General features: G+C 43.5%; 2 protein-coding genes and 1 non-coding gene across 5 annotated transcripts in view; all 3 read left to right on the forward strand.

Moving 5' to 3' along the window:
* Window positions 1–9590, forward strand: part of ZFR (zinc finger RNA binding protein) — an 85476-nt gene extending 75886 nt beyond the window's left edge. For both annotated transcript variants that reach the window (XM_077755830.1, XM_077755831.1), the window contains 3 exons: window positions 1526–1637; window positions 1746–1843; window positions 9062–9590. In XM_077755830.1, coding sequence (XP_077611956.1) covers window positions 1526–1637; window positions 1746–1843; window positions 9062–9241 — 390 coding nt within the window. In that variant the 3' untranslated portion in view covers window positions 9242–9590. The remainder of the gene's footprint in view (window positions 1–1525; window positions 1638–1745; window positions 1844–9061) is intronic.
* A 9431-nt stretch (window positions 9591–19021) lies between these two features.
* TRNAQ-CUG (transfer RNA glutamine (anticodon CUG)) lies at window positions 19022–19094 on the forward strand. The gene has a single exon. It is a non-coding gene; the product is annotated as a tRNA-Gln (tRNA).
* Window positions 19095–31706: 12612 nt separating this feature from the next.
* Window positions 31707–98987, forward strand: MTMR12 (myotubularin related protein 12). 2 transcript variants are annotated; one of them, XM_077755835.1, is made up of 17 exons: window positions 31707–31867; window positions 59188–59248; window positions 61820–61962; window positions 63520–63592; window positions 64568–64698; window positions 66181–66277; window positions 69959–70088; window positions 77381–77456; window positions 84885–84994; window positions 85963–86087; window positions 87647–87725; window positions 89334–89404; window positions 91603–91775; window positions 94172–94336; window positions 95260–95421; window positions 96313–96411; window positions 98300–98987. In XM_077755835.1, exons 1-17 carry the CDS (start codon window positions 31787–31789, stop codon window positions 98867–98869), a joined length of 2346 nt encoding a protein of 781 aa, XP_077611961.1. In that variant the 5' UTR covers window positions 31707–31786; the 3' UTR covers window positions 98870–98987. The 2 variants fall into 2 exon arrangements, with proteins under 2 accessions (XP_077611961.1, XP_077611960.1); XM_077755834.1 differs by lacking the exon at window positions 96313–96411.
* The last annotated feature ends 45192 nt before the right edge of the window (window positions 98988–144179 follow it).

Consider the following 144179-nt stretch of genomic DNA (forward strand, 5'->3'; position numbering starts at 1 on the left):
TATATCTCAAGTTTTAAAAATCTAAATGAGGGGTCCCTGGGTGGCTTAGTCAGTTAAGCGTCCGACTTTCACTTAGGTCATGATCTCGCGGTTCGTGGGTTCGAGCCCCGCGTCGGGCTCTGTGCTGACTGCCAGCTCAGAGCCTGGAGCCTGTTTCAGTCTGTGACTCCCTCTCTCTCTGACCCTCCCCTGCTCACGCTGTCTCACTCTCTCTGTCTCCTAGAAATAAATAAAACATTTAAAAAATTAAAAAAAAAAAATCTAAATGAAACATTTTTCTAAGAGACCATTCAAAACATATTCTGAGTTGGTTGCTTTCTAAATCTATACTTTTACTTTTGTCCTTTATTCATTGGTTTACATTTTGAGTCTCTCAAATATAATTTATTTACAGTGAAAACATAATTTGTATTTTCCTTAGGGAAAATATATATGCAGTTGTGGATTAAATGAAAATTTAGATAATACATGTTTTTAAAGAAAAAACAAGTTTTCTTTACTTTAGATATTGATCCACTCTAACTGTAGGTATTAAAGAACAAACATATGAATCTAAATATCTAAATTTTAAGGACTGTCATTTTAATAGGAAAGACAAGCAACAATTAAAACTAAAAACAAACCACCAAACTCTATTATTTTGCATTTTTCTTCATTAAGCATAAATTGCAACATCTTTTTTTTTCCTTAGTTTCTCAAGTTGGTTTCCCTTTTTTTTTTTTACATACTTTATTGTCAAGTTGGTTTCCATATAACACCCAATGCTCATCCCCACAAGTGCCCTCCCCCCTGCCCATCACCTCCCTTCCCCTCTCCCCCACTCCCATCAGCCCTCAGTTTGTTCTCAGCATTCAAGAGTCTCTCATGGTTTGCCTCTCTCCCTTTCCCCCACCATTTCCCCCCTTCTTCTCCCCCTTGTTCCTCCGTCAAGTTCCTCCTAATCCTCCTATATGTGCAAACATATGATATTTGTCCTTCTCTGCCTGACTTATTTCGCTCAGCATAACACCCTCAAGGTCCATCCATGTTGCTACACATGGACAGATTTCATGGTTTCTCATTGCCATGTAGTATTCCATGGTATAGATAAACCACATCTTCTTGATCCATTCGTCCGTTGATGGACACTTAGGCTCCTTCCACGTTTTAGCTATTGTGGAGAGTGCTGCTATGAACATTGGGGTACATGTGCCCCTATGCGTCAGCCCTCCTGTATCCCTTGGGTAAATTCCTAGCAGTGCTACTGCTGGGTCATAGGGGAGTTCTGTTGTTAATGCAGCATCTTTTTAAAGTGTAAATTATATAATTATATATTGCCTCATGAGTTTTGTTTTCGTTACTTGTTTTATTTCATTTTGATTGTTTTTATATGTAATTTTCTGTTTTTGTGATTTGTTCTATGTAACGTTTTCAGTATTTAAAAATTTTAACAACTTCGTAAGTAATATGTTGTTGTGATGTTTGAAAATGAGTAATTCCTTTAGTCTGTAAGTTTTTAAGCACGTTTTTATGTTTTTATTTTTAGGCTATGGAGTTACTAGTAGAGAAGGCAATTAGTAGTGCTTCTAGTCCTCAGAGCCCTGGAGATGCACTGAGAAGAGTTTTTGAATGCATTTCTTCAGGGATTATTCTTAAAGGTAAGTTTTGTTTCATTTTTAACGTTTGTGCGTTTGAGAGTTGAATAAGAACTCTTATTACAAATAGATAATACTAATGCCATTTTTCCCTTTGGTGATTGTTTGCAGGTAGTCCTGGCCTTCTGGATCCTTGTGAAAAGGATCCGTTTGATACCTTGGCAACAATGACTGACCAACAGCGTGAAGACATCACTTCTAGTGCACAGGTACCAGTGTATTCCTATTCCCAAAGCTTTGTTGGGTCACTGCTCTTAAGGTTTTTTGTGTTTTGTTTTTTAATGTTCATTCATTTTATTTTTATTTTTGAGAGAGAGAGAGAGATAATCTCCAACAGGCTTCGCACTGTGAGTGCTGAGCCCTATGTGGGGCTTGAGCTAACGAACTATGAGATATGACCTGAGCCGAAACCAAGAGTCAGATGTTTAACTGACTGAGCCACCCAGGCGCCCCAAGGTTTTGTCTTTTTTGTAATTGTCCTTTAGAAGAAATCACTGTAAGTTCTAATTAGTGGGGTGTCTGGGTAGCTCAGTCATTTCAGCACCCAGCTCTTGATTTCACCTCAGGTCATGATCCCAGAGTCATGGTATTGAGCCCTGTGGCAGTATTAATGCTGAGCATGGGGTCTCCTTAAGGTGTTCTCTCTCTCTCTCTCTCTCTCTCTCTCTCTCTCTCTCTGCCTCTGCCTCCCATGTTCTCTCTCTCAAATTTAAAAAATAAATAAACACACACGTACATACATAGATAAATTTTAGTTAATTATCATACAATGCAATATTGGTTTCAGGAATAGAATTTAGTAATTCATCACAGACATACAACACCCAGTGCCCATCATAAGTGCCTTCCTAATACCCATCACCCATCTACCTCCATCAGTGGTCAGTTTGTTGTCTATTGTTAAGAGTGTTTATATGGTTTGCTTCCCTCTCTTTTTTTCTTTTCCTCCTATATGTTCATTTGCTTTGTTTCTTAAATTCCACATATGAGTGAAATCATATGGTATTTATCTTTTTCTGACTGACTTTGCTTGGCCTAATATACTCTAGCTCCATCCACACTGCAGATGGCAAGCTTTCATTCTTCTTTTTATACTTTAGAACTTTTTCTTTAATATATATTTTTGAGAGAAAGGGGAAAAATACACACACAGAAGCAGGGGAGGGGCAGAGAGAAAGGGAGCCAGGATCCCAAGCAGGCTCTACACATCCAGCACAGAGCCCAGCTTGAGGCTCGAACTCAGGAACCACGAGATCATGACCTGAGCTGAAACCAAGATTCGGACACTTAACTGAGCGCATGTACCACTTTGAATCTTTCTTGTTGTATCCTTTCTGTAAATACCTAGTAGTGCAATAGCTTGATTGTAGGATAGTTCTATTTTTAATTTTGGGGGGAACCTCCACAGTTTTTCAGAGTGGCTGCACCAGTTTGCATTCCCACCAAGAGTATAAGAGGTTCTCCACATCCTCACCAACACCTGTTGTTTCTTGTGTTTAGTTTTAGCCATTCTGACAGGTGAGGTGCTATCTTTTCGTGGTTTTGACTTGTATTTCCCCGATGATGAGTGATGTTGAACATATTTTCATGTGTTAGTCATCATGATATCTTCTTTGGAATGTATAATATTTTTTTGTGCTTCTTTAGTAAGCCCTTGGAGGAGATATAATTTAAACTAGATTTCACTAATGTAATCGTAAATTGCATTATTCTAACTATAATGTAAAAGTCAAAGAAAGTGTATTATATAAATATAAAAATATCTCTATATAACAGGGCACCTAGATGGCTCAGTCAATTGTTAAGCAGCTGACTTCTGTTCAGGTCATGATCTGACAGTTCATGATTTCAAGCTTCGTATCAGGTTCTGTGCTGACAGCTCAGAGCCTGGAGCCTGCTTTGGATTCTGTGTGCATATCTCTCTCTTTGCCCCTCCCTTGCTCACTCTCTGTCTCTTAAAAAAAAATGAATAAACATAAAAGATTTTTAAAAACCCTTTATTTTCAGTGTCTTATTAAATCTGAGTATTAGGTTATATAGCATGATCAATATAGGAACTGTTTGTGTCCTCAGGTTTTAAGAAGTGCTCTGCTGGGGCGTTATGGTAGTAATTACTATAATTTTGCCTCCCCTGCCACTGGAAAGGCTGTCTAATGTAGTTAATTAAAAATGTAGTCTCTAGAGTCAAGATTCTCTGGGTTTGAATACAAGCTCTACCATCTCCTCTATAAAATCAAGACCAAAGCAGTATCTGTCTCAAGCAGGATTCTTGGGAGGATTAAATGAGTTAATGTATATAACTGTATTAACAGTATCTGGTATATGGAAGGATCCTAATAAATGTTAGCTGTTATCATTATCAGCTAACTGTTTTATTAGGAGAATTACGGAAAGAAAAACTATGTGAACCTAATGAATGAAAAAAAATTCTAAACTATTGTTTTCCTTTTTTTAATTGCAAAAATGTACTAAGAGAAGAAAAGGCAACTAGCTATGAACAGTAATACTTTAAGACCTAAGACATGAAGTTGTTGGACTGAAGTTCTTGATTTGTTGTCTCTTTTGGCAAGGATAAGAATTTGGAAGATGTCAAGATTAAAGTAAATTGTGTCAAAAGTATATTAAGGGATAATTGGTAATAATAGAACCTTATGAATATCGTAACATACTTTTTATGATTACTAATTCGTGTGTATTAGACAAGTTCGGTTTTTATTTGTCTGGGTTTTTTTGGGATGAAGGTAGTTACCCTAAGTGGCTTTCTTTCTTTCTTCCTTGGTACTTAAAGAAGGAATTACTTATAAATTCTAAGGGAAAGGAAATTTAGGGTTAGGAGCAGGGCATTCGAAAACTAATAGAATTCACATTTGAAAGGCCTTTTTTTTAAAAATGTGACTTTGAAGAAGGTGGTCTGGCTTTAAGAGGTAGTGACAGATATCCTTGTTAATAGTGAAGGAGTTAACTGCATTACTCCATTTCTGTAACATTCATAAAATGACGTAAATACAGAGATGGAGAACAGAGTAGTGGTTCCTAGGAGTTTGGGATGGGGGTAGGGATTATTACGGCTATAAAGGAAGTCTTACTAAGGTGATGGTACAGTTTAATATTTTGATTGTGATGTGGCTGTACAAAGCTATGCATATGACAAAATTGCATAGAGCTACACACACACATAAGAGTATATATTATAACTGGTAAAGCCTGAATAAGCTGTGTAAGTTATACCCTTATTTTTCTGAGTAGCATGTACTAGCATCCATATTAAGAATTTTTTAAGTTTATTTTTGAGAGAGCAAGCAGGGGAGGGGGGCATAAAGGGAGAAAGAGAATCCCAAGCAGGCCCTACACTGTTAACAAAGAGCTCGACACAGGTCATGACCTAAGCCGAAATCGAGTCAGACACCCAACCACCTGAGCCACCCAGGTGCCCCCTCCCCCTTTTAAGTTTATTTTAGAGAGAGAGAGAGTGAGGGGAGAGGGATAGAAGAAAAGAATCTTAAGCAAGCTCCACACTTGTATGGAGCCTGATGTGGGGGGCTTGATATGGGAACCCTGGGATCATGACCTGAGCCAAAACCAAGAGTCGGATGCTCAACAGGCAAACCCCCATGTTAATAATTCTATTCCTCCCTTTGTTTCTGTCTGGGTCTTTTCCTCCTCTTTTTACCCGTAATGCTTATCTTTATAATAATAATGTATATTTCTGTAGTCTTATTCTTCAGTGATCCTTTTCAAGTTGCTTCTGCAACATACAGCCTTGGTCATCTATTTAAATCCCTTTCTATAGGTGTTAACCATTCCCTCTCAGAAGAGGAATTATAAAGTGAACTTTAAATCTTCTTTGATGATACTTTAAAATTTCAAGATGTCTTTGTATGGGAATTATTTCAGTATCAAACCTCAAATTTTGCTTGCCACTAAATAATTGCCAGTTATGTGGCAGAATTCCCTCATGTTAAATGTTAGAAATACATAGAAATCACATACAGAACAAGAGGCTTTAAGATGCTCATTCTAGGGGCACCTGAGTGGCTCGATGGGTTAAGCGTTCGACTTCAGCTCAGGTCATGACCTCATGGTTCGTGGGTTCAAGCCCCACATCGGGCTCTGTGCTGACAGCTAGCTCAGAGCCTTGGAGCCTCCCTCTCTCTCTGACCCTCCCCTGCTCACGCTGTCTCTCTCTCTCAGAAATAAACAAAACATTAAAAAAACAATTTTTTTTAAAGATGCTCATTCTAGCCTCAGATGCTGTCTTAGTTTTACTTACTAGAGTATTCCTTTATTTAGAAACCCCTAGTATGTTTCTAGGGATGCCTGCGTGGCTCACTCAGCTTTAAGTGTTTGACTCTTGATCTTACAGTTCAGCTCTTCATCTCAGGGTCGTGAGTTCTGACCCTACATTGAGCATCATGCTGGATGTGAAACCTACTTAGAGAAAGAGAGAAACTCTATTATTAGAATAGTCTGGTGATTAGCAGCAGTATCCCTATGGTAGAAATGTATTTTGAGAGCGACAGCATGAGCGGGGAAGGAGCAGAGACAGAGGGGAAGAAAGAGAATCCCAAGCAGGCTCTGTGCTACTTGCACAGAGCCTGACGCAGGGCTCGATCCCACAAACCATGGGATCATGACCTGAGCCAAAACCAAGAGTCCGATACTTAACTGACTGAGCCACCCAGATGCCCCTAAAGTTTTTTTTTTTGTTTTTTTTTTTTAATTTTTTAGAGAGAGAATGTACAGTTGTGAGCCATGAGCAGGGAAGGGACAGAGACTGAGGGAGAGAGAAAATCCCAAGCAGGCTCCACACTAACAGTACAGAGCCTGATGCAGGGCTTGAACTCATGAACCATGACTGGAGCCAAAACCAAGAGTCAGACTCTTAATCAACTGAGCCACCTGGGCGCCCTATGATAGAAATGTATTGATATTCATTATTGTATACCAGATATCTTTGGATATTCTCTGTTAATACAGAAAGAAACATTACTCTTTATCTTTCATAAGTCTCTCTCAATAAAGAATTTGTATTCTATTATGGTAAATATTCCTAGTTCTTACTTCAGAAAGCTGCCTTATAGCTTAAAGGAGATAAGAGAAGCACCCACTACCAGTGAAAATCCAGAATTAGAAACGAAATAGAATCCCATATCAAGTCCTTATTAACACAGATGATTTGGGGACTTTCCGGATTTCAAAAGCCGATATAATGTGGCACAAAGTTCTAAGGAACTGAAATTGTATAATCAGCAAAAGTTTTAGAATAGTAAATTCTCACACAGATGATTATAACCAACACAGTATCTCAGATGAAGAAAGTAAACAGATATTAAAAATATTCTCAGTAGCAGCCATTTCGAAAACAGTTTGACTCCTAGGTATATGTCCAAGGGAACTGAAAACATGTCCACACAGAAACTTGTACAGGAATGTTCATAGCAGCCTTATGCATAATTGCTAAAAAGTGGAGACATCCCAAATGCCCATCAGTTGGTGAATGAATAAACAAAGTATAATCTGTCCAGTGGAATATTATTTAGTCATTAAAAGGAATGAAATACTGATACATGCCACAACCATGGATTAAACTTAAAAACCTTATGCTAAGTGAAAGGAGCCAGACACAGAAGGCCATATAATACAGGAATCCATTTATATGAAATGTCCACAGTATGCAAATCTTGTAGACATAGAAAAGCAGATTAGTGGTTGTCACTACTTAAGGGTGGAAGGGTTGAAGAATGACTGTCATTGAGTCCTAGGGGTTTTGGGGGCGGTCAGGGGGAAGATTGTGTGAAAATGTTCTGACATTAGAGAGTGGTTACAGTTGAAGAACTTTGTAAGTATACTAAAAAACACTGAATTAGGGGCGCCTGGGTGGCTTAGTCGGTTGAGCATCCGACTTTCGCTTAGGTCACAATCTCGCGGTTCGTGGGTTCGAGCCCCGCATCGGGCTCTGTGCTGACTGCCAGCTCAGAGCCTGGAGCCTGTTTCAGTCTGTGACTCCCTCTCTCTCTGGCCCGCCCCTGCTCATGCTGTCTCTCTCTCCTAGAAATAAATAAAACATTAAAAAAATTAAAAACAACAACACTGAATTGTACATTTTAAAAGGGCGATTCTTAGGATGTGTTAATTATATCTCAAAAAAATAGACTGAGGTGCCTTGTCAATCGGTTAAGCTTCCCACTCTTGGTTTCAGGTCAGGTCGTGATCTCACAGTTAGTGAGTTTGAGTCCCGAGTCATCAGGGTCTGCACTGACAGCACAGTGTCTCTCTGTGTCTCTCCGTAGTCTGTCTCTATCTCTCCCTGTCTCTCTGTCTCTCTCTCTCAAAAATAAATAAATAAACGTTAAAAAAAAATAGTATAAGGGCGCTTGGATGGCCCACCGTCAGTTAAGCACCTGACTTCAGCTCAGGTCATGATCTCACATTTCATGAGTTTGAGCCCTACATCAAACTCTCTGCTGTAAGCACGAGCCATCTTTGGATCCTCTCTCTCCCTTCTTCTTTCCCCACACAAAGTAAACATTAAAAAAAAAAAGTCTGCACAGTTACATTGAAGGTTATAACCGTATAGTAAAATTTGCCATATATAATCAGATGGTTACATCTCCTTGAATTAGTTTAAGGGGTATATTTTCCCAGAAATTTGAGGAATAGATTATGTCTTGTGAAATCTTGTGACATTGATGCCTGACATATGTATGCCATGCATATATAACCATGTAGTGAAATTTTATTTTTAGTTCATGAGGTAGCAAGTTAAATGTCATTTTTGTAAATCTGGGGAAGTGTGTGTATGTATGTATGTGCAGGCTATACACATGGAAATATACACAGAAAAAATGCATGCAGCCTATACACAGAAAAAATGGGAAAATATGTGACTGTAAACCAAACAGGGATTTACGCCATGAGTGAGACATTTTCTTTTGCTGTATATTATTTCAAGGTTTAAAAAAATTTTAATGTTTATTTTTAGAGAATAACAGAGCACAGGCAGGAGAGGGACAGAGAGGGAGGGAGACACAGACTCTGAAGCAAGTTCCAGACCCTGAGGTGTCAGCACAGAGCCTCACGCAGGGTTGAACTCACAAACCCTGGGATCATGACCTGAGCTAAAGTTAGAAGCTTAACCCACTGAGCCAGCCAAGTGCCCCTCAAGATTTTTTTAAACAAACATAATACTGAATTTTTTTTTTAAGATTTATTTTTTAACTTAGGTTTTAAAAAGCAAAATAGCATGTGTACAGAAAAGCCTAAACATATAAACACAAGAACAGATGGAGTATTTCAGTTGTAAATATTATTCAAGTTATTTCATTAAATATGCCTTTTTATAAATTGTTACGTGGAAACATAAACCTAGTTAATGAATATTTTGGTCTTTAAAATTAACTCTTGAATTCTGACTCTTTTTGTTGCAGTTTGCATTGAGACTCCTTGCATTCCGCCAGATACACAAAGTTCTAGGCATGGATCCATTACCCCAAATGAGCCAACGTTTTAACATCCACAACAACAGGAAACGAAGAAGGGATAGCGATGGAGTTGATGGATTTGAAGCTGAGGGGAAAAAAGACAAAAAAGATTATGATAACTTTTAAAAAGTTTCTGTAAATCTGCAGTGTTAAAAACAACAGGTGCCCATTTGTTGGTTGTTTTTCATTCATGATAATGTCTACTTTGAAAAGTTTATCAAGAATTTAAAGAATTTCATGGAAGAACCAAGTTTTTCTGTGACATTAATATCTTAATGTACAGTGTTAGGTATTATATGAATGGAAAGACACCCCAAAAAAATTGTGCTCCAACTAGGGGGAAAACAGTGGTTCAGATTTTTTCCCCATGATTTTGGTTTTATTTACAGGTTGCCCTAGCTCCCCCTATTTTTGTGTCTTTTATTAACTAGTCTTATTAAATCTTTACTGTATTTAATGCAGTATTTGTGCTTCAGTTGCTATGTGTATTTTGATATTTTTATTTAGTTTTGTTTGCTCTTTGACACTAGATGTTACTTTGTGTTATAGATGATATCCTTTGCCCTTCTTAATATTTTACAGCAGTACGTTTTTTTGTAACGTGGAACTGCAGAATTTTTTCCTTTTGTTTTATTCTATATGTGATGGATTTCAACACAAAAAGTTATCCTGCCATTTAAGTGCTCAGAACTGAATGTTTCTGCAGATCTTGTGGCATTTGTCTCTAGTGTGATATATAAAGGTGTAATTAAGACAGATTTCTGTTAATCTAATCAAGTTTGCTGTTAGTTGTGCATTAGCAGTATAAAAGCTAATATATACTATATGGTCTTGCAACAGTTTTAAAGCCTCTGCATAATTGATAATAAAAATGCATGACATTTTTGTTTTTAATAGACTTTTAAAATTATAATTTTAGGTTTGACACGTAGATCTTTGTACAGTTGACTTTTTGACATAGCAAGGCCAAAAATAACTTTCTGAATATTTTTTTCTTCTGCATAAGTGGAAAGGGCATTTTTCATATATAAGTGGGCTAACCAATATTTTCAAAAGAACTTTATCATTGTGCAACTAACAACAATAACTAGCCCTTAATTATGACGACAGTTCCTTATTGGTGTGTGTGAGATTACTCTAGCAAACTATTACAGTGTAACACAGTTGAATGATTCCTCCCCCTGCCCATCACCCACATAATTTACAGTTCTCTTAATGGTGAGGTTGATAAAGTATTACTGATAAAAAATTAAGGTTATCTAAGGAAAAAAACCAGAAAATTATTTGGTGTGGCCATCTTACATGCTTATGTGTCCTACAAAAAGCTAAATATTCTAGCAGTGGTGTAATGAGAAGTTACATCTTACTGTTGATGTATGTATGCTCTGGTACACAGATGTCATTTTGTTGTCACAGCACTACAGTGGAATACACAAATAAAAACTTAAATTCACATAATGACTTAAATGTACTATATGTTAGAATCGACTCATAAACTACTTTGGCTTTGAAATGACTTGTACTTCAGTAAAACCATATTCAAGTTTATTGGGTACTTACATCTTGTTATGCTGCCTAAGCACATAACTTCCAGAAATTTTTATAATTCAATAGTATATTGGCTCAACCTCTTAAATTGGTCGGAATCTTTCCCTGGACCTTAGAGGACCCGAAAACTGTGGGAGACCAGAGAACTAGAACTAGGACGAGAGACTTGGGTTTTTCTTCCCATTTTGTCACATTTACTATGTAATGTGGGGAAGCCTGTTTGTTTGTTTGTTTGTTTTTGGGTCTCATTTTACTCTTTTGAATAATTAGCGGCCCAGTAAAATTTTGGAATATTGTTTTTCACACTTCTCTTAAGAGAAAAGGCAAGAGGGCGCCTGGGCGGCTCAGTCTGTTGAGCGTCTGACTGGCTCAGGTCACGATCCCATAGTTTGTGGGTTTGAGCCCCACATCGGGCTCTGTGCTGTGTGAGCTCAGAGCCTGGAGCCTGCTTCAGATTCTCTGTCTGTCTCTCTGTTCCTCCCCTGTTCACATTCTGTGTGTCTCTCAAAAATCAATAAATATTTTTTAAAAAGGCAAGAATTGACATTTTGCCACACGCTGATGACACACCACACCATGCTTGGTCGTTTCCCATTTTAAACTATCCTAACAGTAAGTGACAATGCTGTAGTTCTTATTTTTCACATGAGAACGTGGGAGCCCAGAGTGGCTAACTAACAGAAGATCACAGATCTACTTATGTGACAGGAGTGAGGTTGAGTCCAGTTTCAATAGGCACTATAGTTAGTGCCATTTAACTTTTTTATGAAAAGAAAGGTTTCAATACTCCTTATTTCTTGCATGATGTGGTAACCCTAATAAATTGATTCCTCTCACCTACCCCAATTTAAATGATACACTCCAAATGAGAAATTTTTTTCTTCACTATCGTTTCTTCTGTTTCTTTGAATAAGTTAGAATTGGAAATACAGAACTGCACGAACAGCACAGCAAAAGATGTCTAGTGTTCTTTTTTAATGTTTATATTTGAAGAGAAAGATTGGGGGAGGGGCAGAGAGAGGGAAACAGAATCAGAAGCAGGCTCCAAGCTGTCAGCATGGAACTCAGTGCGGGGTGCAACCACATGAACCACGAGATCAAGACCTGAGCTGAAGTTGGATGCTCAACCGACTGAGCCACCCAGGCGCCCTGGATCTCTAGTAAGTCAGGAGCATTTTCAGTAATTTTTTTTTTTCTTATTAACAAGAACAAGTATTTTGTCTTGCATGGTCATGCTATTATGTTGTCAGTGTATGTCATGAATTGAAGTTATAAACAGTTGATTTAATTGGCCCACCATTTTTTATATTGAATTTGACAGCTAATTTTTAAAGATTTTCCCAATAAAGGGCAAATTTTATAGTGTCCTAGAAAGATAATGTTCGTAGCATTGGTCTCAAATTTGACTATTCCTTGAGGATTGTCTGGAGAACATTGTAAAAATTAAGATTTTTAAACCCTAATACAAAGATTGTATAGGGCCAAAATAGGCCTAATTAGGAGTGTACTCTTCTCTCACCTCTGCCCTCTTTCCTTTCTTGTCCCCCTTTCCTCCCCTTCCCTTCTCCCCCTCTTTTCTTTTCCCATCTTTTGTTTGAGAGAGAGAATCCCAAGCAGGCTCCATGTTTCCATGCTCAGCACCGGATGCATCGTGAGGCTAAAGCCCAGGAACTGTGAGATTATGACCTGAGCTGAAATCAGGAATCTGACACTTCACCAACTGAGCCACCCAGGCACCCCAAGGCTGTACATTTTAAGATGGCTTTCTCTTAGGTATTTACTTGAATGGATACACATGTTTATACATGTTTAAAATTTTAAAGGTATAAAGAAGTATATGGCCTAAAAGGTCTCCTGCCTTTTGTGCTGCCCCTTCCCAGAGGCAGTCAGTGTTCTCCATTGTCCTTCCACACGTGGTCTGTGCATGTGGCAGGGACATGTGCACCTCCTTGCTCTTTTACAGATGGCTGCATACTGTGCTTAATTCTGCACCTGCCTTTTCTTGAGTCCTGGAGATTGTTCCATCAGTACACATAGGGAAACTGCATTTTTAACAAGCACTAGAAGATCATTCAAATTAGAAGTTTTTTAAAGTATAGCTGGTTCTGATTGAGTGGTACATTGATCATGCTTGAATAAACATGCTTTATAGCAGTGACCATCATGTACTCTAGAGTTCAAAAACTGTGTGTGTGTGTGTATACTTAAATAAGTTCTATGCTCAGCATGGGGCTTAAACTCAACTCTGAGATCAAAAGTCACATGATCTACCACCTAAACCATTGAGGCATCCCTGCAAAACTGTATCTTAAATTTAGTATTCTATTTTTTTTATCAGCCACACAATATATATGACAGTTAAGTTGAGATTAACTATGGGTAATTTTAGTCTTTATCTTGCTTAGTGTAATAATATTTGATGTAAAATAAAAGGTGAAAGTAGAAAACAGTAACTAAATTAAAGCCTGAATCATATTTTTGAAAAATACCTAAACTGGTATGTTGACTACAAAGCTACTATATTCACCTTATCCTAATATAGTCCCAAGTAATACCTGGTACTAGAGAAACAGGATCTTCCATTTGGAAAAGACTATTTTTATCAGTTCAGTAACAATATGAATGCTTCCCTGAAAAGCAAGCATTCCGGGTGCTTGCGTGGCTCACTTGGTTAAGCATGTCGATTTCGGCTCAGATCATCATGTCATGGTTTGTGGGATCAAGCCCTGCTTCAGGGTTTGTGCTGACAACATTGAGCCTGCTTGGGATTCTCTGTCTCTCTGCCCCAACTTGTGTTCTCTCTCTACAAAAAATAAAAAACATGTTTTAAACAATCTGTTGACTGGAAGTATGAAAAGGCAATTAAGTTGATCTCTGTTAGCTGAATCACTCTTAAAATGAGTTCAGCAGAACTAGGAAAAGCACATACCTAGGGCTTGGATCAATGGAACCCTCTGTTAACGAAATACAAGATAATGACAGGTTCCTGATGAAAAAAAGTCCTGGATGTTGGAACTTACCTCAAGCTTTGCTATGAGCTGTTGAGAAAAGGCTGCATTTCACTGCAATTTAGTGTGCTTTATAATGTAGATAAGAGGGGCGCCTGGGTGGCTTAGTCAGTTAAACGTCCGACTTTAACTTGGGTCATGATCTCGCAGTTCGTGGGGTCGAGCCCTGCGTCGGGCTGTGTGCTGACTGCCAGCTCAGAGCCTGGAGCCTGTTTCAGTCTGTGACTCCCTCTCTCTCTTACCCTCCCCTGCTCACGCTCTCTCCTAGAAATAAATAAAACATTTAAAAAATAAATAAATATAATGTAGATAAGAACAAGGCCTGTGGCACCTGGCTGGCTCAGTTGGGGAGCATGCGATTCAAACTCAGGTTGAGTTCAAGTCCCACATTGGGTGTAGAGATTACTTAGAAAATTTGGAGCACCTGGGTGGCTTAGTCCATTGAGCTTTTGACTCTTGATATCAGCTCAGGTTATGATCTCATCTCACAGTCGTGAGATCACGTCTGGCATTGGACTCTGCTGGGCATGGAGTCTGCTTGAGATTCTCTCCCTCTGCCCTCCTTTCTCTCAAAAAAATAAAAATCGTAAGATGTTAATGCTTAAGGAAGGGGTTTGGAGGGAAGTTCAAACCTACATTACCAATAACAGCTAATTTTAGTGAGATAGTATTGGAACTCTGAACCTGGAAGGAGCTCCCTGTGTCCTTTATCTGATATCCAAAATGAGAGAAGCATATCCCTGGCATATCTAGAGCCTTGGTGCTCGGTTCTGGGCTTTTTTTTTTTTTTTTTTTTTAAACTGAGCATTAGCCCATTGTGGGGCTTGAACTCACAACCTTGAAATCAACAGTGACTTGCTCCACTGACTGAGCCAGCCAGGTGCCCCTCTGAGCATTTGTTTTTAGTGATAACTTGGGAGTGACCAAGGTAGTGAAAATTTGAAACTAAACCGTGTAGTTAGAACACAGTGCAGGAGGAACAAGAGATGGGAAAAGAAAGGATTGTAAGTATCTTCAAATATGAATATCTGTAGAAAAAAAGCTTTTGAAAATGTTAACTGAAATAATAAACAGATGGATATCACTGGCAAAGAAGTTGTTGCCTGTGTTCAAATATAACTACCTGTTTAGTATTTTGGTTAAGGGTCCTGGCATTAAGTATGAAAGTATATAAGATAACCAGATCTTTTCCAAGCTTAAGATGCTGTTACCAGGCTTACCTCTGAGATACTTGGAAATTCAGTTCCAGACCATCATAATACAGTAAATGTCACAATAAAGTGAGTCAAATGAATTTTTTGGTTTCCCAGTATATATAGAAGTTATGTTCATCTATTAAGTGTACAATACCATTATGTCTTTAATAAACATTGTACATGGGCATTTGGGTGGCTCAGTTGAGTCGGTTAAACGTCTTGACTCTTTAATTTTGGCTCATGTCATGATCTCACAGTTCAAGTTCAAGCTGGCGTTGAGAGAGTGATGCACGAGTGCACTCTCTAAATAAACAAACAAAAAACCAAGGTATATACCTTAACTCTAAAAAATAAAATTTACATTTTAAGAGAACAAAATTTTTAAGGTAAGAAATGCTAACCATCATCCATGTTTTCAGTGAGTCATAATCACTGATGACAGGTCACCATAACAATTATAATAATAATAATGAAAAAGTTTGAAATATTTTGAGAATTACCAAATGTGATACAGAGACACTACCTGAACAAGTGCTATCAGAAAAATGGCGCTGAGAGACTTGCTTGATGCAGAGTTACCACAAATCATCAATTTGTAAAAAAAAAAAACAAAAAACACAAAAACAAACAAAAACCAGTATCAGGGCATTGGATGGCCCTCAGTTAAGTGGAGGACTTCAGCTCAAGACATGATCTCATGGTTCATGTTTTGCACCTCACATCAGGCTCTATGCTGTCAGCGCAGAGCCCACTTTGGATCTTCTGTCCCCTTCTCTCTCTGCCCCTCCCCTGCTTCTGTGCACTCGCGCTCTCTCTCAACACATATTAAAAAAAATTATATACTTTGAAAGAGCATGCACAAGGGACCACATGAGTAGGGGAGGGGCAGAGAGAGGAGGAGAGAATCCCAAGCAGGCTCTGGCTCATGAACCATGAGATCAGGACCTGAACTGAAATCAAGAATCAGATGCTTAACCAACTGAGCCTTCCAGGTGCCCCTAAACAAAAAGGAAAAATCACTTCAGTATCTGTGAAGGGTGGCAATAAAGCAAAGCACAATAAAATGAGGTATGCCTTTATACTGTTAGTCCATGTACCTCTTAAAGATGATTTGAATAGAACTAAATAGACAATTGTCTCAAAGTTGGTAACTATTTCATGGCAGCCAAAATGCAGACATAAATAAGATTTTGGCAAAATGGAGGCTGGTTTTACTCTCTACCTTGTTACATTTTCCTTGTTTTCCACAGCATTGAAATTCCTGGTTGGTTTGTTTCTTTCGTCCTACCTCTCTGAACATTGCTTCTGTGCTGCTGCTTCTAAGTAGCACTTTCAATGGTTCTGTCATCAACATCTTCTACATGTATACGTGCTATTGATGATCTCATCCACCTTTCAAGATTTAGATACTCCCTTTGTTAAAAATTATTTCCAAATTCTGCCATTTTCCAAACTAGTCTTTTCAGCCTACAACCCCAGATTATTCCTCCTAAAGCATCTGTTTGATTATGTCACTGCTACTTAAAATACCTTCAAGCAACTCTGCATCAACATGCTGAACAGTATTCATCCTCACAACACTGCTATGTGGAATTTACTACACATGAGTAAACTAGGGTTTGAGGTTAAGTGGCTTGCTGATTCTGTAATAAAAGATTGCTTGAATGATATAGTCTTTTAAATTGAATCAGATCATCAGAAAGCTACATACCAGGAGAGTTCTTTGACTTCAAAGCCTGAGCATTTAACCTTTATGCCGTGTACCTCCCACAGATGTATCGGCAGCTAAGCCTCTTTCCAAAGAGGCTTTTAATGCTCAAGACATAATGTACAAATAGATTTTAAGTCCCAAATTTGGTCTACTCCAAAGGCCTACCCATCAGCCCTTTTTACACTTTTCAGATTCTAAGGAATCCACAAAGCTACTTCTTTTTCAAAGGTTAATGGTTAAGTAATAATAGAAAAAAGAGGAATTCCATCTCCTTTGCTCCTGCATTTTAACCTTTGCCTGAGCCAGAAGTCATACATATCTTATGTACTATATCCAGGATATAGCTATGTCTTATTTGGCCTAAACACTGTTAAAAACAGCCAGGGGGAGCCTGGGTGGCTCAGTCAGTTGAGTGACTTCAGCTCAGGTCATGATCTTGCAGTTCATGAGTTGGAGCCCCACATCAGGCTCTGTGCTGACAGCTCAGAGCCTGGAGCCTGCTTCAGATTCTGTGTCTCCTTCCCTCCCTACCCCTCCGCTGCTTGTTCTCGGTCTCTCTCTCTCAAAAATAAACATTAAAAAAGTTTTTTTAAACATCCATTGTTAAAGATTCCACAGGGATGCCTGGGTTGTTAAGTCAGTGAAGCATCTGACTTTGAATTTCAGCTCAGGTCATGATCTCACAATTCTTGAGTTCCAGCCCAATTCTCTGACTCTCTGCATGCAGTGCAGAGCCTGCTTATGATTCTCTCCCTCTTTCTCTCTGCCCCTCTCCTGCTGGTGCTCTTTCTCTAAATAAATAAATAAATTTTTTTCAGAAAAAAATTCCAATTTGACTTCTCTTGAAAAAATGGAAGAACTGGTGATGGAGGGCCTGTGTCCCTCTGTGGTAACAATTAGCTAAAGCTGAGAAGAATGGCTGTTCCCTCCAGTAGATAAATTTAAGATGGTCTTCTCTGGAAAGTTGAATATAGCCTCTACCATTCCGGGTGTCTGCCAGGCTGGTCTTGTGTGCATTTGATTTTATAGCCCTTTTACCTATGGGATTCTCCTAAATTTAGTGTGCAAACACATCTCTTAAACTAAAGCACGATCTCCAAAATTACTTTTGATTCCCAAATTCTTCAATTCTGTGATCATGTGTTTCTCTTAACCACTAGGATGCTTAATGTCCCTCATACTTAGTATAAAGGACAGTCATAGGAGTGCCTGGTTGGCTTAGTTGGTGGAACATGGGACTCTTGATCTCGGGGTTGTGAGTTCCAACCCCATCTTGGGTGTAGAGATTACTTTAAAAAATAAATAAAATCTTAAGGACTGTCATAAAGAAACACTCCATGCACTTCCTTCATTGATTGTTTCAAGAGAAATGTCAGGAAGGAGGCCTGAAATTTAAGCAAACTACATACTCAGGGAATCCTTTATTTCAAAGCAGAGACCAAAATCTCCTGGAAATCTCATGGCAATGTTGGAGCAGCCTATCTGTCTTCCTGTCTGCTCTTTGACTGGACTTAATGAAAGAGGTAGAAGAGTCTGTGGGAGTTGATGAGGAGCAAAGATGGGCTCAAGGGAAATAAAGATTTTCTAGATGACAAAATTCTTAATTGTATGAGTTTCTAAATTTTTCTTTTTATGAAATTTAGTGTACAAACAAAAGATGAAAAGGAGAGGGCTTAGTCTACAGTGAAGTGGAAAGGCAGCTGTACCTAGGTTATTAATTGAAACCAAATTTAGATTTTTTTTAATGTTTATTTTTGAGAGAGGGAGTGAGAGGGACAGGGAGATTAGGGGAACAGAGAATCTGAATTAGGCTCTGCACTGATATCAGTGAACTCAATGCGGGACTTGAACTCACAAACCTCATGAACTGTGAAATCATGACCTGAGCCAAAGTTGGACGCTCAACTGACTGAGCCACCCAGGTGCCCCTTGAAAACAAATTTATGAGTGCCAGTTCTCAGTAAGAGGAAGTATACACCCTTGTCCCTGTCTCTGCCTCTGAATGCAAGTATAAAATGTGGATAAAATACATAAAATTTTATGGACTCTCAATTTGGATAATTAGTGGCAGGCAGATTGGAAAAGACAAGAACTGAACTATCATCAAACTTAACAGTGGACCATATTTCCCCCTTCCAGAGGTAAAATCACTGCTTAGCTAGACTTGAGTACAGCCATGGAAGTGTGTGGCATCCAGCAGTAACTAAGCCGCAGGTGGGCCTTTTCCTGGCCAGACATTGAAAGAGGGCATCCTGGGTAACTAGAATATACTGGGCAGATTGGGGAGAGAGAGGAGCTAGGGTAAGTGACCCCATAAAGGTATCTATGAATAACTTTGCAACAGTTTTTTTTTTTTTGGTGCTCAACTTCAACTCATTTTATGAGGCCAACATTACCATGATATCAAAACCAAATAAACACAGTTCAAAGAAAGCTCAGGGCTGTCTGGTTGGCTCAGTTGGTAGAGCGTGTGACTCTGGATCTCAGGGTTATGAGTTCGAGCCCCACATTGGGTATAGAACTTACTTTGAAAGAAAGAAGGAGAGGAAAGGAGAAAGGAAAGAGAGAGAGAGAGAGAGAGAGAGAGAGAAAGAGAAAAAGAAAGGAAAGAAAGAAGAAAGAAAGAAAGCAAGAAAGAAAGAGAAAGAAAGAAAAGGAAGGAAGGAAGGAAGAAAAGCTCAGACCAATGTACCTGGAAAGAAAGAGAGAGAGAGAAAGAGAGATAGAGAGAAAGAAAGAGAAAGAAAGGAAAGAAAGAGCAAGAGAGAGAGAAAGAAAGAAGAAAGAGAGAGAAAGGAAGGAAGGAAGGAAGGAAAGGAAAGGAAAGAGGAAAGGAAAGGAGGGGAAAGGAGAGGGGAAAGGAGAGAGGAAAGGAGAGAGGAAATGAGGGGAGGAGGAGAGGAGAGGAGAGGAGAGGAGGAAGGAAGAAAAGCTCAGACCAATGTACCTGGGAAGGAAGGAAGGAAGGGAGGGAGGAAGGAAGGGAGGAAAGCTCAGACCAATGTACCTGGAGAGGGAGGGAGGGAGGGAGGAAGGAAAAGAGAAAGCTCAAGAAAGAAAAGAGAAAGCTCAGACCAATGTACCTGATGAAATTAGACTGAAACCCTTAATGAGAGATTTACCAAATCATATCCAGCAATATATATAAAGAATAATATACTACAACCAAGTGGAGTTTATCTTAGGAATGCAAAGTTGGCTCAATATGTGAAAATCAATCAACATCTGAATTTTACTACTAAAAATATGAACCTATCATATCCCAGAATAAAATTTAAAGTCAAGGGGTACCTGGGTGGCTGAGTTGGTTGAGCGTCCAACTTCAGCTCATGTCATGATCTTACAGTCTGCGTTTGAGCAGAGCCTGGAGCCTGCTTTGGATTCTGTGTCTCCCTAGCTTATGCGCTCTCACTTTCAAAAATAAATAACACTTTAAGGTAATGCTTAAAAAAAGAAAAAGTCAAATAACAGGGGAAGCCATTACACCATAATATAGCAAAGAGTTAGTATTAATAAAGATATTCCAATCATTTGAATCTGATTCCGCTAAAGAAAAGAATTGGACACAGGCAAAAAGATTTTTTACCTAAATGGTCAAGAATTGAACAAAGATAACATCCATATAGTGAATCATTACATATAATCATGTAGCTATGTGTTTACTGATATACCAAGATGTTCACAAATAATACATATAAAGCCAGTATCTGCAAGAGTCTACTATTGCAATACAAGCATCTACATATGCACACACGCACACACACACACACACACACATAGAAAAAGTTCCAATTCAACACTATTAGCACTGGTTATCTCTGGGTTACAAGATCCTCAATGACGTTTTCACGAACCACGAGATCATGACTTAAGCGAAAGTCGGATGCTTAACCGACTAAGCCACCCAGGCGTCCCAAGATCCTCAATGACGTTTTCAACAGATGCAGATGATTTGACAATGAACATGGAATACTTTGGTAATAAATAATAACATAAATTTCTCTGAAAGTGTAAATGAACAATATACATGAGTAGACAATTCTCAAAAAAATATAAATGTCTGATAACCACATAAAAGCAAAATGTCAATCTTACTACTAAGGAAATACATACAAATTGTTTTTAAAAGGTCATAGACTTTTTGTTAGCCAGATTGACAAAGATTATAAAGATTGAAAATACTAATGTCTAAGCTAACAATACCAAAAATTGCAAAGGCAAAGTCACGGGTCACTGTTTAGTTGACACCTAAATTGTCTTTTTTTTTTAATGCAAATAAACAACTGAACTTCAAAGAACTTATCTTAAATTTTTTAATGTTTATTTTTGAGAGAGAGACAGAGAGAGAGAGAGAAATGCGAGCCAGGGAGGGGCAGACAGAGAGAGACAGAAGATCCGAAGGAAGCTCCATGCTGTCAGCACAGAGTCCTATGCAGGGCTTGAACCTGCAAACTATGAGATCATGACCGGAGCTGAAGTTGCACGCTTAACCAACTGAGCCATGCAGATGCCTCTAAAGAACTTATCTTAAAGAATTAAATCTAATCAGATAAGTTTACAAACTGTAAATTCAAATATATTTACTGAAACATTCTTGGCAAGTGTGTAAGATTACAAACAATTCAATGGCCCTAAGTATTTTAATGAAATACAGCTCAACCATCTAAATGATATCATAGACCAGTGATTCTAAAAAGGAGTGCCCCTCAAAAACCACTGCTTATTCAACCTTTTACTCATGACTGGGTGTTAGGTCTCTCAGGAATCTTAGTTCAGGAAGAAAGTTGAAAACTATGTAGGGGCACGTGGGTGGCTCAGTCAGTTAAGCGTCCAATTCTTGATTTCGGCTCATGTCCTGATCTCATGGTTCATGAGCCAAAGCCATGTGTTGGGCTCTGTGCTGACAGTGCAGAGCCTGCTTGGGATTCTCTCTCTCCTCTCTCTGCCCCTCCCCTGTTCAACCCCTCCCCCTCAAAATAAATAAACTTGGGGAAAAAAAAAAAGAGAAGAACTACACAGAAGAATAATACATGAATAAATTTACTTTATAATGTCTAATGAAAAACATCAGATCACAAAGCCATGTGCAAAGTATTATCCCTTTTAATTTATTAATAGATAAGCATATATAAAGACCCTTCTTTCCCCAAATCTTTCCAGTGGTTACCCCTTGTGTAGTGTGATTATGGCTTGTTCAGTTTGGGACTTTTATTTCTATTTGATTATGAGATTTTCTTGTTTCTATGTTTCTATAACTTTTATAAGTAATAAGTGATTACCTAATAATTCTTAAGTAATTACTATATAATCATTCTTTAAAAAGGAAAAAAAAATGGTGTAAAAGGTCTTCACTAGCTCCACACACCTAAGGATGAATTTCAAAACCCTTAGCCTAGCAGAGAGGGCCCCCTAAACTCCAGCTCCAGCCTGTTCTTCTTGCCGCGTCGCCCACCACCACGTGTACTAGAACCGGCAGAGTGATGCCAGGGCAAAGCCCCGGCTCTTGCTTCTCTGCCCGTGGTGCATGTCCTGGGTCCTCTGAGGTCGGCCTTATAGGCCAGTGTGGGTGCTCCTTTTCTGACAGAGCCTTTCCTTTGGGGATGGGGAGGGTGTGGCCCTGGCACACAGGAGAGCAGGAAAAAAGTAGAGAAGCTTTCTAAAAATGAATCCCGATCGGTGCCAGGGTTTGGCCGGGGGGAGGGGTGTGCCTGGCTGGCTCAGGCAGTAGAGCGTGGGATTCTGGATCCTGGGGTTGCAAGCTCGAGCCTCAAGCTGGGCGTAGAGGTTACTTAAAAAAGAAAAAAAGAGGGGCACCTGGGTGGCTCAGTCAGTTAAGTGTCCGACTTTGGCTCAGGTCATGATCTCGTGACTCGTGGGTTTGGGCCTCACATCGGGGCTCTCTGCTGTCAGTACGGAGCCTGCTTCAGATCCTCTGTCCCCCTCTCTCTCTGCTCCTCCCCTGCTCGTGCTTGCTCTCTCTCAAAAAATAAACATTAAACATTTTTAAAAAGAAATTAAGAAACTAACAAAAGGAAAAAATGAATCGGTTAGTTTTCTAATCTTGTACGGTTCCAGATTAAGTTTCCCTTCCTAGTTTCTCTTCAGCTGATGTTGTCTCCACGGTGGGGGAGAATGCACCGAATCCCCTCACCCCCTCTCTCTGGGCCCCCAGTTTCAGCTGAGCCACAAAACTTCAGACTTCTTAAACCTGTGTAAGGTATTTGCAAAGGCTGAGACTGTCTCGCCTGGCGCTTTGCTTGGCGGCCCCGAGAATCTGTCCCAGAGACCAGGTGAATGAATGGTGAATAGACCCCAGTGTCCTGCAGGGAAGTAGGGAAACGGGGAAACGGCCAACCATTAACGGTGCTCAAGCAGAAAAATGACTGTAAAAAATATTGAGATGTTTCTTTGTAGCCATTTCTATTCCTTTTTTTTTTTTTTTTTTCCCTTTGGACAAAAAGGGTATTTAAAAAACAATTTTGATTCCATTTTCACCTTGGGACAGATTAACGATTTCAGATATAAAACAGTGGGCCTTTCACAACCTCTATGTTCTTTTACAACCACCTGAACAATGAGCCTTTCAGGTTTCCAGTGAGCAGGAAGGGGTCAGCCAAGCTCAAAACAGGCTTGACTGCACTTTCAACAAAGATCACATACCTGGGCAGGGAGGGACCGCAGCCCTCGTATCTGAGAAGGTTCTTCTGGCCCCTGTGACACCAACAGCTTCCTTCTGCCTTCTCAGATGATTAGGCTCCAGACGGCAGTGGCCCTCCTCTGTGGAAGAGAGGTGCCCCTCCTCCACCCTTCTTCCAGATTTTCAAACCGGATGCAGTCCTGAACAAAACTGGGAAGGAAGAGAAGATCATTTCAGTGCCGCCGTCTGCCTGCAAATTAGAGAAAAAACACCCTGGATGTCAGGTCTCTCAGATTTTCCCAGCCACCTCTGGAGTACCAGAAATTCTAAGATCTAAACGTAATGCTTTGGGGTGCCGGGGTGGCTCAGTCAGTTGAGCACCCTGCTCTTGATTTTGGCTCAGGTCATGACCCCAGGGTTGTGGGATTGAGCCCGGTGTCCGGCTCCATGCTGAGTGTCAAGCCTGCTTGGAGTTCTCTGTCTCCCTCTGTCCTTCTCACCAGCTCGTGCTCTCTCTCAAAAAATTGTTTTTAATTAAAATTAAAGGAAAATAAACGTAATGTTTTGATTTCAATTAAAATTCGAGGAGGGATAATATATTATTTTTGTGATACACATTCTCCACATGACTGGACAACATGTAAAGCGTGAAGTCGTGTCGTGTCAATTTTAATCATCTGAGATGTCGGGGCACCTGGTGACTCGGTCAGTTAAGCATCCAACTTTGGCTCAGGTCATGATCTCACAGTCTGTGGTTCTCGCCCCACATCGGGCTCTGTGCTGACAGCTCAGAGCCTGGAGCCTGCTTCGGACTCTGTTTCTCTCTCTCTCTCTCTCTGCCCCTCCCCAGCTCCGATTCTGTCTCTCTCTTTCAAAAATAAACATTAAAAATATTTTAAAATAATAATATGAGACATCAACAAGCTTTTTTCATTCCTCTCCTGGAGACCATCTCTGAATCAGATGCTAGATCTTGACTCCTATCATCCTGGAACTAGTCAAGAGAAAATTTGAAGTGGAAAGGCAAGCAGAACAACAGATTTTTTTCTGCCTGCTGCTTCCTCCTGCCCCCACCCCCCCATCCCTGCCCAGGAATCCGAGCTGGGCAGAGAGCTAGCCTGGGGGAGAAAAAGCAGAGTGAGAAGCAGGTGGTGTCTCTGGGCTAACCCTGATACCCCATCACTTAGGGCGGCTGAGCGAGGGGAAGAGCGAGCCTGGGGGTGCGAGCCTGAGCCCGGCAGCCCCAGAGGGGACTTTGAGCCTGTGGTGGCCCTGTTGACCATCTCTCCTCCCCTACTTCCAGGCAGGGCCCGGTTGAAATTGTGGCGTGGCCTTTCCAGGTGCTGGAGACCTTGCCAAAGCCCCTTGATTCTTCTGTGTCTCCCAAGGGCTTTGGAAATGATCCACAGTATTCGGTGGCCCTCAAGTGAGACCTCGAAAGTAAGTAGGAAAGCGACCGAGGGGATAAAAAGGAAACAGGCACGCGCCGTGTCAGCCAGCTGCGCAGGGGCAGGACGCAGAGACCGCAGGCCGAGTCGGCACCCTCTGGACCCGGAGCCTCCCTGCCCAGGGACACACCGCTCCCGCAGTGGGACCGAGGCAGGGCGGCCGGCAACCTGGCCCGGCCCCTGCCCCTGTCCCCGGCCAGGCCTGTGCACGCTACAGCCTGTAATTCAGCCCGGGGAGTAGGGGAAGGGACAGAAGGAGCTCTGAAACGGATTGCGAATGGCTTAGAAGACTTGAAGTGACAACGATAAAGCTCAGAAATAACTAGAGTTAAGTCGTCTGTATTAGATCCTCTGGCTTAGAACTCACGTTCAGAAATAAGTCCCAGGGTGGCCCTGATCAGCGTGATCTCAGGCGAGTCGTTTTGCTTCTCTCCGCCTTGTGAACTCCCCACCCTCACCCCCACCCCCCTTCAAAATGAAGAGGGTGGTGGCCCAGCCACTGACTCAAGCGGGGTTTCTAAGGCAGGTGCCTGTGCGTGTGTGCCCAGTGGACGCCAGAGGGCGCTCGTGGGCCCAGCGGACAGGGAAGGAGTGGGCCCAGCCTCCTCCATCAGCTTTTTTTTTTAATTTTTAAATGTTTTTATTTATTTCTGAGAGAGAGAGAGAGAGAGAGAGAGAGAGANTCTTTATCAGCTTTCTTGATCTCCAGCAGCACTGAGATCCCCAGCCGGTGCTGCGAATACACGTTTCCCCAGCGTTTGGGAAGTAAAGCATTCCTGTGAAGCCTATTCTTTTTCTAATTTTAATTTTTAATATTTAAATTCTAGTTAGTTAACATACAGTGCTATATTGGTTTCAGGAGTGGAATCCAGAGCCTGGTGGCTCAGTACATTAAACGTCCCACCCTTGATTTCAGCTCAGGTCATGATCTCATGGTTTGTAAATTCCAAACCTGCGTGGAGCTCTGCTCTGGCATTGAGGAGACTGCTTGAATTCTCTCTCTCTCTGAAAATAAATAAATAAACATTAAAAAATAGGAGTAAAATTTAGTGATTCAGCACTTACATATGATACCCAGTGCTCATCATAATGATCCTTAATACCCGTCACCCATCTAGCCCATCCCCACACACCTCCCTCTAGCAAGCCTGAGTGTGTTCTCCATCTTCAAGAGTCTCTTGCGGTTTGTTTCTCTCTCTTCTCTTCCCCTAACTCCCCTCCCCCCCCACCATGTGTTATCTGTTTTGTCTGTGAAACCTATTCTAAGCCTAAACAGCATAAGCAAAGAAACAATTACCATTCTGTAAAAGAAAATATCATCTTTAGGGTTTTTTTCTGTTTGCAAAAACAGGTACTAATGTGGGTCTTTCATAAAGGCGGAGTCGTGTAACATGAACTTCTGGATGGCGGGGGAAACCTGTACCTTCCGTGCAGGACTTTTTACATAGCCCTGTAGAGGGCACAGTTTCCTTGTCCCAGGGGCTTCCAGGGTTCAGAAATGTTCAGTGGCTCCAGCTGGTTCTGAAAGCTTTCCATCAAGCTGATAATCTCTTCAAAACACCAAGAATAGTGCCTTAGGAACTATCTAGAAGCACGGGAGGGTCTCCTCTGACTGTGAGAAGCTCTAGGCATAGTTGTAGGGAAGAAGACAAAGGTGAGGCACTTTTGCGGTCATTCTAAGACATATTCAAGTTCATGGACCAATGCAGCATACAGGTTCTGGATGCTTAGGGATTCAGAAGAGCTCTACCCCGGTTCCAGTCTCCAAGGAAGATGTCAAAGAGGTGGTAACATTGAGGGTAGACCTTGATGGATGGATTTATTTGGGAGCTACTGCAGAGACAGAAAATGACAATGCCTTATAAAAGGCTCTGGCTTTTATTTTACTTTTTCTAAGTTTATTTATTTATCTTGAGAGAGACGGGGTGTGTGCTTGCACCTGGGGGAGGGGCAGAGAGAGGGAGAGAGAGAGGGATAGAGACAGTCCCAAGCAGGCTCACTGTCAGTGCAGAGCCCTACTTGGGACTCGATCTCATGAACCAGGAGATCACGACCTGAGCTGAAATCAAGATCAGATGATTAACTGACTGAGCCACCCAGGCACCCCAAGTCTCTTGCTTTTGAATTAAAATCCAATGTATTTTAATTATTCACTTTTAAATGGCTAATTTTGGGGCATCTGGGTGGCTCAGTCAGTTAAGCATCCAACTTCAGCTTAGACCATGGTCTCATGGTTCGTGAGTTCGAGCCCTGTGTTGGGCTCTGTGCTGACAGCTCAGAGCCTGGAGCCTACTTCAGATTCTGCGTGTCTCTCTCTCTGCCCCTCCCGTTTGTGTGCGCTCTCTCTCTCAAAAATAAATAAACATAAGAAAAATAAAGTGGCTAATTTTATGTTATCTGACTTTCACCTCAATTGAAAAAAATCTATGGGAGATAACTGTTTCTGTTTGTGCATAATTTTAAATTAATTTGTTGTTGAGCTAGGTAATAATTCTGATAGTTTAGAATCCAGAGGTATGAAAGAATATACAGTGAAAACTCTTCTTTCAATCTTTCTCCCAAATGCCTAATTCCCCCTCTAAAACAACTAATGTCATATTTCCCGTTGTATCTACCCAAAGGTGCTCTGCAAACATATAAGGACCTATCGATCCTAGTCTTTATTTCCACTCTGTTTTACACAAATGGTAGCCTACTCTGCCTGCCGTTCTGCACCCTGCTTTCATCCCTGACTACGCTGTGGCTGTCAACCCTCATGTACCAACACTCTAGACACTTTATATTCATTAACTTACTTAATCCTCACAACAATCCTACGAGGTAGATGCCATTATAATCCTCATAACCCGCATTTTAAATATTTTTAAAAGTTTGTTTATTTGTTTGTTTGTTTACTTGGTAATCTCTGCACCGAACATGGGGCTCAAACTTATGACCCGGGGATCAAGAATTGCAGGCGCTCCTGATTGACCCAGCCAGTGCTCCCAATAATCCTCATTTCATAGGTGAGGAAATTGAGACTAAGAAGATAAATGGCTCATTTAAAGTCACACACATAATAATTGTTGGAGCCAGGACTTCAACCCAAGCAGCCTCACTCCAGGATAATTTGCTTTTTAACTACTAAAGTTTACAGCCTCTACCTAAAAATTTTCTCATTCTTTATTACAGTTGCATACTATCTCACTCTATGGCTCAACCATAATTTATTCAACCAATCCCTATTGATGAACATTTAGATTTTTCCAAGCTTCTGTTGTTACAAAGTTGCTACACTGAGTAGGCTTGGACACATGTGTGAGTATATCTATAGGATCTTTCAGAAGTGAAATTTGGCAAGTGGCCACTAAGTGACATGTGCATCTTAGTCATATATATAATAGATATGTTCATATATACTAATATAGTATATTGCATGCACTATATCATATTACACATACACTACATATCATTTTACATATACATATATATACATAATATGCATGTATATTATATATCAGATGTATATCATATATTACATATATAACACATTACATGTAATATATCACATATAACATATCATATGTGTGTATACATACATACATGCATATATATACATATATATATAATTTATTTCAAATTCAGGCCCTAGTTTAAATTTGGCCTAGTATCCAAGTGATTTAAAAGCGCAAGCTCTAATCCGGATGCCAAAGTTCAAACTCTTGCTTCCTCCAATTACTGATCAATTGCTGCCTGAGATGCTTTTCATCTGGTAATATTTCACACACTCAGGTGCAAATATTGGTTGAATTCCTACTACGTGCCTGGCACCAGATAAAGAAGAAGAACACGCACAAATAGGCTGCTTCGAGCGACTCCCAAGAGGAGGAAATGCAAACGCGGCCAGGCTTAACTACCTGCCAGAGGAAACCGTTTTCTCCCCATTTTGGAACATGCTGTCAGTTTCACTTGTCCGTGGGAAGCAAACTGCCTTTGGTCTGGCATTTGTTTCTGTGTGAGCTAAGATTTGTTCCTATTTATAATTCTCCGAGAAAGCTTAGGGCAGCATCAGGAGAAAAGAGTGACTTTATTAAACTATTGTGTGTAAATTAAAATATTTCAAAGTCTAAGGGCTTCCATCTGTGTTTATTAATAGACAAAGAATTATTTGACCTCAGTATGACAGGAATTTTTCAATCAGCTGGTAGAGACTCTCCCAAGGAGATCTGACCCACACCCTAAAGATTAAGTAAAAATATGCTCATAGCTGGAGAACCTTAAGAGCAAGATGGAAACAGATGTTAGTTTATTCTCTGTCCTTGTTCCCTTACTTCTCCTTAAAGAAAGCATTTTGGCTTTTTGTTTCTTTTTGTCTTTGTTTTTGTTTTTTTGTTTTTGTTTTTTTTTTCCTGCAGAAAGGCCTTTGCTAGGCAGACAGGGATGAGTGTAATGTCAGGGTGAGGGGACAGGGCACATCCTCCAGAAAAGCAGGGGTGGCCTCCCTGCCCAGGGCAGCCTGAATGCACTAAAGGCTGGCCTTTCAGACAGGCTCAGGGGACATTCACCCACAAGGGCTTCGGGCCTCTCCATCGTGGAGATGCCCTCCCTGATGCAGGGAATGTGGGTCCTTGCTCTAACATCTGCCTCGGCTGCTCGCAGGGAGCACTGTGAGGTGGGGCAGAGGGCTTGAGAGAGCCCATCAGGAAGGAGACATGCTACATGATGGAGAGGAGGGAGACTGGGTAGTGTGGTAAACCCAGAAACTTCTGGGCACTTCAGTGGTGATATCTGGAGGCAATGGGAGATGCTGGCCCCAAGGCTGAGGTCCAGGTCAGAGCAGAACGGTTGTATCTAGAGCTGGTTTTAACTTGGGCTCTGTTGAAAGTGAATGGTTCTCACTGGAACAGAGAACTGAAGAGAGAGGGGAGTTATTCTCCAGCACTCTCTGTAGCTCACAGCTCTAGACACACACGGTACACATTCCCTGTATTCACGCAGATAGACGCAGGTGGCTAAACACTTACATACGCATATGGTCATACACACCAGTGGGTATGTGTGCAGACACCCACATGTGCAAGTACGGATACAACTGTAGGAAAGTGTGGGTTCTCTATGGGGCACCTGGCTGGCTCAGTCAGTGGAGCATGTGACTCTTGATCTCAGGGTTGTGAGTTCGAACGCCACCTTGGGTGCAGATGCTACTTCAGAGTGCCAGCCCTGTGTGACTGCACTAGTTGGACGTCCAAGAAGCCAGTCCTGACCACAGGTGCCCAAGCTAAATATACTACGGTGGAAGATCATGGAAATCCAAAGTCCTTTGAAAATAAGACAGTAAAAATTTGCTCAGACTGTCATTTCACTTTGAGAGTAAAAATTGTTGTGAAGTATCAAGTGATATTTTAGTCTGGACAAATAACTTCATTTCTCAACATTTCTCTAAAGTGTCTTTATGCCTTCTCAAATAGATTGATGGTTTTTACTGTGCTTCTTCCTAATTTGTGTAAGTATAATGTTAAACATTTGGGCTTTGGAATCATACAAACCTGGGTTCGAATCCTAGCTCTGTCAGTGACTAGTTGTGAGACCTGGGCAAATTACTTGCATCATTCTCTCACCTGAAAACCAGGAAATTGCTATTCATCTGTGATTCCAGCGCTGCTATAATTGTTGGGCTTAATGATAGCAGTCTAGCTGGAAATGAGGACAGGACTTGTCCTCAAACTTTGTAAAACTAAGCACATTAATTTTCACTTAGATTTTCGGCTTATTTGGAGTGGCTTTGGGAAGGATGCTTATGGAGGCAAAGAGGGCAAAAAGCATTTGTCACCATGCCTGAAAAAACCTAACTGCCAATATTTATTAGGCTTTTATGCTAAATTTCTTGAGAGCAGGGTCCTGTCTAATTCACTTGTGTCTAGCGTAACGCTTGGTGCCAAAGGTGAAATGAAAATGAATTTTCTTTGCGATTCTCACTAAAAAATGAGGATTTTATCGACAACTTGAGAGAGTGGACAAAGTAAGTCTCTTAAGGGTTTTTGTAGTTTTAGAAACACAAAGAAACAAGTGCACCTGAATGGCTCAGTTGGTTAAGTGGTGGACTTGGGCCCAGGCCCTGATCTCATGGTTTGTGAGTTTGAGCCTCCATATGGGGCTCTCTGCTGTCAGCCCAGAGCCTGCTTGGGATCCTGTGTCTCTCTCTGTCTGTGCCGATCTCCCACTCACACACTCTCTCTCTCAAAAATAAATAAACATTAAAAGAGTGAGAGAGAAACAAACAAAAACAAGTTTAAAAATGAGGTGGACAGGCCTCTTATGATGAAACAGGCCTTTTATGATGAAACATTCAAACCTATTCCTAAGTGCCTGTTAACACTTGATTTGTCTCATCTTTTCTACATTCAAAGTAATAAACCTGGACGTCATCGATGGGGAAATGGAACTCATGCGGGGGATTTCGATACGCCACACTTAAAAAAAATTTTTTTTTAATGTTTTATTTACTTCTGAGAGAGAGAGAGGGAGAGAGACAGTGAGCAGGGGAGGGGAAGAGAGAGAGGGAGACACAGAATCGGAAGCAGGCTCCAGGCTCTGAGCTGGCTGTCAGCACAGAGCCCGACGCGGGGCTCGAACCCACAAACCGTGAGATCATGACCTGAGCCGAAGTCGGACGCTGAGCCGAAGTCGGACGCTTAACCGACTGAACCACCCAGGCGCCCCTCGATACGCCACATTTTTGGAAGTTTTACACCAAGACGGCTAGCAACGAGAAGAGAACGACGGCAAAGAACCATCGCTCCCAACTTAGTGACCATAGGATCATTGGACGACCGCGACATTCTTGCTATCCAATCGCCGGGGAGTCCGGAGAAAGCCCTCTCTGGATTGGTCTGAGGAAACGTCTCTCCAGGTTCATTCAAGAAGTAGCTTGGCGCGGGGCTCCGGCCTGCCCCGCTTACTGGCCAATCACAGGACGCATAAGGTGGGCTCTGCCGGAGTGGAGCCTATCTCTGAAGGCGAATCTGCGCCCGACAGACCCGCCCTCCGGGAACGAAGGGGNCGCCAGTGCTGGTGGCCGCCGCCGCTACCGGAGCCCGAGCGGCCCCCTCTGCTCCCGCGCGTCGCTGCTTCCTAGGGCGGCGGTATGCTGGGGAAAGGGGTAGTCGGCGGTGGCGGCGGCACCAAGGCGCCCAAGCCCTCCTTCGTGTCGTACGTGCGCCCGGAGGTGAGGGGGCGCCGCGCGGGCGGGGTGTCGGGCTGGAGCGGCCGGGGCGAGGGGCGCCGGGAGCCCCCTCCCCGCTGCGGGGAGGGCCGCGGGCGCTTCCTGTGCGTGTGCGGGAGGAGAGCCGGGCGGGGTGAGGCCCTCGGGGGCGCGCTGGGATCTCGCGCGGGCTGAGGTGGGGACCTCCGGCGCGGGCCGGCAGGTGCCGGAGCGCAGGGCCCGGTCGCTGGCGACCAGGTGAAGGGGCCCGAGCCCGGAGGCTGCTGCGGCCCGGGACCCCCCCTGCCTACCTTGGCGAGGAGCTGGGGTTCTGGGCACCGCGGGAGGGGAAGGTCTGGACGCTCCGGGTCCCCGTGGGGACTTACCCAGAGCCCGCCGTCTGGGTGGGTCTGCCCTTGGAATTTCTCAGTTGAGTCTTCCGAGCTGCCTGCTTCTACGAAGGCTGTTTGATGCCGCCGGCGGAATACGGTGCGCTGCCTCCCGCCTCCCATCAGCAGGCAGCGCAGCTCTGTCCCTGGTGAATATCCCTGTCATTTCTTCCCCACTTTCGTCTTAACCTCCCTTGCTTTCCCCCTGGAGTTTTACTCTCAAGTTCACTCATTCATAAAATATTTTTTGAGCGCTTACACTGTTCTGAACATTTGGGATGTACATCAGTGAACAAAACAAAGATCTTTCTTGGAGCGTATTTGATGGAGATCGGAGTAAACGACAAGTAGAATACATATAAGTAAATTATATGGTCATATTAGAAGGTGAAAAGTATCATGGGAAAAAGAAAAGGCACCATTTTCCTCCACGCCACAGTGGCATTTGAGCAGACTTGAAGGATGTTTGGGGTCTGAGGGAAGAGTAGTACTGGTAGAGGGAATGGTCGGGAGTGTTGGCGGCTCATCGAGGAAGTCAGCCCTGAGGAAGCCTAGAAGGTGAGGGGGAGAGTCTAGGAAACCAGGTTAGAGAGGTTACAGCTTGTAGGCCATGCTGTAACTTCTTGGGTTCCCACTCCAAATGCCTAATGAGAGGCGTTCTCATTTTAGATTTTTGAAGGTTTTTCTTACTCCTCCGCCCAGCACTTGAATCAGCAGTGTGGAGAAGCACTGTCAAACTGGTCTTTAGCTGTCTGCCCACCCCTGTAAAGCCAGGCAGGTGGGCTGTGGATGAGAGGCCTTGATCAGGGACTGCTTCTGTAAAACCACCTGGGGCCTGAAGCGTTTGCACATGCGTCTTCATATTCACAATGTGTGTGTTCGCTCCAACGGAGAATACTCTTGAAATGGGTCTTATTTTTAGTCCTAATTGAAAATAAAAACCACTTCCTCCTTTGATGCTTGATAAAGGAGTCAGGGTCATCTTGAATTTTCAACGGGCTTCCCTTGTATCATGAGTTAGAAGGAGTCAGGGTCATCTTGAATTTCCAACAGGCTTCCCTTGTATCGTGAGTTAGTAATGTCAATTTCTCTATGAGTTAGTAATGTCAATTTCTCTTTGTGTCTTTTTTTATTGAGCCCTTGTTGAAATACAACTGATCTTTAACCTTTCCTCTTCAGTGAGATTCAGCTACAAATGTAAAGTCTGAAATGTGGCCAGAGTTCAAGAATGTTCAGATTTTTCATCCACCAAGTGCACATGTTGTAATTAGACATGTTTTCCCTCTTTGCCCACAGTGCCTGATATGTTGCCTTTGAGGGATAATTAGGGAAGGGGAGTGGTTCAGCCCTAAAATGGTCACATTTTTCAGATCCTTCTAGTTGGCAGTTTTGTTTTCTTGCCATAAAATAATGCTGTGTAGATACTGTTTCTTTGTTGTAATCTGTCTCTAACAATATTTTTTAATGGAGGGAAGGGCTCTGACCTAAATTGCTTATGTTTTTTAAAAGATAAGGGTATGAGGGGGTGTGAAACCAATTTGTTTTTAAGTGTATAGCTTTTGCTAGATATCATATTATTGGAAATTCATGTGAGCAACTTTGAGGCATAGCTTATGTGTCTCTGAGAGTACTGAGCCTGGTAACCGTCTCTTGGTTCACTCAGTAGGAGTCGTCCCTTAGAACACTTTTCTGGACTGTCATTCTGTTTCTACTCCTTTCCTTCGTATTGCCCTCATCTTTACTGCCTTGGTGTATGTCTTCCTATCACTTGCTTCTTTGTATGCGGTTTGCTTTTGTTAGCCGAGAAATTGCAGGTTCTTCAGGCACCTTTTTCCTGGTAGGTCACTGAGCTGCCAGAACAGTTTTCACACCTTATGATGTAATGATACCTGTGCCTGGTAATGAACTTGTTCTTGGCTGATGAGATCTTGGAAGGTTCAACAGCGGCTTTCTTCAGTATGCTCGAGTCTGTCAAGAGTCAGCACTTTGTGGAAAAAACAGAAGTTGCTGAACTGGATAAAGTATTTGAAGATGATGCCTTTATGATGACCTACATATTTTTTTTGTGCTCAGGAAAGATGGACGTTGAACAGCCTAAAATGAAGGGTAGTAGTTAGTTTCAACGTCGACCTCTGCCAGAGTTAACTTGGGCTCTCCTGTCATTGATTCTGAGTCAGTGACCATGAATGTTAAAATCCTGAACTGTAGTTTAGGATCTTTGGTCATGTTTGTAAACTCTGCCTGGACAGTTACAAATCAGTAAAGCTTGTAAGTGGGAAGCCAATGGCTCTGGAAATTGAGGTGAGTAGGAGAGAGAGAGCTGGGTCATTCTGGTGGTACCTGATGGCTGGTAGCTAGAAACATGCCAGCATCACTGCTCCAGCTTAGTCCCAGACGGATGGTGCAAAGAAAATAGTGCCTCTGTGCAAGGGGACCCTGGGGTGCTGAGCTCCCCTTCAAGGAGGCATTTGGTTATAGTGTGGGAGCCAGATCTGTTTCTCTTGCTAAATAAAACAGAAACTGTAATTCATTATAGAAAATTAATAAAATACAGATAGATAAAGAATTTTTTAAAGGAAAGTTATAAGCAACTTGGAGTGTACTCTGTCTGATATGTATGTAGGTATATGCATATGTTTTTTCCAAAGTAGGATTAATATTGCTGATCATATTATTTTGTAACCTGCCTTTTCACCAGAAATCTATATTGTAAATGTCCTTCCATGTCAGTTGTTAACCTATAATGTCATTTTAAATTAGACCTGATAAGGATGCCTGAGTGGCTCAGTTGGTTAAGTGTCTGACTTTGGCTCAGGTCATGATCTTGCATTTTGTAAGGTTCGAGCCCCGCATCAGGCTCTGTGCTCACGCTCAGAGCCTAGAGCCTGCTTTGGATTCTGTGTCTCCTTCTCTCTCTGCCCCTTCCCTGCTTGCAGTGTCTTTGTCTCTCTCTTTCAGAAATAAACTTAAAAAAAAAAAATAGACCCATTTTCCACAACAGAAACACACGCTGTGATGGGGGAGGTGTTAGGTAGCCCAAAGAGCCAAAAAAAGCAGTGCGATTTTTAATGGATTTCTACTTCATCACCTTCTCTGGTGCTGAGTGACATTTCTGATTCTTCAGGACTGTCAGTTCTCTGGTTGGTTACCCTGAAATTGTAAGCACAGGCTTGGTGATTTATAGTGATTAGAAATGCTGATTGCCTGTACCAGGAAGCTATAGATAGAGGACCATTAGGTGGTCCTAAGAGAAAATTCTGATTTAGAAAAGATCCTGGTTCATTGTGATAAGAGAGTTGAATAAAAGCTTCAGGGTGCTCCTGTGTTGTTCTCTGAAACTAAGACCAGGAAGAATCCAGCTTTTAGAGTCTGCGGTACTTGTGCCCATATTTGTAGTATACTAAGTATGATTTAATTGTACTTTTTAGCAGAATTTAAGTTAGTGTTTGACTTGAATACAGTGACAGGTGTCAATTACTTACTTGTAGCTCACAATCCTGAGATCAAGAGTCACATGCTCTCCCAACTGAGCCAGCCAGGTACCCCCTATTTGTAGATTTGTAGATTTGGGAGAGAATTTAAAGATCATCTGCTCCACCACTGAACTCCTCCTCTGTAACACAGATGTGGAAGTGAGGCCCCGCAAGGTTAAATGTCCTGCCCACACCACAGAAGTATTTCAGACCAGAAAGAACTGTCTCCTGGAGCCAGTGGTGCCCATGGCTAAGCCAGGCCCCCAGGAGCTGAGGAAATACATAGACATGGGAAGAAAAAGCAAGAAAAGAAAGATTGAAGAAGGGTCAAAAAAAAAAAAAATCCAGACTTAAGAGCCAATTTTATCTTCTCATTTATCCCTTAGGGAAAAGAATGCATTTGATTGCCTAATCTTCACTTATGGCCGAATCTTTTCATGGAGAGAAGTGAACCTATTTATTTATTTATTTATTTTTAAATATATTTTTATTTATTTCTAAGAGAGAGAGAGAGACAGCGTGAGCAGGGGAGGGTCAGAGAGAGAGGGAGTCACAGACTGAAACAGGCTCCAGGCTCTGAGCTGGCAGTGAGCACAGAGCCCGATGCGGGGCTCGAACCCACAGACCGCGAGATCATGACCTAAGCGAAAGTCGGACGCTTAACCGACTAAGCCACCCAGGTGCCCCAAAGTGAACCTATTTATGATCTAGTGTTTTTCCAAGAGATAATGGCTGGGGGTATATATCAGAATAATGAAGTGAATAATTACCAATATTTATTAGACACTTCTGTGTCCCAAGAACTGTGCCCTTCTCATTTCATCCTTTCAACTATCTTAGGCAGTGGATCCTGATCCCTCCCTTTTGTGTGTTTAGAGAGAGACCCAGTGACTGTTAGTACCTTGCTCAGGGTCACAGTTCACAAAGGGTGGGGCCAAGATTTAAACTCGGGCAGTCTGACTCCAAGGCTGCTCTTCCATCCTTACATTTATGAATGCAGAGAATATTATTAGTGAAGCATGCCTGTAGTCATGATCAGTGTTTACATGCTAAAATGCTTTCTCATTCATGTTCTCTAGTAGCAGTTTTGTTCTTGGCTTTTGTTAGCTTCTCCACTAGGTGACTGAGTGGACACAGGACCCTTTGGAGATAACAGCTGATTCATTCAGCTGGTATTTACTTAAAGCACCTGCTACTACCAGGCATTATTCTAGACATTGGGGATACCAAACAGATGGAATGAGTGAGATTATGTTTGGTGGAACACTACTGTGTTAGACTACTGACTTTGATGAGTTGGGTGGATCCATGACTAGAAGAGATTGGCTTTTCCGAAATCAGACTTCTTTGTTCAGTCCCAGCATTAAAAAGTACCTTTAGGGGTGCCCGGGTTGTTGTTTAAGCATCTGACTCTTGATTTTGGCTCAGGTCAGGATCTCATGGTTCCTTGGATTGAATCCCAGAGTCAGGCTGACAGCATGGAGCCTGCTTGGCATTCCCTCTCTCCTTCTCTCTCTGCCCCTCCCCTGCAGGCTTGTGCGTGCTCTCTCTCTCTCAAAATAAATAAGCTTTTAAAAATACCTTTAAAAGCAAAATCTAGATCCATTCACTTTTCTCTTTCTAAAGACTAACTTTTTTTTCATTCCAAACTAATTTTTTGATGGCTGCAGAATTTTCTCCTTGAGCTTAGAGGTCATTGACGGTGATATAAAGGACATCAAAAGTTCTTCCTAAAATACCACTTTCTTAGCTGTGGCTTTTATAGCTTGATGAGCTCTCCAAAGCTTCCGCTTTTTCCCTCCTGTGTGTGCTTCCTGCTGCATCTCCCTGGATCCTTTCCAGTACCGTTCAGCTTCTGCAGATGGGGCGTCAAAAGATGTCATGAGGCTATGTCCGGCCACACTTCCTGCAGCTCGGTGGGACAGCTGCCGCCCTGCTAGCCTCCGCCTCAGAGCGCGCTGCTCCTCTGCGCCCTGCGCTCCTCTGCGATGGTAAAGCCAGGGCTAGCATCAACATCTTAGGCTCAGGGCAGCCCAGACTAGATATGTAAAGTTCTAGATTTCTCTCTGAACATCTTCAACAGGATGTTTGATATTCTTGGAATACTTTCACAATAAACCATCCTGCATGACAGTGTTCTTTAGAGAGAATTGGTTTTTTTTAATTACCTAAAAAATGTATACCTATTTTTATGGTAAAGGCAATGTAAAAAAAAGAAAAAAGAATGTAACAAAGTTGCAGACTTCCAAAGTTAGAAAAGTAAAATTACCGTTAATTATGCTATCTTAACCAAAGCAGTTAGTTCCATTTGTTAGTATGTTCTTGCATTGTTCGCAATCATAATATACGTAAAAATGTATAACCTGCATGTGACTGTCATGTTTGAAGATGGCGCTGCTGATGTGTGACAGTAGAGCATGCACTTTGAGTTGTTTTTCCACCAGGAAACCACCCTTAGTTTCCCATAAGTTACGCTGGTGACTTCTGATGTGTTTTGGGGAGACAACAAGAACAGTCGGTTTGCAGTTTAATGAATCACTTAAACTGCTTGAGAGAGGTTGGGAGGTAGGATTGAGCTGGAATAATTCTTCTTTAAAGCTTTTTTATGGAATAATTCTTTTTAAAAAATTTTTAAAGCTTATCTTATTATTTTTTAATGTTTATTTATTTTTGTTTTTTTAAGTTATTTTTTTATTTTTTTATTTTTATTTATTTCTAGGAGAGAGAGAGACAGCGTGAGCAGGGAAGGGTCAGAGAGAGAGGGAGACACAGACTCTGAAATAAGCTCCAGGCTCTGAGCGGGCAGTCAGCACAGAGTCCGACGCGGGGCTCAAACCCACAAACCGCGAGATCATGACCTAAGCGAAAGTCGGACACTTAACCGACTAAGCCACCCAGGCGCGCCATTGTTTATTTATTTTTGAAAGAGAGAGACAGAAAGAGAGTGAGCACAAGTCGGAGAGGGGCAGAGATGGGGAGGACAGAGGATTAGAAGCAGGCTCCATGCTGACAGCAGAGAGCCCAGTATGGAACTCAGACACGCAAACCAGGAGATCATGACCTGAGCCAAGTTGGACACTTAACCAGTTGCGCCACCCAGGCACCCCAAGTTTGTTTAGAGAGAGAGAGCGCGAGCGAGCACGAGTGGGGTAGGGGCGGAGAGAGGGGGAGAGAGAAGTCCAAGCAGGATCCATGCTGTTAGCACAGAGCCCGACGTGGTACTTGAACTCAGGAACCATGAGATCTTGACCCCAGCCAAGGTCAAGAGTCGAATGCTTAACCAGCTGAGCCCTCCAGATGCCCTGAGCTGGAATAATTCTTACAACCTCTAATCTTCCGTTGCTTTGGGAGGATGAAAAGGGGACGTAAAAATGGAGCAGAGTGAAGCTGCTCGAGCTGGAAGGACCCCAGGGCTGCTTCTGTCCTTAGTCCCTCTGTCTTAGTCCCCTCCTTAGATGCTTTTCTTGCTGTCCTTAGTCCCCTCTGCATACCTCTGGGGTTGCAGCTCTAAGGAGGGCAAACAGCCACTTCCTATGGCTGTGAGTGAGGCCAGTTCTCTAAGCCTTGGTTGCATTTCTATCTGGAAGATGTAAATCATAATAATAATATTCTCTGATAGGTATATGTGAACTTTATGAACATTAAATGTGACTCTGCAGATCCTTAGAGTACTTGGCCCGTGGTTAGCCCTCAGTAGATGTGGGCTGCTGTTGCTGTTACTCAGTTGTTGGTCAGGGCCACTTGGATGGTTTCAGAAAGTGCTTAATCATTAATCTTAGCACACAGAAATCTTTCCCAGCTAAGGTATTAATGAAAGTGGAGTATTTAGTTGTTGTGGTTGTTGCCATGGTATCATGCCCGGAAAATGCACTGTGTGGTAACTCTTTCTTAGAGTATTTTTCACTATCTCTAAAAGTTTCTTTTCCTCTTTTCTTTGTTCCTTTATATATTTGAGAATGATTTGATTATATTTAAAATTCCAACCTAATGAGAACACTTACTAGTTGACTTTTTTCATTGTTAACATTTGGTCTTTGACATTTTGCTAGTTTCGTGCTGGGGACGCAGTTTTCCCTCTTCCCTCATTTACTGCTTTCTGTTTTCTTTTTGTTTTTTTAAAGTAATCTCTGCCCCCAACATGAGGCTTGAACTCACGACCCTGAGATCGAGAGTCGGATGCTCTATCGACTGAGCCAGCCAGGTGCCCCCATTGTCCCTCATTTCTAATGACTCTGTCATAGGCCACATTTTGTCCACGTATCATATCTGTTCAATGGTTTACTTAAGATATGAGTAAGTAAAATCAGATTACCCCTGGAAGTAATAACTGTTTATTTAAAAGGCGATTGCAAGCCTGTGCTGTTTTGATTTCATGGGTAAATACTTTTCCTAGAATAGTATCATCGGTATCATCATCACTTTTCCCTCCTGTGCCCCTGTCCTCCGTCATTCCCTGTAGACCTGACTGGGGCAGCCCTTCAGAGGTGGCGTCTTACCCTCAGTTGTTTGCTTTTGGGGAAGGGAAGGGCTTCAGCCACAAGAAAAGTGAGGCTTGTGAATGGAAGTCCTGGACACCATGGTGAAGAATTTTCAAGTCTGCTTTTCCTTTTTTTTTTTTTTAAAGATTTTATTTTTAAGTAATCTCCACACCCAACATGGGGCTGGAACTCACAACCCCGAAACTAAGAGTCACATGCTGTTCCAACTGAGCCAGCCAGACACCCCAGCCTACCCTTCCCTTATGTCAAATTGCCAACCCCTGTTTGAGACAGTGGTCCTGAGCTGCTGGGTGTGTTGCTTTCTTGCTAAGAGAGTTTTAAAATTCCCAAGAATACCTTGAAGGGAACGAGCCCAGATTTTTGGATGAAAAATTTCACTGTGTTCCTACCTTTTCTCTAGACATACAATTCAATTCCTGTTTTGCTTTAATCCCTTGAGATCCACCTCCCAGTGTGGTTTTACCTCTCAGATTTTTTTCCTCAACTGTAGCATTGAATGACCATCTTCCCTGCAGGTTTATTGTGAACGTGAGAAGAAATAACCACGTGTACGTGACATGACTGCTAGATGCTGTTATTATTGATCATCACTTGAATTGGGAGAATTCCCGATCGTGTACCTCCCATTTGCACCATGTTAGACTTAGGAATGGAGAAAAACAGTCTGTGCTCTCGGGGGTTCATGTTCTGTTAGAGAGATAGCAAGTCAACAGATGGCTCAATGCACAGAGGTAGGTGCTGCCTGTTGATGAAGGAGGCGTGCACAGAACGCTTTTGGAGCGAGCACAGAAGGCCTGCTGCGGGGCTGCGGCAGCATCCGGCCTCATGCGAAGGCAGCGTAGGACTCAGAAAGGGCAGCGTGATGGTGGCTCCTGGTGTGGGGAGGAGGGGGGTGATGTAGTGGGCAGGCAACGGGGACCGCGCGAAAGGCTCGTGGGCATGTTGGGCCCAGGTGGTGGGAGCATCTGTCGCATAGCTTACATAAGGCGTGGTGGGGGGTTGCAGGTGAGCTAAGTCCTGAAAAGTAGAATCCGGGTGCTGCTAGGACACGAAGGCTTGCTTGCTGCTCTCTGTGTGTGCTGCTCTACCACTAAGTCCTCCTGGCCCTTTGTGAGCCCGTAGCCACCTGCTCGTTTGCTCCTGGTTCCTCTTGGTCCAAGACCATGCAAAGGCTCCCGTTCCAAGGCTTTTAGGTCCTTTAGGTCCTCGCCAGCGATTCAGCGAACCTAGGATTTGTGTAGCAGTCCTGGGAGGGGCGGGAGGTGGGTGCACAGAAGGCAGCGCCATGTGTTTTGCAGCTGCTGTTAGTCACATCAGTGAGCTTCGATGCTGAGAGGCCAACAGCCCGCTAATTGCCACCTGCTCCCTTTCTCCAGCACTGGTGTACATTCCAGCGCTGCCCTCTCTAACTTCCAGTGCAATGTGGTTAAGAGCACAGCTTTAGATTAGAGCTCTGCTACTTGCCCTGTGGATTTAGTCTGAGTATTTAACTTCTCTGAGCCTCGGTTTCCTGATCTGTGAAATGGAAATAAAATTAGTCGTATCAGCTCATAAGATTGTTGTTAGTCTTAAGTGAGGCAGTCCATCGAAGTTGTTAACACAGTACCCAGCATGTAGCAGACCCTTATTAAATGTTAATTGCTGTAGTGGCTATTACTCTTTACCCCAGAAGCTGCACCTGTGTGTGTGTGTTCGTTCTTTGAGCACCTGCCGCTTCCCCAAACCCTAACACCCTTTCCAGACTCACTGCAGATTCCTTCTTCTTTCTGGGTTGTTGAGAGAGCGTTTGCATTTGGGAGGCCAGAGCTCTGCCCATTTTTTTTTTTTTTCTGTGTGATTTTGAGGGCGCCCCCTTGGCCTCTTTGGCTGTCATTTCCTGATTCATAGAATCGGCTTAGGCAAGTGCTTTTATTTTTTTTAATTTTTTTTTTTAATGTTTTATTTATTTCTAGGAGAGAGAGAGAGACACAGCGTGAGCAGGGGAGGGTCAGAGAGAGAGGGAGATACAGACTCTGAAATAGGCTCCAGGCTCTGAGCTGGCAGTCAGCACAGAGCCCGACGCGGGGCTCGAACCCACGAACTGCAAGATCATGACCTAAGCGACAGTCGGACGCTTAACCGACTAAGCCACCCAGGCACCCCAGGCAAGTGCTTTTAAACCTATTTTGGCCAAGGAAATTAAAAACATTTTTTAAATTATTTATTTATTTATTTTTGAGAGAGAGTGAGTCGGGGAGGAGCAGAGAAGGAGGGAGAGAGAATCTGAAGTAGGCTCTACATTGCCAGCATGGAGCCCAATGTGGGGCACAAACTCATAAACTGTGAGATCAAGACTGATCCGAAACCAATAGTTGGACGCTTAACTGACTGAGCCACCCAGGTGCTCTTTTTTAAAACAGTGTGATTCTTTGGGGAACTTTTTCAAAACACACTGTTCCAAGTCCTGCTTTAGAGATTCAGATGTGCTTTAGGGTCAGGGAAGGGTGCGTATGTGGGGTGGGCACCTGCTGTAGGTATCTACGTTTTTTTTTTTCCTGGTAACTATTATTTTGTCCCTCATCCCCTGTTGAGAACTGCTATTTCAAATGAAGTCCGAGAAGAAACCCAAATGGAGAAAGAAAAGTGAGCGAGGAATGTAGTGGGAAAGGGTCTTGGCCAGGGAGCCCTTCAGCACCCTGTGTTTCCTGGGCCTTCCTAATTGGCATTCTCTCTTTTTGTCCTTGGTACAGGTTGTCTGTGATGCTGGGTTCTTTGTTGCTACAGCTGAGCATTTATTCTCTGCTCCTTGTGTATACTTGCTCCATGTTTGCAGCTCTTCTTTTTCCAGCAGAACTGTAAGCTCCTTGGCCTGTAGTGCCTCACAGTGTGGCCTTCTGGATGTCAGTGTAGCTTCAGAGTGGACTGTGTCCATCCCAAGAGGTGGCCTCAGAAGGGAGCTGGTGGGAGCATCATTTTGAGCCTCTTTTTTATTTCTCCGGGGGGGGTGGGGTGGGGAGTGATTTGGGCGGTGAGCTGGAGAACTGTGGGAGGCCTTGAGTGTGGTACGTGACTCTCTTCTTGGTCTTTATGCGCCAGCACTCATCTGTTAGATGATACTGTCAAGAAGCATGAATGAGTAGTGCTTTTACTGCCATTCAATAAATGATGAGCTGTTGAACCAGAGTGAGGGATTTAATTTGGGTCTTGGTGAGCAGTTACTTTCTTCCTTTAAGAAAAAAAAATCTGAGGGGCACCTGGGTGGCTCAGTCAGTTGAGCATCCAACTTCAGCTCAGGTCATGATCTCACGGATTGTGAGTTCAAGCCCCGCGTTGGGCTTTTTTCTGACAGCTCAGAGTCTGGAGCCTGCTTCAGATTCTGTGTCTCCCCCTCTCTCTGCCCCTTCCCTGCTCATACTCTGTCTCTCTCTCCTTCAAAACTAAATAAACATAAAAAAAAAACCCTCCTCTTTAAAAAAAAAAAAGAAAAAATCTGAGATAAGGAAAAAAAGCAGTCTAAATGTGAATGAAAGGATTTAGAGTGGGCACACGGGTAAGTATTGCTTAGTTGTTAGGGTAATGCACTGTTAGAGGTAGTTTCCTGTTTCCCTGTCCTGAACACTTGTTATGGTAGAAAAGACACTTGATGGCATTATTTTGTAATAGGAAAAAAGTTTGAGATTGGTAGTTACTGCGGGCTAAGAGCAGTGTTGGGGGAGGGTGGCATCAGGGAGAATGAGGGGGGATGAATGCTAATGGGTACTGTGTTTCTTTTCAGTGTGATGAAAATATTCTAAAATTGGTTGTTGTGATAGTGGATAACTGTGAATATACTAACTACCATTGACTTATGCACTTTAAATAGGTGAATTGTATGGTGTATGAATTTGACTTTTTTTTTTTAAGCAAACTCTACACTGATTGTGGGGCTTCAACTCACAACCCCAAGGTCAGGAGTCACATGCTTTACCAACTGAGCCAGCCAGATGCCCCTGAATTTGTATCTGAGTACAATTTATACAAAACCAAAGTAAAAATCAGAAGTACTAAGCCTGGTGTTGGAATTCCTGAGAACAAGTTCTGGCTTCATCGCCTGTTTAGTGTGTGATAAACACGTGATTTAATCTCTTGGAGCTTCATTGGCCTTATCTGTAAAGCAGGGATGAGAATACCTTACAGGATCATTGTCAAGATAAATAAATGACTTGGGACATGTGGAAGTGGATGTAGTGAAACCTCCAGCAAATTATATATTTATGCGTTTAAGTTAGACATATTTTTGTGGATAACAGATGCTTAGTCTGAAATGTTACTGAGAGTTCCCAACCATCCCTATGAAATGAACACTTATTAAAGGCTGAGACCTGATTTGCATGGTGAGTAAATAGCAGCGTCCTTAAAGACCAGATACCTGAATCGGCTTAGTCTGTGGTCTGTTACTTTGAGTCCAGACAGACATTGTCAGTTCACCTCTTACTGCATGTCTGCTTTCCCGGCTTCAGATACTGTTTCCTTGTCAGAGGAATTGTTGCTTGTGTGCCAGAGACAGGGTATAGTTAGTGGAGTGGCTCTGTGGCTAGCAGCCAAGCTGTTACTGGTCATGCTTTTGGAGGGGCATGAGCCTGCTAGGCTGGCTCTAAGCGAGTGACGCCCTCTGGCCCAGAGCAGGGAGCTAGCAGTTTGGGAATCAGCTCCAGGAAACAAATCTTATCTAGATTTGTAGCTCCTTAGAATTGGACAGTAAATAGATTCATTTAGCTTCTAGTCTGTATCTTCACTGATAGAGCTTCAGATTTAAAGTCTGGCTTTGAATATGCCCTTGCCCTAATTGATGGGACTAGACTGTATTTCAGAAAGAAGTGTGATAAAAGTTCAGTAAGCTTGGCACTAATCATATACTTCAGTACTAATCATATACTTAGGTAGTAGTTAAAAAAAAATCTCTCAAGAACTGTGCTTAGGATAGTTAAAGAATACTACCAGGAACAAGAGTTACTTGTCTCTTTGTATGTTTTTGGTTATGCTTTCTTTTAGTACACTTTTCTTGACAGTTTACTACCGGAGGCTAGAAAATACATATACATACGGCCTCGGCCCCCATTTTGTGTCATTGTTGGGGAGGCTGACAAGCTAAAAGATTGTTGGAATACAGGAGGGAGGGTGGATCAGAGATATCTTGGCAGAGGTCTTGAATTGTGTGGACAGTTGAATTGACTGGTGGGCCCAGGGGCTTCACTGGGGGCTAGGTGGTGGCAGTGTGGTTCTGGGGTCACGGGAACGTGCAAGTGAGAGGTGATAGTGGCTGAAAGTAAGAGAAGCAGAGGGATGGACAGATGTGAATGGATTCTGGAGCTATTCATAAAGCAGTGCAGACAGGTCATGAGGGGCAGGGAGTAGTTAAGAATGACTCCTGGGTCAAGGGAGGTAGGGGGAATGGGTTAAAGAGGTGAAAGGGGTGCGTTTGTTGTGATGAGCACTGGGTGGTGTATGGAAGTGTTGAATCACTGTATTGCACACCTAAAACTAATACTATACTATATGTTAACTAACTGGAACTTGAGTGAAAACTTAAAAAAAAAAAAAAAAAAAAGAGGGACACCTGGGTGGCTCAGTCAGTTAAGTGTCCAGCTCTTGATTTTGGCTCAGGTCATGATCTCACAGTTTGTGAGACTGAGCCCCATGTCTGCACTGACAGCGTGGAGCTTGCTTGGGATTGTCTCTTTCCCTTTCTCTTTCTGCCCCCCCACTCCCCCGCCCACCAATAAATATTAAAAAAAAAAAAAGAGAGAATGAATGACGTGGTGTCTGCTGACGGGGCTGACCATCGAGTCAGAGCCCAGGGGAGGATGAACAGGTTTGGTGGGGGGCAGCGGAGTGATGAGCTGATTTTGAAATGTGAATTTGGAGGCTGTTAGGACCATTCCAGTGCAGGTGGCCAGGAGGCTGTTCAGGTGTTTAGGCCAGGAGCTCTGAATAGAGATCTGGAGTGAAGAGCCATTTGGAGGTCATCTGCTTTATTGCTGGCTGTGATGTGCATGGGAGAGCTCGTGCAGGATGCAGGTCTTGTGAGGAAGGAAGAGGACCCTGCCTGGAAAGGAGCCTTGCAGAGGAGCAGCCAGAGAGTGGTTGCTTGGCCTGAACTCATTTCTGCATATTTTTGGGTCTCCGTATAAATGACGTTTCCTGAGCGGAGCAGTCTTCTCTGACCCCGTCCGAGTGCAGTTCAGCGTTCCTGCTGTGTTCCCATGGTGGCCTGTCCTTCCCGAGTGCAGCGCTTTGCACACGTCTTTGTCACGGCGTGTCCTGTGGTCGGCTCCTGTGTGCTCTGGGGAGGCAGAGGCAGTGTGTTGCGCTCTCCTGGGCGTGCCGTGCTGGGATACAGCAGGTGTGGGAGAAGCGCTGGTTCAGCCAGTGAAAGAGTGTGTGAAAAAGCAGGGCCGCGATGGAGTCCTGGAGAAGGATGTGGCCAGCAGGCAGAGGCAGGTTGTATTGTAGAAGAATATGTTTTGGTCAGGTAAACTGAGGCTCAAGTCCCACTTCACTCAACCTTGGTCAGCCTCATTTTCCTCATCTGTAAAGTGAGACCAATAATGGCTGTTAACAGAGTTGTGAGGATTACCTGCGATGATGCTGTCTTCATATATAATCTTTTGTAGGCTTCCAGTGTTTATCACACTCTTCACCCTCTGTTCCAATTATGACTTTTATTTGTCTGAATTCAGTGAGAGCAGAAGTCAGTTCGTGTTTATCTTGCTGTCCTCAGCCTTAGGTCTGTAGGGCGTCGGGCAGCTGTTGGTTGGAACGAATCGGTACGTATTAGAGATGGCGCGGCTCACAGCTCTGGGTAACCAGACATGCGGCTTCAGTGCTGACTCACTGGTGTCGCTCCCCAGGCTCTTCGGAGCCCTGTGCTTTGGGCCACTCCTCAGAAACAGAGTTCGAGAAGAGATCCCATTGACAAGATCTTAGTGCCAGGCCATCCGGATGATCGGGCTCCGGTAGGTGTGTCTTCTGTGGGCCATCCGCTTGCTGAAGAGTGGGTGGCAGTTCTCACAGGTGGTCTGGCCCGGGTTGCTGGGAGAGGAGTGCTTCTGGCTCTGCACGGGCCGGGGTTCTAGGGGGCGTGGGGGCACTGGCAGCTGCAGGTCCTGGAGTGGGTGATTTGCCCGTGGCTCCTTTTGTGTTTATTAAAATTTTTTAATGTTTATTATTTATGAGAGAGAGAGAGAGAGACAGAGCATGAGTGGGGGAGGGGCAGAGAGCGAGGGAGATCCAGAATCCGAAACAGGCTCCAGGCTTTGAGCTGTCAGCACAGAGCCTGACGCAGGGCTTGAACTCACGAAGGGTGAGACCATGACCTGAGTGGAAGTTGGACACTTAACCAACTGAGCCACCCAGGCACCCCTCCTGCAGCTCCTTTTGCTGTGTAGGGTAAAATGTGCAGAAACAGGAAGACTTATTCGTGCCCTTGTCCTTTTTTTAAATTAAAACAAACAAAAAAAGTAGCCAAAACATTGGGGTACATGCTGAAGTAAGGAATTAACAACAAACCCAACTCCCGTCCTACCACCGTGGCAGAACTGTTCTCCATTATGTTCCGCCGCTGTTCTAACTGAATCCAGGCCACTGGGATACCCTAGTTTTGAAACTGTGGACATGCTGTGACTGCTGGCAGCAGGCTTTGCCATTGTTCTGTGCCGTAATGGCACAAAATGTCCACACTCAGGTGGAATAGCAAGAGGTGCCACACAGAGCATTTGGTTCATTTTAACTGCCACGCTTGTTGAAAATTTGCATCATTTTCTTTGTTTACTTAATGCTTATTTATTTTTGATGGAGAGAGCACGGCCAGGGGAAGGGCAGAGAGCGAGGGGGACAGAGGATACGAAGCAGAGGGCTCAGCACGGGGCTCCAGCTCATGAACCTTCATGAACTGTGAGATCATGACCTGGGCAGGGGTTGGACGTTCAACCTACTGAGCCACCCAGGTGTCCCGAAAATTTGCATCATTTTCAAATGAGTTGGTTTTCAGGAGTGTTGCGCAGTTCAAGAAAAGTTTGTCAGTGTAACTAGGAGAACCAGTTCTGCTTAATTATTAAAGAACCACACTTTTCTCCCTTTTTTCTCTACACATTGAACCAAGATAGTTCTTTGGGGTCAGTAAGGACTTTTATCCCATGTTTCATAGCTCTGGAAATAAGACTGTCACCATTTGCTCTTAGGCAGCTGGGCAGGGAGTGTCAGAGTTGAAGGATGGTGGGATAGAAGAAGTAAAGGGTTAAGGTGGAGTCCAGGCCCCTCTCTGAAACCAGATGGCAGTGTAAGTAAGCACACACACAGGCAGCTGTCACTAGAGGCTGGTGGATTGGCTGTCGGATCCTGGGATGACGCCAGCCCCGTCCATGGCTGTTGTGCTCCTGCAACTCTTACTCAACAGGCTTCACAATTTCTGGTCTTTCTGGATGAATACCACATGCATGACTGGTCAATGGAACATACTCTTTTCTCCAGCACTTTACCATATTATTAGAGTATTTGGTGATGCCATCGATAGTAATGGCCCAGGCCTAGATAGTATATCTTTTTTTAAAAAATTTTTAATGTTTTATTTATTTCTGAGAGAGAGGGAGACAGCCAGCCAGCCAGCCAGCATGAGCAGGGGAGGGTCAGAGAGAGAGGGAGATGCAGAATCTGAAGCAGGCCCCAGGCTCTGAGCTAGCTGTCAGCACAGAGCCCGACCCGGGGCTCAAACCTGCAAACCATGTGATCATGACCTGAGCCGAAGTCAGCGATCAACCGACTGAGCCACCCAGGCGCCCCTAGATATTATATCTTAAGTTGTATGTTTCTCTGGTCCCTGCTCAAGTGGTTTTAAAACCTCTTTAAAATCTCTCACTACTTAGTCATTGCTTATGAAATTAGTCAACGAAATCTTTTGAACACGTGCCATGTGCAGGGCCTGTATTGGATTCTGGGGATATATGGTGAGCATAAAAACAGATAAGAACCTACCCTCAAAGAGTTTAGATTATTGGGAAGATAGACTTACACAATTACATGAAACAAATGTGAAATTGCAGCTGTGACCAGGGCTAGGAGAGAGAGAGATGCATGGGGCTGTGAGAACCGGTAATGGAAGTGGCCCTTGTCGTGAGAGCTAATGGATACACAAAATTCATAGGGCAGAGAAGGAGAGGAGAAGCATTTTATAGAAAGAGCATCCTATGGAAACTACTCAGCATGAGAAGGAGCATGGCAGGTATGGGAGGTTGAAAGGCCAGTGTGGCCAATGTGTAGACTGAGGAAGAGGATGGTAGGAAACCAGATTGGACAGGTAGGTAGGGGCCAGACTTCACAGGCCCGTGGCAGGTCATTGTCTTCATCCCACCAGTAATGCAAAGCAAACTGTGTGCTGGAAGGAACACTCCTGCTTTAGGGTAGAGAATGGATCAGCAAGTGGATAGTTGCAGGTAGACCAGCTGCAAAGCGTGTGGTCCATATGGGAGGTGATAGTTTGAATTAGGTGATGCCAGTGGAGATAGGAGAGGAACATGAATTCTAGAAACATTTTTAACAGGTATATTGATGAAATTTGGTGATAGATTGGATATTGAGGGTGATGGAGAAGGAGGTGTAACGGGGGGCTCTTAAGTTGACCTCTAGAAGGTTCCCTTGAAGGGAAGCACAGAATTGTCCAGGCAGTACATAGCAGTATTAATTGTGGCTGGAGTGTCATGAATCAGAAGGTTCCCATTGAACGCTCCAGGGTTTGTCAGGGTGATAATCAGAGACTTCTGCCTTAGCAGACCCAGTGGGGTACGTTACAAGAGGTGACTCAGCTGGGGTTGAAGAAGCCCCAAAGCTCTGTCCTGTGCAGCCAGCCATGACTCCTGCAGAGCAGATGTTTTTTTTTGGTGTTCGTTTTTTTCCCATTAGCCTCCCTCTGCCTCTCTGCAACACTCTTTCAGGGTTTCCCTGGGAATTCCCTATGAATCTTGGTTTGACTTGGTTTCACATTGGTCTGGCAGATACACTCACTGATCATTTTGTTCTGGTTTTCCTCCATTCCATGTAAGGGTGGCATGGCATCCTGTAAGGACACAAACTGGGCCAGCTACTGGGTGTGACTTCTACCTCCACATGGGTTCTTCATCTACAAAGTGGAGATAATAGTGGGTGTAATAACACCATTTCAAGGGCTTGCTATGAGTTAATAAGCATAAAACCCTTTAACAATGCCTGACACACACAACCCAAGAAATATTTGTCATTTTTCACCTCTCAGCCTCAGTAAGGGCTGGTCCTTGGAAGTATCCGCTTTGGCAATTACAGATTGGACATTTATGATTTCTCTTTTTTTAAATGTTTATTATTTATTTTTGAGAGAGAGAGAGAGACCGAGTATGAGCGGGGAAGGGGCAGAGAGAGCGGGAGACGCAGAATCTGAAGCAGGCTGTCAGCACAGAACCCAATGCAAGGCTTGAACCCACAAACAGCAAGATCATGACCTGAGCCGAAGTCGGACGCTCAACCAACTGAGCCACCCAGGTGCCCCTATGATTTCTACAGTCCACAAGTGACCCCTGAGTCATGATGTAGTAATTTGTAATGCTGATAGGGAAGGAATTGTAGTTACTTATCCAATTGTAAAGATCAAGTTGGACAGCCTTTAACCACTTATCTAATAAATTCTCCCATGAAGACAGCAGCTTATACACACTCAGGGTGCAGCATGACCAGAAGTAGGACGTACATATGGGAATTCCACCCTGTCCTGTAACCAACCCAGTTTAAGATCCATATCCAGACTCAGCACATCCAGACATGGGTGCTCCTTGTACCCTTGTTGATAACTGCTTCTCCTCTCCTCCATTCGACTGTGTTCATTCTCCCAGAATCAACAAGCAACGGATGTTATAACTCTTTTCTCTTTCTCAGAAACAATGAGGTAGAATTTCCACGTTTGTCAGTCTTTCTTTTTCTGTGGAGTTCAGAAAACTATTGTGAAGTACAGGAGTGAAGGAACTATAGGATGTAGCCAATGAGAATCCATTCTGTCTTTTCGGACTCCTCCCTACCACCCAAAGAGATAGGTACCCAAATTAAAAGAAAAATTCAGTCTTTTGAAAGGAGGAGTTTTTTAAAGATTATTATTATTATTATTTTAGTAATCTCACACCCAGCCTGGGGTTTGAACCCACAACCCCAAGATCAAAAGTTGCATGCTCTTTGGACTGAGCCAGCCAGGCACCCTGGGAGTTTTTCTTCCTCCCTTCCTCCCTCCCTCCCTCCCTCCCTCCCTCCCTCCCTTCCTTCCTTCCTTCCTTTCTCTGATTCTCTTTGTATACCCTGATTTATTGGTGTTCTGTAGGGTATTTCTCTTCTTAGGACTGGTGACTATTTTGATTTGGGAATGGGTATTTGATGGTAGTAGTTATGATACTTATTTTTTCCTGAGTTAGTTGTAATAATTAGATAATGTATATTTATAGTTATTTCGAAGTATTAACCGAAGAAGGGTTAGATATTAGTGATGTTTGCCTACAGTGTGGCTCCTTAAATTCCACTGCTCAAGTGCTTCTATAGGCTTTTATTCTCAAGTTGTTACCAACTTTCAGCAGTTTAGTCTACTTTCAACAGAATCAGCAGTTGAGAAGTTTTTCTTTTTGTCCAGTGTGCCTGAGCGGTGTCTTCCTTGGATGTAGTGTTCTTTTAAGGAAGCCATTAGTTTACTCTTGATCTTGTAATGGGTTCAAAGTACTTTCTATTGCAGAAGATAAGACACAAAATGACCAGATCTAAGTCAGTGTGGGCTTTTATTTTTTCTTTTATTTTTACATTTTTATTTTGAGAGAGAGAGAAAACATGAGTCAGGGACAGTTAGAGAGATTGAGAGAGAGAGAGAGAGAGAGAGAGAGAGAGAGAGAATTGCAAGCAGACTCCGCACTGTCAGCACAGAGCCCTACGGGGCTCGAACCCACAAACCGTGAGATCATGACCTGAGCCGAAGTCGGACGCTTAACCGACTGAGCCATACAGGTGCCCCAGTCATTGCAGGCTTTTAGAAAACAAATCCTATTAATAGAAAAATGCCATTTCTTTTTCCTTTGCTTCAGGTATTCCTGTGTATTCTGTCTTACGGAATTAGGACCAACTTGGGTGTTGCTAATCGCAGGAGTTTCTGATCCATAGAAAAGAGAATTGAGAGGTCTCCTGAATGGAGTAGAAATTATTCTTACTTGTGACAGAATCTTGAATAATTTCCCCTCTTACGTAGTATATTTGAATTCTTTACTGCTCAAAGGAAAGGACGAGGGAACGAAAGAAAAGGAAATCGAGAAGCACAGATACTGCTGTGTCCCACAGCTACAGCTCTCATTTACTGAACATGTGTGCCAGGTGTGGGCACACATTTTTCTTCAAGCCTCATGTTGGTAGTGTTGTTACCGTTTACATTGGAGCAAACCAACACTAAGTGAAATGACATGCTCAAGGTCATGTCTGTAGGTGACAGAGCTGGGTTTGAACTATGGCTGCAAATCCGTGTTCTTTCTGATTGCAGTGCTTGCACTGAGAGAAGTTTGGTTAAATGGGGGAAAACAAAAAGTATTCGTACTATGCTGTATTAAAAATACAGCTTTCTGCTGTTAAAAAAAAAGGTACCTTTCATTCCCGCCTAATCTGTGGGTGTAAATACATTTTCCCCTTCAGATTTTCTACTTTATCGGAGAAAACAAGTGTATTAAATGTCCATTTTAGAGCATGGAGCAACTTTGAGGAAAAAAATGTCTGTGCTTTGCCTTTTTAGTATTTTGGTGCCAAATGTGATTGAGAGAAATTGTGTTTTGGAACCTTTAGGGATGTTGGCTCTTGGAATTTGCCCTTCTGGCTGGATGAAATTAAGCTGAGAATAACAACTTCAATTTTGGACTCCAGGCCCTCGCAAACAGTGAGGGCTGATGTACAGCATTTTGGCATATGTAAGCATTGTGGCCTGCGAACTTGGTTGTGGGATCACCCTCCACACACCCCTATTCTTGTCAAGGTCAGCCATCTTCTGCAGAACCCATCTCCTGCCTTTCCTGAGGTGCCCTGGGTCCATCACACTTTTGAGGAGATGGGCGCCTTGAAGATCATGGTAAGAAAGTAGAGAATTTACTTTTTGAGAATTAATGGAATGAAAACAAGCAGGCTGCTTTTGAGCCTCTCAGCAGATTCTCAGGTGTGTTAGTGGACTTTAGCTTCACGCTTCACACGCTTTTGTCCTGCGTGCGGCAGATCCTGTACAGTGAAGCGCAGCTCTCTCAAGGGAGGTTTTCTAATTAGCCCTAATCGGTTTTGTAATAGGAGACTAGATTCCTGCTCTGGGCAGCGGCTGTTAGAACTCTTCTCCCTTTTGTAGGTGGACACTGGAGATCATTGTTAGAACCAGGACTCGGCAGCGAAGCCTGTGGGCTCTGGAGCTCGTTGGGGCTGGAGCTGTACCCTTGCTTAGTGACTTACTTCCTATAAAAGGAAATTTCCTGAACCTCTTTAAGCCGAAGTTTCATTTTTAAAATGGAGATAATACCAGTGCTAGAGTTGTGAGGATTAATGAGATACTAATGAAGAGCCCTTACCTGGCACATAATCAAAGCGTCATAGATGTTGGTTATTATCATTATAGGCAAAGCATGCAGTTGAAGTGAAAGCTTAGGACTAACACATCATGGAGGGCTTTGATCGCTACACACATACTTGGACACATCTTTTTTTTACTGCTCAGAAATCTTTTTGCCTGTATGATTTTCGACAGTGTTCAAAGTGGGCAACGTTGCTGTACAATTTGTGTTTTGGATGAATAAAGTCTTGTTATAATTATTATTTTTTTAATGTTTATTTTTGAGGGAGAGAGAGTGTGCATGAGAGTGGAGGGGCAGAGAGAGAGGGAGAGAGAGAATCCCAAGAAGGCTCCATGCTGTCAGGGCAGAGCCCGATGCGGGGCTGGATTCCATGACTGTGAGATCATGACCTGAGCCAAAATCAAGAGTCAGACACGCACCTGACGGAGACACCCTGGCCCTCAGGTTATAATTCTGTAGTGGCATTTAGGGCAGGGGCGTGCGTGCATTTGATGATTTTTCATGGACACTGGCTTTTCAGCAGCAGTGTAATCTTTTTTTTTCTTTTCAAATTTTTATTAAAATTCTAGTTAGTTAACATACCATGCAATATTGGTTTCAGTAGAATTCAGTGATTCTTCACTTACATACAGCAGCAGTGTAAACTGTGTTACTCTGGTCTCTACTTTCGTGGTCTGCACGCTGAGGGAAGTCCGAGGAGCAGGGGCATTTTTAGTAGGAAGTTGCAAACTGCAAGGAGTCTTGGTGGTTTTTCTGTGATCTCCCTCCAGTGTTGAAATTCCCACACGCATCCTGAAATATGTGGCTTCTCAATGACTTCACTAGCTGTTTCGTGTTTTCCCAGTTCTGTGTCAGATCAGTTCTTGGTTAGCAACTTGTTGCCACCATCAAGATGTATTTAACATTATTCTAGGGAAGAGGAGCAAGTCACTACTTTAAAAATGAAAAATGTGGGGGCACCTGGGTGGCTCAGTCGGTTAAGTGTCCGACTTCGGCTCAGGTCATGATCTCGCGGTTCGTGGGTTTGAGCCCCGCGTCGGGCTCTGTGCTGATAGCTAGCTCAGACAGAGCCTGGGGCCTGTTTCGGATTCTGTGTCTCCCTCTCTCTCTGACCCTCCCCTGCTCATGCTGTCTCTCTTTCAGAAATAAATAAAACATTAAAAAAAAAGACTAGTACTGTCCTCATTAAAATAAAATAAAAAATAAAAAAATGAAAATCAAAAATGTGTACTAAGGTTTGGGGGCATTTGACAAAGAAGGTGGTGCGTAGGAAAAGGTCTCCAGCCTTTTCCCTTTTTCTTGCAGGAAAGGTTCTAGTAGACTGATAGTCATCCCTCTGAGCATTGAGTCGCTTGTTGTGTGACAGTGTTCTGGAACGGAGAGCAGGTCTACAGCAGACTTTACTCTCTGTTTCTAGGGAGGGAAAGCCATTAAGGACCCTGCCTTCTTTCTGCACACAAATACTCAGGCTCACCTCTGTCATGATTTTGACCTTGCCTGGGTCTCTAACACATTTATCTCACAAGGCAGGCACTTTAGCTCTTAATTCCATTATTTTAGATTGGGACACTGAGGACAGGACACTTGCCCGTGATCCCTCTGATATCTTCGTAGGCTAGAACCCGCCCAGTTTCCTGATTTAGTCCCGTGCTGCTTCCTGAAAGACCTGTCTCTGAGATAATAAATCCTATGTGCTTAATTCACTGCCCTGCTTAAAATCCTGCATTTGCTCTTCACTGCCCCACTACTCTGTGTTTTTACACTTCCTGTCTCTGCTTGACCATCTCTTGAACTCTTTGCACATTCCTCAGGAGCCACTTGCTTGGAAGCACATGTTTGAACAGTCTCCCCTCTCCTCCCTCTTTTGGGGAGTTAGGCCCCCTCTTTTGTGCTCCTGTAGCCCCACATCAATACCCTTCTTTATAGCAGCCATCCTGTTGTACTGTGGTTGTACGAGTGTGTTAGTATTGTCTCTTCTCCCCCTGGACTCCAGTGCAGGCTCCTGTCTACCTAGCGTTTGGTAGGATTCATTTAAGTTACCTTTGTGTCTTATAAATTTTTCTTTCCATAAACAAATTAGTTACCTTTAGAAGCCCAGCATCCTCTGCTTAAAATATGTATATGTGTATAAGTATGTATATATGAATACATAGATTACTTAGTTTAGAAATGACAAGGCTAATCAGCTGAATAATGGCAAAACCTTATGAGGCTTTAGGCTTTGGAGGCCTCAGATGTCCTCACTCCATCTAATTTTTTTAACGTTTATTTATTTTTGAGAGAGAGAGAGCATGAGCAGGGGAGGGCAGAGAGGGAGGGAGACACAGAATCCAAAGCAGGTTCCAGGCTCTGAGCTGTCAGTGCAGAGCCCAACGCATGAACCATGAGATCATGACCTGAGCCCAAGTCAGACGCTCAACTGACCGAGCCACCCAGGCGCCCTGTCCTTGCTCTGTCTAAAACCCACACACTTGAGGCATAGATGATAGTGCTGGCATTTGGCTCTTTCCTGCCAGTCTTGTGAGTTGGCAACTGTGACATGGGTCCTAATCCTACAGCCCTGGATGTTTTGTACATTGACGTGTTGTGGGATGTGATTCTAGTCATTTATTATTTCTCTATTGTTAATGCAGTTGACCTAAGTCAGTAACTGCCTCAGTGACAGTCAGAAACTGCTGTAACTAATTTAGGCGAAGAAGAGGATTATTGTAAGGATACAGGTGTGATTCATGGACCTGTGCGACATAGGTGTGGCTGGGCCTTAATGAAGCCTGGGAAGCCATGGGAGTGCAGGCCACAATTGTGTGTCTGGGAGAGTTGGCTTCTATCTCCACATAACCTTTTCGCGGTTGTCATCCACTGCAGGAAGCTTTGTTTGCTTTGCCACATTTGTGGACGAACCTAGAGGTTAAGCAGCCAGCTTGATTAACTTCTCTTAGACCTTCAGCCAGATTAATTCAGGACATAAAATGATTAGCTCTTCAAGGGACCACTGTCCATTTCCCGATGTTTGACCAGGAGGAGATGGGTTCACTCCAGGAAGTTGGGGGAGCAGAGAACAGTTGTTTCGGGAAAGTGAGTTTTCGGTAGGACAGAATCTTAAAAGGTGTCTCCTGATTGTTTTATTTCTGGAATGTAAAGAAAGAATTCCACCGACCATTTCAGGAATTGATGTAGGTAGTTTTAAATAGTATAAATTCTTTATCATCGGAACGTGCTACTTCTGCAGACATAAGGATAGGATAGCCCTCTCCAAGCTGGCTGCAGCGTTTGAACTGAATTCCAGGCACTAGTCAAGATGATCACTAGTTTTCTAACAGCTGATTGAATTTAATGAATAGTTTTGCTCTCTCCTCGGAGAAAGATGATAGACCTGTCAAAAATAATAGTGCTTTAATTTAGTTCCGTGCCAATGGCAGACGATGAAAACTCCATGAGAATTTCGAAATTACCAAAACACTCGTAGCGTTTACATATGCAATATAGTCCCACTTGCACAACATGGAGCAATGCATCAGAATCATGGAGGAGCTTTTTGCAAAGCCAAAGGCCAGGTGCTCCCCACCCCCCCGCACTCTGATTTGTTACACTTGTGATGAGGCCTGAGCACCTGAAAAGGCAACAAGACCCACAGATGATGTGACACTCCCCAAATCTAAGAAGCACTGCCTCAGAAGGACTTGATTTATTGGCATCTTCTGGAGTGTAAACTGTAGCCATCTTTAAAATACATCACGCTCAGAATGATGTATTTTCTGAAACAGCTCTGACTTACTTCTTTAGCCTCAGGATGGGCTGTCTTGCTTCTTCCTGCCTCGACTGGTCCCAAATTTCTTTTAATGCATAGTGCAACCTAAATTAACAATTTTAGGGGCACCTGGGTGGCTCAGTCAGTTGAGTGTTCGACTTCAGCTCAGGTCATGAGTTCACGGTTCCTGGGTTCGGGCCCTGTGTCGGGCTCTGTGCTGACAGCTAGCTCAGATCCTGGAGCTACAGATTCTGTAGCTCCACAGATTCTGTGTCTCCTTCTCTCTCTGACCCTCCCCTGCTCACGCTGTCTCTCTCTCTCTCAGAAATAAACATTAAAAAAATTTTTAAAAAATTTTTAGAAAGCTCCTACCACCCAGAGCCTTATGCTAAAAAACAAATTCCCGTTGTATTTGTTGACAAAGCTCGTTGTGTCTTATAGAATTTTCCAGTTAAGACTTGACTGGTTCCCATGTTTCGCCTGTCCCAGTGTCTCATAGATTGGTAGGTTGACACAGAAACTTAGGCCGATAGAGGTTAGATATTTTGGCAAGAATACTTAATAGATGGTGTGGTAGATTGCTTTAGGAGGCTCACCAGGCCTCTCTTACGGTTGTTAACAGTCATTTGTGACTGTTGCTTTGTCCCATTAATTCATTAAGGATTGCTAATTATGTTTGAGTACTCGGTAAACAGTGAACCCAACGTGAAGGCATTTGAAGATATTTTCATTGAGAAACAGTAACATAGATCCTGGCCTTGATTCCTTATCAGAAGTGATTGTATCCCATGACTATGCCTTGTGGTTTTAGGTTATTTATTTTATTAGGTTATTATTTACTAATAAATATTTATTTTTATAGATTATTATAAATCTGTATATGTTTTAGGTTTATTTATTTTGAGAGAGACAGAGCGTGAGCAGGGAGGGGTGTGTGTGGTGGGGAGAGAGAGAGAGGAAGAAGGGAAGAGGGAGAGAATATGAATCCCACCCCAAGAAGGCTCTGCATAGTCAGTGCAGAGCCTGACATGGGCCTCGAAGTCACAAAACTGAAATCATGACAACCAAAGTCGAGAGTCAGATGCTTACCCAACTGAACCACCCAGGCACCCTGGTTTTAGGTAATTTAGAATGTTCCCATCCGTCTTCACTGGGTCTTGGTATGCTATGGAATAGGTGGATCAGTACTGACTTGACATGTTCTTATCTTCAGACCTTTTACATATATCTATTTTCTCTCAAGAACACATAGTTATCTTTTGTTTTCGATCCTTGATTCTCACTGGAGGAAGAGGAGCCATGTTGTGAAATGGCTTACATTCCCTTTCTGACTCTGTGTTTCAGCTGCTTACTTTCTGTGTAATGTTTGTTCCTTTAGATAGGGAGTGCCCATCCCTGTCCTTCCACTGGGGACAACTAATAGTTGTCAATCCTAAATAGGTTAGTACATTGGACTAATTTGCTGGAATTTTCTGTCTTTTATTAAAAATACATTTTTAAAAAGTACCTAGCTTGTCAAACAAAGAACTCCTGAGGGTGTGTGATATTTTAGCGTGTATTCTGAAAACATGGCTTTATGTTACTTACTTTGAGCCCTTAAACAAAGAAAAATATTACCCTTTGTTCTTCTCTTTTAGGAAATTCACACAAACGAGAAAGAAGTAACAGAGAAGGAAGTAACTCTTCACTTGTTGCCAGGTAACGGTCATGTTAGCATCAGACCTCATGTGCAACTCAAAGCCAGTGATAAATTATGTCATCCCTAGTATTGCTATATATAAACTCCTTTGTTTTCATCCAGAAAGCATATAACAGGAATGAATTAGACAAAAATATTAGGGTCTTTAGTTCAATCACTACTTATTAGGTCTGAGTATGACTATTATAACACCTGCCAAGAATTTTTCTTGTCCCCACCCCCAACCCCCACCAAGCTGATGAAAATCAACCTGGCAAATTCACCTCCTTCACAAGGAAATGAAGCCTTTTTCGGGTCACTGTACTTGGACGCATCCTGGATTCTGGTCCCCAGTCAGGAAAGTCCTGGTCCTCTACAGAGCCCTACAGCCCACACTGCCGTGCAGCTGCCCAGGCCTCCCCTGGCAGCGTTGCTGGGTAGCCTCCCCTGTGGTCTGTGCATCTGAGCATAAGTGGCAGGTGGGCTGGGGTTTCCTAACCTTGGGGCTGCCAGGGCTTTGCTCTGAGGTCATCACTGAGGAGTCTGGATTGGTTGGGTATTTTTGAGATGGAAGAGAGTGACTCTACCTTAAGTCAAGCTTTAGTCATTGACTTAAATTCAGAAACGGAAACTACTTGGTGGTCTCTCCCCTTCCATACATGGGGCTGTCCTGGGAGCTGTGCATTCAGTGCTTCCATTTTCCTTTTTCAGGTTCCAGTAGCCTTTTTTGTGTGTGTGAGGTTTTTTTGTTTTTTTTTAAGTGTATTTTCCCCCAAACAATAGAGGCATCGTTCTGGTACTTTTTATCTTATTCCAGTTTATGAATATGAAGGAGGATATGAATATGCATAAGTTTCTGACTGATCCACCTTATTTTGTAAATATATTGGGGTCTTGAAACTTAAAATATTTCTAAGGTTTGGGGTATTTTTTTGTTTGTTTTTTTACAATAATGGCCTAAGCCTTAATCCATATACCACATTTTCCTTCCTTTCCTTGGGTTATAGATCCCAACTTAGTTAGTATAGATACTAACTTTCATTTTTAGCTTAGTGTTACGCACATCCGCCCATCCCCTGGAGTACCTGAGGTCTCACCTGGATGTGCAGCCTCCATTTCCCAGACTGACCATGGTCTTTTCCAGCGCCCGCCTCTCACGTGTTCGAGACTTTGTCTGCACGCGCAAGCTGGTGGCTGTGGCGCAGCACGGGCCGTGCTCAGGGCAGGCATGTCGCCAGGCAGGGTGTTAGCCGCTGCGTGTCCAGCGCACGACCACCGACTAACATGGCTTGCCTGGTCTCGGGGACACGCTCCCTCTCCAAAGCCGTTTCACGCTAGGAGCTGAGAAAGCACAGGAAGCCTTGCTCACATATCTCCCACCTTGAACTAGCTGAGGCACTTTTTCTGAGACTATTTTAAACCGTAAGGAGGCCCCAGCTTTATTGCTTCCTTCAAGCGCTGTGGTCTCAGTGGAGGCTGACCTAGTGACTGAGCCATCTTCTTGGATTTCCTTAGGAAATAACCCCTTGGGAGATGGGAAAATGTACCGTAATATGCGTCCCTTGATTGTCTCAGTGTCAGAAACCCCTCTTTATTTTCATGTTGCAAGTTAGACCAAGTGAATTTTGAGCCAAAAAGTAAATTAAAAGATATCAAAGAGAATATCCAGAGGGAGATTCTGAGGGGAGCTGGTTGTCTGTGGAAGGGGAAGAAAAATGCCTTTTCTTTTTTGTTCTCAAATATTTGCACTTGGTTTTTTATTTCTTCCGTATCCTCCTCCTCTTCCTGCTCTCATCCAGATGTCCAGCCCTCATGAACTTCTCTTCCAGGGAGCAGAGAATGCTTACCTATCCCTAAGTCCTAATCTTTCGGACTGTAAAGAGAAGTACTCTTTATCTGTAGGAAATACAACTTCTCTTGCAGGCAGGGCGCGTGCAGATAGAGCAGGAAAGGCGACACACTGAGAGGAAATACTCTCAGCTAAGAAAGAAAGGAAACCACTTTTTTCCCACAAACCTCTGACCTCCCTTTTCCTCCCATCCTTGTCTGTGGAGCCAGAATGAATGTGATCAAGCTGCACCTCTGTGTCTGAGGAAGCCGCCTGCAAGCCCTTTGGCCAGGGAAGCAACTGCCATCTTTCAGCGATTCCAGAGCGAGAGATGGCCCGCTCTCAACACAGATTGGCTTGAGCTCTATGTTCCAGAGCCTTTCAGATTTCACTCATTTAGGGTGTCACTTCTATACCACACCTGCTCGGGTCCAAGTGATAGGAACACTGAGGTCTGCGCTTGCAGGTGTAGCTGAGGTCATTTCTGCCTAGTGGACACTTTCCTTATTCCCAGTTAAAAGACAGAGAAATGCCCTGTGCGAAGGTATATCAGCCATTTTGGGTTCACTTATGAGTGGTTCCCACTCTGCTTCGTCTCTGACCACAGGTTTGCAGCTCCCACTGTGCTGGAAAGTGTAGAGTTCTGAAGGGCTGCAGTGGAGGGTGTGTTTGTCTTTACTGGGAATGGAGCCGGGAAAGCTTTTACTGTCTGTATACTGTATGTTCCCTGAGGAGTCTGAGAACTTGTTTTGGTTTCGATCAGGTGAACAGCTGCTTTGTGAAGCAAGCACGGTGCTGAAGTATGTCCAGGAAGATTCCTGTCAGCGTGGGATCTATGGGAAGCTTGTGTGCACGGACTTCAAGATTGCTTTCTTGGGCGATGACGAATCTGCATTGGATAATGATGTATGTATGCGCTACATTTGGCTGAGTTTGCGGGGAGCAGTAAAATTGTGGCCCCATTGTCTTTTTTCCCAGCTCCTCAATTCTCCCCCCCCACGACACACATGAAACACAAAGGACAGAAGTCCTTACCACTAGAATGTCTCTGGCCTTTGGGATCTCTTTCCAGTGGTAGGGCCATTCTGAGTGCCCCAGGTCACACTGTCATCTGACTTCATAGGTGGACACTATCAACTTTTTATTTTCTTTTGTATTTCAGCACAGTATGTATCATTCTTTGGAATCACTTACCTTCCCAAAGATACTAGTTCCCCATGTTTTCTCTGTACTATGCTGTCCCTCACATTCAGGAACTGAGTTTGATTATGAAACTGATGCTTGCAGCACTTGAATTCGGGTTTCCTTTGCCCTGAGTAGCAGTGTCCTTGCTTCTGGAGAATGGACAGTGGAGTGAGGGAGAGGGCTGCCCGCACCACTCGGAGAGCGCTATACACTGATACAAACGCAGCTGTCCCAGCCCGCCCTGGCTGTGTTGGAGTGTGGGCTTCTTTTTTTTTTTATTTTTTTTTTATTTTTTAAATGTTTTATTTATTTCTGAGAGAGAGAGAGAGAGACAGTTTGAGCAGGGGAGGGTCAGAGAGAGAGAGGGAGATACAGACTCTGAAACAGGCTCCAGGCTCTGAGCTGGCAGTCAGCACAGAGCCCGACGCGGGGCTCGAACCCACCAACCGTGAGATCATGACCTGAGCTGAAGTCGGACGCTCAACCAACTGAGCCACCCAGGCGCCCCTGTGGGCTTCTGTGCTGCTGTCCACGCTAGTGGCTCGGCTCCTTGTCCCGTACAAATAAAGACAGCATTCACAGGAACTCGAATCTCCCAGCGTTTGCTTCCTAAACCTGGCTTCCTGTAGCTCTGTCACTTACCTGTTTGCACTTGTGAGGAGTCTAATCTCCCAAAGTGATGACATGTGGCATGGCCGGTTGGCCGGAGAGCAGCCCAGAAATGGCATGTTGTGGCTGGGTTTGAAAACAAGGTGCTTACCAGCTTTCCTTGCACACTTCATCACCCCTTACCCAGGGAATGTGGCTCCACTTCCCTGTTTGTTTTTTAGAGTATGCACTGTATTTTTCCTCAGTTTTACTGAGATATAAGTAATAACATTGCATTAGTTTAAGGAATATAACAGAAAGATTTGATAGTTGTATATCAATAAATGTATATATTGCACAATGATCACCAAAGGAAGTTTGGTTAACATCTGTCATTTCCTACAGTTTCAAATTTGTTTTTCTTATGAGGAGAACTTTTAAAATTACTCTCTTAGCAACTTTCAAATAGATAATACAATATTATTAAGTATAATCACGCTGTACGTGACACTCATGATTTGTTTATCTTGTAACTGGAAGTTTGTACCTTTTGACCACTTCACCCCCATTTCTTCCAACCTCTCTCTGGTTTTCTTAATGTGCACTTGGAAAATGGTGATTTGCTCTGCCTGTTATTGTTTTCATAGGGCACAGAAAGGAATCACAGTTGTTTCCCTTTGAATCTTTTAGGAAACCCAGTTTAAGAATAAGGTTATAGGAGAAAATGACATAACACTCCACTGTGTTGATCAGATTTATGGAGGTAAGTATCTTTTCCCCTGGGGTGTTGCCAGCCTATGAAAGTATAGCTGATAATGACAATATTTTTATGGTCCTTTACAGTTTACTAAGATTTCTTTATGTATTTATTTTGTTTAAATCAGTTTTGTGAATGAAAAAATTGAGATGTATAGTGGCTTGTTTGAGGCCACTTAGCTGGGGGAGCTTGGTCTTGAACTTGGAACCTATTCTGAGACTCCACCGTGCCATTAAGTGTTTGTTTATTTTGAGAGCAAGAGAGAGCATGCGTGTGTGAGCTGGGAGGGGCAGAGAGAGAGGGAGAGAGACTCCTAAGCAAGCTCCATGCCCAGTGCGAGCCCGATGGGGGGCTCAATCTCCCAACCATTAGATCACGACCTGAGCCAAAATCAGGAGTTGGATGCTTAACTGACTGAGCCGCTTGGGCGCCCCCACAGAGCCATTATCTGCTAGATCATACTTGTGGCTGTCCATGTTAGCTGTTAGATTTTACTGTAAAGTCTAATCTGATAAAGGCTTGTACTGTACTCTGTTTCTTTTTTGCTAAGGGTCAAGCTTCTCTGTGCTTCACGTCTATATTTTTTCTATCAGGGTTTTTTTCAGAAATCATTCAGTAGCTATTTAGCCCCACATAAGTAGGTGCTGCCTGGTCCAAACTTGGGGACAGGGAGGGCCCCCTGGCCATAAATCCAGGAATTGACTGTTCCGAAAGCGTGTCCCTAGTGACTCCCTTTCATCTTTTGTGATATTGGCTTTTGGAGTCCATTTTGCTGATAGCAGCCAGTTCATTTTGATCTTGTCAGAGGAATGAAGAGTCTTGCGCATCCTCAGAGAGCCGGGGCCCTTGCTGACAATTCCTTAGAGGACAGCACCTTTCCTCTCACTTTTGAGAGGTCCTCATAGTCTTACTTGTTTCCTTAGCATTAACTTTTTGCCTTATAACGTGATTTCCCTTCCTGATTTCTTCGTTGGTGTGTAGTGTTTGATGAGAAAAAAAAAACTCTCTTTGGACAACTGAAGAAATACCCTGAGAAACTCATCATCCACTGCAAAGACCTCCGAGTATTCCACTTCTGTCTGAGGTACACAAAAGAAGAGGAAGTCAAAAGGGTAACTAGTTGCATGTATTTTTAGGTTTTCTTTCCCATCAGGTTTTACCACCAACTCTTATTTCTGGCTTCTGTTGCATGAAGGTGGAGGGGAAGCATGTCTGTCTGTAAAGTGAAGTTGGTTATAATCCTGTATGCTTTGATTAGAGCTGAGAGAGAACTGGGGAAAGCGTGCCTGTGTATTATGTGGGCGCACGCTACCTTTAGTCCTTCAGTTCGTAATGCTTTTATTTCTGGAGCCTCTAAGGAGTGGGAGGTGGGAAACCAGGGTCAGGAGGCAGCCTTCTCTCACACCTGCCAGCCTTTGCGCAAAGTAGGAGCAGCGGCCCCCGACTCCGGGAATGGATGAGTTCGTGTGGGAGGTAGTAGCAGTATGTGGAGGGAGGAAGTGGGGCAGGGTTGGTTGGGCAAAGCTGAGTTACCAAATGAGGCCTGTGATTTTGGACCCTCAGGAAACTTTTGCTGCAGCACATTGAAATATATAACCGTATGCACTGGTTACAGTGGTCACTGTAACGTCGAAGATTTCTCTGACTGAGGTATCCAAAGTCTCAAGCTTGCCACTGTCATGGTACATATGTCAGGGGAGACCCAGAGGCGGCCAGCTCACCTGTTGTGTCTGGCTACAGTTGAGTTGTGCACGCTTACGAGCAACTCCTTGGTTTTCTTTTAGGGAATGTGGGAGTTCAGTTAGAATAATAAGCATCACTCTGGTATCTGTTCTGAGCAGGAAAAGAGTAGTGTAGACAGGGAAAAGTACCAGAGAAGCCAGAAACTTTATTTAAAAAAAAATTTTTTTTAATGTTTTATTTATTTCTGAGAGAGAGAGAGAGAGAGCGTGAGCAGGGGAGGGTCAAAGAGAGAGGGAGATACAGAATCTGAAACAGTCTCCAGGCTCTGAACTAGCTGTCAGCATAGAGCCTGACGCGGGGCTCGAAACCACGAACCATGAGATCATGACCTGAGCCAAAATCGGACGTTTAACCGACTGAGCCACCCAGGTGTCCCCAGAAATTTCATTTTGAATGATTTTAATCATCTATCCAAACATGCTTTTGTTTGCAACTTCAGACAAAAGCACAATGGATTGATTTCTTTTTCTAATCTTCTAGAAGAAGGTTGTAAAGGCCACAAGTGGATTAGAATAGCTAACTGTCTTGGTTATTGTCTGATATTAGCCTTCTGTCTTTGGTGTGTCAGATTTTTAGAATATCTGAATATGCATCACTTAAGTTTCTGTAGCACCTTGATTTTGAGAAATGAGACTGTTTCTTTAAATTTCCCTAGAAATTCAAAGCTCTTAGAAAACCTGACAAAATTGTTAACATTCTGCTTATTTGGCATTATTCCAAAAGATAGTGTCATAGAGACCTCAAGAGTGTTCGTGTGCTGCCCAGAGGAGCCTATTGGCATGACTGAAAACCTAGGCTCAGTGTTTATCTGCCAAAAGCATGACTGTCCCCATTGTTTGGTTCTCTCCTAGATTGTCAGTGGCATAATCCATCACACCCAGGCTCCCAAACTGCTTAAGCGATTGTTTCTGTTTTCCTATGCTGCTGCTGCTGCACAAAACCACACAGGTGAGTGTCTTCCGGGCTGTAATTTGCAGCCAGGCAGACTGTTTCGGTTCCTTCCCGACACTAGCAGGGGAAACCCATCCGTGAGCTTCTTTTTCCTCTTTCCCAGCAATCGATTGCCTCTTGCTTGGGTGATTCATTCAAGATTCTTATTTAAAAAACAAAAAACAAATCAAAAAACCAAAACTTTCTTCTTTTTTCCTGCAATCTTTGTTGCTTTAATTTATGTTTTAGGTTTATTTGCTTTTTGGGATTATTGGTTTGAGTATTTCTTATGAAAGCTAAAATCAGCATATTATAACGGGGAATGTGAGATTATAGAGAAGCAAAATTCAGATAAGTTTAAAATAACCCTGTTTGTTCCTGGGTTCTTTTTTTTTTTCACTTTAATGTACACGATTTCATTTCAAAGCACTCAAGAGAATGTTTTGCGTTCTAGGAAGTCTTTAAACAACCCAACATGTTCTGTAGCAAATATTTTGGGGGAATGGAGTAGTCGTGCATAAGGGAGCACATCAGAAAACAAGTGTGCTTACAGAACTTAAAATCCCAGGTGTTTGCCTTTCAGTTCAGGGAGCAGTCCTTTACTAAGGAACTTCAGTCATCCAGATTAGCTATTAATAATGCCCAGCACTGTTCAGTGTTTCCACAGATGTCCATCTGTACCTTCCCTCCATCTCTCTCCTTGGCTGGTGCACTGGCTCTGCCTGTCACTCGTAAGGTCATGCTGATGTTAAGTGACTGTGTGCTGTGTGCTTTTCGTCAGAGAAGTGGCGTGCTGGCTTAGTGGTGTGCTAGAGTGCAGAGTTTAAGTGCTCCTTTGGTCAGCATGTTTTGAACACTTGCTGTGGGTCAGCACTGTGGGGATGGACGTGAATACAACTAATCCCTGTCCTCTGTGAGCATCAAGTCAAGCAGAGGCAGCAGAGAGCTGTGTCCTCTGGTGGAAGGGCCTGCGAGGGAGGCCGACAGAGGGCACAGGTGGTGCCCGAGCAGACAGTGGAGGATGTGGGAGTGTCTGGTGGGTGCAGAGCATGTTTTGGGCAGAGGGATTAGCATGTGCAGAGATGTAGACATCTAAAAGAGCAGGTTGCATTTTGGGAACTCTGGTGACTTATAGAAAAGCTGTGAATTGGGTCTGTCCCACCTGAATTCAAATCCTGGCTGAATTGCTCAGTAGCTATGTGATCCTGGGGATGACACTAAACTCTTGGGGCATCTGTTTTCTCATTTTCAAAACAGCAGCGTTCATGCCTCTGTTGAAGTGTCATGAAGATTATAAATTGTTAAACGTGTGGCATGTAGGGTGCAGTAAGTTAAAGAGGGTTAATTGAAAGTGTAACTGCATATTATTTGGGGCAGATATGTTTAGAGAATTACACACTAACTTGAGATATTGCTCAGCTTGGGGCGCCTGGGCGGCTTAGTCGGTTGAGTGTCCAACTTTGGCTCAAGCCATGATCTCACAGCTTGTGGGTTCGAGCCCTGCATCGGGCTCTGTGCTGACAGCTCAGACAGAGCCTGGAGCCTGTTTCAGATTCTGTGTCTCCCTCTCTCTGTTCTTCCCCTGCTCACACTCTGTCTCTCTCTCAAAAATAAACAAACATTTTAAAAAAATTTTTAAAAAAGATAATGCTCAGCTCTGCTGTTACACTGAACATAAAATTAGTTCCTTAATTTCATAAGTTCATCTTTGTGAATGACAGACCTTTTCACTGCAGCTGTACATGTAAGTGCTGAGTAATTGGCTTACAACAGCTTGTTGCAATATGAGATATACAGAATATAACTTATTTGTTGGTTACTATAATTTATATAAACACTTATTGAGTTTATGTTTGAAAAATCATACTCTACTTTTAGGAATTCCACCTTTTCTTACATCCTGATTCTTGGTCCAGACTCTGTATAAGACAGTTTCTTGGCTCACCAACACTAGGTTGATCTGTGTTCCAAAATCCTTCTCTTGATGGACTCTGGCAGTTTCTTCACTGGGTGGTGCCTTTTTTTTGTGCCAGAAGGCCGAGGATATGCGGCATCTTTTATTCTATTTTAATTCCATCTTTTTCTTATCCTCCTTCCTACTCCCATTTTTTGAGAAGTAAATGTTATAACTGATAGATGCTAGTTGGCCAATTAGCTTTTGCGTTGAGAAGGTGTATGTAGAGGTGGGTGCTTTGCAATCTGAACATCTTTAGTTATTTCCTGGCTTGATAATTCACAAGAGTGATTTGGCTGAAGGGTCCTGAATACTCAAGATATGGATTTTAGGAAAGGACTTACTGGTGTTGCTAAGAAAATTATCTACTCTTGAACTGGAGTACTATTATTTGTGTTTGTCGGGTTTTTTTTTTTTTTGCATTTATTACTTTATGGAAAACCTTGATAGGTACCTGGGTATTAGCTCTGTTTCTGCCATTGCCTAGCTCTGTGACCTCAGGTAAATTTCTTGACCTTTCTGTGCCACATCTATAAAATGGAAGAATTAATATTGCATATGCTGTAGGATTATAAAGATTGAATTAATAAAATATAATATGCTCAGAACGGCACCTGGCACATACTAAGTGCTATATAAGTGTAACCACTGTTTTTATCATTATTCCTTTTATCCTTTGCACTATGATCTGATTTGATTAAAAGGAGCATGGGGGGAGGGGAGTCTGTGTGGCTCAAGACGGTTAAGCATCTGGCTCTTGATTTTGGCTCAAGTCATGTTCTCATGGTTCGGTTCATGAGTTAGAGCCCTGTGTTGAGGTCTGCACCCTGACCTTGGGGAGCCTGCTTGGGATTCTGTCTCCCTCTCCTCCCTCTCTGTCCCTCCCCTGCTCACATTCTCTTTGTCTCTTTCAAAGTTGGTTAAAAAAAAAAAAAAAAAAAAGCATGCAGGAGTTTTATCAAACACTGTTTTTCCCCAAAGTCTTGGGTTTTGTTTTGTTTTGTTTTGTTTTAATGTGCTACAAAGGGCTTGAAGTAACTGATTTGCATAAATACCTGAGACTGTTTTGATACATGTCACCCAGCGTTCTGTGGCTTGGGGAGGGCCATGGATACATCTGTTGAGCCGCAAGAGTGGTGCTCCTAGACATTTCCTCCTAGCAGGGAGTACAGGGCAGGGGAGGGGCAGAAGTCTTCCTCACCAGCGTGCAGTCTTTTATATGCCCTGACCCTCTGGTCTGGTGATGGTCTTTAGTTACCAGATGTCACACCGGAAAATCCTCTTGTTGACGGTGCATCTTCAAACCGAGGGAAGATTTACATTCAGGCATCTGACGTGCTATTCAAATGAGTTTGCCATCTTATGCACATATTGGTAGGGCTAAAAATATTTTATTATTTTAGCATTTGTGCCAAGTCTGTCTTCTAGTGCTTCACAGGATCTTTTATGTTATATAAATTATCTCATGGTCAGATGACTGAAAAGGGAGCTATAAATTACTTTTGCAAGGAGTGGAACAAGAACACCTCCAGTATAAAAAGACAGGCCCTTGGTCATAATTTTGGTGTCATGACAAAAAAAAAAAAAAAAAAAGGAACAAGGTTAGGATTAAGCAGTGAATTTACTGTGCTTGGTAAAAATGGGCTTAGTGGGCAAAACTGGGGTTTAGAGATCTACTTTCACATCATTAAAATACTTGTGCTTCACAACAAGATTTTATTGTCTTTTAAAATTTGCTTTGTTAGCCACGGATCCCAGGAACCATACTGTAATGTTTGACACACTTAAGGACTGGTGTTGGGAATTGGAGCGGACCAAAGGCAGTGTCAAGTACAAAGCAGTGAGTGTCAATGAAGGCTATAAAGTCTGTGAAAGGTAAGCATTCAGTGCTCTTTTTTTTTTTTTTTAACAGCTTTATTGAGATTGAGTTCACATAGCATTCAGTCCACATATTTGAAGTGTACAGTAGTTTGAGATCTCTTCACAGAGCGTGCAGCCATCACCACAGTCAACTTTATTTTTTTTTTTAATGTTTTATTTATTCCTGAGAGAGAGATACAACGTGAACAGGGGAGGATCAGAGAGAGAGGGAGAAGACACAGAACCCAAAACAGGCTCCAGGCTCTGAGCTAGCTGTCAGCATAGAGCCTGACGCGGGGCTCAAACCCACGAACCGTGAGATCATGACCTGAGCTAAAGTCGTATACTCAACTGACTGAGCCACCCAGATGCCCCACCACAGTCAACTTTAGAACCTTTTCATCAGCTCTGAAAGAAACCTCAAAGCCCTTAGTAGTTGCTTCCCATGTGCCTCAACACCCCTAGCCCGAGGCAACCTCTGGTCCACTCTCTTGGTCCACGTTCTGTCTCTATAGTTTGCTTATTCTGGAAATTTCATATAAATGGACTCGTATAATAAGTAGTCTTTATGCTGCTTTCACTTACCATGGTGTTGTCACAGCTCATCCATGGTGTAGCAGGGATCAGGATTTCATTCTTTTTTACTGCTGAATAAGATTCCATGGTATGGACGTACCACATTTTATTTATCAGTTGGTAGACATATGGGTTGTTTTCCCTTTTTGGCCATTATGAGTAATGCTGCCATGAACATTTGTGTACATGGTTTTATGTGCACAGAGGTTTCCGGGTCTCTTGTGTGTATCTATACACCTAGTGGTGGAATTGCTGGCTCATGTAGTAACTCCGTGTTTCACTGTTTGAAGAGCTGCTGGACTGTTTGCCCTAGTGACTGTACCATTTCACACTCCCATCAGCAGGGTACAAGGGTTCCATGTTTTCCACATTGAAACCATGCGTTAGAAACCCTTAAGGTGTCCCTTAAAACATTCAAAAGGGAATTTGTGTCTTTTTGTGTGTATGTGTCTTTTTTTTCATTGTATCTGTAGTCTAAGCGTGACACGATTAGAGCCATTTCTAAATTTATATTGTGTATTTTCCTTATTTCTGTTGGGCTCTTTATTTATTCAGTAAAAATCTTTGAGTGGCTACTATTATGCCAGGTAGTGACCTTGCTGCTGGAGATAACAGCACTAAACAAAGACCCTAAAAATTCCCGCCCTCCTGGAATCGTCATTCTGGTGGGAGGAAAACTATGATAGAACAAATGAGTGACTGGCGTGTATTAAAAGGTAGTAAGTTGGGGCGCCTGGGTGGTTCATTCGGTTGGATGGCCGACTTCAGTTCAGGTCATGATCTCACGGTTCGTGGGTTCAAGCCCCGTGTCAGGCTCTGTGCTGACAGCTGGCTCAGAGCCTAGAGCCTCTTCCAGATTCTGTGTCTCCCTCTCTCTCTGACCCTCCCCTGCTAATGCTGTCTGTCTCAGAAATGAATAAAACGTTAAAAAAAAAAAAGGTAGTAAGTAGACAGAGAAAAATAACCCAGCGATGGCCTAGGGTGTGCTGGACGTGTTCTTGTGAAGGATTGTCAGGCTCGGGGGACCTGAGAGGCACAGACTCTGAGGTGAAGTCTAGTCTGGCTTCTGTGATGAACAGCAAGGAGCCCAGGGGCTGGGGAGCCCAGGGGACAGAGGAGTAGGGGTGAGGTCAGGGCGGAGAGGGGTGGTTGGATGGTTATGGTGGGAGGCTTTCAGAATTTATCATGCAGTGAGGAGGAGTTAGAGCAGAGGCGTGATGTGGTCTGACCTACATTTTTAAAGGATGACGCTGCATAATCCTCTTTTAGAAACTTGAATCTTATCATTTTGGAACATATTCCCCAACACTCTGGTAACAGTTTCATAAGATTTATATTTTTGTAGAGCATTTTGTATTTATGGTTCTGATGGGCCTCTTCACATCAGTTTTGATTTTGATCAGTTTCAGGTATCTATCAAGTTAGCTCTCTCGACACAGCACAACCTGGAGTGACCGTGGGGAGGGACCTCAAGGACATGTGTCACCTCCCCATTCCCACCCTCCTGCTCCCCTCTTTCCTAGTCACAAAACTTGGAGAGGTAAAGGTAGCTCTCGCTCAGACAGAGCTTAGAAACCCCTGTGCCGAGGAGGCGGTAGTGTGTAGTGTGATGTGGACACTGTTAGAAGGTATCCCCATTCCCAGGATTGGTTTTAAAAAATCCTGCCACATACTGATTAAATTCACTAATATCTGTGTAGTTATCAGTGTACCAAAAATATACCTGGTAGGAAAGGCAGGTGGGGAGGAAGCCTTTAATGAGTGGTTAGCAGGGAAAAGAAAGCTTTAGCAAAATTTCAGTGCTTAGAGCACCTGGTGCCAACACCCCTTCCCTTCCTCCCCCCGCGCCCTCCCCGTGGGCTGCCCCAGTCATGCAGAGTCCTCTACCCTTTTCTGCCCCAAGGGGAAGATACAGGGCAAGTTGTGCTGTTTCTCACCTGGACCACGGTGGTGCCGCCTGCGTGGTCTCCCCCGGCGTCCATTGTCTGTATCTACAAGGCCCTTCGTAGTTTGACTCCTGCCCGACTCCCTTCTGTGTAGCCCTCTGGCCATGCGGACCCCCTGCCAGAGACCTTGCCCAGGTGGTCTTCTGTGGGGGGTGCACCTTCGGCTTTCAGCCACGGGAGCGTGCTTCCTTCCAGCTTGTGGGGCAGATCTTAGCCCCGGTGGAGCCTTCCCAGGTCCAGGTCAGGTCTCTGGAAGAACTTTCGTTGCGCTTACTGTAGGCCTCTCCTCACAGTACTTCGTACAGTTGTGAGTTTATTTTTATCTGTGTCACTGTTTGGAAATGTTTGTTTCTGCAACCTGTCAGCTCTGGAGAGATTCAGGGACACTGCTTTTGTTCATCATTATATCCTCAGTACCTAGTACCGTGCCTGCTTTTTTTTTTTTTTAGTTTTTTTTTAATGTTTATTTTTGAGACAAAAAGAAACAGAGCGTGAGCGGGGGAGGGGCAGAGAGAGAGGGAGACACAGAATCTGAAGCAGGCCCCAGGCTCTGAGCTGTCAGCACAGAGCCCGATGCGGGGCTTGAACCCACAAACCATGAGATCGTGACCTGAGCCGAAGTCAGACGCTTAACTGACTGAGCCACCCAGGTGCCCCGTATAGTGCCTGCTTTTGAGAGGCCCTCAATAAGTAGAATAAGTAATGGAAGCCCTTCCTTCAGGGGTTAGAGGGCACTCCAACCAGTTTGGATAAGAATAGGACACGGAGTGTCTGCCTCATCTCCCAAGGTCGGAGCTGGCTCTTCCAGTACCAGTCTTCCTTCCGAAAAGCCTTTGTCTCCTCCTGCCTCCTGTCAAGGTATTGGAAGGTCTGTTACCCCGTAGGGTGCGTGACACAGCGGGACCTATAAACCGATGCTGCCGCAGGAGGACATCGCGGCCCTGATGCAGTCACTCTACGGTTTCCTCACCCTCAGGAAGGCCAGGCCCGAGTGGATTGGATAGCTTTCCTTGAGTATTTATTTGGAATATTTCCTTGAATAATTATTCCTTGCATAATAAAGTCGTCCTGTATTGGGAAAGGCTGTTTACTTGAAACTTGTCCTAATGACTAAAATGACTGCTCTCCAAGGAGGGAAGGTTAGCTGTTTGTGGACATTGGGAGCCTCACAGCGGGGACTCCTCAGAACCTGCTCACTGGGGCAGGAGAAGACCTCTCGGGCTCCCCTCGCTGGTGCACAGCTGTCCATCTCTGGGCACCCTCCTTTCTTTAGCCGCCGCATGCTACATATGCTAATATGCTTGCTTCTGATATTTTTCCCCCTTTGGTGAAAGACAACTTATGAGGGAAAATTAACTGGCTAACCAACATTGTAAAATATTAACCTCACTAGTAGGGGAAGGCATGCAAATTTTTTAAAACAATGTGGCCCCAGGAGCACCTGGGTGCCTCGGTCCATTGAGCATTGGACTCTTGATTTTGGTTCAGGTTGTGATCTTGTGGTTTGTGGGTTTGAGCCCTGCATCAGGCTCCATGCTGCCAGCACAGAGCCTGCTTGGGATTCTCTCTCTCTCCTTCTCTCTGCCTCACCCACCGGCTCATGCTTGCTCTCTCTCTCTCTCTCAAATAAATAAAAATAAACTAAAAAATAAAGTATTGTGGCCTCAGCTTTGTAGAATGAGCCTCTGGGGAAGGAGCTGAGACTCGGGGCTGGACCCGCCCCACATTGGGCCCCCTCTGCAAGCTGAGAACCGGTGGACTGTGTGGAAGCCGCCCTCCAGGGCAGCGAGGCTCCCAGTTTGCACAGCTGAATCACCTGGGAGCTCATTAGTGTGCAGATTCTGACTCCATAGGTGTGAGGTTGGACTTGAGAGTGTGCTGCCCAGGTGGTGCTGCTGCACACTTGGAGTGGCGGGGTCTTCTACATCAATAGCCGTCACCCTGTTACTATACCGGAGGGCTTTTCAGCTTCGGATTTTCCTCAGGCTTCGGATATTTAGTAGTTCTGGGGTGGAGCCTGGACATAGGGAGGTTTTTAATCCTTCCATGTGATTTTAATGGGCAGCCTGATTCATTGATTTGTGAAGAGGTATTTATGTATGTGTGTCTTTTACTCAGTGATAACACCTGAAGAAGGGACCCCTTACCACCCACCCCCTCAAGCACACATCTAATTAGAAAATATTCGAACACTGCAAACGTCAAAAGCCAAATAATTCTTTTTTTTCCTTAAAGTCAAATGATTCTTAACACTTTTGATGGTTTGAAGTATCACGTCCTTGACCAATAGTTTGAAAACCTGGTTTTACATTATAATATAATGGGTGCTTTTTTCTTTTTAATTACCTTTAAGATTTTTTTAATGGAAAATTTCAAGCAGTATAAAAGAGAAGAGAATGTGATGAATTCCCTTTTACCATCACCCACCTTCAGCAAGTCTTTTTTTTTTTTTTTAAGTTTATTTATTTATTTTAAGAGAGACAGAGTGTAAGTCAGGGAGGGCACACCCACCAGCACAGAGCCCAATGCAGGGCTTGAACACACCTTACTGTGAGATCGTGACCTGAGCTGCAGTCAAGAGTTGGTTGCCTAACTGACTGATCCATGCAGGCGCCCCAGCAATTCTTAACTCCTGCCTAATCCTGTTTTCTCTGCGCTTTCCTTGAATTGTGTTGAAGTAAATCCCAGACCTTACCACATTTCATTCGTGAATATTTTGGTATACATCTTTAACAATTAAGGACTCTTTATAAATATAATCATAAAACCATTGTCACACCTTTCAAATTTAACATTAAAACCATCAATAGCATTCAGTAGCCAGTGTTCAAAATGTCCCCATTGTTTTATAAGCTTTTAAAGCAATTTTTCATCTTTTTATGCTTTATCATTAATCAAGACTCAATGAGATTGATTTCTTGCCATTGATTGATAGATGTCTTAAGTCTCTTAACCTATAGATTTTCCCACTGTTGTTTTCTTGTTTTTCAATGTTTATTTATTTTTGAAGGGGAGAGAGAGAATGAGAATGAGTGGGGGAGGGGCAGAGAGGGAGGGAGACACAGAATCTGAAGCAGGCTCCAGGCTCTGAGCTGTCACTACAGGGCCTGATGCAGGGCTCAAACTCATGAGCCATGAGATCATGACCTGAGCCAAAATCGGATGCCCAACCGTCTGAGCCACCCAGGTCCCCCCGTTGTTTGTTTTCTTGCAATTTGTTTGAAGAAACCAGGCTGTTTGATGGTTTTCTTTCTTTTCTTTTTTTTTTTTTTAAATGTTTTATTTATTTCTAGGAGAGAGAGAGAGAGAGAGACAGCGGGAGCAGGGGAGGGTCAGAGAGAGAGGGAGTCACAGACTGAAACAGGCTCCAGGCTCTGAGCCGGCAGCCAGCACAGAGCCCGACGTGGGGCACGAACCCGCGAATCGTGAGATCATGACCTAAGCGAAAGTCGGACGCTTAACCAACTAAGCCACCCAGGCGCCCCTATTTGATGGTTTTCTGTAATCTGGATTTGGTTGGTGTTTAAAATAGTGCTCCACTCCCTTGCGGGTTGATTAGATCTAATGATTTGATCACATGAAAATTATGATCTCTTCAACTTAGAAAGTCCATCTGTCCCATCACCTAATACTTAAGGGATTTACTTCAAACGTGCAGCCATCTGATATTTCCTGTTGTAGTCACACCACAGTTACCTTCTTATTTCCCGTGAGGCTTTATTTTAAGCTCTTTGACTGAAAGGTGTTTGTAGCTTAACAGTGATGCAACTTAGGCAGGTTTCTTATTAATAGAAACCTGCATCTGTTAACTAGAGGAAGAGGTGGTGTCCCTCTACAGCTCTGATCTTTGCACCTCCGAAACCTAACTTTCCCACATCCTACCACTTAACAGGTTATTTTTAGAACCTAAAATTTCTCATGTAGAAACTGAAGTCATACTGGTTGGGTTCAGGGCCTAGTTCTCCTAATGCTGCTTAGTTGTATAACCTGGGAAGGACTTTAGTGGCACTGTCTCAGTTTCTTTATCTGTGAAATGGAATAATAGTATAGTGTATACTCATAAGAGTTGTCAGGAGGATTAAATGAGTAATTTGTGTTACCTAATTAGAGCCTGGCATACAGTAAACACTTAAATGTTTGTTGTTGTCAGAATGCTTGCTACAGTTTAGGCAACAGCCTTTTTTTTTTTTTAAGTTCATTTATTTTCAGAGAGAGACCACAAGCAGGGGAGGGGCAGAGAGAAGGGGAGAGACAGAACCCCAAGCAGGCTCTGTGCTGTCAGTGCGGAGCCCAATGTGGGGTTGAACCCACGAACCATGAGATCATGACCTCAGCCGAAACCGAGAGTCAGATGCTTGACTGAAAGAGCCACCCAGGCACCCCTAGGCGGCAGTCATCTTAATTACTGGTTTCATATTAGTCTGACTGAAAACAACATGGATGCTTAATTGACACTATATGAGAAGGATCCCTCCCAATTTTGGAATTCATATATTTTTAGATATCACAGATTCTAGTCCCCACATTTCATGGATGAGGAAACAGACCCAGAGAGGTAGGGTAGCTTACTTAGGGTCACACAGAATCAGAGGCAGAGCTAGGATTTGAACCCAGAGTCCCAACTGATTTGGCCAGAGATAGTTCATGTGCATTTGCTCTTCCTTAACAGGAAAATAAGGTTCGTGTCCTGCCACTCTGCTTTCGCTTCCTCAGTTCATTAAAGTTGAGCTTTCATACTTAGTGGATTACTCTCGTACTAACACTGGTGACATTTCTTTCTTCTAGATTGCCAGCGTACTTTGTTGTCCCCACCCCTCTTCCCGAAGAGGACGTGTCACGCTTCCAGGGTCATGGCATACCAGTAAGTACCTCTAGAAACTCTCATAGCCATGGGTTGCTCATCAACCCATTCTGACAAGTTATTCTATTTAAAGCCCTTGGCTTTGGTCCTCTGTTCAAAACTGATCCAAAAATACCTCAGGGATTCACTAAAAAAGTTTCTCTCTCAGACATGAGGCTCCCTAGAACAGAGCTCTAAAGTTTTCACAGATGCGGTAGAGTTTTTGCAGAAACATCTTAGAGATACAAGAGGATTACGTATCTCTCTAGTGTTGAAAGTTAGCCTGCTTTAACCCCTGAAATAATTTTGAGGCTGAACTGACCACACAAAGGGTAGCAAGGTTTAAGGTTCTTTTTGGCCCCACTATTAATTTTTGAGTGGGCGTGGCCACATTTCCTCCCAGGGACAACATGGAGAGCTTACTTAGTTTTCATAGAATAGACTGGGATGGGAGCCATATTTAATGTGTCACTGATCAAAGAAAGCAAGACTTTGGCAGTTACTCCAGTTTCTAATTGGTGGTTGGGAGTTGCCAAGCCTTCAGGGAATTTAGTAAGGAATGAGAACTACAAATAAATGCTGTGCTATGCACATGGCTCGTTCACCAAAAAGGTCACTCCTGTACAGGAGGCAAGATGTTTAATCAGAGGTCACGTGCCCAGAAGCCCATGTATGCAGGGCGGGTAATGAGCTTGGCCCTTGCAGTGAACCAGATACCATCCCCCTGAGTGAAGGGGAGGCTGCTTCTCTGTGTCCGGCAGTTTGTGCTGTGTGGGAATATGTCCTGATTTCTCAGGAAAAGCCAGAGATAGGGATTTTTATGTGAGTTGTGAGTTTTCCCCATTTCTATATGTATGCAACTGATTCAGATGTTTAAAAAACTGGTCTTGCTTTCGGTGACTGTAAGGTTGGGAAGATTCCTGCCAGGCCGAGGACATAGGATCACCTTTTCCCTTTCGACCTTTCCCCGAAGCCTTTGAATAAAATGGTTTGATCCCCCCACCCCCCCAAAAAACAAAAAACAACTCTGGTCTTTGGGCTGGAGTTGGCTCATGTCCTACCAGTTTGCAATCTTTGATTGAGAGAGGATGTTTTCACACTTTGGGGTCTTAACGCTCAACACTTTCAAAGAGGTTTTGTTTATGTGGATTATATTGTTTCATATTTATCATATGAAAAACTAAAAATTTACTGGTTATTTTATCAATAAACTTACTGCATTTTAATGTAAATAATGTATTTTTGTGAAAAATAGCTATTGTTCATAACACAAAAAAAACATAGGGTAACGGTATTTCACATTTTTAAAAATAGAAGACTGCCAGATTCTTATATCTGCCTCTTTCATTCCATCTGTTGTAGGATGTTAGGGTTTGGTTGGAGTACATGAAAATCCAGCCTCACACAGATCCGTATGTGGGGAAGGGAAGAATATTAGCCTTTTCAGATAATTGAGAATATTGTTCTTTGATGGCACACCAAAAAAAAAAAAAGAAAAATGATGAGTGGTAGTTTCATAAAGGTTAATTGCAATAAGGAATCTGAAAACATAATGAATTTTTCATTCTCTGCTAAATTAAAATCCACCAGTCTGTCTTGTACTTGGCATAGATCTTAAAACATGCATGATTTTATGACATTATATAGTGGTCATTTGGAAAGTGTTGGTTCACTGAGTTACATAGATCATCCAAATATTAACATATTTCCTTATATAATATAAAAATCAGGGGTGCCTGGGGGCTTAGTCCATTGAATGTCCAACCTTTTTTTTTTTTAAGTTTATTTATTTTAGGGGCTCCTGGGTGGCTCAGTTGGTTAAGCGCCCGACTTCGGCTCAGGTCATGATCTCACAGTTCGTGGGTTCGAGCCCTGCATCGGGCTCTGTGCTGGAGCCTGCTCCAGATTCTGTGTCTCCCTTGCTCTCTGCCCTTCCCCCACTCATGCTCTGTTTATCTCTGTCTCAAAAATAAACAAACATAAAGTTTATTTATTTTGAGAGAGAGTGCACCCAGGGGAGGGGCAGAGAGGGAGGGAGAGAGGGAAAAATCTTTAGGATTTTCCCCCCTGCCCCTCTCCCCTGTTTGTTCTCCATCTCATGCTCTCTCTCAAAAATAAATCACATTCATTAGCATCGGCCTTATCTGATCAGAAAAGTCTGTATATTTTGGGACGCTGTCCAGCTGGAGTCAGAGGTTAGTTTTCCACAATTCTAATTTTTGCTTGAAAGTTCATTTTTTCTCGTTTGCAACAATTTGTCAGTTGTTTGCCTTGAAGCGGTAGGGTCACTTCATTCTTATTTTGAGGGTGCACCTGCCAGATACCAAAGTCTGAACCCCCATTGTTTGACTCGCACTCATTCTGTCTTTTTTTCTCCTCACCCATTCTTTCAATTCCACGGAAAGAGCAGCAGGTTCACCTCTCAGCTCAGGCACGTACGTGCTCTTCCTCAAGACAAACACCACATCAGTGGTCGCGTTCCACTCTGTCACGCGGGATCTAAAGCATAGAACTGTTAAATTGTCCGTAATGGTCAAGATTAATAAAATTAATAATTTTTAGTCCTTCATTAAGGACATTCTCAAGTGAAACAGAATTTTCTTTCCTGTGAGTGTGTGGCAGCGAAGAATGCAGTGGTGACCGATGGCCTCTGGTAGTGGTGCCTCCGTTGGTGTGCAGGCACCAGCACTTTTGACCACCAGGGCTTAGCCATTGGTGCAAATGTCAACCCCGTGCAAAGGACACGTTCCCTCTTAGTATTATTCTCAGAACACCTGAAAGAGTCTTGGGATCCCCCACACCCATCGCGACTACATTTTAAGAATTGCTGTTGTAGGAGAATGAAAATGAAGGTCTTCGTTTTTCAGCCTTTCAGAGATGGATCTAGGGAGAGAGGGTGAGCTCGGTGGGAAGCAGCAGAGATGAATTGTCCGCACACGTGCAAATAGGCTGCTTTTCCATCTGGCGTTTCATGAAATGTCTATATGTGTTCTAGCCAGGCCTTCAGGCTGAGGAGGAGAAAATGTTCTGCTAGGACCCGAGTGGGGGTCCAGCAACGTAACTTTGATAGAAACAGTAGGAAGAAGGTGTTCTTGCTTTTTCGGATCTGCCTTAACGATAGGTATGTCCTGGAAGTTGTTAGCGGGGTTCGCATGAACGGACAGCGGAAACGTTGTGGACATGAGGGAACTGACACATTCACCCAGGGAACACAGCGCTCTCAGTACACAGAACGTAAAATTTGCCATTAATGGCATTTAGCGTATTCACCATGTTGTGTGACCAGAACGCTTGCGTGTCTCCATGCTTTTTTACCCTGCTTTTCAGCTAGTCTGTTTTTTCTTGCTTTCACTTATTTTCAGTGAAGACCCGCATCATTTGTAAGTTCAGTCCCATCCTTGCTCTGGTAGCGACTTTGGCCTCGTCTACCGTCTGCTGTTCTCCAACCCCTGAGTATTGATCCTTTTTGGCTGTGGAGCTAGTGAACGTTGCTAAAGATGATTCAGACCAAACAGCAGAGTGTTCCTTAACGGGATACGTGAAAGCCATGTTACCTTGCCTCAGTTGGGCCTTTGTTCTGGTCGGCTGTCTGTTATTTAACTCCTTTTGGATCCTGTATCATTATTCCCTGGGACTGGTATAAACCATCTTTTGATTCTCTTTAGGTTTGTAATTCCATTTTTTTTTTTTAAGTTTTATTTACGTTGGTAATCTCTACTCCCAGTGTGGGGCCCAAACTCAGGACCCTGAGATCAAGAGTCACAGAGTCACATGCTCTTACAGCTGAGCCTGCCAGGTACCCCTGTAATTCCATTCTTTCTCCTCCTCCTCCCCTGCCTCCTCCTCCTCCCCTCCCTCCTCCGCCCCCCTCCTCCTCATCCCCTCNCCCTTCCCCCCTCCCTCCTTTTCCTTCCTCTCTTTCTTCTTCCTTCTTCTTCTTCCTCCTCCTCCTCTTCCTCCTTTTTTAAAGTTTATTTATTTTGAGAGAGAGAAAGCACGAGCCAAAGAGGGGCAGAGAGAGAGAATCCCAAGCAGGTTCCACGCCCAGTCCAGAGCCTGATGTGGGGCTCGATCCCCTGACCATGAGACCATGACCCGAGCCAATATCAAGAGTTGGACTGTTCAACCGACTGAGCCGCCCAGGTGCCCCCTATAATTCCAGTCTTTTGTACTGAGAGACAACATTTCCCCTACTTCTGTGGGATCTTGGACAATCAGCGGCAAGACCTCCCTCAGCTTCCTCCTTTACCTCCTGTTGTTTTTCTCTGTGTTCCTGTTTCCTTTTCCTGAACCTAACTAAACATCTGCCTGGCTCTTGATCTCATCTGTCCTTGCTTTGTCTGGAGCCTACTTCCGTCAGTCTTCCACCTTCCATGTGGATCGTTCCACGGCTCTGGTCTACCTGAAGGCATGTCAGGCTCTCCCTAACCTGAAGGAGCCCCCCTGAAGAGTTAAGCTACTGGCTTGTTCTCTCTTCCTGTACCGACAAACATATTTAAAGACTCTACTGGCCTGGGCGCCTCGGGTTCTGACTCTTGATTTGGGGTTGCATCATCATCTCACAGTTTCGTGGGATTGAGCCCCACATCGGACTCTGCAGTGCCACAAGGGGTCTGCTTGGGATTCTGTTTCTTCTCTGCCCTCCCCACTCGCACTAGCTCTGTCTCTCTCTCTCAGAATAAATAAATGAACATTAAAAAATAAGAGACTTTGTACTAATTTCCCCTACTTGTCTCTCTGCTGGTTTCTTCTTACATGGTGACTTTTACCCCCTACTTTGCTGAAGGACCTTCCAGACGTCACTGGACCTTGTGTTGTGCATGCCCACGTCCCCACCCCATCACTGCAAGTTTGACACTGATTATATTCTCTTTTTTTGCTTCTAAATTTCTGTCTTGCTGTGGACACACTATGCTTTCTTGGTCCTCTGACCCTCTTTTGCTCTCTTTCTCAAAATAAATAAATTTTTAAAAGTTAAAGAATTTTGCTTGTTTCCTATTATTTTTTAAACAATACCTAGTGCTTTTGCTTTTATTATCTATTTTCAGAGTATTAAAAAAAAACTTTTAATGTTTATTTTTGAGAGAGAGAGAGAGGCAGAGTACGAGTGGGTGAGTGGCAGAGAGAGAGGGAGACACAGAATCTCAAGCAGGCTCCAGGCTCTGAGCTGTCAGCACAGAGCCTGATGTGAGGCTTGAACTCATGAACGGTGACATGACCTGAGCCGAAGTCAGACACTTAACTGACTGAGCCACCCAGGTGCCCCTATTTATTTTTTCAAGTAGAGAACAGTTAGGGAATTATCCCAGGTGAGTGAGACAAGTCTGGTTGTTCCCCCAAGAGAAAATGAGTTATGGTTGAATGTCACCAAGAGTGAACCCTTTCTAGCCCCGGAGAAGAGATAAAAAGGGTTATGGACCCTTAATTTCTCAGAACCTGTCACCTAGTCATGGCTGAGAGCGTCTCCTCTTTCATCCAAGTGAGCTGCAGCAATGAGGGGCACGATTGCCTGGGCATTCAAATTGCTGCCATCTGTGGCTGAGGGCTGGAGACTGTGTGGTGGTTTCTGCACGTTGCTGAGCATGACACTGGGGGAGGATGGCAGAGGGCCCTTTGATTTGTCTCCGTGTCCTAACACGCCCACCTCATTATGAATCTTAAGGAGTCAAAGTACAGCCTGGCCCTGAAAGGGGAGTCATTGCTTTTCGGCGTTTCCTAGAGCGGTCCTGCGTCCCTCTGCCCTCACTCCCTGGGCGGCCTCGTCATCTCTTCCACGTCTGCTGGCTGCCAGCTCCCATGTCTGGAGCCCCGGTCCTTCCTCTCCTTCCTAAACTTGTCACCCTCATCTAATGTGCCTCCTGGCTGTCTGCACCTGGGTGTCCTGTCGGCACTAGACACCTGATACACCCGGAACCCATTGCATCATCTTCCCCTGAAACCGCAAGCCAGTTCCTCCTGGCCTTCTGTGTGTGGTGCACAGTGTCGCCTGGCTCATGTGCTGATCTTGAACCTCGCAGCCCAGGCTTCCGCCACTAGCATGTCCGGTGTAGAGTTTGTACCATTCATTGCATATGAGTAGCAAAAAGTACCAGTTCTGGATAGCAGAATTATACAAAGCATCTTCCCCTAGGTTTTATCTTTGAGCTGAGGCTGATGACTTGGTCAGCAGAGCAGTGGCTGTGCCCTAGCCATTCTCAACCCGTGACCAGGCCTTTGTGGGGCACAGAGTCCACGACCGTGCTCATCTGCCCTAAGGAGGCTTGCCCTGTCCTCCTTTCCAGGCTCCACTGGCAGATTACCCCCTGCCTCAAGGTCAGTTCTCCTTTCCTTTTGTTCCTGCAAAACAGAGCAAACAAACAAACTCTCCCACTGTAGCCAGAAAAGTGCCCGAGCACCTGAACCCGTCACTTATGGTCATTCACGTGATTTCTTCCTCTTGTGCCTTCCCTTTGTGGTTCCTTGAAATCTCTTCTCTCATTGACCATGTCCTACCTTTTTTTATGTTTATGAGTTTACTTCCCTTTTGAGAGAGTGAGCTCCTCGGAGGTAGACACTCTCTGAGCCTGCTTCACGTCCTCTTCCCCTAATGCAGTGCCTTGCATGTACGGGTCTGGTACCTTTTGTTGAACAGCCAGCTTCCCGTTCTTTCTGTTGTGAACTTTCTCTAGTGACAGGAGCGGCCCCTTCTTGCCATCCGGGCAGAGCACGGCCTGTAGTCACACTGCCGCAGCTTTCCGTGCAACTTGGGGAAGTTATTTGGCCTCTCCAAGCTTTAGTTCCTCGCTGTTAGTGGAATTAGAAATCACCCCTGTCGGGGCTCCTGGGTGGCTCAGTTGGTTAAGTGTCTGACTCTTGATTTTGGCTCAGGTCATGATCTCAGGGTTCATGGGTTTGAGCCCCATGTTGGGCTCTGCGTGGACAGCATGGAGCCTGCTGTAGATTCTGTGTCTCCCTCTCTCTCTGCTCCTCCTCCACTCTCTCTTTCAAAAATAAACATAAAAAAAAAAAGAAAGAAAACCTCACTGTTTAAAAAGAAGAAAGAAAGAAACCACCACTGTCTCAGAGTGTGACTGAGAGTCACATGAGTTAACCGACAAGGAAGGGCATGACAGTAAGCTGTGCTCTAAGCGCAGCGACTACCCTAATGATGGTGATGGTGATGGTGATGCCATTGTCTGGGCTCCCAGCACGAGAGCCAAGTCAGAAGGTGACTTCCGTTAGGCCATAAGCAAGTGTGAGCATGACTGTCTAGACCTGGGGGTGTTTTTTGTTTTAAGACTAAATCATTGTTTGTCATTGTAGCTCCTCTTTGGCTTAACAGAGTTGAAAATACTCTGCCGTTCCTTACTGAAGTTACACGTGGCCCTGTGTGAATTCAGTTGCTCAGCTCGCCCTTCTCTTGCTAGACTGTGTTCGTTATGACTGAGAAACCTTTATTCCCCTTTTCAGTTATGGTGTTGGTCCTGCCACAATGGATGTGCCCTTTTGAAAATGTCACCACTGCCCAAAAAAGAACAAGATGATGGCATCTCACAAGTCCAGAAGAGCTTCTTGGATGGGTCAGTACTGTTCTGCATTTTGTGACTGGTTGGCTTGGGTTCTTATTTTTCCCAGAAGGAGGGGAACAGATCTCAGGAGTGTGTTCACTCATGTCTACCTGCCAGTAGCTTAATGCTCAGGAGCACTGTGGAGAGTGGTCCTTTTTAATATGTTTGAAAGGACAGGCACCCGGCTGGCTCGATCAGTAGAGGATGCAACTCTTTTTTTTTTTTTTAATGTTTTTTATTTATTTCTAGGAGAGAGAGACAGCGTGAGCAGGGGAGGGTCAGAGAGAGAGGGAGTCACAGACTGAAACAGGCTCCAGGCTCTGAGCTGGCAGTCAGCACAGAGCCCGATGCAGGGCTCGAACCTATGAACCGTGAGATCATGACCTAAGCGAAAGTCGGCCGCTTAACCGACTAAGCCACCCAGGCGCCCCTAGAGGATGCAACTCTTGATCTTCGGCTCATGAGTTTGAGCCCCACGTTAGGTATAGAGATTACTAAAAAATAAAAAAGCTAAAAATACAGAATTTTGAACACAATCGTTATGAATGTCAACTGCAGGGGCATCTGGCTGGCTCAGAAGAGCTTGCAACTTTTGATCTCAGGATCATGAGTCCAAGCCCCAGGTTGGGTGTGGAAATTACTTAAATAAATAAAACTTAAAAAAAAAAAGAATGTCAACTGCATTGTTTTTAGAGCTGCGTATCAAGGTATTTGGGGGGAGGGCACGATGGCTGTCGTGTTGACAGTAGTCAGATCTAGGTCATGGCCAATGTCACTGCCCTTTAATACATGTTCCACATGCTCTCATGTCCACCCTGATGACTAGGAACAGCAGTCCTGTGGTAGGTAGTTTGTTGGAGAGGATTAAATGGTAGGATACCTACATATACAAATCTTGCCACAGCTAAGTGCTCAGGAAAAATAAGCTGTTTCTAATTCACTTCTGCTCTTCTAATCTCCTGTTACTTTTTGATACCTAGAATTTATAAGACCATCCACAGGCCACCCTATGAAATTGTTAAAACTGAAGACTTGTCGAGCAGCTTCCTGTCCCTGCAGGACATCCAGACTGCCTACTTTAAATTCAAGCAGCTGTTTCTCATAGGTGAGGAAAATGCTGAACAAAAGCTCTCTGTCAAATAGGGAAAGGTATGCCACGTGGATCAGGTGACAGTTGGTACCTTTCCCCTGGTCTCTGTATGTACCAGAGGCTCATGACCATGAGGGTTGATGTCATGGACTGGAGGGGCGGGGAGCCGAGGGGCCACTGTCATTGCCACGTTTACCACCCCTCCCCCCATTTTCCTCCAGGCTTTTACCCCACTGCCCCTTCTCATGGCTGGGGACACAGGCGCACCCCTCCTCTGCACCTCGTTTCTCCTTCCCCAGCTCACTGGTTGCCCAGTGGTGTACACAGGGGCTGCTCCCTTTAAAAGTCGTGGAATCGTGCAATACCTGTGTTCACTGGCTCACTCATGGTGATTTATAAAGTGGATGATTGGTTTGTTTTCCTTAGTGGCTTATTGAATGGACCACCTACCCCCACCACCCCAAGTGAAAATATCTTTTTTTCCTTCTGCTTAAGCAGAAGTGTACAAAGTAGGAAATGAAATACGCCCATCCTGGCCACCCCCACCTGTCTGCCCAGGCTGCTTACTAGGAACAATTAGGACCTGAATCATATTTAACCAGCCCAGTTGTTCATGAATTCTCGTTCTTCAGTGAGTCTGAATTACCGTCTGAGATTTGTCACACTTACAGGTGATTTTTCCTAACTTGGACTTTCTAGCCTAGCAAAGTCTAATTTAGGATTCATTCATTCATTCAACTGACATTTGCTGATTTTCCATTATATGCGCCGAATGTGGATGCATTGCAGTACAGATGAATACGAGTAAATAGCCATGTCTACCTCTAACTAGATTTAGAGGAAAATCGAGGAATTAGAGGAATACACTGCCCTCGATTTTGGGCTTTTTTTGTTTTTGTTTTTGCAGATCTTCAGTTTTGGGTACTCTGCACATTCAGAGAAACTTCTCTAGTAATAAACAATACACAGGATCCTTCTAAGTATAGTCTTCACTGTGCTAGTTGGTTCAGGACTGTATTCTACACTTTCCTTCTCACCACCCAGGACTTGCAGAGAGGTGTCTGCCTTGTTGATTGGAGGTTGCAGCTTGGACCCGTATTAGATGTCCGTGAAACGCGGGGCTCTCTATATCAGAAGTGGATGGGGGGTATGGTGTAGGAGTGTGCAAGGAAGATGTGTTTGTGTATTTAGGATTTCAGCAGAAACCAAGTCTCCCCCTTTGGGCTCCCTGGCATCAGGAGGTATCCTGTCGCCTTCCATTGCTAGGACAGTGTAGCCTGGGTGTTGACTGTTTCTGCCTAAAACATGTTACTCTCCTTGTTGAGTGAGTCACAAAGTGGACCGTGGCTTTATATAAATACTGTGGGGCACTTTTTATTTGAACAAAAGAAATCCATTTTTGACTGCCACCCCCTTCCAGGGGCTTCAAATGGTTCAAACATCATTCCAGCTGAAGTCTGGAAGTGTCCTTTCTGAGTGGAGAGCTGCGCTTGGATTTGAGTAGCACAGAGTTTTGGTGGCAGACATGTAAGAGAACAAAAACTTGACTTCCTTGCTCTTTTTTCTTTTTTCAGATAATAGTACCGAATTTTGGGACACAGATATAAAATGGTTTTCTCTGTTGGAAAGTAGCAGCTGGCTTGACATAATCAGGTATTTCAAAGCCATCATTTTGCTCATGAATTTTATAGCTCTCTGATTCAAAGGAGTAACGCAAATTGACAAATAATTGAACTGTTTTACATGTCACTGTTAGATGTTCTTACATATGTTCTATTCACGGCTCAGCTGGGTTTTACATTTTTATTTATTATTTCTATGCACATTTGATCTGAATTTGTAGACCTGCTACTTGCTCACAGAGATCCCTCTAGACTATATATAGACTAGGTGTGGAGAAACCACAGAGTAGGGGGCGTGGCAACCCGCNGTGCGGGCCTCCAAGGAGGGAACAGGAAGAAGGAGGGGTGATGCTGACTTTTTACTGAATACCCTTTTTTTTTTTTAAATTTTTTTTAACATTTTATTTATTTCTCAGAGAGAGAGACAGTGTGAGCAGGGGAGAGTCAGAGAGAGAGGGAGACACAGAATCCGAAACAGGCTCCAGGCTCTGAGCTAGCTGTCAGCACAGAGCCTGATGCAGCCTCGAACCCACAAACCGCAAGATCATGACCTGAGCCAAAGTCGGCAGCCCAACCAACTGAGCCACCCAGGCGCCCCTACTGAATACCTTTTTGAATTACGTGTCTCCTTTGTATGTAACCTATTTAAAAATGATTAACGTCAGTTTTTCATAATTTCATGATTCATGTCAATTAGGCATTTGGGTTTAGGTTGAGATTCCCAGAGACGGAATTATTGTGTTCCCTTCCCTACCTCATATTTTGAACAGCTCCTCTCTGTTGCTGTTAATAGAGGAGAGGGCGAAGGGAGGCACAGAAGAGAAATGATCAGGGTGCGAGAAGAGCCCGCCCCTAGGATACTTGGGAGGAAAGAGAAGAACTCCTCTCTCTACCTGGCCCCCCATCTCTCAGTTCTACCAGGGAAGTTTGGGGCAAGGCCTCAGCCCTCCAAACACGTGTTAGCGCATCCGTTCTGGAGAGCCTGCTACACATCCCGTGGTTTGAATTGCACACAGTGAAAAACGTCACCCGGAAAAGCACCCTTCTTCATGTGGGGTGGGCAGAGAAGGTTGGGCGTCCCTCCCCAGATGAAGCGCCGTCCAGGGAGGGCACCCCTGCAGGCGGGGAGCAGTGTATGTGAAGCTCCTCGTTACAAGCAGGGGAAGGTCAACCCTGAAGATCAGGAATAGTGTGTATGGAAAGAGACAAAAGGGATTTCTGGGCCTGCTGGATCTTTTCAGCCACACGTTGGGCAGGGGACCTTGAATTAGACAATGTGGGCGTGCAGCACAGTTTCCGATGTGGGCATTTGTGGGTCTTACTAGGACTTTCCGGCCGGCCTTAGGCATGAGTTCTCAATAGGAGGTTGTGGTTTAGAAATCATCTAGAAACATTTTGACATCGATTTTGGGATTCCCTTGTGAAAATTTTCAGTTTCTAATTGGCAAATCAGTGTCTTGCGGTACATGAGTAGTGTAAATGGTAACTTCTTTTCTGGAGGATTTCAAGTGAAAAAACAAATGAGATTGTCTCAGTCTTTAGTTTTCCATCTCTGAATTTCTCATGGTTTAGATACCTCATTGTTTTTGATACAACCTCAGAAACTAATGCCCCTTTTTCTTGTCTCTCTCCAATGTAGACGTTGCCTGAAAAAAGCAATAGAGATCACAGAATGTCTAGAAGCACAAAATGTGAACGTTCTTCTTTTAGGTAATACATTTAAAGTTCAAAGAGTGGTTTTCATTTCCCTTGACTCGTGATTCAGTTTCTGCATCTACAGCTTTATGTAATTGGAATTGTCTTATAAAAGGAGCGAGCTAGTGTAGAAATCTTTCCCATTCTTTTCTACCCTGACCTTGGAATCCTTTGTGTTTGATTTCAGTGTTACAGTTTAAAAATAAATCCTTCATTTTGAACTTGGCAGACTTCTTTGCAGCCCAAGAAGGAATTGTTTGGTATCTTCAGCAAAGCTCACATTTCCTAATGCTTTGGATTTTGTTTTATATTCACTCAACTTGGTTAAAGTTAAAATCTTTTGATAATCCTTTTTATATAAAGAAATCCATGAATGGTTTGATTGTTATTTTTATACCTTTGTGTTTGACAGTCTTGTGCAGTTGCTATAGAAACTTTGTGGGTCACGATTTCCTTTTCTTCAGTGGGCTTAACTTGCTGTACATGCAGACAGGACATAAGCATTCAGAATGTATAAGAACAGGCGCAAACTGCTTTTATGTAAAGGTTGTTGCTGGAGTTGGTTAGACCTCAGCAAAAATACGATATTTGCTGTTTAGAATCTTTCAGGCTTCTTGTAGCTGTGCACTCCAGTTCAGTAGATCATCTCATGCTTTCATACCCTCAAGCTTTTACCATGGCTCCGATGCACTCCATGACTGCTGAAGTTGAGCCTCTGTGGGCGGGCTGGAAATCTGTCCGCCTGGGGCTTCTGTACTTGATGCTGGCTCACTGACTTGGATTTTTTGACATTGACTGAGTGCCTACCATGTGCGGAGCTCTATACTTCTGCCTTCTAGAAGTTCACAGCCTAATGAGAGGGTTGGCCTGAGCACGTTATTGAAAAAGACCTCACCACCAGTGACAGGACAGAGTACTGAGGAACTAAGGCGTGCAGTGGGGGACGGAGAAAGATGGGAATCTGAGAGGAGGAAGTTCTCAGGCCAGACTGTACTAGTCAGGGTTGCACAGAACATCTGAATCTTTGGCTGAGATGTGAGAAGTCACTCGGTCCCAGATGGATGACTGGGTTGTTTCCCCTGAAATCTCATTTTCTAGACCCTCTTCCTGTTACCCACAGGTGTACTATTAACAGCCTTCAGAGGCAAGAAGGAAGATTCCCTTAAAAATGAAATTTATTTCAAAAACTGATAGCACTCCAAAGACAAAACTCTGTTTCTTTTGAAGCCGTGTGTCCCCGTAGTTTAGATTTGTCTCCCTGGAGGAGGAGAAGAAGCACCAGCGTAAGCCTGGACCGTGTGCCTCATGGTTCCATGGTCAGAATGAAAGGGCTTTACCAGCGGAGACACCCCCTACTTAGAACTGATAGGTTTCTCTCGCTGCACCGATATGAGCCCCGTCCTCCTTGTGGGCATTTGTAAACAGCAGCTTGAGTTGCACTTCTTTTTGAAAAGGGGAAACCACGGGGATGTAGACCTTAACTTTTAGGATCTGAAAACTCTAAGGCAAATGCATGGACACAAATGTCTGCTTTTATTTGCGGTGAGTCACGAATGCCGAACACGCTGAATGGCGTTGTCATCGCATGGGTCTTGTCCGGTGCGCTCCGGAGGTGGGCATGTGGACACAGATCAAGGGGCATTTCTCCTCCAGGCGAGGCAGGGAGAAGCAGGCACCTCTCTGCTCTCAGAGATGGGAAGAGCTATGGAGCTGGGAACAAGGGAGTCCACAAATATTAAACTTCCTCCCAAGCAGAGGGAGCAGAGGAGAGGAGCTGAGAGGGGAGGGGATTCTGAGGAGCAGCTGAGCCTTGGAACAGTGAGCCCAGTGATGGAGCCTTTGACACGACAGCTGGAGGAGTTTTGAACTTGGGCTGTGAACACCAGCAGGTCGCCGTCACGTGTATGGCTCCGCCCTCATTGTGCGGCATGCCGGGACGCCCGTACGCAGACAGCAAATTTGGTATGTGCTTAATGCCAGCATATGCCGGGCCCTGTACGGGCACTGGCCGGAAGCAGTTTGTCTCCGTCTGAACACTGCCTGTTTTCCCCATTGGCCCTCGCCTTCAGGGAAGTAGACCTTGACTGTCAGTAGCCAGCACAGTTTGGTTTTGGGAACCCCAGTGTTAACTGTGCAAATGTGAGCACTCTTTGCAGCTTCCTAATACTCCATACTCTCCTGCCTCTTTGCACTGCCGCTGGGTCCCCTCCTAGAGGAGAATGCTTCCGACCTCTGCTGCCTCCTTTCCTCTCTGGTGCAAGTGATGATGGACCCCCACTGTAGAACCAGGATTGGTTTCCAGAGCCTCGTCCAAAAGGAGTGGATCATGGGTGGGCACTCTTTCTTGGATCGCTGCAACCATCTACGTCAGAGTGACAAAGAGGAGGTGAGTGTCCTCGCTGGAGAAGCGCCTGGTCTTTAATACCTGTCTTCAGATGTCAGGTCAGTGCTTGCAAAGTACACGCTGATGGGCTTGTTAGGAAGGCCAAGTTCAGCTCGCTGTTGGCTCTGAATGCTTTAAACAGTATTGAAACCCTTCCCAGAGGAAAGGGATATTAGTAAGTGTGCTCAGCGCCTTCTTTCTGAATTGTGTGTGCCAGGGTGGATATGTATTTCATGACGGGAATAACATTGACTTATAAAACTTAAAAATTAACTCAGAGAGACTCCAACAGCTCTGCTGACTTATTCTTTGCAAAAACACAAAACAAAACAAAACGAAAGAATATTCCCCATAATAACACAAAGTCAATTTTCCCTTGCATGTAAGTCTTTTCAGAATAAAGCATGAGGTTATGTTAATGCCGCCCCTCACCAGGACCTCATGGTGAGTAGCGTGCTGTGCACGTGACCTCTTCTGCGTCTGGCTGTGTGGATTGCATTGCAGTTGATCTGGCCCCCACGTTGTAGTCTAGTCTCAGCTGTGCTATGCATACCCCTTTGGCCGCATTAATGACTGCTGAAGGGAAAATGAAGGTGGGCAAACTTTCTTTAATGAAGTCACCTCGCTGGGACGCTGTGTATAAGGCAACTTCAGCGGGGCGCGCGGACTGGGATTTGGAGATTGGAACTGGCCTGGGTTGAAGAGTGCAACCAACTTCGGCTGCGCCCCCGGTACGGGGAGTTTACACCCTCAAANTTTTACAAAAAACTATTAAAAAAAAAAAAATTAAAAAAAAAAAAAAAAATGAAGTCACCTCAAAGCTCCGTGTGCCAGGAGTGTGACTCATGGTTCTCCTACCGCAGATCCTGAGCGTGTCTGGGCTGGGGAGCAGCGTGGCGCAGCGTGCTGTGGGAATAGAGAGCCATGCTCCTGCCCGCAAGGTCTTAGCGTGTTTCTGGAAGACTCCAGCTTCTCTCGCCAGGCCGTGAGGTTTCTTTCAGGCCTGGTGTCTGCTCATCTGTGTCCCATCTAGCTGAATGGAAATCACCATTTTCAGCCTCAGAATGGACTTTGCCTTTCTGAGGAACTTTGCAAGGTTGATGGGACTCAAATAACGTGACGGGCAGAGAGAGCAGACACTACATGGGAAAGAGTATGTTTTGGATATCTTGCAAAGATGAGGGCTGACGGACCATGTCGGGTAGGAGCATGAGTCCAGGAGCAGATCCAGTCTGATCTGCTTTCACACAGCCTTTGGAGAAGTCATCCAAATGTTCTGAGCCCATTTTCCTGACTGTTTAGTAAGGTTCAGATATTTTCCACTCTATTTAATGATACACTGAGCAGAAAATGAGGTGTGAAATAAAGTTCTTATATAAGCGTTTCTTAGCATCTCCACAACGACATACTGAAGTTGTTGGGGGGAGGGGTTCTTCAAAATGTGGCCATTTAAAAAAAATGTTTATTTATTTATTTATGAGAGAGAGAGAGTGAGCAGGGAAGGGGCAGAGAGGGAGAGAGAAGGAGGGAGAGAGAGGATCCCAAGCAGGCTCTGTGCAGTCAGTGAAGAGCCTGATGGGGGCTCGATTTCACGAACCATGAGATCATGGCCTGAGCTGAAATCAAGAGTCAGACACTTAACTGACTGAGCCACCCAGGTGCCCCTCAACTCCTGTCTCTCTTCTTCTGAGCTGTGTGAGGTCTCGACAGCCTCCATAAGGGAGACACTTGTCCTACCCACCTGACAGCTTTGACAATGACTCAGAAGGATAAACACTGTGTGAATGATGAAGTGCCCTAGAAAACTATCCCTTCCAATAAAGGGCTTGCCTCCGGGTAGCTAGTAAAGGAGGCTATCAGTTAAAAGAAATCTGTACATATGTGGAAAAAAAGGTTAGAAACTCCCCTTCACTGCTTCTGCCGTCTTTCTCACCCTCTTTCTCTTCTGCATCCTCAGCCTGTGGGGGTGAAGAAGGGAACACTGACAGAATTCAACATGGTGGAGTAGAGTTTTTTGGTAATACAGTATACTAATGTGAAGAATGGAATTCTTTCCAGGGGAAAGACAGTTTTGCTTTAATTGGGGTTCAGAGAGTTCCCTGTCATCAAAATCAGTTGCAAATGCTCATCTGTCAGTGCTTGGTCAGTAATGAGATTTTACATATTTCATCCTAAAATGTCTTCCGTACAGATCAGTACTGCCAAATACTGACCCGAATCCATAGGCCTGTGACTTTAATGGAGCATATTCATAGAGTGGAGTGGGATGGAGTCCACGTGTTTCCCAGAGAATACAGTGCTCAGAAGTGGTTTTTCCACACCTCTGTCCCCTGAACTCGGGACAGCTGGCCTTGGACTTGTAGTGCCTGCTCAGTAACGCGTATCTTGTTTTCACATAGGTTCCTGTGTTCCTGCTTTTCCTAGATTGTGTGTGGCAGCTGGTGCACCAGCACCCCCCAGCATTTGATTTCACAGAGACTTACCTGACTGTGTTGTCAGATAGCCTGTACATACCAATTTTTAGCACCTTCTTCTTCAATTCGCCTCATCAGAAAGATAACGTGGTAAGAGTCCCTCTTAGGAACCTGTGTCTTACAGCAGCCCTGATCCATGAGTTACTGCAGTAGGTTTGATGGTAAAAATATTTATGGACCACTAACTATACACTGGGCCCTGTCTTGAGTGCCTTCTGAGTATTGACAATTGTCACAGCAGCCTGTGGGGTGTGGGTTCTCATCCCTGAGGAGCCAAGGCACTGAGAGGATGGGGAACTGGCCCAAGGCCACACTGGGAGCAAGTATTGGAGCTGAGGAATTAGGCGGAATGAAAAGCCGCCCTTTGTAAAGCTGGTCAGCCTTCTCGTCCACTTGCCTGGTGCCTGGAGTTACTCTGGCGACAGTGGAAACGAGGCAGAGCTGGGAAGCCGGGCTTTTACTTTCCGTCTTACACCCTTGTCATCTCTCCTGGGGCCTTGCTTCTGGGGGTTTTGCTTTCTAACCAAGCTCAGTGCCTCTGGCCGGCTTTCCCTCGGCCCCGCCTTGCTTGAGCTGCCCTCCAGGAGCAGTTTAGCAAATTCCTCAGTGAACTGGGGGCACAGGACCTGGGCTTCTAGTCCCACCGCCCCAGTTTCAGATCCCAGCCGGTCGCTCACCAGCTTCCTGACCCTCAGGCAGTTCACTTCAGCTTTCTGAGCCTTGGTTTCCTCAAATATAAATCGTGAGGAATAGTGACCTCACAGGGTTGGTGTGAAAGTGCACATCTGTGGCTGGCATGTGGCCCACTGGAAAACAAGGTGACCTCCTTCCCCCTCCCTTCCCACCCGGTGTCTTAAATGAATAGCCACTGAAGGCCGCAGCCTTTAAAAACAAGGAACTGGTGAGTGTTGGGTCTCAGGGCAGAGGCGCCCTTTCTGGCGCCCCTCAGCACCATGTGCCTGCGCTCCCCCACCCTCCCTGGAAGCCGTCCTGACCTGTGCTTGTTTTGGCAGGGCAGGGAAAGCCAGGATGCACAAAGCAAGCCTTTGAACCTGCTCGCCGTGTGGGATTGGTCTGTACAGTTTGAACCCAAAGCCCAGATGTTGCTCAAAAACCCTCTTTATGTGGAAAAGCCAAAACTGGACAAAGGCCAGCGGAAAGGAATGCGTTTCAAAGTAAGATGTCCACGTGTCTAACCCCCTTCATCTGCCCAGAATCCCTACCGGTGGCAGGAAAAAGTTACATATGGATCCTGTAAGTCTGAAGAGTCACGATCCGTGGCAGGCAAACCTCAGGGCCCATGAGAATCATTTGCTTTTAGCAAATCAGCCTTTGCTCTGATGAGAGATGACCATTTGCTGAATGTCACCAGGGATGTTCCTGCCAAGACCGTTGTACTGCATGGGAGCGTGTGAACCCTCTCTCTACCCAAGTGTGGTTAGCAGGGTAAAAGAGGCATTGATTGTGGGATTTGCTCGGCCTGTACCGGTTCATGTCTTCAGTAGCAAGACCTTTCCCGAAGAGATGTATCTATGATTTTTTCTGTTAAGGGCTGTCCATTCTCCCCACTGTATTGATGTGCAAAAGTAGCCACAGATAGCACATAAGCAAATAGGCATGGCTGTGTTCCAGGATTTACAGAAATAGGCACCAGCCCAGATTTGGCCGTGGGCTGTCGTTTGTTGACCCATGCTGTAAATCACGAGTGTCAAATAATATGGATATCCTTTCAGATACATGTTCCTGATTGTAGTTATTAAAATCCCATAGTTCCCTAGATGGCAAACGATTTCTGTGGCATTTCCTAGTTCTTTCTCCTGGCCTGGAGCTTCCCCCCACCAGACCCGACGAAAGGGAACGTGGTGGTGGTGAATCCCAAGTCATTGTGTGTGTCTGCCTTCCCCGCTGCCCTACTTCTGATCCCATCTGCTCTCCAGGGAGCCTGGCCAGTCCTGGTGCGGGAGGTGCTCCATTCTAAGAGGTTTGGGGGCCGGGTGAGCCACAGCCCGCACTTGCAGAAGATGCAGCCGCTGGACAACTTAGAACTGTTGCTTTGCTCTTTCGAGGGGCCTCAGGGCCAGGGTGGACGTTTCCCCTCCTGGTTCAGTCTCTTTCCTGCCAGCTGGACCAGAACTGCCCTGAGCTCCACAACAGCTTGGCCAGAGGTCAGTTTTTCCTCAGTGTGCTGTGCCCCCTGGTGGCTGCATGCACACTCGTCACCTGTTCGGGATCACAAAACTGCCTGGGCCCGAGGGGCAGGGGACCTCAGAGACAGCCAGGGCCTGATCCCTTACTGTGCATGGGAGGAAACCGAAGCTCCCCTTTGCAAGACTGGATTTCACTTCTGTACTCATACCTGGTTTGTCCGAGTGTCCCTTCTTGTAGCTAGGAGCAGATGGCCTGGGCTCTAGGAGCTGACTGGAGCGGCAGGTGTGGGCCAAAGCTAAAGCGGAGCTGGGGTTGGACCACATGGAGCTTTGAAGCTTTTGGGTTAGGACACCACGTGTTGGGCTCGGGGCCCCTTGTTGAGCTGCATGGGGAGGCGACCTTGGAGAAGTTCTGTAGAAATGTGAGAGGCCTTGGCTGCCCGGCCCGAAGGCACTGCTTGTGAACACCACACGAGGCTGCGGGGCCAGCTCGAGTGTGCGCTGTCACCCTCGGCCCTCAGCCCTGACCGGGCGCACTCCCAGCTTGCCCTTCTTGAGCCCTCTGTTCCCTTAGGGGTTGAGAGAAAGGGGTCTCGAGACAAGTGGAGTTCTGTTAGAGCGCCGCCTCTGGAGCCAGGCTGAGTTTTGTGAAGCCACCTTTAGCGCTTTGTAGCCGGGGTCTTCGTGGATTACTTAACCGCTGTGCTTAGTTTCTCGTGTGTAAAACGGGGCGACAACAGTGGCTGTGAGGATCGGCCCAGTCCATGCGTGTGAAGCACCGAGCACAGAACCTGACCTGGACGGCAGGAAACACTCGGTGGCTGTGAGCTTCCTCCTGCCGTCAGCAGTCCCCTGTGTGGACGGACTGTCCTTGATCCCCGGGGAGGAGGCCAGGCCGCTCTGCTGCCCACAGCTGCAGAGTCAGAAGTCCTGGTCAGCTCTGAGTTGTGGCATTGTGGATGGGTTTGCTTTTCTTCTCACGTGTTCATTATTATTCTGTGTTCCGCAATAAGGAATACTCTTTTTCCCAGAGAAGACCCACTGGCAGGAGTATGTTAGAGAGTCAGAGCTAGCCTGCCCTGAAAGCTGTGGCCTGTTCGTATTTCAAACACACACCCCAGGAGCAGAAGGGCTGGGGAGAAACAGCCTCTCCCCACCTTGCTAACCTCTCCGTGGGTCTACGGGGTTCTTTGTAACCCTTTGACCTCTTTACCTGTCTTCACGGCCCCTTCCCACCGCTCCTCGGGGTCGGTCCCCTTGCTCTGGCTGCAGGTAGAGTTAGGAAGGAAATGATGTACATGCTCTCACAATTTTTACCCCGTGCAGCATGTCAGGCAAGAACACCTGGCCAGCTCAGCCACTTCCTCAAATTCCTTTTGCTCCCACCTGTCTCCCTGTCCAAAAGAATCTTTATGACATAGGCTTAAACTCCCACTGGCTGCCTGACAATGTACAGATGTAGTTCATTAGAGCGACAGGCTCTTCAGGTAGTTGGCACCACTTCCTCACAGGTGTGCAATATCGATCTCAAAGAGGAAGCACTGTGCGCTCTTCAAAAACTGAATAGGACTGACATCCAGACCGGCCTGAATCAGCAGCCTGTCCCGAGTTAAGCTTGTTCTTCAGAAGTGCCTTAGGGCTCCTGCACCTGGGGAAGGGGGTAGAGCGCCTCCCTCTCTGTCACAGCTCCTCTTTCTGCACAGCTCCCTGCGTGCCCGCTTTCACCCATTTGTTGATAAACACGATGTGTATCTAAACATTTGCATCATGGAATAAACAAGAACCACCTCCCCCACCCCCGTGTTATTGCTTTTTAATGGCTTTCTAGTCTCATGGCAGTTCTGATTTCTCATGGTTGTAACTACTGTCAGGCTAACCAGAAATTTTTTTGTGTTTTCTCTCAAAGCATCAACGACAGCTTTCTTTGCCACTCACCCAGTCTAAATCATCTCCCAAAAGAGGATTTTTCAGGGAAGAAACCGATCATTTAATTAAAAACCTTCTGGGCAAGAGAATTAGCAAATTAATTAACTCTTCTGATGAGCTGCAAGACAACTTCCGAGAGTTCTATGACAGCTGGCACAGCAAGCCCACCGACTACCATGGTCTGTTGTTGCCTCACATTGAGGGGCCAGAAATCAAAGTGTGGGCTCAGCGCTACTTGCGTTGGATTCCAGAAGCCCAAATCCTGGGCGGGGGCAGAGCAGCCACCATGAACAAACTCTTGGAAATGATGGAGGAAGTAGAGCGCTTGCAAGAGAAAATTGATGCGAGACCCCACAGCCGGGAGGCATTCCCGACAGAGGCCCCCTCGTTGGTGAGGAGCTCGGCCCGCCTGTCGTCCCTGTTTCCTTTCGCTCTGCTGCAGCGACATCCCTCTAAGCCGGTCTTGCCCACCAGTGGCTGGAAAGCTCTGGGTGATGAAGAAGATCTGGCCAAACGAGAAGACGAGTTTGTGGATCTAGGGGACGTGTGATTCGTCCACTCAGTGATTGTGAAAGAGGAACATTGAAGGTTGGGACAGGAGTCCGCCACGTTTGATCTCCGGATTAGCGGCTCACACTTACTGCTGAGAAGGTGGGAGGGGGTGGGGGNAGCTGGTTCTCATGTTTTTTTCATACTCCTGAAAGACTATGCAATTAAAGCCGTATCTCTAGTATTATTAATTGGAAGGAGTTACTACTTGACCTGTCACAGAACCGTGGCCATTGTCTGATGCATAAGTATTATATAGAACCTGCAGTGGCTCGTTTACTACTAAAAAGGGCTTTGGTCAGACACTCTTGGACTCGATACTTGCTTCAGATCTTTTCTGTGCCAAGATAATTTACCCAGTCATGGGGAACAGTAAGTGTCTCTCTACCCGTCTTAGCTTGGAGAAAGTGCAGCTGTATGTGATGTGTGTGTGGCAAATTGAAAGACTCACTTAGAGGTGTTAAGAGTATGGCATTCCTTTAAACCATAGCATTTTTCCTTTCTTTATCTTCTTGCCTGAGAAAAGCTGGGGAAGTTCCACCCAGATCACCCATCCTGACATTTCCGACCATCCCCCATTGTGCATAGACTTTGTCACTTTGTGTGGGGTTGGTGGGCTAGCCAGGCAACCACACCGCCTTTTTTGTGTGCTGACAGCTCCCAGGTGTCTCTCTGTCCATCGGTACCTCTTGCTGCCATCCCTCCGTGCCCGCCACCATGGGACATGTAGTCCAGCATCTTGCTGCTGAACCTGTTGGTTAAACTGGGGGAATCCCTTTGGTTTGCCTGAAGGAGCTTCCATTCTTTCGGAGCCTCTTAGTGTTTGAAAGTAATTGCTTTGCCTTTTTCTAACAGTGTGCTGAGGCTTGGGAACGCTCATGACCTCCACAGCAGCCCTCACAGACACGAGCAGGATCACTGTTGAACGTGGCTTTCATAGGGAAGCGACTGAGCATACATAGGAGAAGCAGTGGCTATCATATAGTACCTCAATGATTTAAAAAGCCATAGAAGAAACTTGACTATGCCTGGTGACCTTCTTGGATCTGCTGTCTAAATGGTATATATTTTATAATGCAGGAAAGTACACTTTGTAAGGAGCAGTTTTTTCATTCTCCGTGGAACCCTGTTAAATCCCACAAAAGGAACGGGGGAAATAATGTTAGAATGTTTCAAATGGAATGTTTTGCCTTTGATACACATTTGTTCTCCAGGATAGATCCCAATTTGAATGTTACATGTTTAGAAAAAAACTTCAGTTCCTTAAGGGCAATAAGAAATTCTGAGACAAAGAAGTTTCTCAGTTTGCACTGAATAGTCTTTTTGTTTGTGCAAGAACTTGCTTTGCTCCTCTCCCCCTCCATGTTGGCACACGAGCCAGGTTGGTCTGTTAAAATGACGGAGGTTGAGGAGAGAGCAGGAGTCGTGTGTTGGGGTCCAAACACATGTCCAGCGTCGGTTGCCTTAAGTCTCACTAGCGAGTTCAGTGGTAGGCTTGTGAAAGGGATTTTAAAAATACACTAGTTCGTCAGCTACCTTAGCATACGTTCAGTGGGCCTTCTTAAACTAGCACTAACCTCCACATCTCTGCCCCCCCACCCCCCAGGTACACTATGGAGCTAACTATTTTTGTTACCATATTATAACATGAATATTTATACCGTAGCCTCTTCAGTCTTAGAATCTTAGTAATTTTCATTCCAAAAATGCCTGGTGTGATGCTTTACACTCCACAAAGTATGGTTTAAAGGCACAAGGTCATGGCCCTTGTCATAGCAGTTGAATGTGCATTGAAGTATTTTTCTATGATTTTTTAAAAAATTACAGTAGAAAAATAAGCTGTTGTAACGTGAGGTCATGACAATTTATGTATTTATATTTGAAATCAGATTTCTATAAACTTGTATTTGTGTACAGAATTCTTAGTGGGTTTATATATTGTGACATTTTTATTCAAGATTGAGATATGGATTATGCTTAACAGTAAAAACTGAAACGAGACCATTTACTTTGTTTAAAATGCTGCACTGTGCAAGTTTGGAAATGTACATTAATTTACTGTATATAATATCTTGAGTTTGTTTATACCTCCCAAGTTTTTACACTGAAGATAAATTAGCTTTAATTACATTCAAAACTTTTTTTTTAAGGGAATAAGCTGTTGGGCTATATCTGTATAAATGTGCTTTTTATTTTCTGGATGTACAATGAAAGTTTATACTTGTATCTCACTGCATCATACCTGATTGCAGAAATTAAAGCACAATTTACAAGCAGTGCTGCTTTCGATGTGGTTGAAATAACATGGAACCATTACTTTCATTCAGTGTGTGTGGGGTTGAGTTGCTTGGTGAGTTGAGTTGGTGGTGGTGGTGGTGGTGGTGGGAAAATAATGACCAAATAAATATTTAAAGTTTTAGGGGCACCTGGTTGGTTCAGTCAGTTGAGCATGTGACTCTTGATCTTGGGAGTCATGAGTTTGAACTCCACATTGGGTATAGAGTTTACTAAAACAAAAAAAGTAAAATTTCAGGTGGTAATAAAATACTACGAAGAAAGACAAAATGGGGCAAGAGCCCTGTACAGCGAATAAAGGAAAGTGGTTTTGCAAACATGTGAAGTTAAATATTGCTGCCTCTTTGCTTTTGAGGGGATATATCTATCATATGAGACGTCTGCTTTATTGCTGAAAGAGATCTGAGTCCAGTTAAACCATGAATAAGAAGAAGCTTTGTTTTGCCTTCCAGAGAGAAGAAATGAGATGGTGTGTGATGGTAGGATTTTTTCTCATTTGCTCAGTTTAACACTTAACTAGATTGAAACCTATCACCCGTGTTTGTTGGGAGAGTTCCATTGCCTTGACCCTTCCTGCCGCAGCCATCCCCGTCTCGGGGACAAGAGAAGATGTCCGCCCTCCTCTGCTCACCTACTCCTATTATGTTCAGCTAGGCCTGTCTGTCTGTCACCAGGGCAGCTCTGAGACACCCCTGAGAACTTAATAAGCCCCCATTACTACCACATTCTTTTCATGGTTCGGCCAAAACAATTAAATTCCCAAGTAGTAGTTATGACCCTATAGATGAGCAGAGTCTAGTTCTGTTTTCCACACTTCTTTAACAGCTCTTGGACTCCTGGTGGACTTGGCAATCTCTTTCTCCTTGATTTTGCCTGTTCCTTGATTTCCAGATGAGGGAATTGGGGCATTTTTGGGGTACAGGTAAAGAGTGGGGCATATTCCAGGGCACCTGGGTGGCTTAGTCGGTTAAGCGTCCGACTTTCGCTTAGGTCATGATCTCGCAGTTCGTGGGTTCGAGCCCCACGTCGGGCTCTGTGCTGACTGCCAGCTCAGAGCCTGGAGCCTATTTCAGGGTCTGTATCTCCCTCTCTCTTTGACCCTCCCCTGCTCACGCTGTCTCTCTCTCTCTCTCTCTCTCTCTCCCTCCTAGAAATAAATAAAAATATTTTTAAAAAAAAAGAGTGGGGCATATTCCATCTGACATGAAACAGGACTGGGTGGGGCTCCTGTGGATAGCAGACTCCAGGCTCCTGTGCTGGGAGGGGTCCTGGGGCGGAGGGAGCCCCTCCCGTGGTTGCGGCCAGAGTTGCTCAGCAGAGGTCAGCTCCTCAGCTGTGTGTGCTGTGCTTTGGCCCCACTGGGGTTCTAGAACATTTAAGAAGCTGGCCCTGGGGCAGGACAGATTGGGGCTGACAGGACCCGCCGCCAGCCTATTGCAGGGACGGCCTGTAGTGACCATGGCCCTCTACATATGCTGTTCCCACGGCCTCCCCAACACAGCTTACTGCCCTTAAGAATATTAGGATGGAGGGGCGCCTGGGTGGCTCCCTTGGTTGGGCGGTCTGACTTCGGCTCAGTTCATAATATCACGGCTTGTGGATTCGAGCCCTGCGTCAGGCTCTGTGCTGGCAGCTGAGGCTGGAACCTGTTTGAGATTCTGTGTCTCCCTGTCTCTGCACCTCCCACACTCTTTGTGCTGTGTGTGTCTCTCTCCAAAAATGAATAAACATTAAACAAAATTTTTTTAAAATAAGAATAGGGGCGCCTGGGTGGCTCAGTTGGTTAAGTGTCCGACTTCAGCTCACGTCATGGTTGTGTGGTTCATGAATTTGAGCCCCACGTTGGGCTCTGTGAGGACAGCTCAGAGCCTGGAGCCTGCTTTGGATTCTGTGTCTCCCTCTCGCTGCCCCTCCCCAATTCCTGCTCTGTCTCTCTCTGTCTTTCAAAAATAAATAGACATTAAAACATTTTTTTAAAGACTATCAGGATGGAGGTGGGTGAGGGAGGACCTGTTTGTGCTGTGGATTCCAGCGTAAGGAGGGATGTGAATGTTGATAACCAGCCATGGGTAATAGTTTAAATATCATTTATAGATTGAAGAGGAAAATAATTTGTTGGAGTGGTGCTTTTGTGTCTTTAAAAACACAGACACCCTTGGGGCGCCTGAGTGGCTTAGTCGGTTAAGCGTCCGACTTTCGCTTAGGTCATGATCTCGCAGTTCGTGGGTTTGAGCCCCACGTCGNTAAAAAAATAAAAATAAAAAATAAAAACACAGACACCCCAGCCTATTTTGTGATTCAGGCCCAGGTTCTTTTTTTCTTTTTAATCCATCTATTACATTGTCTGCCTCCAGCAGTTAAGGGATATGAACTGTATAATCATACGGAAATACACACAGTAAGCTTTTTTGGCCTTCTGTTACGAAAAACTTTCTGGTTTTGCTAGCTCGTCCAGTTTTTGTAAAGCAGTGAACTTTTTTAAACATTTAGTTTTGAGTATCACTTTTACATAAGGCTGTGTGTCTGGCTTTTTCCCCCTCCCAAATCCAGCGTGGAGGGCTTTGCGAATTATCATTTCCCCAAAGTCTGGGGCCAGGTGAATGTAGTGCTTATCCCCAGCCCCGAAAGGGTACAGCATGTGCCATTCTTGGGTCAGGAAGGAATGCAGCTGGAGCACATTTTATCCCTCAGACTCTGCCCCCAGGAGCTGCCCTTGGAATGCTCCTGCAGGATTTTCCGGGAGAGTCCAGCAGAGCCTACCCCCGAGACCCTCCAGGGCGGGAGAGCAGCAGGAGCGATCGCCTGGGTGGCGGCGTGGGGGCAGGATGGGCTGGGAAGGGGCTGGACAGAGTGTTCCAGAACGAAGGTAGCATTCTAGATCTTTTCTGTCCCCTCGAATTATAACTGACAGACAACTCTGTATCTGTTTGTGGTACTGCATGTTGGTCTGAGAGTCCTGTGCGTTGCTCCACGCTCGCTGCAGTGCCCTTACCATCCAGCGTCGTTATTATATTGTCGCCTGTATCTCCTATGCTGTACTTTCCATCTCTGGGACTTAGAAGTGTGTACCTCCTAATCCCTTTTATTTTGTGCCTTCCCCCACCCCCCTCTCCTCTGGCAACCATGGCTTGTCTGTATTTAGAGTCTTTGTTTTTTGTTTATACATTTGTGTTTTTTGATTCCACATATAAGTGAAATCCAAAAATATTTGTCTTTCTCTGACTGATTTCACTTAGTACCCTACCTTCTAGGTCCCCTCATGTTGCCGCAGCGTTCTGTGTCTTGATAAGTTTGGGATCCGAGGGCGTATGCCAGAACTCCACACAAGCACGTCTGCCGTGTGTTTGAATTTTACATTGAAAGAAAAAAAACCTAGGCAAATAGTGGACTCTAGTTAATGATACTGCCACTGAATTATGTGGAGAGACGTGTCCTGTTGTCTGCCATTGGAATGGCAGCAGCACTGGGATGGAGTGATGGGTAGCCGGCTGGACACGGCTGGACATGTGGCAAAGCAGGTACAGCACAGTGTCAGGGATGTGACCTTAAAGCTGGGCGCATGTGAATACGAGTGTTCTCAGGACTCTAAACTTTGCTGTGTCGGAAACTTGACATAATAAATGTTGGGGGGAGATTTAAATCTTTCAGGAAGTAACTATAAACAGAATATATGTAGGAGTATACTGGACCTTTATGGGAGAAGAGAACCCCTGTCCTTACCAACTTTCCTGGCCACCAGGATGTAATGGACGTTGGGGAAGGAATTTGAATTTTCATGTCCCCCTGCCTTGAGCCCCCTTTTCCATTTCCATTGTCCCTCTGGGTCCTTTGCTGTTGCCTGGATCGTTATTGTCAGCTCCCAACTCTGCTTTCAGCTCCTCCTCTCACTGCCAATGAATCTTCCCAGAATAATCATGTGATTTTTTTTTTTTTGACTTGAAATGTTTCAGTGGCTGCATCCATTAGAACTCTGGGTTGCAACAACTTATGCCGAAAAAAGGACTTGTGTGCGTCTGAAGGCCAGAGATGCCGTTGGGTCTCCATACCGGAAGCCCCTGTGGTCTTCTCGGAGTGTCGCTGACCCCTCTTGCTCGGCACACCAGCTTTTCCTCTCCAGTCGGTGACGTGGGATGCAACTCCCGCAGCAACTCTGAGTTCAGGAGACCAGTCCCAGTGAAGCCGGAATCTTGTCCTCATTCCAGATGCTGGGGAGGGGAGCCTGGACCGCCAGCTGCGGGCAGGGTCTTTGTGTGGCCTCTCCCGCCAGCTCTGAGCATGACATGCCTATCTTCCCAGCCCCAAATCCCACAGCAGGTCGCCGCTCACCGATTGTGACGCGGTCCTCTTTCTCTGTCAGGCTCTCACATTTGTAACCATATACGTGTCACATTTCTATATTTCTCTAAATTAACTCTGACACTGGCCCCTGTCAGAGGCTTGTGGCGTCGTGGTCAAGGAGCCAGCTCCTCTGGATCTGAACCTCTGACTTGCAGCTTATGAAGTGGGACTTGGGCAAGGAACTTAACATCCCTCCATCTCTGCTTCCTCATCTTGCAAAATGGCGACCTTCACAGAGCCCTCCTCACTGAAGGATTGGAGGGTTAAAGATGAGTTCCTTTTTTTTTTTTTTTAATTTTTAAATTTATTTATTTTGAGAAAGAGAGTGTGAGCAGGGGAAGGCAAAAAGGGAGAGGGAGAATCGCAAGCAGCCTCCTCACTGTCAGCGCAGAGCCTGACACAGGACTCGATCCCACAAACCAAGAGATTATGACCTGAGCTGAAGTCAACAGATGCTTAACTGACTGAATCACCGAGGCACCCCAAAGAGGAGTTCATTTTAAGTGTCTGTCGCATAGTAAATGCTCAATAAATGTTTAAGTGTTAGCTATGATTGTATTGTGGTGTGGTCATTTAAAAACTTTATGTAAACGGGTGTGTGTGTGTGTGTGTGTGTGTGTGTGTGTGTGTAATTTAACTTTAATCTCCAGCCCAGGAGATTAGCTAGTCTGAAGTATCCTAAACAGGAATCCAGGTTCCAAAGGTGGCCGTATTAGCATTTCAAATGTTTTCAAGATTAAAGGATTTGTTGAGCAGCACCTGGGATGTTAAAAATCCTCTTTCCATGGTGAATGAGTGGATACTTGGGGTATGTGATTGGCTGGAAATATCAGAGCGGCCCCTCCTCAGACCTACAGCATAAAAACCCACCAGGCCCAGCAGCCTACACACTTTGGAGCAGAGCACGAGGTCTAGAAACCCCGCTGGTCTGGTGACCACATCACCCAACGGGCCACAGAGTTCGTTGGTTCTGCCGTCTCATTTCATCTGTCTTGGGAGTGAAACTTTCATGCCAGGAGGACAAAGAGAGGGACTTCTCCCACGACGTGAGTGCGGGAAACACGACTGTTTTGTGCTGTTAATAAATGAGCACACATCTAGTAACGTGGTCCCAGACTGGCTTTCACTGTGAAATGCCATCTGCTAAGGAGGTTGAGGTAATAGAGCCAGGGAGCAATAGCCCCTGCCTACCTCTGACTTCCAGAAGCTACTGACATTTACCAGAAGAACATCACAATGGCCGAATGAACAAATTGACTTAGGTCAATTCATGACATTCCACCAGATTGACTGAAAATTTAATTGTAATATGTAGTTAGATTTACTGGATACCAACCGTGGTTAAATCGAGGGGACCCCCTCCTTACAGATGTGCGGGAGTCTTCGTGTCTTAGTCTGCTGTGGCCTTTGGTCCATCGTGGCTGCTACCCAGGGACGCCTTGCCTAGGCCTTAGTTTGCCTTCCCCCAGGGACCAACCCCGAGACAAAGATGGGAGTGCAAGTGGTTTATTTGTCGAGTGATCCCAGGCAGCGCAGCGAGAGTGTGGGGAAGTAGGAGAGGAGAGCGAACCAGCACAGAGCATGTGAACGAACACGTTATCATTGGGGCAACTGGGGCTCAACCTGATAAGGACCCTCTCAGAGGCCACGTGGATTTGGGGAGGGGGTTTGATTTTACCATATGTCTTCTTCCTCAGCATTATCTTGTGGAAATTCCTCTCTATCAGGTGGTAGAATTCCAATGTGTTCTTAGGTAGTAGCTGCTCAGAGAGCATCAACACCTGGAGCTCTCCTCCCTCTAGACAAATTCCCTGATTTCTCCCCCAAATTCCAAGTGTGGGGCTGCCTGTGCTTCCCTTCTTTATAAAGGAATACCATTTCTGTATCCTCAAGCCTGTGGACACTTCTAAATGCCCTTCCTATTTCCCCCAGGAAGTTGAGTTTCATCCTGCCTCAGAGCCTTGGGTTGCAGGACCTGATTTCAACCCAGAATTCTTGAAGATCTGACCCATACCGTTTCCTTTGCCTCACAGGAAATGGCAAAAATAACTGGATGATTATATGATTCATTCCTTACTGTAAAGTTGAAATTTTTATTTAATACACAAATCCAATAAAAACCACAGTGTTTCAATTCACAGAGTACCTCTTTATTCATCATCCAATTCCCAGGATCCCTGCCAGCTCAAGTGCAATCACATTCTCAAGGGTGCACACCACCCCCAGATCCTTCAAGCTACAGAGCATGGGGAAAGGACAACAAGAATTCAAGAAATAAATGTTTTGTGATTTAAAAAAAAAAAAAGGATGACTTAAAAGCTGAGAAATTTCTGTTTGTAGCAGTTGGTGAGAAAAACGTAATGTGGCACGTGCTTTGCGTCCAGGTTGAAGTATAGTTCTACTGTGTGAGTGGATTCAAAACTTGCTGGTTTTCCTCACCCTATAACCTCGCACTTGCCAGGGAATAAAGGCTCAGTGTGTTGGGGGCACAAGGAGAACTTACCTGGACTGACTCAGGACAGAAAGAAGCCACATTATCAAGACAAAAGACAACTTAGACACATGGATTCCAGCATGACACCGTGACTGCTCGGTTCCCAGATTCAGTTCTGTGGCCATATCTCAGTGACCCACATTTTGGGGTATCCCTCTACTTAGACCAGGTGCTTCAGGGTATTTGTGATTTGCAGAGCAAGCAGGTTGGGTAGAAGTAAACTGCCCTATAATTACAAGTCCCCTCCCCTCCCTTCCCCTTCCCTTCTTCCACGGCTTTATGGAGATATAATTCACATACTATAACAATTCATCCATTTAAGGTATACAATTAAGTGGTTTTTAATATATTTATGGTTGCACAGCCATTACCACAGTCAATTACAGAACATTTTCACCACCTCAGCAAGAAACCTTTTTAGCTATCACTCCTCAATGCCGCCTGCTCCCCCAGCCATAGGCAACCCCTAATAAATCTGTCTCTGTTTGTTTAATCTGGACATTTCATATAAATGGAATCATATAAGTAATCATATAAATCATATAGTAATCATATAAAAAATCTTCTGTGATCACTTCTTCCGCTTAGCATAGTGTTTTCAAGATTTCTTCACATTGTAGCATGTATCAAAACTTCATTCCTTTGTATGGCCTAATAATCTCTTATGTGGATATGCCACATGTGGCTTATCCATTTATCAGTCTGGACAATTGGATTATTTCTGTCTTTTAGCTATTAGGAATAATGTTATTGCAAACATTTATGTGCAAGTTTTTGTGTGGACGTGTTCTTTCTCTTGAGTATGAATCTAGGAGAGGAATGTCTGGGTCAAATGGGAGCTCTTTGTTTAGCATCTGAGGAGCTGCCAGACTGTTTTCCAAAGTGGCTGCACCATTTTGGAAAATGTACGAGGGTTCCAATCTCTCCACATCTTGCTAGCACTGCTTTTTTTTAAAAATGTATTATTTATTTATTTATTAATTTATTTTTTAATTTTTTTTTATTTATTTCTAGGAGAGAGAGAGAGACAGCGTGAACAGGGGAGGGTCAGAGAGAGAGGGAGACGCAGACTCTGAAACAGGCTCCAGGCTCTGAGCTGGCAGTCAGCACAGAGCCCGACGCGGGGCTCTAACCCACGAACGATGAGATCATGACCTGAGCGAAAGTCGGACGCTTAACCGACTAAGCCACCCAGGCGCCCCAGTTATTTATTTTTTAAATCTACCTCCAAGTTATTTAGCATACAGTGCAACAATGATTTCAGGAGTAAAAAAAAAAAACAAACTCCAAAAAATATGATTTCAGGAGTAGATTCCTTAATGCTCCTTACCTGTTTAGCCCATGCACCCTCCTACAACCCCTCCAGCAACCCTCTGTTTGTTCTCTATATTTAAGAGTCTCTTATGTTTTGTCCCCCTCCCTGGTTTTATATTATGTTTGCCTCCCTTCCTTTATGTTCATCTGTTTTGTATCTTAAAGTCCTCATATGAGTGAAGTTATATGATACTTGTCTTTCTCTAATTTCACTTAGCACAATAGCCTTTAGTTCCATGCATGTAGTTGCAACTGTCAAGATTTCATTCTTTTTGATTGCCAAGTAATACTCCATTGTATATATATACCACATCTTTATCCATTCATCCATCAATCCGCCATCACTGGTTATTATCTGACTTTTGACTCTAGCCATCCCAGTAGGTATGAGATGGTATTCATTTTATTTTTCATTTGCATCTTCCTGATGATTGACTGATGGTGTTGAACATCTTTTCATGGGCTTGTTGGTTATTTGTCTGTCTTCTTGTCTGAATGGAAATGTCTATTCAGATCCTTTGTTCATTTTTTAATTGTATGGTCTCTTTGAGTTGAGTTCTTTAGATATCCTAGTTACAAGTTCCATTGCCAAATCCAAGGTTACAAAGATTTACCCCTGTGTTTTCTTATAAGAGTTTTCCTGTTTTAGTTCTTATAATTTAGACCTTTCATCCTTTAGACTTAATTTTTGTATGGTGTGAGGTAAAGGTCCATCTTCACTCTATTCCATGTGGACATCCATGTCCGGTTTCTTTTTGAGGCCTCTCTTTTCATTCTGGCTGCTGGTAGTTGAGGCTATTTTAACTAGAGGCATTCTATAGGGTACTGACATGATGTGCCTAGGCACGTAACCCTACTATTTAATTTTGACCCATTGTTTAAAAAGCTAATTCAGGAGGAGATGTGTTTAGACTATTAAGCCTAAGATTTTTTTTATATTATTATAAAAGATTGTCTCTGATATTTATGAATAAAGATTGTCTCTAATATTTGTGAGATTAAGTGGGCAGTTTTATTAATAGATAAGACAGGAAAGAAAATTCTCCCTAGCTCTGTGGGTCTTTTTCAGCATTGTTCAGGGCACTTGTGGCTCCTGGTTCATACTCCCAGTCAACCTTCGTTTCCCATTGCCTTTATCCCTCTGTCCCTCCTATTACAGTGGGAGATGTGGCCTTCTTCTATTTGTATGGAGTCCCTACACCTGTGCCCTGGCTGCCATCACCTGTTATCTGCTCAGGAGCCTTTGCTTTCTGTTAGTGTCTGTCTCCCTGGCCCTTCAGTCTCTACTGGCCCTGCCCTGTATTTTAATTTCCCAGCTTATCTCAAAACAAAACCATGCCTTGATCTGATTTTTTCCCTTAGTCTGTGTTCTCTACCTCCATGCCCTGCCCTCCACCAGCTAGCCAAACTTCTTGAGGCCGTCATCTTCATTTAGGTTTTCCCTGTCCCACCTTACAGTCACTTCTCATCCACTCCAGAACTTCTGCGTCCATTATCTCAGGGCCCCGGTAAGCTCCATGCCACCACATACTTTTCATTTCTCATTTTGTCTATCAGTGAGGACTGAGCATGACAAGCCAAGAATAAGGAAAGAATGGACATTGGGAAGGCGACTGTCAATGACATTATTTGACTTCCTCAGTGATCAACGCCAAGGGCCATTTCCTCCTTCTTGAAGTACTCTCTTCTCTTGGGCTCCATGATATTATGCTTCCCTAGTTTTCTTCCCCTCTGACTGCTCCTTCTTAGTCTCCTTGACAGACATTCTTTCTTCTGTCCTTAGGTCTCTTTTCACTCTTAACTCTCTTCCTGGTGATATTTATTTCTATGGATTTAATGACCTTGTGAACACATGGAACCCCCAAACCCTTATCTTCTGCCTATTGGCAAAGCTCTCCAAATCTGTTTTTTTAAAGATTTTATTTTTAAGTAACATCTACACCCAATGAGGAGCTTGAACCTACAACCCTGAGATTAAGAGTCAAATGCTCCACCGACTGATCCAGCCCGGCACGCTTAAAGATCCCCAAAACTTTATCTCCTGCTTTGATCCATTTGTCAAGATTGGAATGTTTACAAAGCACTGAAAATTCAACATGTCCAAAAATAAAGTCATTTTATTCCCTCCAAACCTGCTTCTCTTTCAGAATTGTCATCACAAAATGATTACCATTCATTCAGTTGTCCAAACTAGAAATCTGAGAGTTGTTCTAGATGTCTTGTTTCCTCCCTTACCCTCTGACCCTAATTAACCCCCAAGGCCTGTTGAGTCTACCTACTACGTGTCTGCTGAGCCCTGCTTCTCTCTACCCCCACTGTCAACACCCTGGCCTTAATCTGCATAAACAGAGTCCTGGACTCTTCTGTCAGTGTCTCTGATCTCATTTTTCCACATGTTTCTGTCTAGCTCGGTCCCAACTCTGCAGTTAAATTCCTTCTAAAATGTCAGTCAGGTCAGGTCACTTACTTATGCATAATTCTCTTAAGACCTTCTCATTGCCTTAGGATGAAGATGCAACTCCTAACCCCCTAACCAAGGCCCTCCACACCTGGCCCATGCCGGCCTCCACGTGATAAAAGCAATGATTAGAGGAAGTTTGAGAAAGGAACCAAGGACAGAAGCTATGGCCACATTGTTCAGCACTTAATTTTCAGGTATGTAAAGCTGGTCTTGAGACAGAGCAGGGACTGGACTCGGGTCCCTGCAACCCTAATCATGAAATGCAGCATTCCTTGAGAGATCCAACCCTATGCCTCTTGAGCAGCACACCTCACAGGAACGTGGAAGCAGGATGCTCACCAAAGGAGAGACTCAACTACAAAGACGGGTGAAGACCAAACCAAACCAGTCTGTGCCAAGGTGGACCCCAGCGCTGACCTTTCACCAACTTTTTACTTGTGCCCTCGAGTGGAGATTTAACATGCTAATGAGGCACACAATGCAAGAAGAAGCATGTTCTGTCCACTGCACCTGCATTCCAACTTCCTGTATCTCTCCTCACCCTTGCATGCTTAGACGTCACTCCTTTCCTGCCTCAGTCTCTGTAAAAACTTTTCTGGGCCTTTTTTGGGAAAACCAGCATGAGGAACTCTCTCCTTTGTGCTGTCTCCCTTGTGTTTGAGCATAATCCCCAGTAAAAATCTTGCTTGAAACTTCCAGTTTGGCCTCTATTGCTTGGAGAGCCCAAGGACCCTAGTCAGTTTCAGTCTCATGGTAAGCAATTTAATGAGGCCTAGACTTTCACCTTGATACTTCACTGTGACTTTTATATTAACTTAATGCCAGTTTTATTATAAATCTTTTATTCTGAAACCCTTCTAGGATTGTACTGATGTCCCTTTTCTCTTGCAGTAAGTATCAAAAGAGGAATTTGAAATATCTACTTGTTAATTAGATGTCACATATAAATATTTGACTATATTTTTAGTTTTTATTTAAGTAATCTCTGCACCTCACGTGGGGCTTGAACTCATGACCCTGAGATCATGAGTCACATGTTTTACCGACTTAGCCAATCAGGAGCCCCATATGTGAGTATGTTAAAAAGTAACTCATGACACCTCAATACCAAAAAGTAATAACTCAATTAAAAAATGGACTAAGGATTTGAGTAAACGTTTCTCCAAAGACCCACAAATGGCCAATAGGTATATGAAAAGGTGCTTATCACAAATCATCGAGGAAATGCAAATCAAAACCACAAAGAGATATCACCTCATACCTCATACCAATTATAAAAAAAAACAAAAACAAAAAAATAAAGACAGTGTTAGCAAGGATATGAATTGGAATCTTTGCACACTGTTTGGGTAGAAGTAAAAATTGATACAACTACAATGAGAAATAGTATGGAGTTGGCTCAATAAAATGAAAATAGAACTATTATATGATCCAGCAATCCTACTTCTGGGTATTTATCCAAAAGAATTGAAGTCACAATCTTGAGGCGATATTAGCATTCCCGTGTTCCTTACAGTATTATTCACAGTAGTTAAGATGTGGAAACAACCTAAATGTCCAATGACAAATGAATGGGGAAGAAAAGTGGTATAGACACACAGTGGAATACTATGCAGACATAAAGAAGAGGGCAATTCTGCAATATACGATAGGGACAACCTTGAGGACCTTATGCTAAGTGAAACACACCAGTCACAGAAAGACCAATACTTCATGACTCTTCTTATATGAGTACTTAGAATAGTGAAATTCATAGAATCAGAGAGTGGACTGGTGGTTGTCAGGGGCTGGGGGAAGGGAGAAACAGAGCGTTACTGTCAATGGGCACAAGGTTTCGGTTAAGTGAGAGGAACAAGCTCTAGAGAGCTGCCATACAACGTGGTACTTAGGTCTACACCACCGAATTATATACTCAAAAATGTATTAGGAGAGAACCCCTGTTGTGTTTTTAACACACACACACACACACACACACACACCGACACACACACTCAGTAGTCCATTTAAGGTGCATAGAGTAATGCCTGCCAAATTGTAAGTGATCAGTAAATGTTGACTATTAACTTTTCTTTCTAGAACTATTTCCTTGTGTTTGGGTAAACAGTGAAGAGGGAAGAAATAGTGACCTTTACTGATCAGTTTTCCAAAGTGACTTTATGCAGATACTTTATTCTTTTTTATTCTTTTAATTCTTATTCTTTCTACTTTGTAGCAGAACTCAGTAAATCACCTCTTTAAGAAATCACCAGCTTTCTTCTTTCCTGTTGATTACATCATGGATCTTATTCTCAGAAATGGATCAAATCAAACCGAGTTATTATTTACACTCATAGAATATAATCATTAAAATCTCATAAACATGAATTGTCCTAGAGTCATAAAAATGTTTTTGAAGAATATATTGACACAAGAGAATGTTCCCAATATTATCATTAAGTGAAAAAGCATGAATTTAAAAATCCTGTCAAAATTCCAATTTCATTTAAATAAATGCATAGAGGGGTGCCTGGGTGACCTAGTCAGTTGAGCATCTGGCTTCAGGTCATGATCTCATGGTTCATGAGTTTGAGCCCCCCGTTGGGCTCTGTGCTGACAGCTCAGAGCCTGGAGCCTGATTTGAATTCTGTGTTTCCCTCGCTCTCCGCCACTTGTGCTCTGTCTCTGTCTCTGTCTCTCTCAAAAATGAATAAACATTAGGAAAACATGAATAAACACATAGAAAAGTGACAGGAAAAATATTCCAAAATGTTAGAAGTTATCTCAAAGTGGTAGAATTATTGGTCATTTTTTGTTTTCTTTATATTGAAAAAATGACATTTGTTTCTATTATAAGGTCCTATAATGCTTCTAAAACTTATGAGTTGGTTTTTCCCCCTTTCGGCTGCAAGAGACAGAAACGCAAATCACATATGCTTTAACCAAAGTCGGGAAATGATTGTGAGGATCCTGTTCTATCTCAGACACTCTGTGACAAGAAAACAGCCAGGCCTTAGCAATTACTGGAACCAGAAATGGAAATGCTGCCTGTGCTCCTTCTCCAGTCCAGTGGCTTTTCTCGGTATGTCTACTTTGTCTCTCTCCACCTTCTCCCAGACCAATTTTCTTTGGCCCAAGTGAGGGAAAATGTGCTTCCTGAAAGCCCCTGACTTCACAGTGTGTATCCCTGAAATTCTTTTTATTAACGTTTTATTTTTTAAAGTAATCTCTACACCCAAGTTGGGGATCAAAGTCACGACCCCAAGACCAAGAGTCGCCAGCTCTACCGACTGAGCCAGCTAGGCGCCTCTATAGTCCTGAAAAAACTTTTTTAAGTTTATTTATTTTGAGAGAGAGTGTGAGTGTACAAGCAAGGGAGGGGCAGAGAAAGCAGGAGAGATAATCCCAAGCAGGCTCCCCGTTGTCAGCATGGAGTCTGACGCGGAGCTGAAACTCAGGAATTGTGAGTGAGATCATGACCTGAGCCGAAATCAGGAGTTAGACGCTTAACTGACTGAGCCACCCAAGGGACCCTAGTCCTGATATTCTTTTATTTATTTATTTATTAAATTTATTTATTTTTTGAGAGACAGAGATCGAGACGGAGCATGAGCAGGGGAGGAAGAGAGAGAGAGGGAGACGCAGAATCTGAAGGAGGGTCCAGGCTCTGAGCCATCAGCACAGAGCCCAATGCAGGGCACCAACCCATGGTCCACAAGATCATGACCTGAGCCAAAGTTGGATGCTTAACTACTGAGCCACCCAAGCGCCCCCCAGTCCTGAAATTCTTAAGACTGGAAATCACCTGTTTCCAGAGCTAAACCTCCAGGTAAGGACTGAGATTGTCCCCGCTTGGATGAGCACACCACACTGACCCAGTCACCTACAGACCGACAGAATCATGGTACACTAACATGGTGGCTTCCGTGGTAGTTACATGGATGGTGTGTGTGTGTGTGTGTGGTGGGAGGAAGGACTGAAAAGAAGAACAGTAAGGGGTTGTTTCCAGCAGGAAAGGAGCTCTGTATTTGCAAAACAATAGTCTTCACAACAACATGACGTTTTGTTAAGATCAGAAAAAATTATGTGATTTTTAAGTCTCCTAAATTGTTTTCTCTAACTTCTTAGTAAATCAGCACTGAGTTATCCCTTTCACTTTCAAACAGCTAAACTCATTCTTTACCAGCTAGCTCATAAATTCATTCTATTACTCATTAACCTATAAACTGTAGAGATTATCTGCTTCAATCCTGTGGGTTTAGAGAGGACACACCCAAGCCCCGAGGGGTGACAGGACTTGCTAAGCTCCCTCAGGGGGCTGGCAGACCTCCATGGTCAGCACCATTCTTTTCCATTGCATTTCTTCTCCTCTGCCCAAGTCACCATCCTCCCTAAGGCCTCCCCACATCTGAGCTTGTGCCCCTAAGACTATTCAGAACAAAGTCTTAAAAGTACAGCAAGCCTGACAGTCCCGCAGCAATGTTCGTCTATATAGCTGCGTTTCCTAGACCCTGACAGGGACTGGAAACCTGGAGTGTTTCCTGCATAATTACTCTAACTTCCTGATATTCAGTGGAGCATGGGTAGTGCAAAGCGCTTTCAAGCATATATTGGAGAGGAGATAGGCACATTCTGGGGGAGGGGAGCCTTATGCCTCTAAATGTTACAGATTGTTATTTTTTTTAATGTTTATTTTTGAGAGAGAGAGAGAGAGAGGAGAGCGGGGGAGCCTGTGTGAGTGGGGGAGGGGCAGAGAGAGAGGGAGAACAAAATCTGAAGCAGGCTCCAGGCTCCGAGAGCTGTCAGCAATGAGCCCAGCATGGGGCTCATGAACTGCAAGATCATGACCTGAGCCAAAGTCAGATGCTTAACTGACTGAGCCACCCTGGTGCCCCCAAATGTTATAGGTTGTTGATCTTGGAGTCTAAATACTGGAACACATCCAGTCAATAAGATTGATGTAAAAGCCTTCCCCCATTCCATCCCTGTTATGTGGTTGTTTTTTTTTTTTTTTTTTTTTAATGCACCCCATTGTATTAGTGGAAGAATGCAGGCTGTGCTTAAAGTATGAACTATCAGGTCTGGGGTGACCAGTTGGCCATACCACATGGCCTAATACATCTTATAAGCGCAGGATGGTAAGAACAGTAATGGACAAGAAGAAGAAAATGGCTCAGAATGATAGTCAGCTGCTAAAATGACTCCCAGAAGTCATGTCTTTATCAGTCTTCTTTCCTCGAGCATGGGCTGGACCTAGTGACTCTTCTAACCAATAGGGTGTAAAAAAAGTTGATTAGATCACAAAAGACTGTGTCTTTCATCTCTCTCTCTCTCTCTCTCTCTCGCTCTCTCCCTCTTTTGAGGGAAGCAAGCTGCCATTTTGTTAGCTGTCCAATGGAGAGGTCCACACAGCAAGAAACTGATGTCTCTGCTAACAGCCATAAGGACCTACGGTCAGCCAATAACCATGAGTGAGTTTGGAGACACATGGGCCCCCAGTTGAACATTGAAGTGACTACAGTCCCACCAGAAACCTTAATTGCAGTCTTGTAAGAGAGCCCGAGCCAGAGAATCAGCTAAGCCATGCCCAGAGTCCTGGCCTACATACAGGAACTGAGAGATGATAAATATGTTTTGTTGTTTTAAGCTACTCAACTTGGGGATAATTTGTTACAGAGCAATAGTTGGCTAATATACCCAGCTGGAAGCTTCCTCATGTTGAGAACTCATCAGACAACTTACGAAATGAAGGCTACTTACTAGTGAGCTGGAGAAATTCTAGATGTTCAAGCTGAAAGAGAAATGTAACAGGAGAAAGAGCTTGCAAGAACTGATACATCTTTTTAATTGCTGTTACTATAAAACTGGTGATATGAATTTTTCCATAGTCATGTCAGCAGATCACCAAGGATTTCCTAATAAAAAATGTCATGTATTTTTATTCTTGCATCATGCTTTGAAAACACGGTTCTTTTTTAAACAAAGGAGTGTGCATTACAAATTCTGAGTTTTTGGTCACTAAAATGAAGTAAAATATTTATGAGTATAGATCACTAAGTATTTAGGAAAATGGATTTTCCCCATTTTCAGCTAACAGAGTTGTGTGGGTTTTTTTTTTAATGTTTATTTATTTTGAGAGAGAGAGAGAGAGAGAGAGAGTTTTAGGGGGAGGGCCAGAGAGAGAGAATCCAAAGTAGGCCTCAGTGCATAGGTCAGTGCAGAGCTTGAACTCACAAACCATGAGATCATGATCTGAGCTGCAGTCAGATGCTTAACTGCCTGAGCCACCCAGGTGCCCCAACACCATGGTCTTTGATCCCTGATAGCATAGTATCATGATCAATAGCACTGATCCCACTTCAGCTCCACCAGTTACTAGCTCTGTGACTTTGGGAAGTTACTTAGTGTCTCTTTACCTCAGTTTCTCCATTTGGAGAATGGGGATACTAGTGGTATCAGCTTTTCAGGGATTTTTTTTGAGGCTGGCACACATTAATAAATACAAAGCAATGAAAATAGTGTGTAGTCCAGTTAGTGCTGTATAGGTATCTGCACGCTAGGAAGAGGTGTTGAGAGAACGAGTTTGCGGTGTATACCCTAGGAACACTGTACAGTGACATGAAAGTTCGTGTAGCAAGTGCTCACCCTCCAAATGCTGGCAGACCAGGACCCCGCAGTTGATACAGGATGTCAGCCGTCCTTTGTCTGATTCAAACTGTTGGAGAAAAGGTAGTGGCTAGTATTTCAAACAGCGAAGGGATACGTTTTTCTCCTGTGCAATGCTTTTTATTCCTACACCATCATAAAGGCGCGCGCGCACACACACACACACACACACACACACCCTCTCCAATCTCTCTTTTTTTATGATTACTTTTTTTACAAAGGGTTATTCTCAAATATACAAGATCTAAGACAACACCTCATTCTAGCTATAGGTGGCAACAGATGCCGTGACAGGGAACCCAGATGTTTAAACAGGAATGGGATTAGGGATCACCATTGCCTCAGGCATAAAGAACAACTTACTTTTTTTTTTTAATTTTTTTTTTACAAATAGTTTATTGTCAAATTGGTTTCCACATAACACTCAGTGCTCATCCCCACAAGTGTCCTCCTCCATGCCCATCCCCCCTCCCCCCCACATCCATCAGTCCTCAGTTTTTGTCAGCATTCAAGAGTCTCTCATGGTTTGCCTCTCTCCCTTTCCCCCACCATTTCCGCCCTTCTTCTCCCCCTTGTTCCTCCGTCAAGTTCCTCCTAATCCTCCTATACGTGCAAACGTATGGTATTTGTCCTTCTCTGCCTGACTTATTTCGCTCAGCATAACACCCTCAAGGTCCATCCATGTTGCTACACATGGCCAGATTTCATTCTTTCTCATTGCCATGGAGTATTCCATGGTATAGATGAACCACATCTTCTTGATCCATTCGTCCGTTGATGGACACTTAGGCTCTTTCCATGTTTTAGCTATTAAGAACAACTTACTTTTTGCCAGATTTCTTAATTCCACCTGTGACCAGGGGCCCTTCCCGGCAGCCTTCGCTTTGAGCTCCTCGAGTTTCTTCTGCTCCTCTTCCTGTTCTGTTGGAGCGCCTCAGCTTCCCCATCAGTCCCCGCCTGCTTCTCGGGCCGCCCCCGGGGCTGCTTCTCGCCACCTTTGCCAGGCCCTCCTCCCCAGCCTCTTTCCACTAAAGATCCTTCGGTTGGAAAGAGAGTGTGTGGAGAGCAAGAGAGTGTGTGGCCCCCTGCCCCCCCCTCCCCCGCCCCGCGGGAGCTCCCTGGATGCGTGCAGAGGAATGTTAGGACCCCACAGTCCACAGCGTTGACTTGGGGAGTCAGAGTAGAGGGGACTTGTGTCTCGCTCCCGTTTGTAGCTCTGGGAAGGAGTGCGTTTCAAAGACCTCTCCAGGCACCAGCAAGGGGGTGATAGAATAGAGGGCTGGGTGGGCCATGTGGGAAGAGAGGCCTGAGGTGGCCCAGAGTGGCAGGGGACAAGAGCAACATACTTTTCATGCTGCTATGGACTGAATGTGTTTGCCCAAATTCATGTGTGAAATTCAATACCCCACGTGATGGTAGGAAGAGGTGGGTGTCTTTGGGAGGTGATTGGATCATAAGGGCAGAGCCCTCATGAACGAGATTAGGGCCTTTATAAAAGGGACCACAGGTAAGTCCCTTGCCCTGCCCAGCATGTGAGGACCCTGCAAGACCACTGTGTGAAACCAGGAACCAGGAAGCAGGCTCTCATTGGACATCGAATCTGCTGGTGACTTAATCTTGGACTTCCCACCCCCAGAACTCTGCAAAATGAATTTCTGTTGTTTATAAACTTGTTAGAGTAGCCAGGATGGACTAGGGCACATACCATCAAGCTAAGAAAGAGGGTCATGGGATCTGAGGAGGGGTCTCGTAAGTGGAAAGGAGAGCACATAGCTGCAAAGTCCAGGATAGAGCCACCTCCTGTCCCATGGCCACCTCTTGATATACTTTAAAATTCTCTTTCCCTAGAGCCTGGATACAACCCTAGGAAGAAGTGGAAAACCCCCAAATCAACTGAGAACATTCTGAATTGACAGTTCAGCCCAAATTAACTAAGATTAAGTTTTCAGACCAAGACAGAATATAGGCGTTAGACAGAAATTAAGTCCAATGATAGGCAAGTTTATGTTTTTGCATACCTAAGTTTGTATCCTGTATAATAAACTGGCTGTCTTTACTTAGTCGTACAAGTTAAAATGTGGCTTTGGGGGCACCTGGGTGGCTTAGTTGGTTAAGCAGCCGACTTTCGCTTAGGTCATGATCTCGCGGTTCATGGGTTCGGGCCCCGCATCGGGCTCTGTGCTGACTGCCAGCTCAGAGCCTGGAGCCTGTTTCAGTCTGTGACTCCCTCTCTCTCTGACCCTCCCCTGCTCACGCTGTCTCTCTCTCTCTCTCTCTCCTAGAAATAAATTTAAAAAAAGAAAACATTAAAAAAAAAAGTTTGAAATGTGGCTTTGAAAAAATATAAAATTACATCATGAAATATTCATTACAGAAGAGGTTAAATGATTCAGATTAGCATCTCTTCACTAGGCCACACCTGTTTGTATCACACATGGATTTGGTTCAAAGCTGGGTCAGTGGAGATTTCCCTGAAATATCATCAATATTTCTAATCAAACATTTCCACCCAATAACTGATCTCATGTCCTGTGACAGTCTCTCTTGAACTAGCATTGCATTCATGGATAAAACAAAAAGTATTAGCCATAAATGTAGCTGCTCCTTGAAGGGCAAAATCAAGTCCTCCTGTGCTTATAAAAATTAATTCTTGGGGCGCCTGGGTGGCTTAGTCGGTTAAGCGTCCGACTTTCGCTTAGGTCATGATCTCGCGGTTCGTGGGTTCGAGCCCTGCGTCGGGCTCTGTGCTGACTGCCAGCTCAGAGCCTGGAGCCTATTTCAGAGTCTGTATCTCCCTCTCTCTCTCTGACCCTCCCCTGCTCACAATCAGTGTTCTAAGTTAAAAATTTTTTTGACACATTTTAGTAGTTGTAAGTATCTCACTATGGTTTTATTTTGCATTTTCCTGATGACTAAAATGTTGGGTACATTTTCTTTGCTTATAAATATGTATGTGTTTTTAATCCAGCAATTTTACTTCTAGGGATTTATTATGAAGAAATACACACTCATGCACGAGCACGTGCGTGCACAGGTGCGCACACAGACACGCACACACATTGGAATTATCCAGTAATTGTATTTTGATGAAACATTTTTGGTGTAGCTATACTGTGAAATATAGTTACTAGTGATAATTATCATTAATGTCCTGATGGTCATTAATCCTAAGAAATAAAATAATAGGTGATTTCTTAAAAATCTCTAAACAAAACTTTAATACTTTTCTAGTTGTGTCCTGACAGGAGATATTTAATATGTTCTTAACTTTTGGACATTTTCTAAATTTCTCACTGTGAGCATATACTCTTTTTATTTTTGGAAGATACGGCAAAAAGTATTTCTATATTATTTTGTAATGGATAGAAATAAAAAATGTAATCACAAATAACTGAATACCCAGAATTCAATTATAAGCAATGTCATTTACAGTCAAGTTTTTTATTTAAAATACAAAAGATATACCTAGTGCCCAGATCTTTATAAATACGATTTCATCTTTTATTTTTTAAAGTAAACTCTATGCCCAATATGGGGCTTGAACTCACAACCCCAAGATCAAGAGTTGCATGCTCTAGCAACTGAGCCAGTCAGGTGCCCCTAATTTCATCTTTAAAAAGAATCAGGCTCCTTGGAGAAACGGCTGAGACCAGGGATCAGGCAGGGGCAGCACAGGATGCCAGGAACACAGGAACATTGTGATGTACCAGAAAACATGGAAATGAAAAAAACAAACACAAAAGAGAGACGGGAACATGTTAAAAAGACACAAGAGCTAGTTTCAAGGAGAGCTAGTGGCCCCGTCTGGGATAATTTTTTAGCTAAAGATAAAGCAGGAGAGTAAACGATTATTAAATAAAATTAAATAAAATCACTAAATAAAATAGGAATCCATCAATTCATGCTGATGATAGATAACTAAATAAGTGGGACTGAGCAAGAGAGGGCTCTTCCTTACAGTGAAATGCAGATTGAAAGTGTAAAGGGAGGGGTGCCTGGGTGGCTCAGTTGGTTAAGCCACTTTGGCTCAGGTCATGATCTCAAGGTCTGTGAGTTTGAGCCCCACATCAGCCTCTGTGCTAACAGCCAGAAACCTGGAGCCTGCTTCGGATTCTGTGTCTCTGTCTCTCTCTGCCCCTTCCCCACTCACATTCTGTCTCTCCCTCTCTCAAAAATAAATAAATATTTTTTTTTTAAAAAAAAGGAAAAGGAAGTGTGTAGGAAGAGTAGAGTTGAAAGGTTACCATTTACCAACCATCATAGTAAAGAATGGTTTGGGCAAGAAATAGCAATGACTGCCAAACCTAGGGAGCAGGGAGTTTGATAAGGAACAGGATATTTACTCAATTCTAAAGCGTCTCTCCACTCTTGAATGCTGAGAACAAACTGAGGACTCATGGGGAGGAGGGGGGTGATGGGCATGGAGGAGGGCACGTGTGGGGATGAGCACTGGGTGTTATATGGAAACCAACCTGACAATAAACTATTTGTAAAAAAATAAATAGATAAAAAATAAAGCGTCTCTCCATAAATTGCTTGTTAATTGCAAGGGAAAAATAGTAACTGTACAGTGGGGGAAACTGGACAACATTTGGATCAGTTGATCAAAATTAACCAACAGGGGGCAGACTGACATGGTGTGCTTCCAGATATGGTACCCAGAGAAAACCAAAACATCACTTTTGTCTATTCTTGCAGGGATCTGTGACCTGAATCAAGTCATGAGGAAACACCAAGCAAATCTGACTGAAGAACATTCTACAGAACAACTGGCTTATGTTCTTTAAATGCATCAATGTCATGAAAGACAAAGAAATACTCAGGAACCATTCCAGGTTAAAGAATACTAAAGAAACATGACAACTTAAGGTATGTGCGATCTTTGGTAAAGGCTTCTACTAAAGGAGAGAGATGCTATTAACAATTTATTGGTATAACTGATGAAATAGGAATATGGATTGCAGAATAAGAAAAAAAAGTATGTATCAAGGTGAGACTTCTTGATTTGAACTCTTCTGTGGCTATGTAGGAAAATATACTTGTTCTTAGAAACTAAAAATGAAGTGTTAGGAGCGTAACAAAGGCATAAGCTATACAACCTTAAATGGTTCAGAGAAAATAAATAATTACAGAGGGAGAGAAGGAAAATAAATGTGATAAAATGTAGAAACAAAATGATTATCCTGGATTAAGGTGGTGTGGGAGTTCTCTGTAATTTTGGCAACTTTTCTTTATGTTTGAGACTATTCAAAATAAAATGTTTAATAATGCACCTAGTCGTAGTCATGGGCTTGGTTTTAATTATTTTATCTCAAACACACACACACGCACACACACACTTAACTGAGATACTGAGATACATGGAAGTAATTTATCTGGGGGAGGGGAATAAGAAAAGAACTAATTTTGGACTGTATAGGCATGTCCCTCAGTTATGGCTTAATGGAGGACAGGAAGGTGAGTAGACCATGGTGATGGGTCTCAGAAATGGAAAATGGTGGCTCAGGCTAGATAGCTGAATATTGAGAGTCCTGAGAGGTCAGTTTGCTGTCAGACACAGGACATGGACATGGACATGAACGTGGTCATAGTAAAATGGAACTCCCAGGATTGTAAATGATGGAAGACAGAAGGGGCACCATTAGAACCTTCCCAAGAGAAGCTGGCTACATGAAGGCTAAGGGATCCATGGGGCCACAAGGAAGTTTGGAGATACACAGGTGGCTTTACAATGTTTCCTTTGTTGGTACATTTTTTAAAGAATTAGGGTCACCTGAGTCAGTGAAGCATCCAAGCCCTGATTTCATTTCAGGTCATGATCTCACAGCTTGCGGGATTGAGCCCCACATCGGGCTCTGCAGTGACAACATGGTGTCTGCTTGGGATTCTCTCTCTCCCTCTCTCTGCCCCTCCCCCACTCACTCATGCTCTCTCAAAATAAATAAATAAACATTTAAAACAAGAATTAAATGGGAGATTTGCTGCATTTATGGTCGTTGTAGGGCTGAATATCACCTGAAAGAAAGATAAGGAGCATCACTGAAGATAAAACCTACAAGTATCTTAGTGGCTTCTTAAACTTTCTTAAAAAAAAAAAAAGTCTCCACTGTAAAACAACAAAACACCAACGAAATGGAAGAGGAGGTAACCTACGTGTTTACAGCACACCACCTTATCAGTCCTAATTCTTTTTCTCCTGATGAAACACTAAGCGCAGAGGCCAGTCCACACACTGGTACTTCATCTCCTTTGTTTCAGTCGCTGGATCTCATCAGCCAACAAACCGATATCGTTAATTTCTTCTTTCTCAATCTTAATTCCAAATCAGACTCCTAGTTGGAGATTTGAATTTTAGTTTAAACTTCAATAGCCTGTAGAGGCTTATTTTCTTCTTGTGAACAAACTAACAAAACTCCTATGTTTTTGAAGCTAGACAGTTTGAAAGCTGTCTGTCAATGCACACGCAAATAGACCACCATTGAAGAGGGGACTTTCTCATGAGGAACAAGGCAGAGCTGCCCGTTGTAAGTGGAACAGGACAATCACAGCCCTCAGGAGTTATGGTTATAGATGGAATCCCATTTTAGAATGGTAGGTGATTTTTCCGGTTTTGCTTCTGTTTTCCCTGAAGAAAACTTGATCGTTTCCATTTGGCCCACAGTGTGGGAGAGGGCTCCAGGGTTTTGTGGCTTCTGGGAGAAGCTCAGGCAGAAGCCCCACCACCAGGGTGTTGCTGGAGGGACTTCTCAAGAGCTCCTTGGCTCAGGAGGCTCCTAGTTGTGCCGGGGGATCCACTCTCCCCGCCCAGTTTGGGGGCCGGCCAGCCCGCGGAAGTGAGTCAGACTGCCACCATGTTCCTGATGACTTCACTTCCTCATCTAAGAAGTGGTTCTCCAGGAAGTCACAGGGATGAGGGGCTGCTCGGGCAGAACTCAGTCCAAAAAGACCCGCTTCAGGTTCTTCTCTAGAACATGGTGGCTTTACCCCACTTATCTTGGGACTGCATCTACAAGTCCTTGAGGAGAATGTGCCTGCTGTACTGTTGTGCATCTTCCGAGACGTACTCAGCACCGTCATGCTTCTAAGCCAACTTGTGTAAGAGCTCTCCTGCTCCCTCCGTGGCCACATCCTCGCAGTGGAAACAGAAGCCCGAAGAGAGGTAAGTGAGGGAGGCCCCCAGATGCATGTTGACCAGGTGGTTGATGGCAGACTGCACCTGGGTGGAATAATTCTGATAAATCTGGAAGCTCAGGGTTGACAGACAATTAGGAGCTAAGCTCAAAGTACAGGCTTGGCTGGTCTGAAGGCAGTGAATGGCCAAGAAGATGGTTCCGAAGGTTGCAACTGGAAAAGAGATTGGAGGGCGGTTGGAGGCTGGAAGAAGGGGGTATCCTGGATCTGTTCTGTCCAAACACTGTTGAAGCAAGAGACAGGTCCGCGGGACCACTGCACACACTGTCGGCGGGTAGTCTTTGACACAGGTGTAAGAAATGCTATGGCTTTACTCAAATGACAGGTGGAACATAATTCAACCATGTACGGCCCATCCAACAAGGATTTATTCTATTTAAGCTTTGCATTTGAAGCCTCCCACTGGTCTGGCCTTTGTAAAAGGCAAACCTAACCTATTCATTTTCCATCCCACTCCCCAACCTTCACTGAGACAAATAAGTAAAAGGAAGACTTGCAAGACAGACCACAAGGTCGGATACTGCTATGATTTAGGCTTGGCTAGATGAGGTTTGGAAAAGACATTAAAGTTTTTTGGTTATTTTTGTTTTTTAGGGAGAGAAGGTGCAAGTGAACAAGGGACAGAGAGAGAGAGAGAGAGAGAGAGAGAAAATCCCACAAGAGGCAGAGAAAGAGGGAGAGACAGAGGGAGAGGGAAGTGGGGCTCACCCGAAACAGGTCTGGTGCTCACTCAAAGCAGGGCTCTTGTTCACCTGATGTGGGACTCGAACTTACTGACCTGAGCCAAAGTCAAATGCTTAATGACTGAGCCACCCAGCCACCCAACAGTAAGGTGTGAAGGTCATGAGGTACAAGTTAGTAGTTAGTACATGAGGCAAATGTATCTGTTCAAAGAGGCTAATGGAATAAAGAAGTTCATGATGCTTCAAAGCATTTATGTCATTCACCCCAAGGTGGGCATCTACAGTGGGAGAAGATGGTTAATTTTAGTTGAAACTTCCTAGGTTTATGTTATAAGGCTTCCTTTCTTTTATTTTAAAAGCATGTATTTATAATCAAGTATTAATTTTGCCCAAAGAACTAAAAATAGTAGGGGTAACAAGAAAAGTAAACATATTTCAAGACCATCTTTGTTAAACTCTTTGGGAGAGTTGAAAGTGCTTTCCCATTACTTATGTTAAATTTTAGGTCTCAGTTAACCTCAGCTTCTGTAGCTTAATTTTCCTGCTACTGAAGTCTTCTGTTTCCTCAGTGAGTAGCCATTCTAGAGTTCCTTGGGAGAAGTCATTAAAGAGCCGGTTCTTTCTCTTTCCCTTTTTATTTTTATTTTTTTAATGTTTATTTATTTTTGAGAGAGAAAGTGAGAGAGAGAGAGAGAGCGAGAGAGCACGAGAGCGAGCAGGGGAGAGGCAGAGACATAAGGAGACACAGAATTTAAAGCAGGCTCCAGGCTCCAAGCTGTTAGCACAGAGCCTGATGTGGGGCTCGAGCTCATGAACTGTGAGATCATGACTTCAGCCAAAGTCGGACACTTAACTAAGCCACCCAGGCACCCCACTAAAGAACTAGTTCTTAAAGGCACAGGAAAAAGGGACATTAGGGAGTATGTAAGTTTTATATCAGAGGAAATCAGGACATAGGCTTAAGACATGGAATTTATCTTAAAGAAAGTGCACACAGAGGTTTGTACAAAGGGTAAGTTTATTGCACTGTTGAAACAGTGAACATTTAGGAAGAAGTTAAATATCATCACAGAACTGATCTAGTGAATTGTTTGCCCATACTGTGAAACACTGCGACCATTAAAAAGCATGAGACAGAGGTAAATGCACTGATATGGGGAGATTCTCAAGACTTATTATTATTATTTAGAGAGAGAGAGAGAGAGAAAGAAAGAGCACGAGCCGGGGAGAGGGGTAGAGGGAGAGGGGGAGAGAGAGAGAGAGAGAGAGAGAGAGAAAGAAGAGAGAGAGAGAGAGAGAGAGAATCTCAAGCAGGCTCCACACTCAGTGTGGACCCTGAGGTGGGGCTTGATCCCATAACCCTGGGATAATGACCTGAGCCGAAATAAAAAGTCAGACACCGAAACCACTGAGACACCCAGGTACCTCCCAAGACGTATTAAGAGGAAAAAGCAACTTGCAAATCAACATGTATAGCGTGACCCTTTTATATTAAAAATCTGTATAATGTATGTACATGTGCTACATGTAAATGCATAGAATGGGGACAGGAATGCTGGCCACCAAACCACAGTCCTGGCTAATTTAGAGGAGAGATATAAAAATGAGGATGAGGATGAAAGATGGCTTTTATATTTTTGCTCTCTAGAAATCATTCTTGTTTGAATCTTTATTTTTTAAGTTTTTTTGTTTATTTTAAGAGAGAGTGCAGGGGAAGTGCAGAGAGAAAGGGAGAGAGAGAATCCCAAGCAGGCTCCACTCTGTCAGTACATGCAGGTCTGCATGGGCTGTGGGATCATGACCTTATAAACTGTGAGATCACAAACTGTGAGATCATGACCTGAGCCAAAATCAAGAGTCAGACACTTAACCAGCTGAGCCACCTGGGCTCTCCTCTTGTTTGAATCTTCTATCATAAGAAGGTTTTTGGGCACCAGAGTGGCTCAGTCAGTTAAGCGTCCAACTTCGTCTAAGGTCATGGTCTTGAAGTCTGTGGGTTCAAACCCCTCATTGGGCTCTGTGCTGTCAGCTCAGAGCCTGGAGCCTGCTTTGGATCCTGTGTCTCCCTCTCTCTCTGCACCTCCTCCACTCGTGCTCTGTCTCTCTCTGTCTCAAAAATGAATAAATGTTAAAAAAAAAAACTTTACTTTTTGTTTTTTACTTTTTTAAATGTTTTATTTATTTCTGAGAGAGAGAGAGAGACAGTGTGAGCAGGGGAGGGTCAGAGAGAGAGGGAGACACAGAATCTGAAACAGGCTCCAGGCTCTGAGCTAGCTGTCAGCACAGAGCCTGATGTGGGGCTCAAACCCACGAACCGTGAGATCATGACCTGAGCCAAAGTTGCACGTTTAACCAATTGAGCCACACAGGTGCCCCCCCACCCCCGCCGCCCCAAAGAATGTTTTCATGTTACTTGTGGAATTTTCAAAAGATCTTTTGATGTATTCAATCTTTCCTGAAAACAAGAAGTACTAAATTCATAATGGTATGTTGAACCCCTGGTGTGCATAACACTTTGACACCTGACCTCCTCCCACAACTCCCTTCAAGAGCTAAAAAACAAGAGAGATGATTTCTGTGACAGTTCCTCAAATTCATGCTCAGATCATCTAACTGGCTTGAGGGGTTTTTTTTAAAGTCTTTAAAAGAATTTTTTTAAGTATGTTTATTTATTTTGAGAGAGACAGAGACAGTGAGAGTAGGGGAGGGGCAGAGAAAGAGGGAGACAGAGAATCCCAAGCGGGCTTCGCACCACCAGCACAGAGCCTGACGTGGGGCTCAAACTCACAAAACTGTGAGATCATGACCCGAGATGAAGCCAAGAGTCCAACACTTAACTGACTGAGCCACCCAGGCGCCCCAGCTGGCTTGACTTTTTTTTTTTTTTTTTTTTACCCNCTGTCTCTCAAGGGCATTATCTACTTTCTTCCCTTCTTGACTGCTGCATTAACCTTTTTATTTTTCTTAGTCAGGCGCTCTCAGCCCTTGTGTCCACTGGTGGCTTAACTCCTCCTATTTAAAATTTCCTGCCTGGGTGTGCTGGCTGGCTCCATCGGTAAAGCATGTGACTTTTGATCTCAGGGTTGTGAGTTCAAGCCCCTGATTGAGTGTGAAGCCTACTTAAAGTCTCCAGTCTGGGGGCGCTCAGTCGGTTAAGCGTCCGACTTCGGCTCAGGTCATGATCTCACGGTTCGTGGGCTCGAGCCCCGCGTCGGGCTCTGTGCTGACAGCTCAGAGCCTGGAGCCTGCTTCAGATTCTGTGTCTCCCTCTCTCTCTCTGACCCTCTCCTGTTCATGCTGTGTCTCTCTCTCTCTCAGATATAAATAAAACATTAAAAAAATAAATAAATAAAGTCTCCAGCCTGTTAACTGAGTGTAGGATCTTTCCTACAGCATTCACTACATTACGTGTTCGGATGAAGGAAGCTGATGAAAGGTTCAGAGTTGTATTGGCAAGGAACAATTCTCTTGATTACTGGCTTGATGATTTTACCTCAAGAAGAGGGGAGACCTTTGGGTCTCAAGATATGCTTGACTCTGTTCTAGTCTGAGCCAAGGAACCTTCTTAGCCTGTGTTTCAGTTTATCTATTTCTTCCGAAATAGCTTGTCTCTGCTCCCCATGTCATTAGCTGGGATAACGCAACTAGATGATGAAGAATTCGATTTCCAGATATCTCACTCACATGGCTGACATGTTGGTGCTGCCCTAACAGGGCGCTCAGCCAGTGCTGTGGGCCGGAAGCCTCAGTTCCTTTATAGGTGGGTCTCTGCACAGGATGCTGGGGCTTCCTCACAGTATGGCGGCTGGATTCCAAGAACATTCTTCCCAAGAGAGCAAAGCAGATGCAAATGGTATTTTAATGATGTACCCTTAGAAGTTACATAAGGTAATTTCTACCATACTCTATTGGTTGAGGCCATCTCAAGGCCTACTCAGATTCAAGAGGAGGAGGTATAGAACCTATCTCTTGATTAGGGGGAGATGTAGGCCATCTATTGGCCACACCTTGGTTTTGAGAGAGAGCATAGACAGAGTCGATTACTGGCTCTGAAGTAGAATACAAAAACAATGAGGCAAATTTGTAGACTGAGAAACTGATCTTCCCAGATTTCCCTCAATCAGATCTTGTTTTTTTGGTTGATTCTGAATTCTCTAAAATCCACAAAAACTAAACTTCAAATGCATGTGCAAAAAGAAAAACAATATGTAAAAAACCTAACCAATGATGCAACTCTTCAAATAAAATTCATCAGGCACCTGGAGGATTCAGTTGGTAGAGCATGCAACTCTTGATCTCAGAGTGGTGAGTTTGAGCCCCATGTTGGGAGTAGAGATTACTTAAATAAATAAAACAAAAAAATTCAGCCCAATTCAATGTCAAATTTAGGGTTATTTATTACTTATGTATATTTTGACTTATCTAAGTTTATCTTTCATAAGGAAGTAGAGACTTAATTACATCCCACTCTTTTATTAATTAAGTGCAAGGTAGAAGTTTACCAGGATTTTGAATTAAAGTAGATACAGTCATTATTAAGATTATTATGAACATTGTGAAGTCACCTATTAATATAATTTTCTTGCATCCTCCTTTTTTTAAGATTTAAAAGAATATTGTGTGTGTGTATAAAAGAGAGAGCACATGAATGTGTGTGCATGTGAGCAGGGAAGAGGGGCAGAGGGAGAGGGAGATTGAGAGGGAGAGAGAGAATCCCAAGCAGTCTCTGTGCTGTCAGCGCTGAGCTGGACAGAGAGCTTGACCCCACAAACCATGAGATCATGATCTGAGCTGAAACGAAGAGTTGGACACTTAGCCAAATGAGTCACCCAGGCACCCTTGTTCTGAATTTTGTTAGTGAATTGATGGGAAGGGGTTTTGGTGGTGAGAAGGCAGGAGAGTTGGACCAAATATGGCAGATGTTGGGGTAAACCTTACAAGGGCATTGTACAAACTGACACCCAGGACTGTAGAGTATTGCAAGCTTCTAGAAAGGGGTATATACATGCAAAATAATATAACAATTTTATCTTTTAAAGACAAATAGGAGAAGGGAGAAGACTGCAGCCTGTTCTCATGTGGATGCACCTCGGCAAAGCTCCTCTGCTCTTCGAGAAGCAGCGGGGGTGGGGGGGGAGCTCCCCACTTCAAGAGGGGACAGAGCAAGAGGCCATGTAGGAAATTCCACATCAGCTAGAGACAGTGGCCTGGGGCAGTTGGCAGCACGTCATTTGTGACTGACGTGGAACATCTATAGAAGTAAAGTAAATGAAGTATGGTGGCCGGTGGTGAGGGCAATGTTTGGACTGGCATTGGGGTGGCTGGAAGTGAACAAATGGACTAAATTTGTGCATGAGGAAGGAAAAAGAAGAATCACCACTCCCAAAGAACAGGCAAATAGGCTAATCTATAGAGACAAAAAATAGATTACAGGTCACAAGGGTCTAGGAGTGAGGTTGGTGAGCAAAAGGGAATGACTGCTAGTGGGCAGGCATTTTTTTAGCAGGGGAGGGTGATGAAAATGTTCTAGAGTTGGTTGTGGTGATGGTTGAACCTTATGGTATATGAATTATATTTCAATAGAGCTGATGTTTTGAAAAAATAAGCCTATAATTGAATATACATAAAAATACCTATATGTGTAGATTTGAAAAAAAAATACACCAACTGCATGTTCACTCCTGTGTCCCTATTCTTTCTCCTGGATCATAGAATGTCTTTTGTTAGCTTCTTCTGTATCTTTCCAGGGCTTTAAAAATGCATATATATGCAAATATGAATATATATTCTCTTCTTTCCTTTCCTACACAAAAGGCAGCATATTGTAGAAACTGTTCTGCTCTTTGTATTTTTCTTTATACAACATATGTCAGAGATCTTTCCACATTAGCAAACAGAGAGCATCTCCATCCATGTTCAAAGAACATAGTCTTCCATTGCGCGGATGGGTGTTATACTCTAGCCAGTATTGATGAACCTTTGGGTTATTTCCAATATTTCACTTCTACAATGTTACAATGAACAACCACGTATATGTATCATTTTATAACTAGCACACAAATCTGAGAGATGAAGTAAGGCTGCTTGATCAAAAAGAAAATGCATTCACAATCTTGATAGATACCACCACATTGCCCCGTAGTTTGCACTCCCACCAGCAATGTATCATAGCTCTGCTTTCCCCTTAGATTTGCCTACAGGCTGTGCCACCAAACTTTCTATCTAGTTGATGAAATGGGATTATTAGCATAGTTTTACTATGTTTCTCTTTTATTATTAATAAAGTCAAGCACTTTTTTCCTGCATTTAAAAGCCAACTGTATTTATTTCTCTGTGAATTGTCTGTTAATGTTCTGTGACCATTTTTTTCTTATTTGCCACGTGTCTTGACTTTGTAGTGTTTTTTTCCATGTGGAAGTTTTTGATTTTTGTAGAATCAAGTTTATCAATGTTTTCTTTCATGGTTCTGGATTTTGGGTGATGATAAGAAAGGCTTTTCCTCTCCAAGGATATAAAAGAATCCATTCATAGTGTTCTCTGGTACTTTTATGGTTCATTTACTAAGTGCTTTGAAATCTTTATCAAAATAAATAGTTTTCTTTATATATAAATAGTTAAATATCAAAAGAAAAAGGAAAGCAGCTAGCAATATTTAAGACAAACACTTATTAAGAATAAACCTAGGGGTGCCTGGGTGACTCAGTCAGATAAGTGTCCCACTCTTTTTTTTTTTATGTTTATTTATATTTGAGAGAGAAAGAGAGACAGAACACAAGCAGGAGAGGAGCAGAGAGAGATGGAGACAGAATCCAAAGGAGGTTTCAGGCTCTGAGTTGTCAGCACATAGCCCGATGCAGGGCTCAAACTCACTAACTGTGACATCATGACCTGAGCCAAAGTCAGACTGAGCCACCCAGGCACCCCAAGCATCCCACTCTTGATGTCAGCTCAAGTCATCATTTCATGGTTCATGAGATCAAGCCTCACGTTGGGTTCTGTGCTGACAGCACAGAGTCTGCTTAGGATTCTCTCTCTCCCTCTCTCCCCTCCCCCTGCTCATATGTGCTCTCTCTCAAAATGAATAAACAATAATAAAAATAATAAACTTAGCAATATTTAAGACTAACATGTGAAGGTATCTGGAGATGATAGCTTCTAGTATATAAGCAAAGATCAATGAACTACTGTGCTTTAACAATAATAAACATTAAATGTCATTAAAACTTTAACCAGCTAAAAAATACTCATATATAAAGATGGATATTTTGGAACAGTTATTAGGTATATTTTAAAGGGTTCTCGGGTTTGAACTTTGCACAGTTCTGGACTGGATAAAAGGCGGGGTATACTTCCCTGCCCGTTGCGTCTGGCTAGCCTTGGGAACTTTGGCCAATAAAATGTGGCCGAAACAATAGTATACAACTTCGGAGGCTTGCAGCTTCTCTTACTTTTGGAACCAGATGCCATGTGAAAGGACTGGGCCAGCCTATGGGAGATGTGTGTACTGGCCTATAGTCGGCACCAATTCTTACACGTGTGTGGGGGGCCAGGTTAAATCAACTAACTAGTTCAAGTCAAGCTGCAGTTTGACTACGGCCATGGGGGTAACCACATGGGGGACCATCAGAACAGCCAGCTAAGCCCAGTTCCAATAGCCAAGCCACAGAAAAAACGAGCAAATACTTGCGGTTTTAAGCCACTATTTTGAGGCTATGTTTTATTACACAGCAATAAATAATCTATACACGTTTTCCTGGGGAGTTATGCATAAAGAAATAAGATAATACAGAATATTGAAAGACAGGTTGAGTTTTGTTCATGAGTTTGTTCATTCATATCCTCTCCACCCCCTGCAGAAAGGATTCAATACTGCTGTGGCGGGCAGACCTAACGATCCCTGTCTTACGGTGTTCACACATTTATGTAACCCCCTCCTCTTGAGTATGGGCTAAAACCTAGGACTGTTTCCTTCTTTTCTTTTTTTCTTGAAATTATGTTTTATGATAATTCCTCATTTTTTTTCTGGGTAGAGATTCTATTTTTTATTCTTTTTTGATTTCAAATTTTTATTTAAATTCGAGTTAGTTAACAGATATGGTAAAATTGGTTTCAGGTGTAGAATTTAGTGATTCATCATAGACATACGACACCCAGGCTCAACTCCTCAAGTGACCTTCTTGATCCCCAGCACCCCTTAACTCCCCCCTCCCCTCCCCTCCAGCAACTCCCAGTTTGTTGTCTATAGTTAATAGTCTCTTATGGTTTGCTTCCCTCTCTCTTTTTTCCCTCCTTCTTTTATGTTCATGTGTTTTGTTACTTAAATTCCACATATGAGTGAAATCATATGGTATTTGTTTTTCTCTGACTTATTTTCTTAGTATGATACACCCTAGCAACATCCACATCATGCAAATCACAAGATTTCACTCTTTCTGATGGCTGAGTAATATTCCGTAGCGTATATATACTATATCTTCTTTATCTATTCATCAGCTGATGGACATTTGGGCTCTTTCCATAGTGTTGCTATTGTTGAAAATACTGCTAAGAATATTGGGATGTATGTGTCTCTTCGAATCTATATTTTTGTATCCTTTGGGTAAATACCTAGAGGTGCAATTGCCAGGTCATAGGGCATTTCTGTTTTTTTTTTAATCTTTATTTTTGAGAGAGTGAGACAGAGTGTGAGCAGGGGAGGAACAGAAAGAGGGTAGTTCTATTTTTAGCTTTTTGAGGAATACCTATACTCTTTTCCAGAGTGGCTGCCCCAGTTTGCATTCCTACCAAGAGGGTAAGAGGATTCTCCTTCCTCCACATCCTCACCGATACCTTTTGTGTCCTGTATTGTTAATAGCCATTCTGTCAAGTGTGAGCTGGTATCTGACTGTGGTTTTGATTTGTATTTCCCTGATGATGATTGAGCATCTTTTCATGTGTCTGTTGGCCATCTGCATGTCTTCTTTGGAAAACATGTCTGTTCTAGGTAACAGTGAGTAAACTAGCCAGTTTGCACTAAGCTAAAAAAAAAAAAAAAAAAAAAAGAAAGAGGAGTGTTAAGTGCAACAAAAAGACAGAGGATTTTACTTAAACCTGAAGTAAATTCTAAGAGGACAGCTTTGGCCTAGAAATTCCAGGTGCAGGAGAGTCTCTTGTAAGTCAGGAGGTGCCTATCCCCAGATCAACTGCTTTCCATATCCTACCTCATATAGACTAATAATCAAGGATTTAACTTAGAAGTTTCAAAAATTTCCTGAAGACCATAGTGGAAAGATACCAAACTTTATCTGGGAAAAGCATGAAATCTTGCCTTTTTACATTTCTAAGAAAAATGAGTCGTCTGCTGGAAAAGTTTCAGAATTGTGAACTGTTTGATATCTTGAGAGCTCCTTAAACTACACAATTCTAGAATTTGTGACAGATTGCAAACAAAGAATGAAAATTATTTTTATAGTTTATCTAGTCTGTGTATTCCTTTGATGTTTGTAGTATTTGTTTTCTTACTATAATCTTCAATGAAGGTAATTAAACATTTTTTTCTATATTTGTTTAAAATTTTAAATCCTGGGGCTCCTGAGTGGCTCAGTCGGTTGAGTGTTCTACTCTTGATTTTGGCTCCAGGGTTATGGGATTGAGCCCTGTGAGTCAGTCTCCAAGCTGAGCATGGAGTCTGCTTAAGATTCTCTATCTCTCCCTCTCTTTCTCTCTCTCTCTCTCTCTCTCCCTCTTTCTGTCTCCCCCCCCCCTTCTACCCCTATCCCCGGCTCATGCTCTCTCTCTCTCTCAAATTAAAAGAAAAAATTTAAATCCTACTTCAAATTTATTGGTTTAAAAAACATGAGTATGTTTTATTATCCTGAAAGTATGTTCGTTTTTCATCACTTCCCTAGGAGCAAACCTTGTTCAAAACATTTTAACCTAGGGGTGCCTGGGTGGCTTAGTTGGTTAAACGTCTGACTTTCGGTTTCATTCAGGTCATGAATTCGAGCCATGCATCAGGCTCTGAGCTGACAGTGTGGATCCTGCTTGGGATTCTCTGTCTCCCTCTCTCTCTCTACCCCTCCCCCATTCATTCTCTCCTTCCCCCTCTCTCTCAATAAATAAATAAACAAACTTAAAAACATTAATTAGAAAAAACAAAAACATTTTAACCCAGAAGTTAAAAGCACATATTACAAAAAGTGCATTAAAAAAAATCCAAACTTTTTTTTCTCAGTAATAAAGTATCTTGGGACATATTCCTAGCCAAACCTAATTCAAAGGTCTCTAATTCCCATTAATAACAGGTTTATTGAAATATAACTTACATACCATACAATTCACCCTTTAAGATATATAGCACAATGGTTTTTAGTATAGTCACAATTGTGCAATCACTACCACAACCGATTTTAGAACATTCGCAGCACCCCAAAAAGAAACTCTGGATCCATTAGTAGTCATTCCCCATTCCCTACCTCACCCCTAACCTCCCCAGTTCTAGACAATCACTAATCTACTTCCTGTTGCTATGGATTTGCTTATTCTGAGCATTTCCTATAAATAGAATTGTGCAATATGTGGTCTTTTGTGACAGGCTCCTTCTATTTAGCATAATGTTTTTAGGGTACTTCTTCCCTTTTTATTACCTATTAATATTTCATAGTATGAATATATCACATTTTATTCACCCATTCACCAGTTGATGGATATTTGAGTTGTTTCTACTTTTTCATTATTATGGATAATGCTGCTATGAATTTACACATATAAGTGTTTGTGTAAACATATTTTTATTTATCTGGGTCATTTGGTAACACTATTTTTAAAGCTTATGAGAAACTGCCATACTTTTTTCCTGAGGTAGTGCACTATTTTACATTCCCACAAGTACTGTATGAGGGCTCTAATTATTCCCCGTTGTCAATAACACTTGTTAATATCTGTCTTTTTTAAATTTTTTTTTAATGTTTTTATTTATTTCTAGGAGAGAGAGAGAGAGACAGCGTGAGCAGGGGAGGGTCAGAGAGAGAGGGAGTCACAGACTCTGAAACAGGCTCCAGGCTCTGAGCTGGCAGTCAGCACAGAGCCCGACGCGGGGCTCGAACCCACGAACCGCGAGACCATGACCCAAGCGAAATTCGGACGCTTAACCGGCTAAGGCACCCAGGCGCCCCAATATCTGTCTTTTTTATTATGGCCATTCTAGCGGGTGTGAAGTGGTATCTCTTTGTGGTTTTGACTTGTTTTTCCCTGATGTGGAACATCTTTTCATGTGCTTATTAGCCATTTCTTTATCTTTGGAAAAATATTTAGTCACATATTTTGCCTATTTTTAAATTGAGTTATTTGTGTTCTTATTATTGAGTTGTCTGAGTTATTTATATATTCTGGATTGAAGTCCTTCATTAGTTATATGAGCTAGCCATCAGCACAGAGCCCAATGTGGGGCTCGAACTCACAAACTGTGTGATCATGACCTGAGCTGAAGTCGGACACTTAACCAACTGAACCACCCAGGCGCCCCTGAAGTTTTTTAAAAAAATTAATTTTAAGTTATCTCTACACCCAACATGGGGCTTGAACTCACAGCTCGGAGATGAAGAGTCCCATGCTTCACTAACTGAGCCAGCCAGGCACCTCTTCATTTTTCTTGTTTTTAATGTGAATACACCATTGTCCTTGTACTATTTGTTGAAAAGACTATTCTTTCCCCATGAATTGTTTTGGCGCCCTTGTTGAAAATCAATTGACCATAAATCTGAGAGTGTATTTCTAGTAACATTGTTTTTATTTTAAAGTCTATTTTGTCTGATATTATTATAGCCACGCTAGGTTTTTTATGGTTCTGTTTGTGTGATGGTTCTTGATATATTTGGTCATCTTTTTAAAAATGTTTTATTTATTTTTGAGAGAGTGCAAGCTGGGGAGAGGCAGAGAGCGAGGGAGACAGGATCTAAAGCAGGCTATGCGCTGACGGCTGACAGCGGTGAGGTGGATGTGGGGCTTGAACTCACAAATTGTGAGGTTATGATCTGAGCCAAAGTCAGATGCTCAATCAACTGAGCCACCCAGGTACCCCTATTATCTTTTTTCTTAAAGTAGGTTCTATGCCCACTGTGGGGCTTGAACTCATGACCCCAGGATCAATGGTTGCACACTATTGCAACTGAGCTATCCAGGAGCCCCTATCCTTTATTTTCAACCTATCTGTTTCTGCATCTGTGGCATAACAAATTACTACTAGATTAGTGGCTTAAAACAACATGTGCTTATAATCTCACAGTTTCCATTGGTCAGGAATTTGATGTGGCTCAACTGGATCCTTTGCTCAGGATCTCACGAGTTTGTAATCAAAGGATCAGCTGGGCTACATTCTCCTCTGGAGTGTGGGTCTTCCAAGCTCATCCATGTTGTTGGCATAACTCAGTTGCTGCGTTTCTAAGACTGAGACCATCAGCTCTTAGAAGCTACATTTCTTCATAGGCATTTTATAACCTAGCGATTTTTTTCATCAAGAGAAAAAAAATGGCTCTTCTTGAGACCCATCAAGAACACTGAGAAATGTATAGAAATATTGAATCATATTTTATACCTGAAACAAATACAGCACTCTATGTTAATTATACTTCAATTGAAAAAGAAGAAAGGGAAGCCACCCCTATAGAGAATCTAAGAGAAAAGTGTCTTAGTCTCTCTCGTTAGGGAAGTGTTGGATCTGCTTTCAAGGGACCACGTGACCATGCCAGGCACACCCGGGGCTCGCTCTCTTTTGATTAACTCAGAGTGAATTAATTACAGACCTTAACTACATCTGCAACATTGTCTCCCCATTTTGCCATATTCTAGTAGTTAGGAGCAAGTCCCAGCTTCTGCCCACGCTCAAGGAGAGGGGATCACACAACAGAGTAGATACCGGGATGGCAGGAATCACAAGAGCGATGTTAGAATTATGTCTGTGACAGATGGGGACATAGGTAGAATTGTGACTTCTCTATGTATATTCCTTTTATCATTTTGATTAAAACATTTTTTAAAATGTTTATTTATTTTTGAGATAGAGAGACACACACAGAGCGTGAGTGGGGGAGGAGCAGAGAGAAAGGGAGATACAGAATCCGAAGCAGGCTCCAGGCTCTGAGCTGTCAGCACAAAGCCCGACGTGGGGCTCGAACTCACAAACCACTGACCTGAGCTAAAGTCAGTGCTTAACTAAGCCACCCAGGCGCTCTATTTTTATTTTTGAAGTATGTGAATTTATTACTCGTTCCAAAATAAAATTCTAAATCTTTTTTTTTAAAATTTTTTAAATGTTTTTATTTATTTCTAGGAGAGAGAGAGAGAGACAGCGTGAGCAGGGGAGGGTCAGAGAGAGAGGGAGTCACAGACTCTGAAACAGGCTCCAGGCTCCGAGCTGGCAGTCAGCACAGAGCCCGACGAGGGCCTCAAACCCACGAACCGTGAGATCATGACCCAGAAAGTCGGACGCTCAACCGACTAAGCCACCCAGGCGCCCTAAAATTCTAAATCTTTGAGGGGTGCCCAAATGTCTCAGTGGGTTAAGCCACCTACTCAGTTTCAGCTCAGGTCATAATTTCATGGCATTGGGCTCTGCACCAACAGCATGGAGACTGCTTGGAATTCTGTCTCTGTCTCTGTCTCTCTCTCTCTTAAAATAAATAAAATAAAACATTGAATTCTGGCTTTCCTTTTAAAAATTTTTTAAAATCTTTTTTTAATGTTTATTTATTTTTGAGAGAGTGTGAGGAGGGGCGGGGCAGAGAGAGAAGGGGACAGAGGGTCTGAAGCAGGCTCTCTGCTGTCAGCAGCTAGCCCAGTTCTGGGCTTGAACTCATTAACTAGAAGATGTGACCTGAACTGAAGTCACAACTCAACTGACTGAGCCACCCAGGCACCCCTTAAAAAATGTTTTTTAAAATTTGAAACTTTACATTCGTCTCACTGGAGTTTTATGCCTTTTATGACAAAAAACACTCCACATGATTGTTTTTGCCCTAAATTCATTAGGAATCAGGATATTCACTGTGATATCCTGATTAAGAACATGGATTTAGGAATCAGGCTGTGGAACTTTAAGCAAGAGATTTAATCTCGTGTCTCAATTTCCTTTTCTGAAAAATGGGGCTAATTATAGCACATAATCAGGATGTCATGAGAACTAAGTAGGCTATTCGATAACACAAAATCTTAGTGTCATAGGACAGTAAGCATTTATTTCAGCCATCGCAGGGTGACCAGAATGGCTCTGCAGATCTCAGCTGGGTTGGGTTAGGCTTGGCTCCAAGCTGAGTATTCGCTTTTGTCTGCTTCATTCTCACTCTTCTGGGACCAGCAGACTACCCAGAGGAAGTGTTTTCATGGCCATCAAAGAACCTCTTCTCATGGCAGTAGCCAAGAGCACAAAAGGAAAAGTACAACTGCATAAGCCTATTTCCTGCCTCAGCATCCAATCGGCTGACGTCCTATTTGCCAAAGACAGTCACATGGCCAACCCAGAGGTGGAGACTTCGGGCGAGCCTACAGGCAAGGGGTGAATTATCCTTCACAGGCTTTAAGGCGAGAGCAAGGCTGTGGATGTGTAAATATAGGGGAGTGAAAAATCATGACCTACAGATACAATTTAGTTTAAAATTAATGTGTAAGGCACTTAGAGCCATCTCTGGAATATAACAAATGCTCAGTAAATCTTTGCAATCATCGTACCAAATTAAAAAATAATAATACTGTTGAATGTCTCTAAAAGTTTTGCAAGTTATGTCAATAATATTGCTGTGCTTCAGTGAATAGCTGAGGTAGGAGTGAAAAATGAAATAGTCATTCTGGAAAACATTTTGGCAGTTTCTTAAAAAGCTAAACACATACTCACCATGTGACCCCAGTTGCACTCCTGGGTATTTATCCCAGAGAAATGAAAACCATGGCCACAGAAAACATGTACACAAATGTTCATAGCAGCGTTATTTGTAATAGATACAACTTGGAAAGAACCCAGAGGCTTTTCGCGGATGAATGGATAAACCAACTGTGTAATGTCCATTCCGCACAATATTCCTCAGCAGTATGAAAGGAACAAACTATTGATACATACAAGTTGGATGGATTTCAAGGGAATTATGCTGAGTGACAATGGGCAAGCTCAATAGGCTACTTAGTGTATGATTCAGTTTATACGACATTCTGAAATGATAGAATTATAGGAAGAACAGATTGTTGGTTGCCAGGGCTTAGAGATGGAGTGGGGGAGGGGTGGGGCTATAAAGGGTCTTTGTGAAGGATCTCTGTGCTGAGGGAACAATTTTGTACCTTGATTGGTGGTGGTAACACAAATCTGCACATGTGGTAAAATTGCATAGAACTACACACACACATACACACACACACACACACGCAAATAAGTACATATAAAACCTGTGAAACCTACATAATGTCTGTGGGTTATACCAGTATTCCTTCCCTGGCTTTGATATTGTACTGTTGATGTATAAGATGTTACTGCTGGGGAATATTGGGTTAAGACTACACAAGTCCTTTCTGTACTAATTTTACAACTTCTTGTCAATCTATAATTCAGAAAAAGAATTTTTTTCTTTCAAATTTTGAGTCATGGTAAGAAACATGTCTCCTCCCCAAGGCTATAAAAGAGTTCACTCATAGTTTTCTTTTTGTGCTTTTATAGTTTCATTTGCTAGGTGTTTTGAAATTTTATTCAGATTAAAACAAAAAGCACCTATACATCCAACCACCTACACAACATCTCTTCTAGGAGGCTTCAGAGGCGTCTCAAAAACTGAACTGAAGTGAACTCAAATGCAAACCTGGTCAGGGCCCTGGGGTCCCCCTCTCAGTGAATGGATTTCTTGTGTGATCGTACACAAGTCAGAGCTGAGGGAGTCACCCTTGAAAACCTGTCTTCCTTGTGGCCCACCCACTCCACAGTCCATCTTCCACTGAGTTCTATTACTTTTACTTTCCGAGTATCTTTTGGAAACTTCCACTTCTTAACATCCCTTCTTCCATAGTTAGAGTTAAGCTACTATCAGGCCCTATGGGATTACTAAAGCACTAACTGGCTTCTGCATCCAATGTGGCTGTCTCATTCATGTGTTGGGGGAGCTTTTCAAAATGCAAACCTGATAATTTTACACACTCACCCATTCCATCCTTCTCCCCACAAGGGAGGCATTTAAAAGCACCTTTGATGGCTTCTCATTGTGTTTGAGTAGGAAAAAGATCGAAATCTTTAAATGGCCCTATAGCACTGCATGGTTTCATCCTTGTCTGTCACTATTGCTTTTGACAACACTCTCCCCCTTAGCCTAGCCAAAATGGTCTTCTGTTTCATTCTCCATTATCCCATGATCTCTGCCTGCCACGGGGCATTTGCACATGCTATTTTTTTTCCTTTCAGGCGTGAGAGGTTTGGTTTAGTTAATTTCTGGTTCATTCTTTGGCTTACTACTTCCTCAGAGTTACTTTCCTGAGTTCCAGATAAAATATAAACTTCTCACATATTTGAGAATACATGCTCTCATAATACTGTATTCCCCCTGTATTCAAATATGTTCAAAGCATTTCTCAATTTATATGTTAATGTGTGATGATTTGCTTAATATCTGTGCCCTCCACTAAACAGAATCATGAAAGCTATGACTGTGTCTCTTTTGGCTTATTGTAATATCCTCATTGCTTAGCACAGTGCCTGGCATACAGCAAATATGTATAAATGCAAATATTTGTTTAATGATTGGATTAAGGACTGGGGTTCTAATGAAAATGTGTTTTTCATTAACGCTTGCAATTTACTGGATGTGTAATGTTACAGATTACTTAATTTCTCTGAACCACAGTTTCTTTACAAATGTCTTCTTTTTAAAAAGTTTTAATGTTTTTTCTTTATTTTTGAGAGAGATAGCACAAGTGGGGGAGGGACAGAGAGAGAAGGGGACAGAGGTTCCGAAGCAGATTCTGCACTGACAGCACTGAGTCAGATGCCGGGTTCAAACCCCCGAACCTCCTGAATCGCAAGATCATGACCTGAGCCAAAGTCGGACACTCAGCTGACCGAGCCAGCTAGTGCCCCTGTCTTAATCTGGGCTTCTGAGAAAGCAGAGCCTAAGACAAATGCTTTTGTGCCACTATTTTGTTAGGGAGTGTAGCTTCCAAGAACAGAAGCAAAGAAGAGGTGGGGAGAGGGGTAAAGGGGAGAGAGCCGCATCAGGAGTGTGTTGTTGAGTTTGCTGCAGCTAAAGTGCCACTGAGAAATTGTATAAAGGATCTCACAGATCTGTTTGAAGAGAGAAAGGGAAACTTTTATCTACCAGCTTGAAGTGCCAACTCCCGCACACTTCCAGCTTCTTCTGCATGGGCATGAGGTATGCGGACAGGCTTTGCTGCATGAGGAGATTGGAGTTTATGCAGAACAGCCCACACCTAGTCTGCAGCATTTGGGTGGGGGTTCCTGGAGAACACACCTGCCACATTCTCAGTGGTCAATAAATAAATGGTCATTGTTACTTGTAATATGTATTTTGGTTCCCAAAATATCATGTCTTTTCCTTCTATCCTTCTCTCTTTCCAGGCAAGGTGATTTTGAAGTCTAGTTTGTGGAAAATAAACAAAGGGAAAATGCTAGAAAAACTGAAAAAACAAACAATGAAGCTGTGGAAAGTCTCTGTAATTTGAAGAGTGTGCATGTATAGACAGACAATGAACATGCATTTTTGTGGACAAAATATACATGGCTGTTCATTATATTTATTATAGCATTGTTTGTAATAGCAAAGAATGGGAAACAATCTAAATGTCCATCTATAGGGGATTAACTTAAAAATAAGATGTATTACAATAGAAAATGATGTAGCTGAAACAATGTATGAAGAAACTCTTCAGTATTGAT

This window comes from Crocuta crocuta, unplaced genomic scaffold (genome assembly GCF_008692635.1).
Source record: "Crocuta crocuta isolate KB4526 unplaced genomic scaffold, BGI_CrCroc_1.0 scaffold222, whole genome shotgun sequence".
NCBI lineage: Eukaryota > Metazoa > Chordata > Mammalia > Carnivora > Hyaenidae > Crocuta > Crocuta crocuta.

Excerpts from the sequence above, each read along its gene's own strand:
- MTMR12 (XM_077755835.1), top strand. The coding sequence starts at position 31,787 with ATGCTGGGGAAAGGGGTAGTCGGCGGTGGCGGCGGCACCAAGGCGCCC. Across the intron at positions 59,249-61,819 it reads AACTCTTCACTTGTTGCCAG|GTGAACAGCTGCTTTGTGAA; the intron begins GTAACGGTCATG and ends GGTTTCGATCAG. Across the intron at positions 63,593-64,567 it reads TGTTGATCAGATTTATGGAG|TGTTTGATGAGAAAAAAAAA; the intron begins GTAAGTATCTTT and ends GTTGGTGTGTAG.